The sequence below is a fragment of the Oncorhynchus keta genome, chromosome 14 (genome assembly GCF_023373465.1).
Source record: "Oncorhynchus keta strain PuntledgeMale-10-30-2019 chromosome 14, Oket_V2, whole genome shotgun sequence".
In the NCBI taxonomy this organism is placed as follows: domain Eukaryota; kingdom Metazoa; phylum Chordata; class Actinopteri; order Salmoniformes; family Salmonidae; genus Oncorhynchus; species Oncorhynchus keta.
This window is the reverse complement of record NC_068434.1, coordinates 20,870,355-21,014,533: the sequence shown is the minus strand read 5'-3', so window position 1 is coordinate 21,014,533 and position 144,179 is coordinate 20,870,355. Positions and strand designations below refer to the sequence as shown.

At 44.2% G+C, this 144,179-nt stretch overlaps 5 protein-coding genes across 9 annotated transcripts in view; 3 read left to right on the top strand and 2 right to left on the bottom strand.

Annotated features, from left to right (window-relative positions):
• LOC118394207 (forkhead box protein B2-like) overlaps positions 1–1,918 on the top strand; it is a 2,040-nt gene extending 122 nt beyond the window's left edge. The window contains exon 1 of the mRNA XM_035787435.2: positions 1–1,918. This exon is cut by the window's left edge and continues 122 nt beyond it. Coding sequence (XP_035643328.1) covers positions 439–1,374 — 936 coding nt within the window. The 5' untranslated portion in view covers positions 1–438 and the 3' untranslated portion in view covers positions 1,375–1,918.
• An 18,264-nt stretch (positions 1,919–20,182) lies between these two features.
• LOC118394034 (C2 calcium-dependent domain-containing protein 4C) lies at positions 20,183–21,463 on the top strand. Its single transcript, XM_035787304.1, has one exon. It carries the CDS (start codon positions 20,183–20,185, stop codon positions 21,461–21,463), a length of 1,281 nt encoding a protein of 426 aa, XP_035643197.1.
• A 13,329-nt stretch (positions 21,464–34,792) lies between these two features.
• On the top strand, positions 34,793–106,824 carry LOC118394033 (intermembrane lipid transfer protein VPS13A-like). 5 transcript variants are annotated; one of them, XM_052461275.1, is made up of 70 exons: positions 34,794–36,033; positions 38,654–38,697; positions 38,803–38,845; positions 39,005–39,100; positions 39,212–39,313; positions 39,554–39,663; positions 39,797–39,856; positions 40,162–40,221; positions 40,338–40,418; positions 40,534–40,591; positions 40,810–40,937; positions 41,255–41,361; positions 41,594–41,765; positions 42,283–42,345; positions 42,617–42,749; positions 45,073–45,167; positions 45,290–45,432; positions 45,899–46,100; positions 46,331–46,445; positions 46,872–47,008; positions 47,560–47,692; positions 47,846–47,963; positions 50,135–50,279; positions 51,178–51,262; positions 51,398–51,576; positions 51,709–51,865; positions 52,526–52,605; positions 52,759–52,818; positions 52,944–53,136; positions 53,364–53,480; positions 55,619–55,722; positions 56,059–56,226; positions 56,517–56,824; positions 57,084–57,231; positions 57,406–57,556; positions 57,667–57,791; positions 58,358–58,527; positions 59,007–59,251; positions 59,426–59,745; positions 59,897–60,259; positions 61,575–61,676; positions 68,441–68,593; positions 68,847–69,108; positions 69,431–69,591; positions 69,746–69,849; positions 70,980–71,274; positions 72,803–73,237; positions 73,375–73,479; positions 73,689–73,835; positions 74,121–74,252; positions 74,424–74,557; positions 75,189–75,266; positions 76,019–76,145; positions 85,336–85,565; positions 85,701–85,854; positions 86,029–86,175; positions 86,375–86,456; positions 86,627–86,696; positions 86,920–87,034; positions 94,718–94,831; positions 95,030–95,175; positions 97,955–98,036; positions 98,227–98,340; positions 98,504–98,579; positions 99,058–99,221; positions 99,874–100,158; positions 104,730–104,815; positions 104,909–105,032; positions 105,319–105,393; positions 105,525–106,824. In XM_052461275.1, exons 1-70 carry the CDS (start codon positions 35,934–35,936, stop codon positions 105,573–105,575), a joined length of 9,768 nt encoding a protein of 3,255 aa, XP_052317235.1. In that variant the 5' UTR covers positions 34,794–35,933; the 3' UTR covers positions 105,576–106,824. The 5 variants fall into 5 exon arrangements, with proteins under 5 accessions (XP_052317236.1, XP_052317235.1, XP_052317234.1 ...); XM_052461274.1 differs by having other exon boundaries at positions 34,795–36,033; positions 57,406–57,580; XM_052461276.1 differs by lacking the exon at positions 105,319–105,393 and having other exon boundaries at positions 34,793–36,033; positions 57,406–57,580.
• A 3,054-nt stretch (positions 106,825–109,878) lies between these two features.
• LOC118392960 (guanine nucleotide-binding protein subunit alpha-14-like) lies at positions 109,879–127,274 on the bottom strand. The gene is made up of 7 exons (XM_035785024.2): positions 126,604–127,274; positions 114,170–114,354; positions 113,834–113,988; positions 113,230–113,358; positions 112,985–113,111; positions 112,422–112,575; positions 109,879–112,154 (listed from the first exon to the last, which is right to left on the bottom strand). Exons 1-7 carry the CDS (start codon positions 126,725–126,727, stop codon positions 111,967–111,969), a joined length of 1,062 nt encoding a protein of 353 aa, XP_035640917.1. The 5' UTR covers positions 126,728–127,274; the 3' UTR covers positions 109,879–111,966.
• A 5,047-nt stretch (positions 127,275–132,321) lies between these two features.
• The window catches only part of LOC118392959 (guanine nucleotide-binding protein G(q) subunit alpha-like), a 17,045-nt gene continuing 5,187 nt past the window's right edge, over positions 132,322–144,179 (bottom strand). Inside the window, exons 2-7 of the mRNA XM_035785023.2 lie at positions 141,274–141,458; positions 139,820–139,974; positions 139,421–139,549; positions 138,360–138,489; positions 136,463–136,616; positions 132,322–136,257 (exon numbers count right to left, since the gene is read on the bottom strand). Of these exons, the coding sequence (XP_035640916.1) occupies positions 136,067–136,257; positions 136,463–136,616; positions 138,360–138,489; positions 139,421–139,549; positions 139,820–139,974; positions 141,274–141,458 (944 nt within the window). The 3' untranslated portion in view covers positions 132,322–136,066. The remainder of the gene's footprint in view (positions 136,258–136,462; positions 136,617–138,359; positions 138,490–139,420; positions 139,550–139,819; positions 139,975–141,273; positions 141,459–144,179) is intronic.

Here is a 144,179-nt window from a genome sequence, read left to right as displayed (position 1 = left end):
CACCAACCCCTTGCTCTGTACTGTCGCAGAGACTGCAAAAGAGACGGACTTTATTTGATGTGTTGTACTTTTACGCGCGAGATAAACGTGTAGGCTAAATTAGTGTGCGCCTGTGGAAGAAGAAAAAACACGATTCTTCAAGGAAACCTTTTGGTGCTTTTTGTGATCCGCATCTTTGGGGAATTCATCTGGAGAAAACATGACCAGAGTCTGTGTCTGTGTTTGCCTGACTGACTCACTTATGATCTTCCATGTACACCACTAAAAGAAGAACAAAATGCCAGGAGATCAATGATTTTGGAGTCTCCAAACTGTGGAAAACTCTGACTCGCGCCAAGTCACTCATACTGACCAAAGACTTGCAACAACATTCAGGCGCCCGTAACAAACAATATACAGCATATGCTATTGATACATCATAAATAAGTAACCAAAAGCATGCCTCGTCCGGGGAAGAACTCGTACAGCGAGCAGAAGCCGCCTTACTCTTATATCTCTCTGACAGCCATGGCTATCCAGAACTCCACCGAGAAGATGCTCCCACTGAGCGACATCTACAAGTTCATCATGGACCGATTCCCTTACTACCGGGAGAACACACAGCGGTGGCAGAACTCTCTGCGACACAACTTGTCCTTTAACGACTGCTTCATCAAAATCCCCCGGCGGCCCGAACAGCCGGGGAAGGGCAGCTTTTGGGCCCTGCACCCAGACTGTGGAGACATGTTCGAAAACGGCAGCTTTCTACGCAGGAGGAAGCGCTTCAAACTGCTTCGCGCTGAGCACATGGCCTGCAAGAGCTCCCCAATGATGCACTATTTCCACCACCAGGGCAAGCTGAGTGGAGGGCATCATGAGCACCAAGGCCCCGCCGATGCAGTGGGAATGCTCCCCCACTTCCAGAGCTACGGCAGCATCAACTGCGGACAGTCCGGCAGTTTCAAGCACCCGTTCGCCATTGAGAACATCATAGGTCGGGACTACAAGGGCGTGATGACAAGCGGGCTGCCCATCACTTCGGTAATGCAGCACCTGGGCTACCCTGTGCCCGCGCAGCTCAGCAGTGTGGTCAACTCAATGTGGCCGCACGTCGGCATGCTGTCAGATTCCATGAGCGCCATGCCCCTACCAGTCTCCTCAGAGTACGCTCCCTTTGGCGTGTCCATGAAGGATCTCTACCACCACGCGAGCGGACAGACGCTACCCACCATGCCCATCAAACCGACCCCGTCTATGGGTCCGATGCCCGGTCTTTCGGGCCTTCCGCCCGGCCCATCGCATCTCTGCTCCCCTTCATCCTTGCTGGAGAAGAATGGTTCCGATCCTTTGGAGGGCATGGGCAATCCGATACACCCGGTTCTCCTGCTGCCTTAACCGGATAAAACGTCAACAACTCGATTCTGTATCGACGAGGGAACAAACAACATAAGGGGCAAGAGCAGTATCTAAAATGTTAATCATTTAGCCTATAGTTGCCTAAAAGTTGAGGAGGTATGGTGACCTGTGAAGGAATTCAGACTGTAGGCCTATCATTCTAGTGATGAGTTGGCTACCACGCATTTCAGCATAATTTGTTCTTAAGCCATTAGCACATTGTGAAGGCATTTGCCACATTAAAAAGTGGCACTGAAATACAATCAGGAAGTGACCCAAAGAGAGTTTTGATTTAATAATCATAATTAATTCAATAAAAATATAGAGGAAGATCAAAACTTGCTGCCTCAGTTTTTACATGTTTGAGTGGATAATATAAATTGTTTTAACGTTTTTGTTCATTAGATTTAATTGAATAATTAAATGTGTAGTTTAATAATAACACAATGTATATGGACTGTTTTTATTAGCACGTAAGATAAATGTTATAACTGTAAAATAACATTATTTATCTTAACAGATTTATAAAGAACTTTAAACGAAATACATAATCTGTCATGAGTTATTGTGTTAAGTTTTAATTGGAATGATTTCTTTGAATTATCGATACGTTTTTTTTCTGATGTTGTTTGCTAGTTTTCATTTAGTGCGTGACACCTCGTGCGAAAGTCATGAGAGCAAGTTCAACTATTTTGCACCTTATTAGGCCTATAGGCCTACACACGATATTTCAGGTTTCAATTTATGCGGTTACATTCAAGCTTATTCAAACTCATTCACACTCTTGAAAATGTTGTAATACAAACATGAAGGCAAATGTTTGCTTTGAGGGCTATCGTGATATTCACAGAGCTCGTCACGGAGCTGAAGAGTAGTTTATGCCTTTTATGGTTATTTTTAGGTTTGAAACGTCTACACATTATCACACACATGGGCGAGGCAAATAAAGCGCCAAAAAAACGTTCTGACTCGCGCGGAACCTAACCCAAATGAAACCGTTTATTAACGAGTGATTTCACAGTTTTTGTATTCAAGCCAACGTCCTACATATTGAATTATATTGAAACATCCTGTTAGGCTATGCTGACATCAAATATAATTTCCCGAATATTGTTGTAACATGTATGTAGCATATAGGCCTATAATTGGAAGCTCTAAACGTTAATTATCAAATGAATAGGTTTTTTATTCTGTCAATCAAATTCAGTTTTTTTGCAAGAACTCAAGAGGTAGCACTGTGTGTGCATATGTGCCTATGAGTGTGTGTGCCACAAAAGATAGATGTGGGGTGGGGGGTATTATATATCTCCATAACTTCAAAAGCAGGCATTAGATGAAGTTTTCTTTTGTTTTTCTCTTTTCAACATAATCCCACCTTTGAAGTCCAGGGAGCAGGTCCCCTCCAGAACACAAAGGGCTTGGTACTGCCCACTGACAGTGACTTACTTTCAGGCTGTCTTCCTGTTTAGCATGCCAAAGGCAACCATAACCCATGCCATTGTCACACCAGCCTCTGAACAAATAATTGAGATGCACAAGTGGAGGAAAGACGTGGGAGCTAGGTTTGAAATTGGTCTGTGTCATTATTAACGAGGTCTCTGTCACACAAACACACACGCATGCACACACACTCTTTTCTTTCAAATTATATTTTTTATAATTAATCTCTCTTTCTCTCTCAAGTCATATCAAATCAAGAGACAAAAGACACAGAGGTATGAATCTGAATAGGGCTGAAAGTGAGATGACCATTTGTTTGCAAAAGGCAAAAACTTTATTATATCTTATAAAAACTGTTAGCATAAACTAAATTGTATAACATGAATATGAATCTAACGTTTGTTCTGTGAAAATCTGTTAATCATGAATAATATGACTGTTAAGATGAATAAAATATGAGGTCAGGGGGTCGTTGCTGCGCGACCCTCCCAAGAATAATGCTCCAGTCTTGAATAGGAGATGAGACATTAACCATAATTACCCAGACTCCATCGGGCCAGGGTGACAAATTCTACATGCATTTTTTTAATGACCAACAAGAACAGGCCATCATAATGAGCAGCTTAATTCATTAATGCTCTCATTCATCCACACACACATGCACGGACGCACCCACACACACCCACACACACCCACACCCACACACACACACACACACACACACACACACACACACACACACACACACACACACACACACACACACACACACACACACACACACACAAAAGCAGAGCAGAGCAGATATGATATTCTCTGAAACGGATCGTACATTTTAGTATAATGGGTAACATTGCATGAGAGAAATTGAGTCAATTGGTAAAAACATATAATTGCATTGATAGATTCATGATTTAATCCAGTAGAATTTAGGATGAACAATGAGATTTATCTGTGTCACTGCTGCAGTTATCTATTGTCAAGTTAAACCATCAGTGCGGACATAAACGAACAGGTCTACTCATCCACACAGGCTAAACTATAGAGAAAATGGGTGTGTTTGAGATTGACGACATTGCAGTTGGGGATTGCAGACTACCAAAAAAACACAATGAGCCGTCATCACTAATGGTGAGGTGATTTGTAGATCATCAGTTAGTCTCCACTCCCAGCAGTGCATTTTTTCTCCCTCTCTGCACAAACTCGTGGATATAGAAGACGGGAGACAGTAGAGAACGAGACCCCACACAAGGGCACAAGGGCTTCCCTATGTAGCAGTACTAATGAAATTATAATATTCTTAAGAGGTTTCTTTTTCAACTAGAATCTTCAGTGCCAGAAGAAGTGTTCGCTCGGAGATACATCTCTGGACCTTGAAAGAGCAACTCCACTGTGCAACTGAGAAACTTAACACACTCGATCCACAACATTAGAATATATCAAAATGCTGATATTTAACCATTGTAATTATATGTCACCTACAGTATGCTGACGTGCTACTTATTATACATGTCACTCCTGACAAACTCCTGCAAGCCTGAGGGCTAGCACACTACCACCTGTGCCATAAAGGTCCACACATCTCTTGCCAGAGGCTGTAGAAGTACAACCACACACAAGGAGGCTACTCTTTTGTTGACCAGGTAGTAGTAGTACTATGCACTCCAATAGCCTACATCTGTACACAGCTGTCTTCAAAGCCAGCCTTACAGACTGCCTGAAAGAGTTAGCTTCATCGTGCTAACGTATGTGATTCACTGCTAGCGGGCGCTGGGAGTATTGACCACAGCTGCTGCCACTCAGTAATGGCCGCCTCACCGTCTGTACCACACCAGCCTCTTGACGGTGGGGATAGTTGGCACATGTCTGCTGCCCGTGGAGCCAGCCAAGCCTGACCAATGGACAGCTCACCTAGGCAGCATTAACCATCGGCCCAGGCGACAGAGAGAAGCTGTCAGCGCTAGCGCTATAAATGGCAGGTCACCTAGAGAGGACCACAGATTACAATAACTCTCTCTATTCATTGTCTCTCACTCTTTGCCCTGCCTCTTCTCTTTCTCCAAACCTTTCATTCTCCCTCTCCGTTACATCCACCCCTCTTTCCTCTTGCTCTCAATCCCTTTCTCTCTTATGTTCTCTCTCACTCTCTATGATTGAGGGTGATTCAGTGCTCAGAGGGTCTAGCTGCCCTCCTGGCTGAAGTAAGCAATCTCCGTTGAACAAGGTCCTCTGACGCAGCTCATCCAATCTCCATTCTGCTGTCTGCTTTAATGGTTCACATTATTTTACCTGATTAGACATTATTACTCTTTATTATGGATTGCAAAAATAGGTTAGGGGGCAGTCTTGTTGGCTTCTGTCCCAAACTTTCTCCTCTTTAAATATTTTCTCCTCTTTCATCTCTCATTTTCTCACATGGAGACACAGTCCAGTCGGAGTAGAGGTCCCAGAAACTTTCCAACCTTTTGAGGAGGTTAAGGTGGGAGGGGATAAGCGCTCATATTCTTATTTATGGCCTCAACAATAGAAACGGAGGGTAAAGTACTCAAAAAATACTGAAAGGACAAAGTCAATATTTATATTTTCTCTGTATGAACGATTATAGTTTGAACAGTTACATTTAAATCTGCTGCTGCCTACTAGACTTTCACATATGGGTTGTATACATTAGACAAAACAGAAAAAAAGAAGAAAAAAACAGCCTGAAAACGTGAGGGACATTCTGTGCTCGTTTTTGTTATCCTTTACAAACATTTTGCTACGGTGTGCCCTAATGAATATGACCATGACCTGATTGGGCTCTACACTGTTCCAGCTATTTACCTTCCCATCCCCATGTCATTACCCACCTCAGCGGATATTAAGGATCTATAGTTGGATGTCTGACCGTCGGACTGAACCACAGCCCTCTTTGTCCAGTAAAGAGAGTAGAGGCAACAGGACTCTCCCTGCCTAAGGCCACAGATATGGAGTTACCTGGCCTGCGGGGAAGGAGGAAAGAGAGAAACAGAGAAGAATCAGTATGTATATTTCTATGATGTCTGTTTTAGATGTTTATATACAGGGGCGTCATGCACCCCAAAAATCTGAGGGGGCAGAAATTAGGTGAGGATCGCTTTTTCTGCATTCTGCTTAATTCTATGTAAAAAATAAGTATATTTTTACTGCATATCTATGTATCCCTCTGACTGGTGGTTTACCCCCTTAAATATGTTTACCGCATCTTGTCTCATCGCTGCAACTCCCCAACACGCTCGGGAGGCAAAGGTCGAGTAATGCATCCTCCAAAACTTTACCCTCCAAGCTTCTTAACTCCCACCAGCACCAATGTATTGGAGGAAATACCATTCAACTGACGACCAAGGTCAGCCGGCAGGTGCCCGGCCAGCCACAAGGAGTCATTAGATTGTGATGAGCCAAGTAAAGCCCCCCTGGCCAAACCCTCCCCTAACCCAGATGACGCTGTGCCAATTGTGCGCTGCCCTAATGGGACTCCCTATCACGGCCGGTTTTGATACAGCGAGGGGACCGAACCCAGGTCTGTAGTGACGCCTCTAGCACTGTGATGCTGTGCCTTGGACCACTGCACCACTCGGGAGGCCCTGGTGGGTATTTTTTTTAAAGAAACTAGATATGCTTCTCTGCATCTCTGCAAACATCTTGGTAAAAGATTGAAATGAATGTGAGTCTTATTCAGAATATTTGGTAGTTGTTGCTTTTCTAATGTATACCAACCTTGCCAGCTGGCATGCCAGCAGAGATAGTTAGACAAGCTAGCTTCTTGGAAGATATGCTCCCAATCTCATAACTATCTGCGCTAGCTAAAGCCAACTTGCCAGGTGGCTAGTAGTAGGATAACAGAGAATAATAATAATAATAATAATATACAGAACCAGTCAAAAGTTTGGACACACCTGTCACGTCTCTCGTCAAAAGGCATGGACCAAAGCACAGCGTGGTAAGGGTTCATGATAAATGTATTACTCAAAACACTCAAACAAAATAACAAAGAGTGAAAACCGAAACAGTCCTGTCAGGTGCAGACACTAAACAGAAAATAACTACCCACAAAACCCAAACAAAAAAGGACAACTGATATATATATTTTACCTTTATTTAACTAGGCAAGTCAGTTAAGAACAAATTCTTATTTTCAATGACGGCCTAGGAACTATGCGTTAACTGCCTGTTCAGGGGCAGAACGACAGATTTGTACCTTGTCAGCTCGGGGATTTGAACTTGCAATCTTTCGCTTACTAGTCCAACGCTCTAACCACTAGGCTACCCTGCCTCACCATATATGATCCCCAATCAGAGACAACGATAGACAGCTGCCTCTGATTGGGAACCACACCAACATAGAAATAAAGAAATTCGATTGCCCACCCTAGTCACACCTTGGCCTAACCAATGTTAGGAGGCTCCGAACTGGGGACCGTCTCTGGAGGCTCGGGACTGGGGACCGACGCTGGAGGCTCCGGACTGGGGACCGTCTCTGCAGGCTCCTTGCCATGGATCGTCACTACAGGCTCCGTGCCATGGATCATCACTGGAGGCTCCGGAACCATGGATCATCACTTAAGGCTTCGTGCCATGGATCTTCACTGGAGGCTTCGTGCCATGGATTATCACTGGAGGCTTGGTTCCATGGATAATCACTGGAGGCTTCGTGCCATGGATCATCACTACAGGCTCCAGGCCATGGATCATCACTGGAGGCTTCGTGGCATGGATCATCACTACAGGCTCTGGGCCATGGATCATCACTGGAGGCTTTGTGACATGGATCATCATTACAGGCTCCGGGCCATGGATCATCACTGGAGGCTTCATGCCATGGATCATCACTGGAGGCTCCGGGCCCTGAATCATCACTACAGGCTTCGGACCATGGATCATCACTGGAGGCTTCTCATGTGGAGCCGGAACAGGTCTCACTAGACTGAGGAGACGTACTGGAAGCCTGGTGCGTGGAGCTGCCACAGGGTTTACCAGGCTGGGGAGACATATTGGAGGCCTGGTATTTGGAACTGGAACAGGTCTCACCGGACTGGGGAAATGCACTGGAAGCCTGGTGCGTGGAGCAGGCACCGGATACACTGGGCCGTGGAGGCGCACTGGAGATCTCAAGCGCAGAGCTGGCACAACCCATCCTGGCTGGATGGTTACTTTCGCCCGGAGAATGCGGGGCGCTTGCACAGGACACACTGGGCTGTGCAGACGCACCGGTGACACAGTGCGCAGAGCCGGCGCAGGATATCCTGGGCCGAAGAGACGCACTGGAGGCCAGGAGCGCTGAGCCGGCACCATCCGTCCTGGCTGGATGCCCACTGTAGCACGGACAATGCGAGGAGCTAGAATATAGTGCACCGGGCTGTGACTGCGCACTGGAGACATGGCACGGGGAGTTGGCTCAGGTCTAAACCCTGACTCCGCCAATCTCCCCGTGTGCCCCCGCCCCAATTTTTTGGGTGTGCTGCCTCTCAGGCTTCCGTGCTAGCCGTGACCCTTTGTAAAATTGCTCCCTCCTTGTGGACACCCCTTCAAATTAGTGGATTCGGCAATTTCAGCCACACCTTTGCTGACAGGAGTATAAAATTGAGCACACAGCCATGCAATCTTCATAGACAAACATTGGAAGTAAAATGGCCTTACTTAAGAGCTCAGTGACTTTCCACATGCCGCAGTCATTTGTAAATGATGTCTGAGTGTTGGCGCGTGCCTCTGGCTATCCGGAAGAAGAAAAAAATCAAGTAAATGATTCCTGCTGGTTTGCTTTATATAAGGATTTTGAAATGATTTAAACGTTTACTTTTGATCCTTAAGTATATTTTAGCAATTACATTTACTTTTGATACTTAAGCATATTTAAAAACAAATACTTTTAGAGTTTACTCAAATTGTATTTTACTGGGTGACTTTTAGATTTACTGAGTATGAAAATTGGGTACTTTTTCCATCCCTGCTTATATGTGTATTAAAGTACTAAAAAGTTAAGTATTTGGTCCCACATTCATAGCACACAATGACTACAATGACTACATCAAGCTTGTGACTCAACACATTTGTTGGATGCATTTGCTGTATGTTTAGAAGTGTTGAGAAACATATTCGATACGTATACGTATTTACAATAACAGTGATTCCAAAATGCTATGAATATGGGACCAAATTCTTCATTTTTGACTACTTTAATACATATATAAGTGAATTTGTCCCAATTAATTTGTCCCTTTCCTCCCCTAAAGCAGGGGGACTATGTACAAAAAGTGTTGTAATGTCTGAACGGTTCACCTGATATGAATGAAAATACCCTCAAATTAAAGCTGACAGTCTATACTTTAACATCATAGTCATTGGTTAATTTCAAAAGAAGATAAAATACTTTACTGTCCCAAAAATTACGGATGGCACTGTATATTAACAGGACAAATCTAAAGGGGAAACGTGCTCCTGTGCCCCCTATGGGCATGATACCTCTGTTTATATAGTATGTTATGTGTGCCTGTAGAATATGAATGTGTGATGTGCATAGGAACATGTCTCTGTGTGTAGTTATGGGTATGGGAGAGAGACGCACAAAGGGAAAGAGAAAGAAGGAAGAATCTCCATGTGTTAGTACTGTAGGGCAGTAAAGGGCTGTGAGACCTGGGTTTGAACTCTTAGATAAACCACAATGGATAAGTATGGCATAACTTGAGCAGATATAATTCCGAAGCTCACATCAATCACATGAGCCCTGAGGGTGTGTGTGTGTGTGTGTGTGTGTGTGTGTGTGTGTGTGTGTGTGTGTGTGTGCGTGCGTGTGTATGTTCGTATGTAAAGTATGAGTGAATGTATGTTAGAAGATACAGGTACTCACATTACAGGTAGGTGTAGATTTCTTAATCACAAGGAGGACAATCTGTCTTCTGCAACCAACAGTTTGACATTGACATAGACATTGGGGTGCTTGCTTTCACATTACACTATGAGTACACTTCCTATAACACAGGGCCCGTAATCATAAAGTGTCTCGGAGTAGGAGTGCTGTTCTTGGATCAGTTTTGTCTTCAAGAATATAATCAATTGACAGCGGGGACCTGGTATTAGATCAACCCTCCTACTGTTAGAAGCTTTATGAATATGGACCCAGGTTCTAGCTACTACACACTGTTCTCTCTCTCTCTCTCTCTCTCTCTCTCTCTCTCTCTCTCTCTCTCTCTCTCTCTCTCTCTCTCTCTCTCTCTCTCTCTCTCTCTCTCTCTCTCTCTCTCTCTCTCTCTCTCTCTCTCTCCTTAGTGTTAATTGAGGCTGTGGCAGTGGTGAAAGGAAAGGTCCTCCACTGACTCACTGATCATTTATCTCTCCATTAGAGGAAGCACTTGGGTTTTTATTGGCACAATAAAATATATCTTAACTCCCACAAAAAGTCACCTGACCCCTGAGATCGTGGGGGCCCCGACTCCCTCTGCATATTCATCATCTCACTCGGAGCGCGAGGGGACACGGGCATGTTGTTCCTCCCAATCACTTAATTAATGTTGTCTTTAATTAGGCAAAGAAGGGGAACTAATCGCACAGACAAAGACCCTGGCGCGTAGTGTGTGTGCATGCGGGTGCGTGCGTGCGTGTGTGTGTGTGCGTGTGTGTCAAGGCATGTTCTCTCTCCGAGCTCGCGAGTGAAGCAGCGGTCTAAGGCACTGCATCTCAATGCTAGAAGCGTCACAACAGACACCCTGGTTCGATTCCAGGCTGTATCACAACTGGCTGTGATTTGGAATCCTATAGGCTGGTGCACAATTGGCCCAGTGTTGTCTGGGTTTGGCCGGTGTAGGCCGTTATTGTAAATAAGAATGTGTTCTTAACTGACTTGCCTAGTTATATATATATATATGTGTGTGTGTGTGTGTGTGTGTGTGTGTGTGTGTGTGTTTTAAACTCTGTAATTGTGTCACTTTGTTATTTATTGTCTGACTGTTAATTTTACAACATAATAAACATGACAAATTGTTGCCGTGCTATAATAGACCCATGGAAAGAATCAAAAACCATCCATTGAAAGATACTTAAGATACGAGACACTGTGGATTTCTTCTTTGATATTTATCCATTGAAAAAATAAATGTTCAAAACCCCCAAATAAAGCCCTATACAAACATGTTGGAAGAAAAATCTTAGTAAAATCACCCTGGATCTAGCCATATTGGCATTCAAGGTTAAATTCAGTCTGCTCGCACCCTCTAGTGGCCATTAGGATTCATGTTTTCATGGACAAAACCTTTCAAATCAAATGCTGCATTTTTTTAAATGAACCTTTATTTAACTAGACAAGTCAGTTAAGAACAAATTCTTACTCACAATGACAACATACCAGGGAACAGTGAGTTAACTGCCTTGTTCAAGGGCAGAACAACAGATTTTTACCTTGTCAGCACAGGGATTTGATCCAGCAACCTTACTCTCTTAATGTTCTAACCACTGGGCTCTACCTGCCATCCCAAATATAGAACAGGTGTAGGCCTTACAGTGAAATGCTTACATACAAGCCCTTAACCAACAATACATGTTTTAAGAAAAAAAGAAAAAGAAGAAAATAAATAAAAGTCACAAATAATTAAAGAGCAGGAGTAAAATAACAATAGCGAGGCTATATACAATACTGTGACCTTATGACTATGATGTACAGAGTCAATGTGCGGGGGCACCGGTTAGTCAAGGTAATTGAGGTAATATGTAGATGTAGGTAGAGTTATTAAAGTGACTATACATAGATGGTCCTTCTGTAGCTCAGTTGGTAGAGCATGGCGCTTGTAACGCCAGGGTAGTGGGTTCGATTCCCGGGACCACCCATACGTAGAATGTATGCACACATGACTGTAAGTAGCTTTGGATAAAAGCGTCTGCTAAATGGCATATATTATTATTATTAGATAATTAACAGGGTAGCAGCAGTGTAAAAGGGGGCGGGGGGCAATGCAAATAGTCTGGGTAGCCATTTGATTAGATGTTCAGGAGTCTTATGGCTTAGTTTCCCTTTGTTTATTAAGTAGACCATTTAAAAAAACAAGCACACATAAAACTTGAAAAAGCCATACATGCACATTAATAAAATCATTGAGGATAACACACAATAAAGTCTGGGACTTATTTCCATAGTGGTCCTCTTGTGACAAGATGGAACACAGTATGGCAGTGAAATAATAAAACAGAAACATAGAAGAAGAACATCTATCTCATCATGCCAGTTACATCATAGTCATAAGGTCACAGAAGACAATAAACATAGTTTACTTTATTTTTTAAAGCTGCCCAGAGAGGATATTGTTTTTATGGGCAGAGGCAACACATTCCATTCTGAGGCTCCAGTATACAAGAAAGTACCTTTCCCAGTATTACTCCTGAACCTGTATAAGCACACATCAGCAACACCTGATCTGGTGCTGTGATTGTGTGCATCCCTAACACGAGAAAAGTAATCACTTAGATATCTGGGCGCAGGACCATAAATACTCCTGTAAACCAAACCTAGTCTAATCTGGGACACCCTAGCCTCAACAGGCAGCCAATTGAGTTCCTGAAAGCAGCTCCTGCCTATGTGAGTACATGGACTCACTTTCAATACTACCCTGATCAGCTTCTTCTGGGCTATCTGGAGCTTCCCCTTCATAAGTTTAGATAAGCCCCCAAACCAGGAAGTACTAGCATAGTCAAAATGGCATTGAATGAGGGCAGTAGGTTGCACTTTCATGGAGTCCTTTTCAAACAGCTTGGACTTTCTAGCCAGAAACTTAGTCCTGGCATTAACTTCCCCTTCCACTTTATTGGCCATGCTCACACCTCCCAAGCTTCCATCAAGGATACATCCCAAGTAGCTAACAGAGGTTTTAGTAGTCAGTATCTCGCCCCCTAATTCCACACTGATTTCAGAGGACCTACTCAATTTAGGTCTGGATCCAAAAATAATTGCTTCAGTTTTCCTTAAGTGCAGAGATAGCTTATTATCTCCAACCCATTTGCTAATGTTAGTAAGCTTTGTGCTAAGTATGCTCTCCAACAAAGTTTAACTTTTGTGAGACACCAGAAGTGTAGGGTCATCCGCATAAAGAAAAAGACGGTAAGAACAAGCATCTTTCATATCGTTAATGTAAAATAAAAACAGCAGAGGCCCAAGCACGCTCCCCTGCGGAACGCCACAACTCGTTGGTTTTGCCCGAGGCAGTGAACCATTAACCTCTACTACTTTCTCACTTCCTGATATATAGGACTTTACCCAGCCTAGAGGGATACTGCTTAACCCCAGTGCCCCCAGTTTGGAGATTAGGAGACAGTGGTTAACTATATCAAAGGCCTTCTGTAGGTCAAGCAGTACCATTCCACACAGATTTACCTCATCAATCTCTTTCCTGATGAAGTCAGTCAAGTGAAGTCGACATGAATCAGTGGAGTATGTTTTTCTAAAACCCGACTGAAAATCATACATTAGACCCTGTTTGTTAACATATTCATACATTTGCTCATGTACAATTCTCTCCAGGATCTTTGATATTACACAGAGGATAAATACAGGATTATAATTCCCAGGGTCAGACTTTATCCCCTACTTATACAGAGGTATAATTTTTTTGCTTGTTTCATGTCCCTGGGAAAGGTACCTTGTTCAAGAGAGAGATTAACAATATGCGTAATACAAGGGCCAATTTGTCAGCAGAATCTATAAGAAACCTTACAGGAATATTATACAGGCCTGTGGCTTTGGAGCATTTAAGCTCTGCCAGCATACTGACTATTTTGGCTGTTGCTACCTTTGCAAAAGAAAAAGAGTAGAAGGTGTTTAGAAGCCTCTTGGACCTAGACTTGGCGCTCCGGTACCGCTTGTCGTGTGGTAGCAGAGAGAACAGTCTATGACTAGGGTGGCTGGAGTCTTTGACAATATTTAAGGCCTTCCTCTGACACCGCCTGGTATGGAGGTCCTGGATGGCAGGAAGCTTGGCCCCAGTGACGTACTACCCTCTGTAGTGCCTTGTGGTCGGACGCCGGGCAGTTACCATACCATGCAGTGATACAACCAGTGAGGATGCTCTCAATGGTGCAGCTGTATAACCTTTTGAGGATGTGAGGACCCATGCCAAATCTGTTCAGTCTCTTGAAGGGGAATAGGTTTTGTTTTGCCCTCATCACGACTGTCTTGGTGTGCTTGGACCATGTTAGTTTGTTGGTGATGTGGACACCAAGGAACTTGAAACTCTTAATCTGCTCCACTACAGCCCCGTCGATGAGAATGGGGGCGTGCTCGGGCCTCCTTTTCCTGTAGTCCACAATAATCTCCTTTGTCTTGATCACATTGAGGGAGAGGTTGTTGTCCTGGCACCACATGGCCAGGTCTCTGACCTCCTCCCTACAGGCTGTCTCATCGTTGTCAATGATCAGGCCTATCACTGTTGTGTCATCGGCAAACTTAATCATGGTGTTGGAGTCGTGCCTGGCCATGCAGTCATGAGTGAACAGGGAGTACAGGAGGGGACTGAGCATGCACCCCTGAGGGGTCTCCGTGTTGAGTTTCAGCGTGGCAGATATGTTGTTACCTACCCTTACCACCTGGGGGCGGCCCATCAGGAAGTCCAGGATCCAGTTGCAGAGGGTGGTGTTTAGTCCCAGGGTCTTAGCTTCATAATGAGCTTTGAGGGCACTATGGAGTTGAACGCTGAGCTGTAGTTCCAATCCCAAAGCAACCTCTAAAACCCTACCTACCAGAGGGCTATCACTTTTGTACTGCTGTCATTAGGCGGCACTGTAAATAAAACCTACATTTGCACCACATATTTATTCTCTGGTTTATTCTGTGTGCTCAAACACTCCTAATTAGACAGTGGGATCCCACTATATCTTAAAAGACTGGAAAGGAAGGCTATAAGCAACATGCCATATTGCCTAAAGGGATAGTTTGGGATTTTGGCAATGAAACCCTTTATCTACTTCCCCAGAGTCAGATGAACTGGATACCATTTTTATGTCTGGGTCCAGTACTCTGGGTCCAGTATGAAGGAAGTTATAGATAGGTAGCTTCACGAGCCAATGCTGACTAGAGCTAGTGCAATGACTGGAAGTCTATATTGCGCTAACGCTAGTTACCATTTGTGCTAACACTAGTTGGCCGCTTCCTTCAAACTGAACACAGACATAAAAATGGTATCCACGAGGTCATCTGACTCTGGGGAAGTAGATACATCTTGATCAATCCATTTTAATATATCCATCTAACCTCTTTAGATCCTATCCCATGACATACTCTGTTTCAGTCGTCCCATCATTTCATGTGAAGATGAAAGGAAGAAACAAGAAGACAAGCCCACTAGGACTATTCATATGCAGCCGCAGTATTTAAGGAGACAAGCCCACTAAGACTATTCATATGCAGCCACAGTGTACAAGGAGACAAGCCCACTAAGACTATTCATATGCAGCCGCAGTATTTAAGGAGACAAGCCCACTAAGACTATTCATATGCAGCCGCAGTATTTAAGGAGACAAGCCCACTAAGACTATTCATATGCAGCTGCAGTATACAAAGAGACAAGCCCACTAGGACTATTCATATGCAGCTGCAGTATACAAAGAGACAAGCCCACTAGGACTATTCATATGCAGCTGCAGTGTACAAGGAGACAAGCCCACTAAGACTATTCATATGCAGCTGCAGTATACAAAGAGACAAGCCCACTAGGACTATTCATATGCAGCCACAGTGTACAAGGAGACAAGCCCACTAAGACTATTCATATGCAGCTGCAGTATACAAAGAGACAAGCCCACTAGGACTATTCATATGCAGCCACAGTGTACAAGGAGACAAGCCCACTAGGACTATTCATATGCAGCCACAGTGTACAAGGAGACAAGCCCACTAAGACTATTCATATGCAGCTGCAGTATACAAAGAGACAAGCCCACTAGGACTATTCATATGCAGCCACAGTATACAAGGAGACAAGCCCACTAAGACTATTCATATGCAGCCACAGTGTACAAGGAGACAAGCCCACTAGGACTATTCATATGCAGCCGCAGTATTTAAGGAGACAAGCCCACTAAGACTATTCATATGCAGCCACAGTGTACAAGGAGCCAAGCCCACTAAGACTATTCATATGCAGCTGCAGTATACAAGGAGACAAGCCCACTAAGACTATTCATATGCAGCTGCAGTATTTAAGGAGACAAGCCCACTAAGACTATTCATATGCAGCTGCAGTATACAAGGAGACAAGCCCACTAAGACTATTCATATGCAGCCACAGTATACAAGGAGACAAGCCCACTAAGACTATTCATATGCAGCCACAGTGTACAAGGAGACAAGCCCACTAGGACTATTCATATGCAGCCACAGTATTTAAGGAGACAAGCCCACTAAGACTATTCATATGCAGCCACAGTGTACAAGGAGCCAAGCCCACTAAGACTATTCATATGCAGCTGCAGTATACAAGGAGACAAGCCCACTAAGACTATTAATATGCAGCTGCAGTATTTAAGGAGCCAAGCCCACTAAGACTATTCATATGCAGCTGCAGTATACAAGGAGACAAGCCCACTAAGACTATTCATATGCAGCTGCAGTATTTAAGGAGACAAGCCCACTAAGACTATTCATATGCAGCTGCAGTATACAAGGAGACAAGCCCACTAAGACTATTCATATGCAGCTGCAGTATACAAAGAGACAAGCCCACTAGGACTATTCATATGCAGCCACAGTGTACAAGGAGACAAGCCCACTAGGACTATTCATATGCAGCTGCAGTATACAAAGAGACAAGCCCACTAAGACTATTCATATGCAGCTGCAGTATACAAGGAGACAAGCCCACTAAGACTATTCATATGCAGCTGCAGTATACAAAGAGACAAGCCCACTAGGACTATTCATATGCAGCCACAGTGTACAAGGAGACAAGCCCACTAGGACTATTCATATGCAGCCACAGTGTACAAGGAGACAAGCCCACTAAGACTATTCATATGCAGCTGCAGTATACAAAGAGACAAGCCCACTAGGACTATTCATATGCAGCCACAGTGTACAAGGAGACAAGCCCACTAAGACTATTCATATGCAGCCACAGTGTACAAGGAGACAAGCCCATTAGGACTATTCATATGCAGCCGCAGTATTTAAGGAGACAAGCCCACTAAGACTATTCATATGCAGCCACAGTGTACAAGGAGCCAAGCCCACTAAGACTATTCATATGCAGCTGCAGTGTACAAGGAGACAAGCCCACTAAGACTATTCATATGCAGCCACAGTGTACAAGGAGCCAAGCCCACTAGGACTATTCATATGCAGCCACAGTGTACAAGGAGACAAGCCCACTAAGACTATTCATATGCAGCTGCAGTATACAAAGAGACAAGCCCACTAGGACTATTCATATGCAGCCACAGTATACAAGGAGACAAGCCCACTAAGACTATTCATATGCAGCCACAGTATACAAGGAGACAAGCCCACTAAGACTATTCATATGCAGCTGCAGTATACAAAGAGACAAGCCCACTAGGACTATTCTTATGCAGCCACAGTGTACAAGGAGACAAGCCCACTAGGACTATTCATATGCAGCCACAGTGTACAAGGAGACAAGCCCACTAAGACTATTCATATGCAGCTGCAGTATACAAAGAGTCAAGCCCACTAGGACTATTCATATGCAGCCACAGTGTACACGGAGACAAGCCCACTAAGACTATTCATATGCAGCCACAGTGTACAAGGAGACAAGCCCACTAAGACTATTCATATGCAGCTGCAGTATACAAAGAGACAAGCCCACTAAGACTATTCATATGCAGCCACAGTGTACAAGGAGACAAGCCCACTAGGACTATTCATATGCAGCCACAGTGTACAAGGAGACAAGCCCACTAGGACTATTCATATGCAGCCACAGTGTACAAGGAGACAAGCCCACTAAGACTATTCATATGCAGCTGCAGTATACAAAGAGACAAGCCCACTAAGACTATTCATATGCAGCCACAGTATTTAAGGAGACAAGCCCACTAGGACTATTCATATGCAGCCACAGTGTACAAGGAGACAAGCCCACTAAGACTATTCATATGCAGCTGCAGTATACAAAGAGACAAGCCCACTAGGACTATTCATATGCAGCCACAGTATTTAAGGAGACAAGCCCACTAAGACTATTCATATACAGCCACAGTGTACAAGGAGACAAGCCCACTAAGACTATTCATATGCAGCTGCAGTATACAAAGAGACAAGCCCACTAGGACTATTCATATGCAGCCACAGTATACAAGGAGCCAAGCCCACTAAGACTATTCATATGCAGCCACAGTATACAAGGAGACAAGCCCACTAGGACTATTCATATGCAGCTGCAGTATACAAGGAGCCAAGCCCACTAGGACTATTCATATGCAGCCACAGTGTACAAGGAGACAAGCCCACTAAGACTATTCATATGCAGCTGCAGTATACAAAGAGACAAGCCCACTAGGACTATTCATATGCAGCCACAGTGTACAAGGAGACAAGCCCACTAAGACTATTCATATGCAGCTGCAGTATACAAAGAGACAAGCCCACTAGGACTATTCATATGCAGCCACAGTGTACAAGGAGACAAGCCCACTAAGACTATTCATATGCAGCTGCAGTATACAAAGAGACAAGCCCACTAGGACTATTCATATGCAGCCACAGTATACAAGGAGCCAAGCCCACTAGGACTATTCATATGCAGCTGCAGTATACAAGGAGCCAAGCCCACTAGGACTATTCATATGCAGCTGCAGTATACAAGGAGCCAAGCCCACTAGGACTATTCATATGTAGCCGCAGTATACAAGGAGCCAAGCCCACTAGGACTATTCATATGCAGCCGCAGTATTTAAGGAGACAAGCCCACTAGGACTATTCATATGCAGCCGCAGTATACAAGGAGCCAAGCCCACTAGGACTATTCATATGCAGCCGCAGTATTTAAGGAGACAAGCCCACTAGGACTATTCATATGCAGCTGCAGTATACAAGGAGCCAAGCCCACTAGGACAATTCATATGCAGCCGCAGTATTTAAGGAGACAAGCCCAATAGGACTATTCATATGCAGCTGCAGTATACAAGGAGCCAAGCCCACTAGGACTATTCATATGCAGCTGCAGTATACAAGGAGACAAGCCCACTAGGACTATTCATATGCAGCCACAGTGTACAAGGAGACAAGCCCACTAAGACTATTCATATGCAGCCACAGTATCAAGCCTGCCTGACACAGAGGACATGAGAGCTACTAGCCTATATATCACTAGGTGTCACGATTTGAACGGCCTGATATTACAATGGGCCAGGGCTGCCTTTCTCCCTCTACAGGACAGTATCTACAGAGGCTACAGTGGGGGCAGAGGGTCAGCAGAGGGGCGGCAGAAGTCGGAGGGAGGTACGGGGTGTACTGAGTGTTAAGGTCAGTCTTTGAGGTGGTGTGTGTGTAGGCCAGGTTAGCTGCTGTCTTTGAAGGTCTTTGATGTAGACGTCAGTTAGAGAGAAGAGTACAGTGACAGTGATGCTACTTTTAGAGAGGTTTGAAACTATGTAATATGGCACACATTCCACATTCCATTGCCTTGGTCAAATCAATCCTGTAGCTATGGTCACATCCTGCAGTCCCCCCTTTATCATCACCACAGAAGTCTATTTGACCTTTTGGAGGTCTTTTCAGTTTTTTTCTTGATTGCTTGAATACTGTCAATACAACTGTGTGTGTGTGTCTATGTGTGTGTGCAAATCGTTTCTTGGCTGCGGGTGCAGCAGACTAGTGACGCAGAGAGTGACATTAGCCTTTAAAAACACCTCTCCTCTGCCTCTCTATCACTCATACACACACTCCCATTCATGGAACACAGCACGGAACACTCCCTCCAAGAATGCTTCTAACGGATTCCTACCCAAAACCTCATTCAATTAAAAAACAGTTAGCACTGTGTGGCCACTAACTTCCAGGAAGGGAACTGTTGGCTTCAGTTGTGGCTGTTTCTTCCAGGTGTAGATCAGTTGTTTGTTGAAAAAGTGTATACCAGTAATTTACAAATCTTTGGACTACACAGGTGAGAAAACATTCATGGTACTGTAAACTCTCTTGATGTCAGAAGTGTATTCTTGTAATGAAACGTGTGTTATTATAGATAGGCTACACTACACATACCGTGCTATACATGATTTTAGCTTGAGTCGATACACTACATCATGACTTTAGATTTGAGAATGTTCATGAGAATAGTATTCCGATACCCATTTTGTTTTAACAGGGATAACTAACCAGGACAGCTTGGTCAAGAGTGAACCCCTGCTAGCCAGCAGAATGTGGTTCCTGGGAAAGATCCGAGAGAGCATGGAGAACATTCCCCTAGAGCTTGGACGCTACGTGGGAAAGAGTGAGGAGGATCTCTCAGCCAAGGTTAGTCTCTCCAACAAGTTGCACAGTAACATTCTGACTCCGGACAAAATCCCGGAGTTCTGCTTGCCCCCTCGGCTGTGCAGGAGCCTAGCGGCAGCTGAACCCCGCACTGTGGGTCAGAGGCTCACCAGTCGAGACTGTGGTGCTGTTGATTTCTCTGTGACTCCGCAAGTTAAACAGATTGAGGAAATGAAGTTGACAAAAGTCAGTGGGGTGGCCTGGAGGGGTAAGAAGCCACTGCCATTCTCCGCAGAGGGCTACGGTTTGGCAGGGATGTATGAGAGTCCAAACACACGGAGGAAAGAGTCGTTGTTTCACTCCAAGAGCACTGGCTACACACTGGACAGGACCCTACCCAGGCCCACCACAAGGGTGGCGATAGAGCGAAACCAGTGTAAAGCACCCCCCATCCAATTGGGGCTTGAACTAGGGCTCTCCTGTAAGAGCCTGTCGGAGTCAGGCAGCACAGAAAGCGATACGCCCTCCTCAAATGACTCCTCCCCTCTGGGCTCTCCCCTGTTCAGCCGCTCTTGCTCTGGCCTCTCACTCTCTATCATCGGGTTAACCGAGGGTCACCCAGGTTTGCAGTCTGCCTCTGCCTTCAGTGACACTTTGGGACTGGAAGGAGCCCCCTCATGCTCTGTGGTTAACCCCAGAGGACGGAGGGGGGCGATCTCACCCATTCCCTCCACCTCCCTTATCGAGCCCTGCTTCAGTCCTCCCTTCGTTGTCAACTCCCTGGCGCCCCCTGTCCTGTTCCCGTTGGACGTGCTCCACTGCCAGGAGCGGATGCAGAGAGAACATGTCCTCCCACTGCCGAAGGGCCGCGGCAGAGTCCGCCTCTCGGCCGAGCACACATTGTCGCCCTCTCTTCTGTCCATGGTAGTGCGAGTGAGGGTGGTGTCCGTGGAGGGTCTGAGGGATGAAGGGGACCCCAGAGCCCTCCACTGCTGCCTCAGCCTGAGCTTAAGCCCGGGGAAGCTCCAGAGACAGGACAGCGCCACAATCAGGAACTGCAGGAGCCCAGTGTTCAATGAGGACTTTTTCTTCACTGAGCTGAGCCTGGACAGCCTGGGTGGCTTGCGGCTCCAACTGAAGGTGTTAGACAAGGCCTCCGGGCTCAGACGGGGCACGGTGCTCGGGATCATCATAACTGAACCCTTGGCCCAGCTACTGCCCCTGTGACCAGGGAGGAAATATCTTCTGCTTCTATGTGTTATTGTTATGCCCATGGCCAGGACTTTTTCCTGACCATGTCACCTGACCAGGGAAAACACCTAGTACTTGTTGTGGTTATATAGTGTACATAGCCTAATAATCTCCAACCCCTCTGCTCTAGCAGAATTAGCTTTAGCTACCAGGCCAGTAAGTCCTATCCAGGTCCCTAGCCATGCATAATTATTATTAATCGTGGGAAATGCGCTCTTCAAATGACATTTGATTATTATTATTATAATGCCTTCTGTCTTGTTGTTCCGGTATGCTTCACTTGTGTGAATAGTGAGAGCTATGTGAATCTTTAGAGACATAGTATTTGGATTTACCAAGCAAATGTTGTCTGCAAACGTGTGCAAAGCAAATCGTGACAGATCATAGAATGTTTTATGGAGCATAGTTTGTTTGACTGTTGTTCTGTGGTTCACTGCATCATTAGGCTCCGAATCGCTCAAAGGCATCACTTTCCACATTCTTACAATGTGTACATTGTGTGTGCATTTAAAAAATGTCAAACTTGTTGGAAGGGCTTGACAGTCTGACAGATAGTCATTGACCAGACAGAGGGCTGGGATGTTATCTTCTACTTTGTGAACCTAACCGTTTATAAATAAATAAACATATAATAATACTGGAACTGTGCCATTCATTGACAGCAAAATAAGGCTGTCTCCCTTTTTTCACATTTTGTTACATTTGGTCCAATGACATCAGTCTCTCCATCAATTTAGTGTTCTATTGGAGAAAAATATACAAAAGAAAAAGAACATGTCAGTGTTCTGGTCAGTGCATATCAGAATAGGAAAAGAATATGAAAATGTGAAAACAAAAGTGTTTTGTACTTTATAAGATGGCGCCGACAGAGATGGTCGCCTCGCTTCAGGTCCTTAGGAAACTATGCAATAATTTGTTTTTTAAAATGTATTATTTCTTACATTGTTAGCCCAGAAATATCAAGTGTTATTACATGCAGCCGGGAAGAACTATTGGATATAAAAGTGACGTCAACTTACCAACATTACGACCAGGAATACAACTTTCCCGAAGCGGATCCTTGGTTCGGACCTCCACCCTGGACATGGGATCTAATCCCAGAGGCCGACCCAAAACAACGCGGTCGCCGCAGGAGAGGCAGACGGAGCGGCCTACTGGTCAGACTTAGAAGTCGAGCACACCATCCACAGCTTCAGAGCATATTACTAGCCAATCTCTATCCAACGCTGGTCTGACCAGTCGGATTCCACGCTTCAAGATTGCTTCGATCACATGGACTGGGATATGTTCCGGGTAGCCTCAGATAATAACATTGACGTACGTATACGCTGACTCGATGAGCGAGTTTATTAGCAAGTGCATCGGAGATGTTGTACCCAATGTGACTATTAAAACCTTCCGTAACCAGAAACCATGGATTGATGGCAGCATTTGCGCAAAACTTAAAGCACGAACCAATGTTTTTAATCATGGCAAGGTGACTGGAAACATGACCAAATACAAACAATGTAGTTATTCCCTCCGCAAGGCAATCAAACAAGCGAAGCGTCAGTATAGAAACAAAGTAGAGTCGTAATTCAACGGCTCAAACACGAGACATATGTGGCAGTCGATCATGGATTACAAAATGAAAAACAACCCCGTCGCGGACATCAACGTCTTACTCCCAGACAAATTAAACAACTTCTTAGCTCGCTTTGAGGACAATACAGTGCCACAGACACGGCCCGCTACCAGTGCCTGTGGGCTCTCCTTCTCTGTGACCAACGTGAGTAAAACATTTAAACATGTTAACCCTCGCAAGGCTGCCGGCCCAGATGGCATCCCTAGCCGCTTCCTCAAAGCATGCGCAGACCAGCTGGCTGGTGTGTTTACGGACATATTCAATCAATCCCTATCCCAGTCTGCTGTCCCCACATGTTTCTAGATGGCCACCATTGTTCCTGTTCCCAAGAAACCTAAGGTAACTGAACTAAATGACTATCGCCCCTTAGCACTCACTTCTGTCATCATGAAGTGCTTTGTGAGACTAGTCAAGGATCATATCACGTCCACTCTACCTGATACCCTAGACCAGGGTGTCAAACATAGGCCCGCGGGCGGAACCGAAGGAGGTTCGATCAGGCCCGCAGGATAATTTGAAAGTGGAAAAAATGCATAAAAGACATGGAATTAATATTTTTAATTCGCTGCAATTCATGGATTATCCGCTAAGGGGCGCACTCTTTCCATCAGAGTAGAAGACAAGCCGCATCACTGAGACAGACTGAAAACAGCAGATTATCAATGCGCCATCTGCTGCTTGTTACGACGTTGTTAATACCTTGGTCTCTACCTCTCCGCTACACCCTCATTAGCCAAAATGTCGTTATCCAAACGGAGAAAAGTAGATAAGGAGTGTAGAATTTTCAAAGAAAAATGGACCACGTCCTATTTATTTACAGAGATGCACGGAAAACCGTTGTGCTTGGTGTGTTTGCAACAAGTTTCGGTATTGAAGGAATATAATATTCGACGCCACTACGAGACTCATCACAGCGAAAAAAATATGACGGCTTGCAAGGACAGCTGAGAAGAGATAAGATTAACAGGAAACAGCAGTCAACTTTCATCCAGAGCCGAGAAGTCAGTGAAGCAGCGGTAAAAGCCAGCTACCTAATTGCTAGCGAAATAGCATTAGCATCGAAGCCGTATTCCGACGGTGACTTTGTTAAACGATGCATGATGAAGGCGGCTGAACTTGTATGTCCCGAGAAGCGACAAGCTTTTGCCAATATTAGCCTGACGAGGAATACTATAGCAGAGAGGATTTCGGAACTATCGGCAGATTTAGACAGTCAATTGAAACAGAGAGTCAAGTCATTTATTGCATTTTCCGTGGCAATTGACGAGAGCACTGACATCACAGACGTGGCCCAACTGGCCATATTTATTCGAGGAGTTGATGAGACATTGACTGTTACTGAAGAGTTTCTTGAGTTGGTGCCAATGATGGACACCACAACAGCCGAGGACATTTTCGGCTCTGTCGTTGCTGCATTGGACAGAGTTGGAGTGGACTGGTCCCGCGCTGTCAGCCTGGCTACAGACGGCGCGCCATCCATGGTCGGAAAGAAAGCAGGTGTCGCTTCAAAGACAAAGTACAAGCCCTTAATGGAGGAGATCGTTTCTGGACATTTCACTGTATTTTGCACCAGGAGGCATTGTGTTGCAAGTCGCTGAAAATGGACCACGTCATGGAGGTGGTTGTTCGCACTGTAAATTTCATCCGGTCAGAGGTCTGAACCATCGTCAGTTTGACAAACTTCTCAGCGACAGCAACATTACCCACAGCCTGCCATACCACACTGAAGTGAGATGGTTAAGCCGAGGCGCTGTGCTGAGGCATTTCTTTGATCTACGAGAGGAAATCGGACAGTTCATGGAGAAAAAGGAAAACCGGTGTTGGAATACAATCTCAGGAATGGCTACGGGACCTTGCATTCTTGGTTGATATTACTGAACACTTGAACAATCTGAACAAAATGTTGCAAGGCCGCAAAAAGTTGTCACACAGTTTTCTGACAACATACATGCATTTAAGTTGAAGCTGACTTTGTGGGAGATGCAACTGGCAAATGGCAACCCTGCTCATTTCCCCTGTCTGAGAGATGTGTGTGTGACCAGACCTGATGCGGACATGAAACGGTACAAAGACAAAATTGCAGCACTACTGCGGGAGTTTGAGAAACGTTTTCAGGTATTTGGTGAACTTGAGACAGAATTTTCAGTTTTTGCTCACCTTTCACAGTTAAAGCTTCTGATCTGCGGTCGAAATTCAGCTAGAGATAATTGATTTGCAGTGTGATGCAGATTTGAAGGGCAAATTTGCCTCTGTAGGTCTGGACAGATTTTATCAGATTTTATCAGTATCTACTACCAGGGTACCCCAAATTAACAGCTCCATAAATTTTCAGTATGTATTGTATGTGTATGTATGTTTCATGTATGAAGTTTACAGATTTACAGGACAGGCGAACACTTTCTTCATTACACATTTAAAATCACTCTCCTTAGTTTGTAAGGTGTACGCAGGATTACATTTAGATTTTATATGCGTATGTGTAAGTGGTTTAAAAATTCCTTTCTTTAAAAGTCTCATTTAATCTTAAAGTGCATTACTATATTTTTCAGTACCAATTAAAGTTTTGTGCCTTTGTACAATCAGTGGGATCAGTTGCAATGCATATTTGTGAATGATAAAAGTAAATTGCACATTTGTCTAAGGAAATATGAGGTGTTTCATGAAATGTTTTGTAAAAGGATAGTTCATTAAATTTCAATATTTTCCTAATGTTCTTGTGCATCTTTACACCAAAACAAAGGAAAGACATGATATTTTGGTTATTTATAGCAGAGTATGGTATAATTTTAATGGTCCGGCCCACTTGACATCTCCCTAGGCCGTATGTGGCCCACGATGCGAAATGAGTTTGACACCCCTGCCCTAGACCCACTCCAATTTTCCAATTTTGCAGTGTGATGACGCAATTACACTGCACACTACTCTATCCCATCTGGACAAGAGGAATACCTATGTGAGAATGCTGTTCATTGACTACAGCTCAGCATTTAACACCATAATACCCTCCACCCCGCCCTATGTAACTGGTTCCTGGACATTCTGACAGACCGCTCCCAGGTGGTGAAGGTAGGAAACATCTCCACTGACCCTCAACACTGGGGTCCCACAAGGGTGCGTTCTCGGACCTCTCCTATACTCCCCGTTCACCCATGACTGCGTGGCCATGCATGCCTCCAACTCAATAATCAAGTATACAGACAACACTACAGTGGTAGGCTTGATTACCAACAATGACGAGACGGCCTACAGGGAGGAGATGAGGGCCCTTGGAGTTTGGTGTCAGGAAAATAACCTCTCACTCAACTTCAACAAAACAAAGAAGATGATTGTGACATGGGCACTGGGAAAGGCGGCTAGGGGTAAACTCCCCACGAACCGGCAGGGGCGTGGGAGCCTGGTGTGCTGGCTGAAGCATGAATGCCTGTCGATCCCGCTGCAGCGTGAAAGCCCGATCATCCGGCGGAGCATGATGTGGGATGGAAACCTGCTGAGCCAACCGAGGCAAGGAAACCTCTCTAGCTAGCTAGGACGTGGAATCCCGACAAGCTGGCTTAGGCACCCCCGGTTCCATTGGCAGCAGTATCCAAGCCCGACGTCACCAATAAAACTCAAGGGTCCGGCTGGGAGAACAAGACCTGACGATCCGGCTGAGGCCCAACGTGGGATGGGCACCTTCCGAGCCAAGGAAACCTCTTGAGCCAGCTAGGGCGTGGAAGCGCGACGGTCTGGCTAGGCAGCCCCGGTTCTATTGGTGGCGACCCAAGACCGACGTCACCACCAACCGGAATGCCAGTACTCCCGAATGCTTCATGTGATGGCTGCTGCACTCTGTAAGGACCGACGTCGGACAGGAGAAGCAGGTACGGGGAGTCAGACATTTATTCGGGAACAGACATAGAACAAGACAGGAACAGCGTCAGCACACGGGTAACATGGACATATGACAAACAATGCAGCAGCGGGGAACAGAGCGGAGAACTGGCAAATATAGGGGAGGTAATAAACAGGTGATTGAGTGAGTCCAGGTTAGTCCAAAATCGCGGAAGCGTGTGACTAAGGAAGGCAGGTGTGCGTAAATGATGGTGGCAGGAGTACGTAATGCAGGGCAGCCTGGCGCCCTCGAACCCCAGGGGGGGAAGAGCGGGAGCAGGCGTGACAGGCCATCAGACTGTTAAACAGCCATCACTAACATAGAGAGGCTGCTGCCAACATACACACTCAAATCTCTGGCCACTTTAAGAAATTGATTTAATAAAGGTATCACTAATCACTTTAAATAACGCCACTTTAATAATGTTTACATTTCCGACATTACTCATCTCATATCCATATACTATTCTATACCATCTACTGCATCTTGCCTATGCCGCATGGCCATTGCTCATCCATATATTTACAGTGGGACAAAAAAGTATTTAGTCAGCCACCAATTGTGCAAGTTATCCCACTTAAAAAGATGAGAGAGGCCTGTAATTTTCATCATAGGTACACTTCAACTATGACAGACAAAATGAGAAAAAAAAATCCAGAAAATTACATTGTAGGATTTTTAGCAACTGGCTGGTAGTAGTACTTTACCACACAAGCACCAAGCACCAAGGAAACTGTAAATTCCACAGACTTCCATGAACACAGGAATCTCTTCTGAATAGACAGTGTCAATGGCCAGATAGTCTCCTACATTGTACTACACGTTGTTCACTGCAATGGACTTTGTCTTGGTGACATATTTTGCTCTGATGGCTTCTCCGAATCTGGCACTTAATACTGCATGGTCAGTTTGGAAGAGCATGCAGTGAGACGTCTCTTGTGTCCTTACAGTGTGTTGTTTTGTTGCCGAGGCAGTTGTTGGTTTGCTCCCAGCATGGTCCGAGCTGATGTCTTTTAGGCTGGGTCTTCGTTATATTTTTTAAGTTTCCCTGCTGAGAGCCTCTTGAAATATTGGTGTTTCGCTTCAAATCGCATTGTGGATCAAAGGTCCATAGGCAAGTAGCAGGCTAGGGTAGTGGACGAGGTAGTGCATCTTTGGGATGGTCTTCCCTGGAAACAAGCTCCTGTAAGAGAGCTTGAAATTCAGGGATTTTTTCTGCCGTATATGGGATCCAGGATCTTCTTAAAACTTGGGCCAAGATTATGTTGGATATCTCTCGAAGCAGGAGGCAGAGATCCTAAGCACAGACGTTTTGTATTTGACTACCAATCATTGTAAATTTTTCTGATGCACTTCCGGATAATGGCCCTTCTTCCTTAGGGTTCTCTCGGATAGTGGGACAGGTTTAGAAGACACATCTTGTTTGCCATAAGACAAGTTCTCAATCTCATAGTTGATCGGGCCAAAGTAATTTGTCTCTCTTGAACCAGCTGTTGCAGCACTATTCTGAGCACTGTGGGTATGATGCCCTCATAAAGGTCATTTTATTTTACCTTCATTTAATTAGGCAAGTCAGTTAAGAACAAAAATGTATTTTCAATGACAGCCTAGGAGCAGTGGGTTAACTGCCTTGCTCAGGGGCAGAAAGACAGAGTTTTACCTTGTCAGGTCAGGGATTCGATCTGGCAACTTTTCGGTCACTAGTCCAACACTCTAACCACTAGGCTACCTGCAGTCTGGTGGCATACATAACATCTGGTGGAAACAGATAGGTAATTGGAGATGGCACATGATTCAGCTGAGAGAAGTAAACAGGCTTTTTTGATGCCATACACCGATGCATTGTTTGGATTTTCTTCCACAGCCTGCAAATGGTACAAAAATATAAACACAACATGCAACAATTTCAAAGATTTTACTGAGTTACAATTCCTATAAGGAATTTTAATTAATTAATTAGGCATCAATCTAAGGATTTCACATGACTAGGCAGGGGTGCAGCCATGGGTGGGCCACTTGGCAGTCAGGCCCTCCCACTGGTGAGCCAGGCCCAGCCAATCAGAATGAGTTTTCCCCACAAAAGGGCTTTATTACAGAAAGCAATACTCAGAACCCTCCCCCACCCCCTTCAGATGATCCTGCAGGTGAAGAAGCGTGGAGGTCCTGGGCTGGCATGGTTACACATGGTTTGTGGTTGTGAGACTGGATGGATGTACTGACAAATTCTTTCAAATGACGTTGGAGGCAGCATATGGTAATGAAATTAACATTAAATTATCTGGCAACAGCTCTGGTGGACATTCCTGCAGTCAGCATGCCAAATGCATGCTCCCTCAAAACTTGAGACATCTGTGTCCTTTTATTGTCCCCAGCACAAGGTGCACCTGTGTAATGATCATACTGTTTAATCAGCTTCTTGATATGCCACACCTGTCAGGTGGATGGATTATCTTGGAAAAGGAGAAATGGTCACTAACACAGATGAAAACAAAGAAAAATAAGCTTTTTGAGCAAATGGAAAAATCTTGTGATTTTTATTTCAGCTCATGAAACACGGGACCAACACTTTACAACAACACTCTACAACTTTACGTTTGCATCAAAAGAGACTGTCACTGGCAAACATGTTTACAGACCCAACAACATTATATTGTATTCCCTTATCATGAAGAAAAGCACATGACATTACATTACATTTAAGTCATTTAGCAGACACTCTTATCCAGAGCGACTTACATGAGATAATAATAATATACAAAGTAAGCTAAATAATTAAATAATTCAAATTTTGCCTAAAATAATGACTAATTTATTTATCCATTATTTTACCAGGTAAATTGACTGAGAACACATTCTCATTTGCAGCAACGACCTGGGGAATAGTTACAGGCGAGTGGAGGGGGATGAATGAGCAAATTGTAAACTGGGGATTATTAGGTGACCGTGATGGTTTGATGGCCAGATTGGGAATTTAGCCAGGACACCGGGGTTAACTCCCCTACTCTTACGATAAGTGCCATGGGATCATTAATGACCGCAGAGAGTCAGGACACCCGTTTAACATCCCATCCGAAAGACGGCACCCTACACAGGGCAGTGGGGCATTGGGATATCCTGGGGCATTGGGATATCTTTTAGACCAAAGGCAGAGTGCCTCCTACTGGCCCTCCAACACCACTTCCAGCAGCATCTGGTCTCCCATCCAGGGACCTTTGACCAATGTTCTCTGAATTATACTCACAAGCCCTTTATTCATGAGCGCACTGATAGTTCCAAAATGAATCCCTGTTTTGAAAAGGGTTCTTTAAAGCACCTTTTAAAGTCTATAAAAGTTATAAAAAATAAACGAGTGGCAAAGTATAGGTTCTTAAATTAACCTTAAGATCCTTTTTTAACCTTATATTATCCTAAAGGATCCTACAGGAACCTCAAGGTACATTTCTTTATCTTAAATTATGCTGACGGTTCCTCCTCAAATTGGCACATTTAAAGCCCTACATTTGTGCTCAGTCCTACTTCTATATACGTAATCAGGTGCACGTCCTTATATAACATTTACTAGGAGTGTTTCAAACAAAAGATCATTAATAAATTGACAAAACTCGTAAATGGAATGAAATAAACAAAAACGTGTTTCTCACAAGTGTAGCATAGGTTGTGAGTTCTGCAAAACACATATCCACTCTGACAAGGAGAACAGTAAATGACGGTAATAATAATGTATTCAATGCATTAACAGGAATTAATCAAACAAACATTGCAGATTAGAAATTATGGGAATTAATGGTAAATGTAGGCTGCTACTGGTGATATATTCATGGGGAATTGATAGACACAGCAAACAATACAAACAATTAAAGTTATGAAACAATGAATACCCATGAAATGGCGGGAGAGAGTGCATTCTAGAGAGGGATGTGCCTTGTGCATCTGAGCCACATGGACCATTACATACCCGGGCCTCCTCAACGGATTAGTCCACTGAGACAGGCAGAAATCTGAAAGGTGTCTCGTGTGCCATGAAAAAAATGATCTATTCGCGACTGCTCAACTAAAAGAAATTGAATGTTTTCAATACAGACCCCTTTTGTAATACAGTATTCCATATAAGGCACCCAGACCTTGTGATGGTTGCACATTATACCCTTAATCTTATAATAAATCAAATATAGTGATGCATAATTTGACATTTCTGCCATCCATTGTAGCATTGTGGGAGGATAACCAACCTTCCAATTAATAGCAACACATTTCTTAGCCACTATAAATGCTAGGTTATACAGTTTCCTCTGATAAGTCTCCAGTATCAACATTTCCAAGCAAACAAAAACAGGGAGAAGGAAGAATCTGTATCTGACAATGCTGAGACAAAAGAACATACTCTTTGGCAGAATCCAGCCAGCCTTCACAAGCAAGATCATACCATATGCAAATATGTCCCCTTTTGTGTTTTACACCTCCAGCAGAGGAATTACATTTCTGAGTGCATGATATTCAGTTTCACTGGCATATAGTATGTCCTGTGGATGGTCTTAAACTACAGTAATTTATGTCTGAGATTATATGAACATGACTGGGCATTCAAACATATCTGTATCCATTCATCAAAAATAATAGCTAAAGTTAGTGAGCTAGCTTGTTAGCTAATATTAGCCAACTTTTGGCTAGCTCTAATGGTACATCAACTTGCCAAAACTAGTCAAGTTAATTTACTTCTGTGAAATGGGACAAAAATGCTACAAAACATTCCATACACACAACAGCTGTCTGATGCTGCTACTTGACAGATAGCTAGAGGCTAGAGCTGAACTGGCTGTGGTAGCTACTAGCTAGCTAGTTCATTCTCTTCGGACAGAACACAATTCGAGAGGGGGATTAAATATTAGCTAACGTTACATGTCAGTTACACTACTAGCTTAGCACTGGGAATAAATACTTTTTTTCTGTTAAGTCAAATAGCTGTTTCCTTTCCAGCTACATCCGTCAAATAAATAGTAGCCAGTTTCTGCTCTTCTTTCTTTTACAACCTGGAGAAAAAGCGCAACACACAGCACCACGCGGGTCCTATGATAATAGCTTTGCCTTCACACAGCCTGTCCGCCTGCTCTGTGGTGTCATTGTGGTCCTAAATCCAGTCGACTGAAATTGCCAAACAGCCCACCCAACAGCACTGAGGCGTCCGCATGGTCTTAAAGCATATTGATGCTACCTTTGTATCACAGTGTGATTATAAAACTGGGCGGGACACAAATTACATTTTAGAATGTGGGGGGGGGGGGAGATCATGCCCCCCATTCCCAGTCAAAGTTGCGCCCCTGGGTTCGAGGGACATTTATTTGTACTTTTACCCTTTTTTCTCCCCAATGTCATGGTATCCAATTGGTAGTTACAGTCTTGTCTCATCTCTGAAACTCCCATATGGACTCGGGAGAGGCGAAGATCGAGAGCCATGCGTCCTCCGAAAGACGACCCAACCAAGCTACACTGCTTTCTTGACACAATACCCACTTAACCCGGAAGCCAGCCACACCAATCTGTCAGAGGAAACACCCTACACCTGGCGACCGTATCAGCGTGCATCCGCCCAGCCTGCCACAGGAGTCGCTAGAGCGCAATGGAACAAGGACATCCCTGCCGGGCCAACCCTCCCCTAACCTGGATTATGCTTTACCAATTGTGTGTCGTCCCATGGGTCTCCCTGTCACGGCCGACTCTAACCAGGATCTCTAGTGGCACAGCTAGCAAATGCGATGCAGTGCCATAGACCATTGCGCCACTCGAGAGGTCCCCGAGGCACATAAATAGGGAAAATGGTAAAATATAGAAATAACAAGCAATGCTTATTAAGGGTTAAAGGTTTAAATGTGGTTGTTTGAACCATGTTAACAGTAACAAAGAAACGTGAATATACAAACACTCACTCAAATAAACCAGAGAAGAAGAGGCTAAGCGAGAGGGATAACTGGGTCAAAAATCTGTCTTCTGCAGCAGGTGGTGTTTTTTCCACTCACCAAGTGAGGAGTTTTGCATGCTTATTTTGGCGTATTTGCTGTGTGGCTCATTTAGTATATATCGAATATAAGTTTCGTAACGCCTTTTTACAAGTTTGTTACAAGGTTGTTACAAGTGTACTGATATAAGTAGGACACTTGACATCCTCGGCAACTTTGAGAGAAAAAAAAAACTTTCAATCAGATAAAAACCTTGTGACCCATTCAAAAGTGTCACACAAGCATGAAGATGTCATGCACCAGGGCAGGGTTGCCAGGATTTGCTCAAATTTCCTAGTAAGCTAAAGTATTTAGCTAGCACTCCTGTCAGGTAGCTAGCTACAGTTGCCCATAGCTGGCTAGCTAGTTCTACAGTTTGGTCATTTATTCCAATACATTTCAGAATTGCAAAAAATATATTTATGAATCTCCTCACTACGAGACTAAGCCAATTTGCCAACTCTAAAATCAATGTATATGTGTATATATATATTTTTTTTTTGCAAGCTAGCTTCATACTTTTTTCTAACATGCCGAAAATACAGCCTTGTTTGTTGAATTTGACACTTCGCGGCCACCAGAGTTTGACATGTGACTACAGTTTACATTGAATTGTGGCTCATATTAACCCGTTGAGGGGGTAAAATAATGTGTTTGGAATGCAACCCTAGTGTATTCATATGTTTTACGAAAATGGATTGGAAATAGGTGTCTCCATAACGACCATCTAAATGTATTTATTTGTATTTATTGCAGAAAAAACAGTATACAAACGACAATCTAAATAGCCTATATACAACTTGGTAAAAAGTTCTCAGGACGTGCGCTGCTTCCTCTTCTCTCGCTCACATGACTCAGCCAATAGCTGTAGTGCTCTCTCAACACACACCCATCCGTCCCTCCCCAACACTCACTCCCTCAGCAACAACCTGCCTCTGCCAGACAGTGAGCAACAGGTCACAGTGAATATATATAAATATATATTTGTTAAGAGAAATGCCATGGCGGCCGCAGTGCAACTTACTAATAGCCCCAAAAACGTAACCAATACATTTTCACGAGCGACATCGTCTTCAAAGTAGCCCAATTCGCGAGAAAACAGCAAATGTGCAACACCGCTTGAGAGGAACCAATGGGATAATCGAGGTGGGCACATGCGGGAATGCCCAAACACAGGAACGCCCCAAATTGCGGGCTGCAGTTGCACACTATTGGCCTTTTATTTTCTATATGCCATAGACTATGGCGACTCCTATTGTTGGAGTCGAAAGTAGTCGACTCCTGTGGTTAAAGTTGAAAGAGGCGACTCTTGCTCGACTCGAAAGCACGCTGAAACTGATGCGGACAGCCACCTCATTACAGTCCTACTAGGAAGACTTACATATGCGTTCTAGAGGACTGACATGAGCATGCCCATTTAGTCATCAATTTAGCCTATAAAATGCCTATTTTGTTTGAATATAGAAGGTAATGTGTAGGAACTAGAATACTTGACGGATCACATGGGATGATGCTGGTACTGTGTTGATACACCTATTCTTTGCCATGTTCTAGCCCTATTCGGGTATTACTAGACGGGTATTACTAGATAATTAATATTTTATATCATTGACATGATGGAAGCCTGGATTTTATTATAGGCGTGAAAATATTTCATGTTTGGCTGCCAAATGTATAGACGTCCCCGTAATATTTAAATTGATAAAGTGTGATCAAAATCGTTATTTTAGTGATCCATGGTTGACATACTTCCTAACAACAATGCCCTCCATCCTGCTGATTTGAGCTGCTGAACCATATTTGCACTTGAGATGCGTTTAAGTGAATTTACCATTTCCAAAAAGTTTAGCGGGGATGTCCTGCTTTGACATAGCTCTCCAACCCTGTTCGTGGAGCGCTACCATCCTTTAGGTTCACTCCAACCTTAATCTAGGGCTTCTGATTCAATAATTAGCTGGTTGATCAAATTAATCTGGTTGGAGCGAAAACCTAGTTGTATTACTGAATACATTCAACTGAAATGTGTCTTCCGCATTTAACCCACCCCCTCTGAATCAGAGAGGTGCGGGTCTGCCATAATCGAGATCCACGTCTACGGCGCTCGGGGAACAGTGGGTTAACTGTTATGAACGACATAACCTTGTCAGCTCGGGGATTCGATCCAACAACCTTTCGGTTACTGGCCCAACGCTCTAGGCTACCTGCCGCCCACAGGACATCAACAGCCTACCAGGGTTTCGTTAAATTATCTATAAACACAATACGTTTTACTGCACATTTAGGCCTAATTAAACATGAATTTGGCGATGTTTAATTTCAATTCACTGGCACTATGACGAATAGTTTAATCATACTCACTCGTTTAATATATACTTTAAAATACTTTAGGTGCATTTACAAGGCACTGCGATACAGATTACGAGATACAGATTACCAAAATATAGTTTATGCGCCTATTCCGACAGTCTGTCTGCCTGACCCCATCCTCTCTCTCTCCCTCGCCTGCTCTTCCATTTTAATATACAGCATTGCGATAGCCAACGTTATATATTTTGATTACCGATGCACGGTTCTGACTTTCTGCCTGGTGGTCGACATGTCTATGCCTGGCTGTGCCTCTGCCGTCTCTCCCTCTCTTTCTTCGCTGTGTATTGCACCTCCATAGCTGTGAAAGATGCGAGAGTTTGTTCTCGAAGTAGGCGACGTCAAATAGTTTCCTCCGTTGCAAAAATACTGAACCTTAGGAGTCTGTCTATTCATTTGGAATCGAAGCTTGACAACTAGAAATGGGAGTCGACTGGCAAGGAATCGATTATTTTGGAATCGACTCCCCACCACTACTCCACTGACGCAACCAAATGCTTGAGAAACTGGACTAGGTGCGACAGGTAGCTAGCTAGTCAAGAGAAACTTAATGTAAACAACTTAACATGGTGACGGAGAGGTGAACGACACAGCAACATGGTCTTCGAAAGCGTGGTGGTAGATGTCCTAAACAGGTTTCTCGGGGACTACGTTGTGAACCTTGACACCTCACAACTCAAGCTCGGGATTTGGGGAGGTAACGTTACTTTGACGATTAAGTGTTATGGTTTGCAAGACAACGGGCACACTATTTTCACGGCACTTAAATACGAAGTGATTTTGGATAGCCCTGGTCCATTTCCTAACCTGCTACGAAAAAGTCACTTCGGTAACGTTACGAGTATCGAAGTTCCGTGAAAATAGTTTTTCCCAGAGTAATACATGGCTGGTTTGTTGAGGGAAAGTACTGCTACGATGCTGGCTTGTTAAGGTTTTGTTGGCAACTGGCTAGCTATTATGGGGTTTTATTTGCTAACTAGGTAGCTACGTTTGCTAGCCTACATCAGTCAACTAGCCCAGGTAGCCACCTTCACAGGTTTGCTCGCAAGCCCTACCCCCAAAAAGCCAACGTTTTTTTGTTTGGCTGGAGTCCAAGTGTGGTCACGCCCGTTTCTTATTATTTGTCTTCTTCTATGGTATAATGGCGTTCGCAACAATTAGAAGTGCATTTCGCCACTTACTGTGCGGGTGGATAATAAGGATCCCAAAAAGGAAAACGTTCGAGTAAAAATAAATAGACAAACTATAAACATTTTTTTTTATCTACCTGCTTTTCTGTAAAAACCTCATTCTAATCAGGTCCCAATACAGGCTTAGAAGCCTCCTGTAAGGGCTGGACATTTCATAGGACCATAGTCCTTGTACTGCTTCTGTCTTGGAGCCCCCAAAACTTCTCGGCTACAGATATGATATCCAGCTTCTTGGACTTCTTAGACACTTGTGCTGTACAATTAATGACTGTGGCTATAAATGACACAAAATCCACTTTCACAGTGAGTGTATCCAGATCACTTGATTGACTTCAAACACAAGCAACTGGTTTCAATGCATCCACCACCATAATGCATCCACCACCATATCTTCAACACTGTTGCCTCTTTCCCCTTCAACTCTCTTCACAGGCCTCCACATAGGAGAATCGTTACGCAGCCCTGATCTTTGACACCTCGACCTCATTCACTCTAACAGGGCACTCAAGGCTGTTCGGAGTGTGATCCCCACCACAGTTGCAACATTTTCCATTCACAGATTATTCAATATCATACTTCTCCCGTCTGCAAACATTTGACACGTGGCCAATTTTGCATATTTTTTATATTGATTTTTATGAGCTCTTCAACCAAAACCTAATATTATCTGAGTGAACAAGTAACACAACAATTACATACTTATTTAATTTATTTCATAAACAAAGTTATGCAACACCCAATGATGCTCTGTAAAAAATGTATTGCCCACTTAAACTCAATAACCGGTGCCACCTTTAGCTGCAATGACTCCAACCAAACACTTCCTGTAGTTGTTGGTCAGTCTCTATTGTCGCAGTGGAGGAATTTTGGCCCACTCTTCCATGCAGGACTGCTTTAACTCAGTGACATTTGTGGGTTTTCATGCATGAACTGCGCATTTCAAGTCCTGCCACAACATATCAACTGGGATTAGATCTGGACTTTGACTAGGCCATTCCAAAATGTCAAATTTGTTGCTTTTAAGCCATTTTTATGTAGACTTGATTGTGTGTTTTGGATCATTGTCTTGCTGCATGACCCAGCTGCACTTCAGCTGTGCTTCAACGGATGGCCTGACATTCTCATGTAGAATTCTCTGAACAGAGCAGAATTCATGGTTCCTTCTTTTAAGGCAAGTGGTCCAGGTCCTAAGGCAGCAAAGCATCCCCAAACCATCACACTACCACCGTGATGGTATAAGGTTCTTACTGTGGAAGGCAGCTTTTGGTTTTCGCCAGGCATGTCATCCAAAAAGTTATACTTTTGAATCATCTGTCCATAGAACATTCTTCCAAGAGTCTTGATAATCATCCAGGTGTTTCCAGATGTTTTTGGCAAACTTGAGTCAACTTTTTGTACATCACATCATGGGTCCCATTATGCCTGGCGAAAACCAAACAAAGCATTCCACAGTAAGAGCCTCATACCAACGGTCAAGCATATCAGAGAATTCTACAGGAGAATGTCAGATCATCCGTCTGTGAGCTGAAGCTGAAGCGCAGCTGGGTCATGCAGCAAGACAATGATCCAAAACACACAATCAAGTCTACATGAAAATGGCTAAAAAGCAAAACATTTGACATTTTGGAATGGCCTAGTCAATTTTGGAATGGCCTAGTCAATTTTGGAATGGGCTAGTCAATTTTGGAATGGCCTAGTCAATTTTGGAATGGCCTAATCCTAATTGAGATGATGTGGCAGGACTTGAAATGAGCAGTTCATGCTTGAAAACCCACAAATGTTGCATTTCTGCATGAAGAGTGGGCCAAAATTTCTCCACTGCGATGTGAGAGACTGATCAACAACTACAGGAAGCATTTGGTTGCAGTCATTGCACCTAAAAGTTGCACAACCAGAAAGATATGATACTTGGAGTTGTAAGTCCAAAGCCTGACACCTTGCCAACAGACAGAGCATATGATAACACAAGGTGCCGCTTGCCAATATTTGTATTGTGAAGTTATTTGTCAGCTTAGGCTCAGTCCTATATGTTTCCAACCTCATGGTACTATGTATCTATTAGTGCTGTATATTCATGTAACAGTGCTTCTTGAGTCTTTTTAAACCAATATGCTTTTTTCCCCCTAGGTGATGCTGTGCTCAGAAATCTTGAAATAAAGGAAAATGCCTTGGTAGGTTTTACATGAATGGCTAGGCCTACTGCTAAACGTATCAGTTGTTAATTATGTCGGTACATTGACATTATATTGTGCTGAATATTTTTGTTCTTGTTTCAGAGTCAACTTGACATTCCTTTTAAAGTAAGAGCCGGACATATAGGTAAGATTTGTACGATGACTCTCAACCCAACACCTACCGTAACCCTATGACATTTACAATAGTACCTCCCTCCTACTCCCTCTTTCTCACTCTTCAATCTCTTTCTATTTGTTCTCTCCCTCTGCTGTATGTGTGTGTTTGTGTGTGTGGTTCTGTCAGGACGTTTGGAGCTGAAGATTCCATGGAAGAATCTGTACACCCAGTCAGTGGAAGCTACACTGGATGGAGTTTACCTGCTCATCGTGCCCACAGCCAGTGAGAACCTGACCGTATCACCGATATGCATTAACCCTAGCTGTAGTGTGTGTGTGTGTGCATGTGTCTTTGCTTTTGTTAATGGGTATCCTATGTCTTTGCATGTTTCAGGTATAAAGTATGATGCAGAGAAGGAGGAGAAACAGCTTCAGGAGGCTCGTCAGAGGGAGCTGCAGAGGATCGAAGAGACCAAACAGAAAGCAGCGGAACAAGGTCAGAGTTCATGTGTCTGTCTGTTTTTGGCAGTTAGTTACAATATTATAAATTTTGAGTCTTTGTAAGTTATGTATAGCTTCAAAATGTTTAAAACCGTCATGTGCATCTCAGACTGTCAGTCAGTGTTTACATTTCCCCAGATGCACCCCTTGGCAGGGCTGCCTTTGGGTTAAAACACAGACTCAGGACTGTGACTTTAATGCATGTGTTCTTATATCATGTTCATTGGTGTCACAGAAAACCCCGCACTTGAGAAACAAGACACCTTTGTGGAGAAACTGGTGACACAGGTGATCAAGAACCTTCAGGTGAAGATCTCCAACATCCACATCCGCTATGAGGATGACGTGAGTATTCTGCCTAGTGTACTACAATAGTACTACACTAGTTCTACAGTACTAGAACAATGTATATTACTACTGTGTTGCATTACTGTAAGTTTCTTTCTCCTCTCATCTCTTTCTCTCTTCTCTTTCTCAGGTCACCAATCCCAAATGCCCATTATCATTTGGAATGTCTCTACAGAACCTCAGCCTTCAGGTAATGTGTGTGTCGCCTTCTCATGAAATCTGTCCTTCATTGTGGATGATGTACAATCTAAATTGCAGCGGTTCGATTTAGTTAACAGTCTGAATGTGAGATATGTGATGTTGCCGTGGTTAAAGGGATAGTTCACCCAAATGACATTGGTTTCCTTACCCTGTAAGCAGTCTATGGACAAGGTATGACAGCAATCCATGCTTTGGTTTTGTTATGGTTGTGGTCAAGAGTTATGGTCTATTTGTGGTCTGATGCCGAAACAGTATCACGTAACTTCTCAACCCCAAAACTGTGTTACCCCACAGACTGCAGATGAGAACTGGAAACCTTGTCTTCTGAATGAGAAAGCCAAGCTGTTTTTCAAGGTAGAGTATTCTTTACAGCAATGGTTATTCTGTAGATGAGTTTTACATACATTGTGACACTATTATACAGTCAACAGCATTCTAAGCTGTTTTCTGTTGTGCTTTTTCCTCCTCAGCTTGTCCAGTTGGACAATCTCTTTGCCTACTGGAACGTGAACTCAATGCTGTACTCCAATCACATGCCAGACGAGGCCCTGGTGAGTGACCGTGTCATCATTCAGCACCGTTGCTGAGCGGTGAGTCTCTTAAGTGAGAGTGATGTCTATCTATGATGTCTAATTAAGTGTCTCTTCCTGTCTGTCGTTTCCACAGCGATGCCTCCAGAACAGCATGGATATCTACAGTTCCACCCCCATGAAACACGATTTCAGTGAGTGTTGCCTAGTCGATACAGGGGTGTGACATCATTCATCATCTGGATCAGTCTTGGTATTCATGTTGCCATCCACCTGATACAGGGAATCAAATCAGTCATTTGAGTGTATTGTAATTGAATACTTTTTCTCATTATTTAAACCCACTGTTGAATTGTTGTTTAATTCGGTATCATATCCTTATTAACCTAATTTTCCTGTTCAATGCTGGCAGTTTTTCGTCCGATAACGGCCAATGCGAAGCTGAGCATGAACCCTCGGTCAGACGTAAACTTCTCTTCACCCAAGGTAGACTTGGTAGTCAACCTGAGAGAGGTGGCCGTGGAGCTGAACAGGCCACAGGTGAGACGGGAGAGAGGCCATGAAAGAGAGGGCGAGAAAGGGCTACAATTTTATTTGAGCAAAAGAGCAAATTTGCCCCCAAAAATACTGTAAAACTCTGCATAGAATCTGCATTGTGACTTCAACTATGTGCATAATAAGGAGGGTGGCTATTATTTAACCACAGTGAAGGACACTGATACATGCAATTTCCACAATTTTGCTATCCTGTCTATTTGAAATGTTATAGTATTTTTACCAATATAAAATCGGGTTTATTATTTCCCTCTCTGTCTTCTTCATCAACCCCTGAACTCTGACTCTTTCCCTCTCTGCAGTATATCAGCATTCTGGAGCTCCTGGGCTCGGTGGATATGATGTCACGCAACCTGCCGTACAGGAAATACCGGCCGCAATTCCACGTGCACACCAACGCCTACATATGGTCAACACTCACTCTTTTGTTTCTTATACAAAAAAATACTTAAACCCTTTTCTCTTGATGTATTGATGACAATTGTGGTTATTGTTAATGTTTAGGCAGTGAATGATAATTGTGTCATGTTGCATGCCACCCAGTATAAGATTATTAGACACATTTTTCCAATCAATTGAGTTACAGTGATGTCATAGACTAGGCCCATTGTGACTGTCACTCTGCTTGTGTTTTCATCTAGGTGGCAGTATGTGATTATGGGCATCATGGAGGTGGACGTGAAGCCACGGCTGCACATGTGGTCGTGGCAGCACATCCACCGCCACCGGCAGACAGTCAAGTGTTACAGAGCGCTCTACAAGTCCAAGATCACCAACAAGAAGCCCACTGAGAAGCTGCTCAGGGAAGTGGAGGTTTGTGGAGATCAGGGTCATGTTCATTAGGCACCAAATGGAGGAGAACTGACAAATAGGAAGGGACGACCTGGACTTGTCCAAAAAGAAGCACACATTAAAATGTTCTATTGCAAAAGGTTTTGAAACATTTTCCGTTGCGTTCCCTAAAGAGAGGAACCCAGACCTGCATTCAAATAGTATTTGTTTTGTTTCCAAAACTTGAGCTTGCCTGGCTGTAATTTGACCAATGGAATACTCCCCAAAGTTCAAGCCTTGCCCATCTGGCACTTCGGGCTGACTCAATCAGGCACTCAAAGTATTTAAAAGAAAACAAAATGCTCTTTGAACCCAGGTGTGGTGGAGATTGAGAAAGGCCTACACCTCCCTCTCTTTCAGAGTTGCAACCCCAGTCCTTTTCTCTACTCTGCTGCATTGATTGATGGACGTTAAGTAATTGATGAAGTAATAATTGATCGATTCCCATAAAGGTCCGGGAACTGTTTTAATGGATCCATCTTTCCCTCCATGTGCCCAGGAGACTGAGCGGACTCTGGATATTTTTAACATCACGCTGGCCAGGCAGCAAGCTGAGATGGAGGTACGGATTGAGCTATCTGTTGAATTATTCCTAGATAACTACCTCTCTTCTCTGCATCTACTGTAATGTGTTTAGCCTGTCTGTCCGTCAACTAACTCATTTGTTCAAAATGGCAGTAAAGCATGACTGAAATAACCCTACTTAGTCACACTGCCATAGCTTAACCACCAGTGCAACACGTGGTCACAGTCTAACTAACAGTGGTTCCAGCTAGTGGTTGTGGCTGAGGCGTTATGTGTAGACTGTGACCAGCAATGGTTGGTTGTTCCAGGCGAGCAAGGCGGGTCTGCGTATCTTTCGTCCGGGGGTGAAGGTGGAGGAGGAATCTCAGGGCTGGGTGGGCTGGATGTGGTCCGGCTGGTCAGGAGATGACGGCGCCAAGTCCAAGGAGGTCAAGACCGGAGGTGAGACTGCCAACATACCCAATCACCATGCTCCATTTTGTACATACAAAGCTTCAATGAAATACAACTCTCCTTCAGTGGCCTCCAACTGCTCTTAAATACAAGTAAAACTAAATGCATGCTCTTCAACCGATCGCTGCCTGCACCTGCCCGCCTTTCCAACATCACTACTCTGGATGGTTCTGACTTAGAATATGTGGACAACTACAAATACCTAGGTGTCTGGTTAGTCTGTAAACTCTCCTTCCAGACTCACATCAAACATGTCTAATCGAAAGTTAAATCTAGAATTGGCTTCCTATTTCGCAAACAAAGCATCCTTCACTCATGCTGCCAAACATACCCTCGTAAAACTGACTATCCTACCGATCTTTGACCTCGGCGATGTCATTTACAAAATAGCCTCCAATACCCTACTCAATAAATTGGATGCAGTCTATCACAATGCCATCCGTTTTGTCACCAAAGCCACCACTGCGACCCCTACACTCTCGTTGGCTGGCCAAACCCACTGGCTCCAGGTCATCTACAAGACCCTGCTAGGTAAAGTCCCCCCTTATCTCAGCTCGCTGGTCACCATAGCAGCACCCACCTGTAGCACGCGCTCCAGCAGGTATATCTCTCTGGTCACCCCCAAAACCAATTCTTTGGCCGCCTCTCCTTCCAGTTATCTGCTACCAATGACTGGAACGAACTACAAAAATATCTGAAACTGGAAACACTTATCTCCCTCACTAGCTTTAAGCTCCAGCTGTCAGAGCAGCTCACAGATTACTGCACCTGCACATAGCCCATCTATAATATAACCCAAACAACTAACTCTCCCCCTACTGTATTTATTTATTCATTTAGCTCCTTTGCACCCCATTATTTCTATTTCTACTTTGCACATTCTTCCACTGCAAATCTACCATTCCAGTGTTTTACTTGCTATATTGTATTTACTTTGCCACCATGGTCTTTTTCTTTTTTTTTGCCTTTACCTTCCTTATCTCACCTAATTTGCTCGCATTGTATATAGAATTATTTTTCTACTGTATTATTGCTGTGTTTGTTTTACTCCATGTGTAACTCTGTGTTGTTGTATGTGTCGAACTGCTTTCATTTATCTTGGCCAGGTCGCAATTGTAAATGAGAACGTGTTCTCAACTTGCCTACCTGGTTAAATAAAGGTGAAATAAAAACCGTCCATTGTCCAGGAGGCTGTCGCTCCTTTCCACAGAATCCTCTTGACACAGGTGAAGCACGGTTGGAGTTTAGAAGACCGCATCGGCACATGCGTTCTGAACCAACCAAACATTTATTTTATTGGGAGAAATTGGCAGCAAATCAAAGTTGTTACTTTGCAAAGTGATGCATGGGCACCGTGAGAGGAGAGTGTCCTTGGATTTAGACAGACATATCAGCAATAAATGAGATCAGACGAGTAGGCTACCAGGGCACCAATGCTTACTCTTCTACAGGTCGCCTTGCCTCTTTTCTCATAAGGCCAACGTGCCAATCATTCAGCTGGTTTACTGTGTGTCATTCAGCTGGTTTACTGTGTGTCATTCAGCTGGTTTACTGTGTGTCATTCAGCTGGTTTACTGTGTGTCATTCAGCTGGTTTACTGTGTGTCATTCAGCTGGTTTACTGTGTGTCATTCAGCTGGTTTACTGTGTGTCATTCAGCTGGTTTACTGTGTGTCATTCAGCTGGTTTACTGTGTGTCATTCAGCTGGTTTACTGTGTGTCATTCAGCTGGTTTACTGTGTGTCATTCAGCTGGTTTACGGTGTGTCATTCAGCTGGTTTCAAAATGACATCATCAGGACACATTGGGTGATTTTTAACCAATTATGAGAAGGCATTGCCTATTAATTGTCTACTAAGTGGTTGATGATGTCATTGTAAACACTTATCTTTTTTACTTCAAAACATAGAAATGTGTCATTTTCACATGTTGATGTCGGGATGATGAAGATGATGACATTTTCCTTTAACCCTGTCCTGTCCCACCCTATGAATTATCAAATGTTTGACATTTCCCTTCAACCCTGTCCTGTCCCACCCTATGAATTATCAAGTATTGAATCATGTTGATAACAAGGTGCTCATGATGATGATGATGATGATAATAATGGTTTTGGACCAGTTATGTCTTTGACTTGGATTTAATTGCGCACTTGGAATTGCATTTAGCATTTTCTTCCCTCTTGTAAAGTTGATTTGAAATTATCTTGATGATAAGGCGCTCCTGATGAGGATGATGTTTTAATGTTTGTTTTTGTGAAACTAGACACATTTTATGGACAATATAAAAATAAAAATCTTTATTCTCCTCAGCTTTTGGTGAGCTTATGACTCCTGCCGAGAAGGCCAAACTCTACACTGCCATTGGCTACAGTGAGGTAGCTGTCAATCACAACCTGCCAAAGAACGTGAGTGGCTACTGTATATTTCCTACACATCATAGTGCAGTACAGCAATCCCTGGATATAGAAAGATAACCCAGGACACTATTCACAATCTCTCTTGTCCCTCTCTCATTTTGCTTTTGCAGTTTGAGGACATTAAGATACATTTTCACATGAAGAGGATGTCTTTCTCAATGAAAGACAACAAGGATCAGAATGAAATCCTCAAGGTCACAGTTGAAGACCTGAAATCCATGCTGACCCAGAGGCCCGGAGCACAAGCCATTAAGTATGCACAGTACACACTCTGGGGTGTGTTCGGTGAGGGGAAACGTTCAGAACGTTGCACACAGAAATGAAGAGCTGACATGATGTCAAAATTTACATGACAGAATATCATATCTGTTCTACAAAATCAATTTATAATCGGTAACTCTATACACTTGTGAACAGACCCTGTGTTTAAATACTTCCCCCTCCTTCCCTGTTGTAGTGCTTTATCAATGGGATATTGTTGCCAGGTTTTTGTTGTCGCGCCATAGTCCAAGAGCAAACTTGAGAACAGCTGACGACACTATTTTGCAATGCTCCGTTTGTCGGTATCTCTCTCTTTCTCCCCCTTTGCTTTTCCCTCATCTATCTCCCCTTTTTCTCTCTCCCCCTTTCTCGCTCTCCAGACTTCTCTCTCTTCCACTGCTCCCTCCACTCTCTGCCCTTGGTTCTGATGCTGCTGGTGTTGTTGTTGTTGCCCTCAGGTTGTCGGCCCAGCTTAGTCTGTTTGAGGTGAAAGGACTGGCAAATAATCGGCCGGCGCCCACCCTGCTGTCGTCGAGGAAGGCTGCCACGGTAACAGGGACCCCCCTGCTTGACATCCTGTTTGAGACCAACCCTCTGGATGAGAGTGCTGACCAGCGGCTCCACGTCGAGTCCCAGCCTCTGGAGATCATCTATGACGCTGTTAGTGTGTGTGTGTGTGTGTGTGTGTGTGTGTGTGTGTGTGTGTGTGTGTGTGTGTGTGTGTGTGTGTGTGTGTGTGTGTGTGTGTGTGTGTGTGTGTGTGTGTGTGTGTGTGTGTTTACATGACTATATCAGTTGTTCCTCGGTTCAATCTGGGTGTGGAGTTGTTAGAACAAAATGAGTGTGTTTGCATGTGTAACAACATGGGTACCTGTGTCTCCCTCCGGCAGGTGACGGTGAACAGCATGTCTGCGTTCTTCTTGCCGCCTGATGACCTCCAGCTAGACGAGCTGACCAACGCCACTCTCATGAAGCTGGAACAATTCCGAGACCGCACCTCCACAGGTCAGAGCCCCGCCTCTAGCTCTGACTGACAGGCCACACTCACTTTCCTGGGCTGAAACACAGCACTGATGTTAGCTAGATTACTTGTTGGTTATTACTGCATTGTCGGAACTAGAAGCACAAGCATTTCGCTACACTCGCACTAACATCTGCTAACCATGTGTATGTGACAAATAAAATTTGATTTGATTTGTTTACATATGCTGCAGGCCCAAATATGGAGATCTATTCATTTATTTTCTATGGACATGGAGGTTGGTGAGGTAAACTTATGATTAATCAGCCAGGATATCCGCCTCATTGACCTCAATCTCCAATCCATACTTCTTATTTCCTATTGACAGACACCCCTCCCTCCCCTTTCATATCCTATATTATGTAAGAACGTGTTGAAGTATGCCGTCCATTATATATTGTTGTCTGCAGGGCTGATGTACGTGATTGAGACCCAGAAGGTTCTGGATCTGAACGTCAACCTCATGGCCTCCTACGTGATCGTGCCCCAAACCGGCTTCTACGACTCCACTCAGAACCTCATGCTATTGGACCTGGGTCACTTCAAGGTAGGTCACTTCAATTGACACAGCACACACGTTTGTGTAGAGACAGCGGTTCGATCTGACTTAAGTGAGCGAGAGACGATGTACGGAAAATTTGCGAACTGTGATTGATCCTGTCATGTTGCTAAATTTCACTTGCCCAATAAGGCAACCACTGAGCAGACTCAACTTGCCTGACTGTTTAGTTTACTAGCCCCGGGCAGCCGAACCCTGCATAATAAACAGGACCTCATCCAGGGGTCCATACATTTGAGCTTTTTTTGAAAAACTATTTTGGGTATTTTTGTACGTGAAAAATCATTAGTTTATGAATATCGCCAGCTGCAACAGAATACCGTCATGGAAACCATTTGAATGTCTCTATGTCCAGTATGAAGGAAGTTAGAGGGAGTTTCACGAGCCAATGCTAACTAGCGTTAGCACAATAACTGGAAGTCTACAGGAACATTTGGCATACTAGCTGTTCATCCGACTCTGAGGTAGCAGACGAAAAGGGCTTTATTGCCTGGGAAGAAAAGTTTGAAAATCCCTGTTCTATGCCATTGTGTTATCAGGTGTCTAGTCTGAGCAGAAAGGGGCTACCCCAGCTCTCTGTAGGGAAAAGGACTATACAGGACATCATGTCCCAAGCCTACGACAGCTTCAACATCAAGCTCAGCAGCCTACAGTTCCTCTACAGCAAACCAGGTACACACACGCATACAATTATCTGCCCAAAATGTGTCATGTGACAACTATGCAGGGAAGTCGTTTTCTGTAGCTTATTGCGTTCTTGCGTTGCATACTTAGGTAGAATATAGTTAAATTAGGCTTAACAGTGGTTGTTGTGTTGTGTATTAGACGGGGACTGGAGGAAAGCCCGTAAGCTGAAGCAATCGGCCCTCCACATCCTGGAGCCTGTTGATGTCAAGGTGGTGTTCAGCAGAGCCATGGTGGTCACAGACTCACGCATGCCCAAGTAAGAGGGAGGGGAGAGGGATGGGTTCTGGGGTAGAGAGAGGGGTGGAGGAGGAGGGGGTTGGTGGGTGGGTGGGTTCTGGTGTAGAGAGCGGTGGGGGTTGGTGGGTGGGTGGGTTCTGGGATGGAGAGAGAGGGGTGGGTTGGTTCTGGGGTGGAGAGCGAGAGAGGGTGGGTTGGTTCTGGGGTGGAGAGCGAGAGAGGGTGGGTTGGTTCTGGGGTGGAGAAAGAGGGGTGGGTTGGTTCTGGGGTGGAGAAAGAGGGGTGGGTTGGTTCTGTGGGAGAGAGAGGAGGTTCTGGGGTGGAGCGAGAGAGGGTGGGTTGGTTCTGGGGTGGAGAGAGAGGGGTGGGTTGGTTCTGGGGTGGAGAAAAAGGGGTGGGTTGGTTCTGGGGTGGAGAGATGGAGGGGTGGGTGGTTTCTGGGGTGGAGAGAGGGGGTGGGAGGGTTGGTTCTGGGGTGGAGAGAGGGGGGTGGGTGGGTTCTGGGGTGGAGAGAGGGGTGGGTTGGGTGGGTGGGTTCTGGGGTGGAGAGAGAGGGGTGGGTGGGTTCTGGGGTGGAGAGAGGGGTGGGGGGTGGGTTCTGGGGTGGAGAGTGAGAGGTGGGTTGGTTCTGGGGTGGAGAGAGAGGGGGTGGGTTGGTTCTGGGGTAGAGAGAGAGGGGGTGGGTGGGTTCTGGGTTAGAGAGAGAGGGGTGGGTTGGTTCTGGGGTGGAGAGAGAGGGGTGGTTTGGTTCTGGGGTGGAGAGAGGGGTGGGTGGGTTCTGGGGTGCAGAGAGAGGGGTGGATTGGTTCTGGGGTAGAGAGAGAGGGGTGGGTGGGTTCTGGGGTGCAGAGAGGGGGTGGTTTGGTTCTGGGGTGGAGAGAGAGGGGTGGGTGGGTTCTGGGGTGCAGAGAGAGGGGTGGGTTGGTTCTGGGGTGCAGAGAGGGGGTGGGTTGGTTCTGGGGTGAGAGAGAGGGGTGGGTTGGTTCTGGGGTGGAGAGAGAGGGGGTGGGTGGGTGGGTTCTGGGGTGCAGAGAGAGGGGTGGGTTGGTTCTGGGGTAGAGAGAGAGGGGTGGGTGGGTTCTGGGGTGCAGAGAGGGGGTGGTTTGGTTCTGGGGTGGAGAGAGAGGGGTGGGTTGGTTCTGGGGTGCAGAGAGAGGGGTGGTTTGGTTCTGGGGGGGAGAGAGAGGGGTGGGTGGGTTCTGGGGTAGAGAGAGAGGGGTGGGTTGGTTCTGGGGTGGAGAGAGAGGGGTGGGTGGGTTCTGGGGTGGAGAGAGAGGGGTGGGTTGGTTCTGGGGTGCAGAGAGAGGGGTGGTTTGGTTCTGGGGTGGAGAGAGAGGGGTGGGTTGGTTCTGGGGTAGAGAGAGAGGGGTGGTTTGGTTCTGGGGTGGAGAGAGAGGGGTGGGTGGGTTCTGGGGTGCAGAGAGAGGGGTGGGTTGGTTCTGGGGTGCAGAGAGAGGGGTGGTTTGGTTCTGGGGTGGAGAGAGGGGGTGGGTTGGTTCTGGGGTAGAGAGAAAGGGGTGGGTGGGTTCTGGGGTAGAGAGAGGGGTGGGTGGGTTCTGGGGTGCAGAGAGAGGGGTGGGTTGGTTCTGGGGTAGAGAGAGAGGGGTGGGTGGGTTCTGGGGTAGAGAGAGAGGGGTGGGTTGGTTCTGGGGTAGAGAGAGAGGGGTGGGTTGGTTCTGGGGTAGAGAGAGAGGGGTGGGTTGGTTCTGGGGTGGAGAGAGAGGGGTGGGTGGGTTCTGGGGTAGAGAGAGAGGGGTGGGTGGGTTCTGGGGTAGAGAGAGAGGGGTGGGTTGGTTCTGGGGTAGAGAGAGAGGGGTGGGTGGGTTCTGGGGTAGAGAGAGAGGGGTGGGTTGGTTCTGGGGTAGAGAGAGAGGGGTGGGTTGGTTCTGGGGTAGAGAGAGAGGGGTGGGTGGGTTCTGGGGTAGAGAGAGAGGGGTGGGTGGGTTCTGGGGTAGAGAGAGAGGGGTGGGTTGGTTCTGGGGTAGAGAGAGAGGGGTGGATGGGTTCTGGGGTAGAGAGAGAGGGGTGGGTGGGTTCTGGGGTAGAGAGAGAGGGGTGGGTTGGTTCTGGGGTAGAGAGAGAGGGGTGGGTGCGATGCCGTTTTTGGACTACCACTATCTATAATCGTGTTTGTCAAAAAGCTGGTCAGATGAATGATATGAATAAAGTGTGTGTGTGCATGTGTGTCAGGTTTAAGATCTTCGGGGAGATGCCTCTCTTGTCTCTGAGGATCTCTGATGATAAGGTGCGGGCCGTGCTGGAGCTGATTAACAGCATCCCGCTGCCGGAGAGCAGGCCGGCCCCGCGCAGCACCAACACACACTCTACACCTAAGGTACTAACTCCTGGGAGTCTCTCTGCCTGTCTGTGGGTTGACTCTCTCTGTCTGTCTGTGGGTTGACTGTCGGTCTGTGGGTTGCCTCTCTCTCTCTGTCGGTCTGTGGGTTGACTCTCTCTGTCGGTCTGTGGGTTGACTCTCTCTCTCTGTTGGTCTGTGGGTTGACTCTCTATCTATCTATCTATCTATCTATCTATCTCTGCCTGTCTGTGGGTTGACTCTCTCTTTCTCTCTGCCTGTCTGTGGGCTGACTCTCTCTTTCTCTCTGCCTGTCTGTGGGTTGACTCTCTCTCTCTCTCTCTCTCTCTCTATCTCTCTCTCTCTCTCTGTCTGTCTCTGTCTGTCTGTCTGTCTGTCTGTCTGTCTGTCTGTCTGTCTGTCTGTCTGTCTGTCTGTCTGTCTGTCTGTCTGTCTGTCTGTCTGTCTGTCTGTCTGTCTGTCTGTCTGTCTGTCTGTCTGTCTGTCTGTCTGTCTGTCTCTGTCTGTCTGTCTGTCTCTGTCTGTCTGTCTGTCTGTCTGTCTGTCTGTCTGTCTGTCTGTCTGTCTGTCTCTGTCTGTCTCTGTCTGTCTGTCTGTCTGTCTGTCTGTCTGTCTGTCTGTCTGTCTGTCTGTCTGTCTGTCTGTCTGTCTGTCTGTCTGTCTGTCTGTCTGTCTGTCTGTCTGTCTGTCTGTCTGTCTGTCTGTCTGTCTGTCTGTCTGTCTGTCTGTCTGTCTGTCTGTCTGTCTGTCTGTCTGTCTGTCTGTCTGTCTGTCTGTCTGTCTGTCTGTCTGTCTGTCTGTCTGTCTGTCTGTCTGTGGGTTGACTGTAATGTTGGTTGTAGTTTTGTGTGTCAATAGATTTCTATTGGGTTGTGTGTGTGTTCGTGTCTAATTTCTGCTTGTTTTTCTTCCGCAGGCTCCAAAGCAGTCGTACACCCCTCAGTTAACCCCCAGGCAACCAACCATGGCTGAACTGCGCAACTCCCTCATATGGGAATCAGGTGAGAGACATGCACGCACACATACAGCCCATACAGCCCATTACAAATGGATCTTTGTACTTTACGCATACACACAACTGTGATCATGACAGACGTTAGTGTGGCATTATCATTTAAGTGTGTGTGTGTGTGCAGGCTCAGAGGAGGACCTGTTCTACGATGCTCCCAGCTCTCCTATAGGCGACAGTCCGTTCTTCCCCGACAACATGCCCAGCCCCCTGCAACGCTCCGACTCGGTCAAGAGGAGAGGTCTGGTCAAGAAAGACCCCAAGAAGAACATGACAGAGTTCCTCATGACGTTTGAGATCAACAAGGTATGCTTAACATAATATACATCTGTGTGTGAGAGAGTCCTTAAACACTTCATTTAGATGTTTTCACTCTAATTGCTAATACATCTGTGTGTGTATATGTGTGTACTTGAACTCCCTCATTCTGCTGTCTAGCTGTCTGTTCAGCTGTGTCGTCTGTCTAGAGGCCAGGAGGTCACAGTGTTACACCTGGACGTCGAGCGTCTCGGCACCGAGCTAAAGATTCGCACCTTCGACATGACATCTAACACCTTTCTACGCGAGATCTGCCTAGAGTGCTCAGAGTATATGGGTAGGTGAGGGGGTGGGTGGGAATCGTTGTCTCTTAAAGGTAGGCCTGTCAACTAACTGATCCAGAAATTCACTATCGAAAATGTATCTTAAACATTTCAATATTCAAATAATAGTTAATATAATTAGCATAGATTTACATAAATATGTAAATGTATAAATCTGGGTCTTATGCGCCTTCGCTACAGCCTTCTCCACACCAGCTCTGACATTAGGGGAGACGCCAGAAAAGGTAGCCACACTTGAATGTGCCTGTTTATGCCATTGAAACCAGCATTTCTCTCCTGTCCTATTTGTTTTTCAAATGAACTTTATTCCGTTGTCCACCACATTCAAAGGTAGTAATCTAGTCATGTTTGATAGCAACCTATTGGAGTTGTTGCATCTTTACATCACCCCTCTTTCCACGCTTTTAACATATGTCACATGAAATCGCTTGCATCTGGTGTGTTTTTTGAATGGTGTTTTTCCCTCGATTGCATTTTTGGAACATTAGCAAGACAGCACCTTGCTGCGTTTGGAATGCGAAGAAACTATTGTCTAGATCATTATGAAATAACGTGATATGCTGCTTCCTCGTTGGCGGTTGTGTGGCATGTCTGCAGACTTCTCTGTGTGGTTTTGGTGTGATATGATTTTCTGGTTTGATATACTTGTCCAGATTCAGAGGAGAAGAAAGTGCACCTGATCACCACTCTAGACAACACAGAGGAGGACCTCCTCACATTGGAGTACACTAAGGTGTACACACACACACACACACACACACACACACACACACACACACACACACACACACACACACACACACACACACACACACACACACACACATTCTTCATCCAATGTAGATTAACAGTAGAGCAGGTCTAAAATCTTCAATGCCTCTTTCAGGCTGATAAGAACGGGCCAGAATTCAAGTCTCAGTACAATAACACTGAACAATCAGTAAAGGTAAGATCTTACAATACAACTGTGTTAACCCACATTTGGAACTTCAACATGATGTTGATTTGAGCTCAGTACTCTGCTCAGTTGTGTTCATTGTGACGGTGGTGTGTGTGTGAAATCTGTCTCAGGTGAACTTCTCATCTCTGGATGTACACCTGCACACGGAGGCTTTGCTCAATGCCATGAACTTCCTGAACAGCCTCCTCCCCCCGACCAAGGAGGCGGTGCCTAGCAAGGAGGAGCTTCCCACAATCGCAGAGGAGGACGAGGGAGAGGGGGAGGAGGGAGAGAAGGAGGAATCGGCCGTGGCAAAAAGAACATGTAATTATCAGTTTCATGGAATCCATTCCGGTTACTGGAACTAAGACTTTTCCACTGTTGAAATGTATTAGAATTTATTGTAAATGTAAATTCTCTGCCATTGTATGGACCACTTGACGTTTGATGTATTGTGATGCAAACAAAATAATTTTCTCATCAAAGCGTCTTTTACGTTTGGACAAAGGAACTACTCTTTCATCAATGTCTCTCTACCCCACTCTCCTCAGCTTCTAAGAAGTCAAAGTTTGAGGACGTGGTGAATTTGCACATAAGAGCTGATCTCAACTGTCTGAAGGTTTTCATCCGAGGCCATAGCCACATGATAGCAGAGATCGGCATTGAGGGTAACACAAGTCACCGTCCGCAACACAAGTCACCGTCCGCAACACAAGTCACCGTCCGCAACACAAGTCACCGTCCGCAACACAAGTCACCGTCCGCAACACAAGTCACCGTCCGCAACACAAGTCACCGTCCGCAACACAAGTCACCGTCCGCAACACAAGTCACCGTCCGCAACACAAGTCACCGTCCGCAACACAAGTCACCGTCCGCAACACAAGTCACCGTCTGCAACACAAGTCACCGTCCGCAACACAAGTCACCGTCCGCAACACAAGTCACCGTCCGCAACACACGTCCGCAACACAAGTCACCGTCCGCAACACAAGTCACCGTCCGCAACACAAGTCACCGTCCGCAACACAAGTCACCGTCCGCAACACAAGTCACCGTCCGCAACACAAGTCACCGTCCGCAACACATGTCCGCAACACACGTCCGCAACACAAGTCATCGTCCGCAACACACGTCACCGTCCGCAACACAAGTCACCATGTCCGCAACACAAGTCACCGTCCGCAACACAAGTCACCGTCCGCAACACAAGTCATCGTCCGCAACACACGTCTGCAACACAAGTCTGCAACACAAGTCACCGTCCGCAACACATGTCCGCAACACACGTCCGCAACACAAGTCATCATCTGCAACACATGTCTGCAACACAAGTCACCGTCCGCAACACAAGTCCGCAACACACGTCCGCAACACACGTCCGCAACACACGTCCGCAACACAAGTCACCGTCCGCAACACAAGTCATCGTCCGCAACACAAGTCACCGTCCGCAACACAAGTCACAAGTCACCGCCGCAACACAAGTCACCGTCCGCAACACAAGTCCGCAACCCACGTCCGCAACACACGTCCGCAACACACGTCCGCAACACAAGTCCGCAACACAAGTCCGCAACACAAGTCCGCAACACAAGTCCGCAACACACGTCCGCAACACAAGTCACGTCCGCAACACAAGTCACCGCAACACAAGTCAACACACAAGTCACCGCCCGTCCACAACCGAACACAAGTCACCGTCCGCTACACAAGTCACCGTCCGCTACACAAGTCACCGTCCGCAACACAAGTCACCGTCCGCAACACAAGTCACCGTCCGCTACACAAGTCACCGTCCGCAACACAAGTCACCGTCCGCTACACAAGTCACCGTCCGCAACACAAGTCACCGTCCGCAACACAAGTCACCGTCCGCAACACAAGTCACCGTCCTGCAACACAAGTCACCGCCCGGAACACAAGTCACCGTCCGCTGCAACACAAGTCACCGTCCGCTACACAAGTCACCGTCCGCAACACAAGTCACCGTCCGCAACACAAGTCACCGTCCGCAAAGTCACCATCAACACAAGTCATTCCGCAACACAAGTCACCGTCCGCTACACAAGTCACCGTCCGCTACACAAGTCACCGTCCGCAACACAAGTCACCGTCCGCTACACAAGTCACCGTCCGCTACACAAGTCACCGTCCGCTACACAAGTCACCGTCCGCAACACAAGTCACCGTCCGCAACACAAGTCACCGTCCGCAACACAAGTCACCGTCCGCAACACACGTCGCCGTCCCCGACGCAAGTCTCCTTCCGCGACACACATCCACAACAGCTGCGTGCCTGAATTATGATATTGCATACAATTATGTGTTTGTGTGATTAGTTGTATGGACAGGACACGCACGCACACACACACATTATAATGATGCTAGTGCTACCTTGTGGTAAACATGAAGAAATACTCCGGCCACGGATGATCTTTTCCTATTGGCTCTGGAACTGATATGAACACACCTTTGTGGTGCCCCACCATGAAATCGGGGGGGGGGACTATGGATCTGTCGCCGTCCGCTAGTACGTATGTTAGTTAATCACGTGATATCTCAGGCACCGCTGGCCCGATTTTGACAAAACTTTGGTGAATGAAGTGCAGAGATATGGCATTTACAAAATTACACTGATTGGCCAAAGGGGGCGCTATAGTAATCAACTGAAGTTCCAAACTTTGAACAAGCTTGCATCATTCGTTATTTGTGGGGGACGACATGTTTACTGTTGCCTTGTTTTAGACTTGTTCTAGACCTAGACCTGCTCCTCAGTGTTCTGCCTCTTTATTCTATGTTCCAGGCCTGGTGTCGGAGGTGCTGATGAGGAGAAAGGCGGTGGAGGTTCTGGCCAACCTGAAGAACATAGTCATCCTGGACTGTGATAAGGAGGCACTGTACAAGCAGGTAACTTTGGCTCAATGTTTTCCTTTGCGTTCCCTAATGAACACGACCCAGCAGTCATTGACTACCATACTCACAAGGCTCACTCATGGCCTCCAGTATCCAAAAAGGATCAAATGAAAAGTTGACATATCAAAATTTGAAATAACGCCAAATCTGATCTTTGCCATTTGAACAAACATCACCTAATCTTTGCCATTTGAACAAACATCACCTAATCTTTGCCATTTGTTTTACTTTAGCGATGTTATTTTCCCAGTCAAGGGGCCACATTCACAAGAAATGATGATTGTTGTTTTTGCTTTCTGCTGCTATATTTGTACGGCCTCTGCATCCTAGTGTGTGTCCATAGCTGATAAGGAGGTGTTTGCTTTCCGCATGGTGAACCACACGGACGCCACTGAGGGCGATGCCTATCTAGACATGGGTAAAGTGGACACCAGCATCACCCTGACGGTGGGCTGCATCCAGGTCATCTTCCTCAACAAGTTTATCTCCTCCATCCTGGTAAGAGACACCATCTCTCTTAACTCCACTTAACTATCACCTATCCTTTTATGTGTTTCAAAAATTCAGCTGCCAACAAAACTTTTCCAGGGTGTCGAAAACCATGGCCTTACTTATAGTACCGGTACCAAAATGCACAAGAACTTACCAAGCCTACCGTAATCACATTCGGTGCACTTTTTCAGTTCTGGATTGTCCTACGTCATATGACCATCGATGAGAACTCTGTAACGCGACTGCTCTTTGTCCCACCCCTTCTCTTCCTCCTCATTCACCTCCCTCTCCCCCAGGCTTTCATCAACAATTTCCAGGCGGCCAAGGAGGCCCTGGCTGAGGTGACGGTGCAGGCAGCGGAGAAGGCAGCCACAGGGGTGATGGAGCTGGCTGAGCGCAGCGTGCGCATCTCTCTGGATGTAGACTTCAAAGCTCCTCTTGTCTTCCTGCCGCAGTCGTCCTCCTCCACCAACGTCACTGTGGCTGACCTCGGTATGGTCACGGTCAAGAACTGCTTCGCCTTGGTCCACTCCCAGGCGCATGTCAAGATCCCTCCCATCATCGACACCATGACCGTGGTCCTCAGTGACCTGAAGATGTACAGGTGAGACAGAACAGGGTTGCTAGTAAAGCACACCAGTAGTCAGCCAATTCTGTATACGGAACCAGAATTAAACCTCATGGATTCGCAGTTGTTTATAGTGAACGGATGACTTCATTTGTTCACAGGGATGTGAGGTGTTTCTTGACAATAGACAGATTTCTGTGTGTTTCAGTTACTTTTGTATATCTGGTCGATGGACCTGGATGTGCAGAAAATCAGAACCTGTAAAGCCGTTTGTTTGTTGTGTTTGATTGTGCAGAACCACCTTCGAGAAGGGGAGATTTCAGGGGGAGATCCAGGTTCTGAAGCCGGTCAACCTGGACCTGTCCATCCAGAGGAACCTGTCAGCCTCCTGGTACCACAGCATCCCTGACATAAAGATCACTGCCCACCTCAAACCTATGAATGTGAGTGTGTGTCTGTATGTGTGTATGTGTCAGTGTGTGTGTCTGTATGTGTCAGTGTGTGTGTCTGTGTTAAAGCCAACTCTCAATGAACAAGAAATGTTAATATGAAATGATGGTTGTTGATACATTTGTGTAACGGGGTGGATGTGTGTGTGTGTGTTTTTGTCTTACTAGCTGATCCTGAGTCAGGATGACATGACGGTGGTGTTGAGGACTCTGGGTGAGAACATGTCAGAGACGTCAGACGCTGCTTCCCCTCGTCCTCCTCCGTCTACAGTGGATCACTCCGACACTGACACTACCAAGGGCTCGCAGGGCACAGGAGGTACTGGTACTATCTCCACCAGCGGTGAGAACAGTTGGGTTGAATGTGTGTGTGAGTCTTAATATTTGGATGATTGTGATATTGATAATCATGTTGAACCCTGTCTGTAGGCAACATAGTGGTAACTGCTGCAGTGGTCGAGACCCAGAAGAGCACTAAGCTGAAGAACATACTCAAAGTAGACTTCAAGTTTGACTCCATGACTCTGGTCCTGTACAGCCCCAATGGGACTGAGGTGACTACTGCATCACTGCACACCTTCACAAACACTAATTGACCGCAGAAAACTCCATCCACTGGGATATTCTTACCTGAAAGTGTGTGTATGTGCCTGTCTCTGTGGGCGTGCATCTCTGCCTATGTGTCTGTGCCTGTCTCTGTGGGTGTGCGTCTCTGCCTATGTGTCTGTGCCTGTCTCTGTGGGCGTGCGTCTCTGCCTATGTGTCTGTCTCTGTGGGCGTGCGTCTCTGCCTATGTGTCTGTGCCTGTCTCTGTGGGTGTGCGTCTCTGCCTATGTGTCTGTCTCTGTGGGCGTGCGTCTCTGCCTATGTGTCTGTCTCTGTGGGCGTGCGTCTCTGCCTATGTGTCTCTCTCTGTGGGCGTGCGTCTCTGCCTATGTGTCTCTCTCTGTGGGCGTGCGTCTCTGCCTATGTGTCTGTCTCTGTGGGCGTGCGTCTCTGCCTATGTGTCTGTCTCTGTGGGCGTGCGTCTCTGCCTATGTGTCTGTCTCTGTGGGCGTGCGTCTCTGCCTATGTGTCTCTCTCTGTGGGCGTGCGTCTCTGCCTATGTGTCTGTATTCAGGTGCAGGTGTTGAACTCCAGGGATGATCAGCTGATGCTGGCTGAGTTCACCTTGGGAACAATCTCTACATCTGTCCACATGTTCTCAGACGGATCCATGAAGGCCTCCGTCAAACTCACAGACTGCCTGCTAGACGACAAGAGACGCAGAGTCAAGAATATCACTGCCAGGTAAAACACACACACAGTTACCTTGGTACTTAGCCTACGTACACATTCACATGAACATATGAGCGCGTGGCTCAGTGCTGGCGTTGATGTACGAGGCTCAGTGTGTGTTCTCCAGCGTGGCATAATGTTCATCACTGCTTCACCATCTGTCTGTCACACAGGACTGTCACACAGCTAAGATGAATGGCTTTGGTTAGCAACCCCATGATAGTCAAAGCAGCTTTAATTTAATCTCGCACTCCCAGTTCATCAAAACCCATGAGTATTTTCATCTGGTATGTCAATTGTTTTGAGAGAATGGAATCTTTGAATCTGTAGAGTAGAATAAAAAGTTACTCACTCTTCTATGTAACATCATATGACAAACAGATTACAAGGTATTTAGTGCACTTATGATAGGGTTGCTGTAGGGATTGTTATTATTGCTCTTTCTGAAGGAATCATCATGTACACCTGTCCTTCTGGCCTCTGTCTGTCAGGATGATGGCGATTCGTCCGAGCGCTGAGAGGAACGTAATGGTGGAGGTGAACTACAATCAGGGGCGTGAAGGCACCTCTCTGGAGACGGTGGTGCAGGATGTCTACCTCTGTGCCAGCATGGAGTTCCTGCTCACCGTGGCCGACATCTTCCTCAAGGCCAGCCAACAAGGTTTCTCTTCAGCCGTCCCCAAGAACAGCAACACTAAACCCACAGTTACAGCCACCGCCGCTTCCAAGGAACCTGGTATGACATGTTCACATTTCACACTACACAATATTCACCACAAATGTCATGTTTGTAACGACGTCCAATTAGGGCAAAGTGAAATGTCTGATGGTTTCACTCCGTTTCTGACAGTTTTCTTACATTTGATGCCTAATGAACACACCCCTGCTTTCCTCTCTGTCTGTACTCCAGCTCCAGTGGCAGTCAAGTCGGAGATTAATGTTCTGGTGAAGAACCCAGAGATTGTCTTTGTGGCTGACCTGACGCGTGCCGACGCCCCAGCCCTGGTCATGACCATGGAGTGCGAGCTGGTGATGAAGAGCAACCCGGATGGTCAGCTGATGACGGCAGTGGTCAAGGACCTGAAGGTAGTGGCCTGCCCCTTCCTGAGGGAGAAGAGGAGGAACAAGGAGACCACTGTGCTGCAGCCCTGCCAGGTGTTCTACAAGAGCACACAGTCCTCCACCTCCCCGCAGGCCATGGAGGTCTCCATCAAGGCACTGACACTCAAGGTAGGCCACGGCCAAAAAACAGAACGGGAAGAAGCATCTCACTAATAAAATACCTTGTCACTTTTTCTTATGTGTTTATTTTTTGGCACAGCTGCCAAAACCAGAGTAATGTGTCTTACATTCCATTCTCCTCTGTGCCCCCTTCCCACAGGTGTCGCCCATCATCATCAACACAGTGATCACCATCCAGTCGGTGCTGAGCCCGGCCGGTGCAGACATGCCCCAGTCGGAGCTGGAGAGCCCCGTGCCCCCAGACCTGTGGGAGCGCCGGTCCTGGCGGGATCTCAAGCTGTGGTTCCTGGAGGAGGAGGGTAAAGACGAGGATGCCCAGTCCCTAGTCCGGCTGATTCCCCAGGGTGAGTCCCTGCAGGTGGCCATTTCCTCCATCTGCCTGACCCTGGAGGCAGGGGTGGGCCACCGTACCGTCCCCATGCTGCTGGCCAAGTCCTCCTTCCACGGGGACGTCAAGAACTGGAGCACCCTCATCAACCTGCACAGCCAGCTCAACCTGGAGGTCAGGCACCGCACATCTCTGCATGCGACCTCTACACTACCTCTAAACAACATCTACAAAACATTTACACAACCTTTACACATCTACACAACATTTTCACAACTTCTACACAACCTCAATTCAACTAAAATATACAGTTGAAGTTGGAAGTTTACATACACCTTAGCCAAATACATTTAAACTCAGTTTTTCATAATTCCTGACATTTAATCCTTGTAAACATTCCCATTTGCGACCTGACTGATGTCTTGAGATGTTGCTTCAATATATCCACATAATTTTCCTTCCTCATGAAGCCATCTATTTTGTGACGTGAACCAGTCCCTCCTGCAGCAAAGCACCCCCACAACATGATGCTGCCACCCCCGTGCTTCACAGTTGGGATGGTGTTCTTCGGCTTGCAAGCCTCCCCCTTTTTCCTCCAAACATAACTATGGTCTTTATGGCCAAACAGATCTATTTTTGTTTCATGAGACCATAGGACATTTCTCCAAAAAGTACAATCTTTGTCCCCATGTGCAGTTGCAAACCGTAGTTCTTCCTTGCTGAGCGGCCTTTCAGGTTATGTCAATACAGGACTCGTTTTTACTGTGGATATAGATACTTTTGTGCCTGTTTCCTCCAGCATCTTCACAAGGTCCTTTGCTGTTGTTCTGGGATTGATTTGCACTTTTCGCACCAAAGTACTTTCATCTCTAGGAGACAGAATGCGTCTCCTTCCTGAGCTGTATGATGGCTGCGTAGTCCCATGGTGTTTATACTTGCGTACTACTGTTTGTACAGATGAATGTGGTACCTTCAGGCTTTTCGAAATTGCTCCCAAGGATGAACCAGACTTGTGGAGGTCTATAATTTTTTTTCTGAGGTCTTGGCTGATTTCTTTTGATTTTCCCATGATGTCAAGAAAAGAGGCACTGAGTTTGAAGGTAGGCCTTGAAATACCTCCAATTGACTCAAATTATGTCAATTAGCCTATCAGATGCTTCTAAAGCCATGACATCATTTTCTGGAATTTTCCAAGCTGTTTAAAGGCACAGTCAACTTAGTGTATGTAAACTTCTGACCCACTGGAATTGTGATACAGTGAATAAGTGAAATAATCTGTCTGTAAACAATTGTAGGAAAAAGGACTTAGTAGAAAAAGTAGATGTCCTAACCGACTTGCCAAAACTATAGTTTGTTTACAAGAAATTTGTGGAGTTGTTGAAAAACAAGTTTTAATGACTCCAACCTAAGTGTATGTAAAATTCCAACTTCAACTGTGGGTTTAGTCAGACTGCATTTGGTGTACTGTAACATAGTGTTGTGTGTTTAGGTTCACTACTTCAACGAGGTGATGGGGGTGTGGGAGCCTCTGCTGGAGCCCCTAGAGGACGATATCAGAGACGGCTTCAGATCCTGGACTCTGGGATTAAAGGTGATCCTTAAAGGTCGACTTTGGGCATGAAAAACGGTCCAACTCCGCTTCTTACTCAATTTTCTAACAGAAATGGGGTGTGCCTTTGGTGGTTCATCGATGTGTCATTCTGGTCATGCACGCCGCAACAAACGTTGCTAGTTCATTAGCTAAGCTAGCCACTGTAGCAAATCAAATTTTATTGCTCACATACACATGGTTAGCAGATGTTATTGTGAGTGCAACGGAATGCTTGTGTTCTAGTTCCGACAGTGCAGCAATATCTAACAAGTAATCTAACAATTCCACGACAACTACATAATACACACAAATCTAAGTAAGGAATGGAATAAGAATATAAATATATGGATGATCAATGTCAGAGAGGCATAGGAAAGATGCAATAGATGGTATAAAATACAGTATATACATATGAGATGAGTAATGCAAGACATGTAAACATTATTAAAGTGGCATTATTAAAGTGGCTAGTGATCCATTTATTAAAGTAGCCAATGATTTTAAGGTTGTATGTAGGCAGCAGCCTCTCTGTGTCAGTGATGGCTGTTTAACAGTCTGATGGCTTTGAGATAGAAGCTGTTTTTCAGTCTCTCCGTCCCAGCTTTGATGCATCAGTACTGACCTCGTCTTCTGGATGGTAGCGGGGTGAACAAGCAGTGGCTCGGGTGGTTGTTGTCCTTGATGATCTTTTTGGCCTTCCTGTGACATCGGGTGCTGTAGGTGTCCTGGAGGGCAGTTAGTTTGCCCCCGGTGATGCGTTGTGCAGACCGCACCATCCTCTGGAGAGCCTTGCGGTTGTGGGCGGTGCAGTTGCCGTACCAGGTGGTGATACAGCCCGACAGGATGCTCTCAATTGTGCATCTGTAGAAGTTTTTGAGGATTTTAGGTGACAAAAATCTAGCCAGTAACTCTTCCAGTATGTGTTGACGTCATTTCACAGGTGTAACGGCGTTCTTCGTTTGTCGAAAGAGAGTCGGACCGAAATGCAGCGTGGTTGTTACTCATGTTCTTTAATGAAGAGAATGACGATACATGAAATAACTGAATAAATACAAAAAACAACAAACGGAACGTGAAACCTAATTACAGCCTATTTTTTAATTTTTTAAAATAAAAAATAATTTATTATCTTCAATACCATTCATTCTTTACAACTCATAATTTACATACATACTCAAATAATGGTATTTTAATTAAACTAATTAAACTAAACATAAACCCCAAACAAAACCTCAGGGGAGCATCTTCCCTCCCCGTTACCCTACAAAATACCTTTCCCTATCTCCCCGTCCCTAATCTATCCTCTTACAAATCTAAATGACACCCAGCCCTAAACCCCCCTTCCACCTCTCCCGAGGAGCATGCTGCCCCCACTTCCTCTCCTCCCTCTTCATCCTCCCCCTCAAATCTCCTTCCACCCTCCTCACTATCCCTTCCACCCCCCAATCTCTCCCTGTCTTCACCATGTTCTGCCTTGCTTCCCACAGCCCCCGTTTAAAGAGACTCATGAGAAGCCAGAGCAGAAACCTGTCCCTATCCGTCCCTCTCGCTCTCCCTACACCCCTCTCTAACCTGGCCCACGTCAATACAAAATCCCCCTTTACCAAACCTAACAACACCCGTGCCCTAGCCCATACTACTCCGGCAAAGGCACAGTCCCAAAAGACATGGTGCACAGTCTCCTCCCTGCCACAAGAGGATCTTGGACAGGTGGGGGATTGCACCAAACTATACCGGTACAAGATGGAACGTGCCGGCAAACACTATGAAGGCTCAACCAATTCAGGTCCTTGAGCCTGTTGTCCAGACCCCGCGCCTGCACTCCCTCCCAGACCACTTCCGAGATGCCCACTACAGGCGCCGGACTCCTGCCTTTCTGACCTCCTCGTACAGGTGCCTATGATCTAAACCTACTCGGGCAACTTCAACCTCAGGGTGCGCACGCAGCCACTTGGCCGCATGACCAAAGTGCCACGGCAGCTGTTCCGCCCGAGGACCCGTGTTAGACCACACCATTATGCTTCTCGCCTGATACGAGAAAAACACCCGCAGGAGGTAACCGGACGGGTGTATCACTGGCTGAGCAAGCTCCGTTAACAAGAAAGAAACAAAAATTGTGTCCAGCTTGAGGGGGAAATGTGGTACCTGGCGACCCACTCGCACCTGCCACTCCACATAAACTGAAACACAAGCCTCACTAGAGGCCTTCTCAGACAAGCCGGCAATGGGTAGATGTATGCCAAATACAAAAGAGACGGCAACACATCCACCTTTAGGACCAGGACTTTGCCCATAAAATACAAATACCTAGCTTTCCACATTGCTAGCTTCCTCTGTACCACTGCGATACGCATGTTCCAGTTTAGCGTCACTGAGCCGGAGGTCTCAAAATGGACCCAGAGAATCCTCAGGGCCCCCTCACAGAGAGATAACCCCCCAGGCACATCCGTTCTACCGCGCCATCTTCCGAAAAACTTGACGGAAGACTTTGCATGGTTCAGAACTGCTCCCGACGCTCGGGTGAAATCCCCAAAGATGGCAAGGGACCTTGTCAAGCACGAGTCCTTGCACAACAGCAAGGAAGTGTCGTCGGCGTACTGTGTCATCTTAACACGCAGCCCACCACTTCCAGGGATCAGCAAACCTTCCACCCCTGTGTCTGCCCTAATGGCAGCCCCCAGAGGCTCCATGTACAGAACGAAGAGGAGAGCCGAGAGTGGGCACCCCTGCCTGACCCCAGACGAGAGGTCAAAAACGTCACCCAAGTGACTATTTACACTAACTCGGCACCCCGCTCCGACATATAATGTACGAATCCATCCTATAAACTTCTCCCTAAATCCTAATCGACCTAACACTCTGAATAAAAATGATCTATTCACGCGATCGAAGGCTTTCGCCTGATCTAGCGCTGCTACCATTAAAGGCAGTCCTCTATCTTCAACCCAAGCGATGGAGTCCCTGATTAACTGTAGGTTCCATCTAATAGAGCGGCCCTCTACCCCGCACGTCTGATCCTCATGAACGACGTAGGGAAGGGCTGTGTGCAACCGGTCTGCTAAAACCTTTGCAAGTAGCTTGTAATCTACACACAGCATGGTCAACGGCCGCCAGTTGCCAAGGTCTGTTACTTCCCCTTCTTATATAAAAGTGACAGCACACCAACAGCCATTGATCCCCCCGGGACCCCCGTCTCAAGGATGGCCTTCAAGACTTCGAGGACCACTGGTCCAAGTATACCCCAAAACTTGAGATAAAACTCAGCCGGCAGCCCATCCATCCCAGGCACCTTCCCTATTCCCATCCTCCTAAGAGCGCTCTCAACCTCTTCTAGTGAGATCTGGGCCTCCATCACTTCTCTAATGTCCTCCGGCAACCGCCTGGACAAGTGTTCTAAAGACACATTTCCCTGCTCTACATCTATTTCCCTTTCCTTAAATAAATCTTGGAAATGATCAGTTGTCACCCTGACCATATCCTCTGGTTCTCTAACTATACTACCATTTTCTTCCCTAACACCATGCATTACCTTCCTACTCTGTCTTGCCCTAACCAACTTAAAGAACATAGCAGAACAAGTCTCATTATGTTTGAGAAAGCCACTATGCGCACGCTCCAGGAAAGCTTGAGCCTTCCGCTCCTGCAACTCCCTGAGCTGCGCCTTTAGGGTTGCGGATCTCTCCCAGTCAAACGACCCGCCGAGGTTGCCTGCCTCGTATTAGAGTTCAATTAACCTTTGGATACGATCCACCTCCCTCCTCTCCTCCCTTTTTTTCCTCTTGCAATACCCTATTATAAAAGCCCTAATCCTCACCTTAACTAATTCCCACCACTCTAACACCCCCTCGCACATGGACCGGAGGCCCTCAAGCCTCCAAAAGAAACCATAAAACCCGTCAACAAAAGCCTGCTCCTCCAGCACATCCCGATCTAGCTTCCAGTACCCCCTACCAAAGAGGCAGACTGGCGACCCCACCTGCAGGAGCACCTCGTCGTGATCCGAAAAGAAAACAGGCAACAGCCGCCCAGACAACTTACCCAAAGACCTGGGTACAAAAATATAGTCGAGCCTCCGCTCAACCCCCCTGGAGTTGCGCCATGTAGGACCGTCCATTTTCGGAGTAGTGTGCAGACCACCATCTACCAGACCATGGCAAGCCATTAGCCTGGCAATGGCGCCCGCACTGCTATCCCCCTCTTCCTAAATCTGTATTAAAATCCCCCTATCACTAATTTCCTATTTGTGACACACAGGGCGTCAGACAGTCCACCATCTCCCTCCTGTCTGCCACCACCTGTGGCCCATACACCACCACTAATCTAAATTTACAATCCCTTATCGTGACATCCACCCCTATAACCCTCCCCTGCATTACCACAAAAGAATCCTCCACTTTTACCTCCCTGTGCCCACACAAAATCCCTACCCCGATGAGTGCACCCCCCAACACCCCAAACCGACTCCCCCTTGTCCCACTCCCTCTTAAACCTACTAACATCCCTCCATCCCTCAGGTGAACCTCCTGTAAAAAACAAAAATCAAACCCCACACCCTCCAAATAACTAAAAACCGCCCTCCTCTTAACAAAATCCCTTAAACCCCTTACATTTAAACTAACAAAAGTAAAATTAGACTCCATGAAAAAATAAAAACATGTAATACACTCAAATTCTAAACCCAGACAGAAAAAAAACAAAAACAGGAGACTCACCCGATGCTCCCCTGCTCCATATCTACCGGTGAGAACACCATCCGTAATCCCGACACCCCCCCCTCTTCCTCCATCACACCATCCCAGGATGCAGGAATAGTGTTTGGCTCCGGGGTGCCCTGCACCCTGGGTCTACCCCCACAATCCTCCCCCTCCCCAGTGTTGCAGCTGGTTTGGAAAAAAATTGGGGAGGCTGAGTCCCCAAACAAAAAACTCCCCACCTCCTCCTGTACCCAGTCCTGAGTCTTGTTAGGTGTGTCCCCACCCAACAGAAGTTGAGGGCCTGGGGAAACCAGCAGCAACCCAGAGGTTTCTCCCACCCCCATCACTCTCTTGGCCATCCCCTCCCTCTCACTGTCGGCCAATCGAGAGATACCACCCCCCCCGCCAGCTCCTCCACCATACCCCTCATCTCTTCCACCAGGGCACTTTCCCCCCAGTCCACTTGCTCTTCCACCGTCTCCTTCTCCACCACTCCTCCCTCGCTTTCTTCTCTCTCATGCTCCTCCACTCGGTTGCCTTCTTCCGACGCTTTTCCTGGTTCTCCTACTCCTGTGCCTTCCGTTTCCTTCTCTCTTCCATCCGCCGCTTCTTGCTCCTCCTCCTTCCTTGTGGCCTTCCCCTCTGGACCTGTACTCTGGTCATGAGGCATGCTTCCTTCCCCTCCTCTTCTTCCCCCATCCCCCGCTCCTGCTCCCCACCCAGCCGCAGACGCATATGACCTCTGACGGGCCGGGCACCCCCGCCACAGGTGTGCTGACGAGCCACACCCATGGCACGTCTTAGGCTTGTCACAATCCCTCGCCTCGTGATCCTCAGATGCACAAAATCTGTATTTTCTTGTACTGCACGAGGCGAATATGTGACCGTAGGCCATACAGCGCCTGCAAAATGGGGGCTGACGTGCATAAAACAACGTCCCCCTGTCAGCCCCTAGGGAGAACATAGCAGGAGGATGGAGGTAGCCACCATGTCCCTTTGGTTCCTCTCTGAGGAGGGCCTGGAAGCCTCTCCTCCCATTCCAAAACCCAAGGGAGTCTTTGAGGTGCCTTGCTGAGGAGACGTTATCCATGTATCTCCCCAGAAAAGCCCTCACCTCTTCGTCCTTAACGTAAGGGTTGTAAATGTTGACAGTTACAACCCTAAAGTTATTCTTCGCCAGGCTTGTTATTTCGTAGTGGCACATCGGCCTCTCACCTCCCACTGCTCTTGCCCTTCTCAGGATATCATCGTGTTTTTCCTCTGTATATAGTGCCACGTCGTATGCTCCCTCCAACGAGTTGCCTTGGAAACAAAACACGTCCTTCACCGTCAGCTTTAGAATCCCCATCAATATTATCCTTCCAAAAGATTCCCGTCCTAAAGGCTCCAACTCCTTTTCCTTCCAAGCAAACCGAATCGTGTTGGCCAGCCCAATCCCAGGGACCGACCGTGTTGATGTATTTAGCACCATCTCCGCAAGGAGAATGGCGCTCGTTCTCTTCTCTTCCAAAACAAGTACAAAAGAAAAACCAAAGTGACCGAGCCTATCTGGTGAAACTACACGGAGGCAGGAACAATCACCCACGAAATACAAAGTGAAACCCAGGCTACCTAAATACGGTTCCCAATCAGAGACAACGAGAATCACCTGACTCTGATTGAGAACCGCCTCAGGCAGCCAACCTATGCTACACCCCTACTCAGCCGCAATCCCAATACCTACAAAACCCCCAATACGAAACACAACATTAAACCCATGTCACACCCTGGCCTGACCAAATATATAACGAAAACACAAAACACTATGACCAAGGCGTGACAACAGGATTTATTTTTGGACGGAAGCTGTAGAGATATGGTATGATAGTGCATTGATCAGTTATACAGCAGAAAACCTAAAAATAAAAATAAAAATTCTGCCCAATGTCAACCTTTAAATAATTTCTCATTCACACCACACACACACAAACTCACAAACACTGTCCCATGTTCCACACACATCGCTCATCCAGATAGTGTAAACACACTGTCCACCACACACTTAACGGCCATGATTTCCCCCAACTGCAGATGAAGAAGAAGCCAGTAAAGTACTCAGGTATATCAGATGAAGTAGACTACAACATCCCAGACTACAAGACTATCATCAGCATCAGCAGCAAGGACCAGCTCAACATCACCCTCTCCAAGTGTGGACTGGGCATGCTCAGTAACCTGGGCACGGTAAGTCAATGACGTCACACACATGCACTCTTGTATGTGCTATTCAATTGACTAGCTGAAAATAGTACTTTTTTGTGAACAATTTAAAAAATAAATTATGGAATCACATAATCTATACTGTCAATAATAATCACAATAAAACATTTTAAAGAATAACTTTTTATGTCTAAGTGGGTTGTTTTTAATGTGTTGGGATAGCTTGGTGTAGTCCTTATGTCTTGTACATCCCAATGTGCTTGTGAATGCATGGCAGGCCTTTGCGGAGGCGGCCAAGCAGACATCAGAGAGTTTCCAGGAGGACGAGGCGCCGTTCGTGGTGAAGAACCGTCTGGGTCTGACTGTGTCAGTGGTGTACAGTGAGATGTTCTGCCCCCTGGGCTGTGAGGCCACAGAGAACCGTGTAGAGCTGCAGAACGGAGAGAGTGTCAACATGGACTACCGTCGCACCACCACCCACTCAGACCAGTTCTCTGCCATGACCTCGCTGGTGGCCAAGGACTACTACATACAGCCCAGTAAGCAACACAGTTACAACAGTTACACCAGTGCAGACCAGCACCCATATTCAGAGTAGGACTTCTAATCTAGGGATCAGTCTTGCTTTTTATATCATAATGAATAAGATTATATGGACACGGGACCTGATCCTAGATCAGCGCTCCTACTCTGAGTTGCTTTATGAATACGATCCTTGATATTTAGACCCTGGGTCAAAGACAGTGTTAGCGTTCTGACCTTATGCTCTGGCATTTGTTTGCGGAGCTAACACAAGTACTTTGCTGGGTCTAGGGTCAATTTAGTCGTTGATCTCATGGCTTTTGATGTTCTTGTCCTCAGCTCCGGCGGGCCACACTTCAGCAAGCATGATTCCGTTGATCAAAATGGGGCGTGGTATGTACAGTGTCATGCACAAAGTCTCTGGGGTCACCCGCTTCCTGGTCTGTCAGATCTACTCTGTGCAGGGAAGCAAGCACATCAAGATCCGCTCTCCCTTCCAGGCAAGTTACAGTCACCGGGGGGGGGATTTGCTTCCCTACCCCTCTTCCTTCTCTCTCCACTGTACTTAACTCGAACCCCAGAATGTACTAAACGTGACCCCAGAGAATATAATTTCTATCTGAACAATGTCTCTTTCTCATTTCTCCCTTACAGATCATAAACCACTTTTCCATCCCGTTCAGAGTGATGGAGGGCTCCATGTGTCTGGGGATGTCATTACCTACAGAGGAGTTCTGCGTGCCTCTCGACTCCTACAGGTAGCACACATACATTTAAATACTTTGAGTCCACCAATCAAATTTACAGTAAAAAAGGATCCAAACATTTCATAGGTCCCTGTATGCATGAGGCTGTCCAAGTGTGCCACGAGGGGCTGGTATTTCAGCAGCTTATCGGCAAAGGCCTGCCCCATGTAGCCGTCAAATGAGTACCCCCCCACAACAACAACAACAACAACAACATCTGGCGTATTTGGTACACAGGAAAACACATTCATAATTTAGATCAAACCAGCTTCCTGGATGTGTGCTGTTGGTGAGACTACCGGTCTCACCTCGCTGGCTATCAGGTCGACAAAGAGGTCATGACTAGCAATAGTACAAATCCTTGTATGAACAGCAACCATTCACAACATGGACTCCATTACATTTGACACATGTATAATACAAAATGGGTTATGGCTTGCAGGGTACCAGAGTACTAGTTTACATTTTGTTGGTAGAACTTGCAGCCTCGCCTCACCTCATGCAAAGGTGAGATTGTCCTTGCCAATGGCAGCATTCTGGTACATGGAATTGTATTTTATTTGACCTTTATTTAACTAGGCAAGTCAGTTAAGAACAAATTCTTATTTTCAATGATGGTCTAGGAACAGTGGGTTAACTGCCTTGTTCAGGGCAGAATGACAGCTTGTCAGCTTGTGGATTTGATCTTGCAACCTTTTGGTTACTAGTCTAAAGCTCTAACCACTAGGCTACCTGCCTCCAATGGGCAACAGTGGTCAGCACAGTCCAGGGCAGTGAGGTTCCCCTGCTGCCTCAGGCCAGTCCAGTGTTGCAGTAGCTGCATCCGTCTGATACCAAGGAGTGTTGTCCTGGATGTAGGATGAGATGTTCCATCATGGGTGACAGAAGCCTCCACAAAAACACTTCAATCTGCCACAACTGCATCAGAGGCAGTCACTGGCTCAGTTTGCATATCAGTCCATGTTCATCAGAGCTCCACTCTATTCCGGTTGCACATGTCATTGAGGTCTGACCAGACACCAAACCCTGCAGCACGAGTGTCCAATTTTCCATTGGCCTTCCTCCTGAAGCCCAGGAAGTTGTCCTCAACACACACACACACACCACACACACACTGACTGCTGTGTGTCCACCCCCTTTAGGTCAAAGTTGAGCCTGCAGCCGGTAACCGAAGGAGACAATCAATATGATTCTTCCGAGGGCTTCAGCTACGAGTCAGTGAGTCAGCAGCCTGGCACACGTGTACAGCAGACCTGTCATCGACATGGCAACAGCGCCAGCGTGCTAATGGTCAACATCGTACCTCTGAAAGACACAGTGACATCACAACACACGGGAGTGGCCGGGGAGCACTTTGATGAGCCCTACATCCTGCACCTGTGGCCCTGCGTCCTGCTCCGGAACCTTCTACCCTACCCCATCACCTATCGCCTACAGGTACACACACACACACACACACACACACACACACACACACACACACACACACACACACACACACACACACACACACACACACACACACACACACACACACACACACACACACACACACACACACACACACACACACACACACACACACACACACGTTTCGGGTAGCCTTCCACAAGCTTCCCACAATAAGTTGGGTGAATTTTGTCCCATTCCTCCTGACAGAGCTGGTGTAACTGAGTCAGGTTTGTAGGCCTCCTTGCTCGCACAAGCTTTTTCAGTTCTGCCCACAAATTTCCTATAGGATTGAGGTCAGGGCTTTGTGATGGCCACTCCAATACCTTGACTTTGTTGTCCTTAAACTATTTTGCCACAATTTGGAAGTATGCTTGGGGCCATTGTCCATTTGGAAGACCCATTTGCAACCAAGCTTTAACTTCCTGACTGATGTCTTGAGATGTTGCTTCAATATATCCACATAATTGTCCAACCTCATGATGCCATCTATTTTGTGAAGTGCATCAGTCCCTCCTGCAGCAAAGCACCCCCACAACATGATGCTGCCACCACCGTGCTTCACGGTTGGGATGGTGTTCTTCGGCTTGCAAGCATCCCCATTTTTCCTCCAAATATAACGATGGTCATTATGGCCAAACAGTTATATTTTAGTTTTTACGTCTTAGTGTTGGAGTGTGTCCCTGGCTATCCGGAAATGTAAAAAAAAAAAAAGAAAATGGTGCCATCTGGTTTGCTTAATATAAGGAATTTGAAAGGATTTATACTTTTACTTTTGATACTTAAGTATATTTTAGCAATAACATTTACTTTTGATACTTAATTTAAAATGAAATACTTTTCTACTTATACTCAAGTAGTATTTTACTGGGTGACTTTTACTTGAGTCATTTTCTATTAACGTATCTTTATTTTTACTCAAGTATGACAATTGGGTATTTTTCCACCACTGCAATTGAATGCAGGAAATGCAGAAATTATAAAAGTGCTGTAATTTGTTTTGGTTGAAGTTGAATTGAACAGTATATAACAATCAGAATGGAGAAAGACTCATTGATATCATTTAGAATGTATGTGTCACCACCCTAGGATCACTCACTACTCATAAAGCAAATGTTCAACTTTTATTATTCAAAAACTAAAAATACCATCATACTGTCCATTTTTTTTTTAAAATACCGTGATATAATATTTTGGCCATATTGCCCAGCCCTACCGTCTGCTTTGCTTTATTTAAGGAATTTGAAATCATTTCTACTTTTACTTATATTTTAGCAATTACGTTTACTTTTGATACTTAAGTATATTTGAAACCAAATACTTTTACTCAAGTAGTATTTTACTGGGTGACTTTTACTTTAGTAATTTTCTTTTAAGGTATCTTTACTAAGTATGACTACTGGGTACTTTTTCTACCACTGGATATATATATGTATGTCATATATCCTCAGACCTTCACCCTCACATGACTATTATTGGTCACTGATTGGTATTGTGTGTGTTGATTGGCTGACAGGATAGTGAAGAGCCCGCCCCCATCACATTGATGGACGGCCACTCAGCAGAGCTTCACACCGCCGTCATGGACCTGTCAAGCCTGGAACTCCGCCTCCTCAACTACCTGGGGCAGGATTGGAAGGCCCACTATGGTCTCTGTGGCGACCAGGACGAGATCACCTTCATTGTGTTCCACTCCCTGCGCGATGAAGATGAGGAGGTTAGGTTAGGGGAGGGTGGAGAAAGGAAGCGGGCAGAGCTGGACATTGCAGTGCATGTGAAGTACGATGTGGGCCTGACTGAGGTGGCCATCCATTCTCCCTACTGGATGGTGAACAAGACGGGTCGCCTGCTACAATACAAGGCCGACGACATCCACCGCAAACACGCCATGGACTATGACATGCCCCTGCTCTTCTCCTTCAAGCCACGCAACTTTCTGCACAACAACAAGGTAGTGGGTGGGGATTGACTTTGGTCAAAGCGCACACCAAATGGCGGGCCTGCTATTTTTAAAAATGATAATGCCTAATCTTAAAGACCTAATCCTTACTGCTTGTCTCGCCGAACCTTTATCTCTCCCCGTGGCAGGTGCGGCTGATGATCTCGGACAGCGAGCTGTCTGATGATTTCTCCCTGGATACCGTGGGTAGCTATGGTGAAGTGAAGTGCAAAGGGAGGCTCAAAGATTACCTGGTGAGTGGTGGTGAATCAAGACTACCAGCAGAGAACCTGCTGGGAGTTTATTTGAAGTGACACCAGCAGAATTATAGTGTTGGTTGATGTTCACCCTTTGAACAACTTTCAGAATGGTCATGGAGTGTGATTTGCTGAACATTGAACAATCCACAGATGATGAGTGGATTGATTCAGGTTGATTGTGGCTTTCTATGGTTTGATTGAAGATCGGGGTGAAGATTGACCCCAGCAGTTTCAGCCTGACCCGTATCGTGAGCTTTGTGCCATACTACCTGTTGGTGAACAGGACCAAGCATGTGATCTGGGTGGGAGAGGAGGGCCAGGAACACTGGACCAAGGCCAAACCACACCAGGTACGACAACTAGAGCTACCTACAACCCCCAATGCAATGCAATTCAATCCATTCAGGAAGTGCAATGAAAAGTGCTAATAGTAAAAATATGTTCAAATCAGGGCTTGAATATCAGTTATTTTGAGAATTTTTAAATGGAATAATGAAGCCCTACCCTGTATAGCATATCCATGTTGTGAAACTGACCTCTCTGTTTTTGTCTCTCTCTCACTCTCTTCTCTCACTCTCTTCTCTCACTCTCTTCTCTCTCTCACTTGCTTCTCTCGTTCTCTCTGTGCTACTCAGGCAGCCATCCCATTCTGGCCCGAGAAGGACTCCAAGAAGCTCAAAATCAAGGTAGAAGGCTGTCAGGCAACCCCTCAAACCATGGACTTCACCAAACCAGAAAACTGCCTGTTGCTGCACCTCGACAACACTGTGAGTAATGCCTGAAATTGCACTACACACAAACTTAAGGACTGTACTGGAGTGTTTGTGGGTAACTACTGTATAAGCTGATGATGTGGCGATAAATACATTTTCCAAGTTGGGTTCCTTAATGTACTAGTACTACCACTTTTAATTTGGCTTTCCTCCTGTATTTTCCAGCTGGGCGGAGTCATTGTGGACGTGAACCTATCAGACCACTCGATCATTATCCGTTTTTCGGACTACCACGATGGAGCCGCCCCCTTCCTCATCATCAACCACACCCTGGAGCAGACGCTGGAGTTCTACCAGAGGTAAAGGAAAGACTGGAGGGAGGGGGTGGATGGGGGAGGAGGGGAAGGATGGGGAGGGAGGAAGGTAGGTAAACAGGGCAATAAGCAGAAATATGTTAAATGGGTGACATGTTATTCTTAAAACAGGTGCAATGCACTGAAACAACCTATATTCCTCATAAATCTTAGTCTATCTTGAAGTGGGATGTCTCAACTTTCCTTTTAGCAGTGTCCTTGAGATAGTGGCGATTATTTATGGGGACATAAGTTAACAGTACAAAATAAGTGTTGAGGCTGTCCTCATTGGTTTCTGAATGAAACCTGCATGTTTACAGCCTCAGGTTCAGCAAACTTCCCAGGCTGTGCTGCGTGCAGGATACACCCCTATCTTTTGTTTGCACTTGTTGTTCCTCGCTTTTCTTTGTTGTTTGCACTTACCTTTTATTTGTTTTAATACAGGGTTTTTGTTTTCTTCAATTTTGTGTTTTGTCTGTATTTGCCCTGTTTGCATGGATGAATTTCCTTTGGTTAGTGACTTGTGATTGACACTTATTTTGCTTTAAGTCAGAATTCTTTGCTAGTGACACATTGTTTGTCTGAAATGTGTTTGTTTGTGTTTATGGATTTGTTTGGTTTTTGTTTGGACGGGCAGATTGCGGAGAGACTCGTCAAAATGCTTGGCAGACGAGCTGCTCGAACTCTCCTTCTCACTAGAGGAGACCCAGCGCAGGTAGCAGGACCCAGGGTACCACGGGTACTCTGGCTCTCACCCACTCAGACCTTGGGGGGAGGGAGGGAGGGAGAGGGATATGGGGTAGGAACAGACTGAATGAGTGACTTGCTTCAGATGGGGTGGACATATTGGGGAACTTTAAATTCTCTCCCTAGCATACAATAATTACTAATGCAGAAGGCATGGGCCATAGAGCGAACGTACACATATACAGTGGTGTTTGCAGTCTGTGTGTTCCCATGGTTCAGGAGTGGTCAGAGTGTGGTCAGAGCTGGACCCCCAGGTAACCGCAGGTGAAGGGAAAGAGCCTTTGTTCGGTTTTGGTGCGTACATGCCACTCCACAAGAAAATAGATTATGTGCATTATAGAAATGCTTAAAAATATTGTATTACATATTAATATCACTGTATGGTTCAACAACCACGAGTCAACTGATTTTTAGTGACCAAACTACAGAGTGTGGAGTGATCAAGGAGGAACTCCGGCTTCACAATGTTATGACTGTTTGCCCTTTGACCTCCCCCTATATTCCAGGTTAATTTGCTTCATAGTGGGACTCTGCTGCTGCTTGGATGGGACTATGGAAATGGGGTCTGACCTCTGCTTACTAGTCCTTCCATTTCCATAACCCATGTTTTTTTCTGACTGTCAGCCATCTTCCTAGTGGTGGGGTTTGAGTGGTCTTGTGTGTGTGCTTTCTAACTCTTTCCCGTTACGTGTGTGTGTGCGTGCGTGTGTGCACAAGTAGCAGTCAGAAGGAGAAGGACAAGCTGAGCCCGGGGAAGGCGGTGTACTATACCTGGGCTGAGCCCACCGGGTCACGCTCCCTGGCCTGGCAGTGTGGTAGCTACAGTGGCGAGCTGAAGAGTGAAGAGGTACCGTAACACAGCTTTCTATTCACTTCTACTAGGGTTGGGTATATTACCATAGCACCGTCTATCGGGGAAATGTCAGGAATTGTGAAAAACTGAGTATAAATGTATTTGACTATGGTGTATGTAAACTTCCGACTCCAACTGTATATATATACTAAAGTTCAAAAGTTTGGGGTCACTTAGAAATGTCCTCGTTTTTTAAACGTCCATTAAAATAACATCAAATTGATCAGAAATACAGTGTAGACATTGTTAATGTTGTAAATGACTATTGTAGCTGGAAACGGCAGATCTTTTATGGAATATCTACATAGGCGTACAGAGGTCCATTATCAGCAACCATCAGTCCTGTGTTCCAATGGGACGTTGTGTTAGCTAATCCAAGTTTATTATTTTAAAAGGCTAATTGATCATTAGAAAACCTTTTTGCAATAATGTTAGGACAGCTGAAAACTGTTGTCCTGATTAAAGAAGCAATAAAACTCTAATCAAATCAAAGTTTTTGTCACGTACGCCGAATACAACAGGTGTAGGTAGACCTTACAATGAAATGCTTACTTACAGGCTCTAACTAATGGTGCGGAAAAAAATAAAACAACAGTAAAAAGACATTTGAAAAAAAGAGTAGCAAGGCTATATACAGACACCTGTTAGTCAGGCTTATTGAGGTAGTATATACATGTAGGTATCGTTAAAGTGACAATGCATATATGATGAACAGAGAGTAGCAGAAGCGTAAAAAGAGGCGACTCCTGGATTCTGGAGTTATGCATACCTAATTTCAAAATAGGCCACCATCACTGTCAATTGTGAATGACATTATTCAGTTTTACCGGTGAAATGTCCAAACTGCATGCCAATAATTTTTTCTCAATTAGTTGACATCTTCTTGAATTACTGTTTTGTGAGCGAATTAGAGCAGATTGTGTTAACTAATAGCCTTTCTTGTATTTTGTTTCAATACAAGCATACAGTGCATTGGGAAAGTATTCAGACCCCTTGACCTTTTCCACATTTTGTTACGTTACAGCCTTATTCTAAAATGGATGAAATTGTTATTTTTTCAATCTACACACAATATCCCATAATGATAAAGAAAAGCTAAATAAATAAATGATATCACATTTACCGAAGTATTCAGACCCTTTACTCAATATTTTGAAGCACCTTTGGCAGTATGATCACAATCATACCTGTTTTTGGGGAGTTTCTCCCATTCTTCTTTGCAGATCCTCTCGAGCTCTGTCATGTCGGATCGGGAGCATCGCTGCACAGCTATTTTCAGGTTTCTCCAGAGATGTTAGATTGGATTCAAGTCCGGGCTCGCGTGGGCCACTCAAGGACATTCAGAGAATTAATTGTCCCGAAGCCACTCCTGCATTGTCTTGGCTGTGTGCTTAGGGTTTTCATCCAGTTGGAAGGTGATCCTTCGCCCCAGTCTGAGGTCCTGAGCGAACTGGAGCAGGTTATCATCAAAGATCTCTGTACTTTGCGCCATTCATCTTTCCCTCGATTCTGAGTAGTCTCCCAGTCCCTGTCACTGAAAAACATCCCCACAGCATGATGCTGCCACCACCACGCTTCACTGTAGTGATGGTGCCAGGTTTCCTCCAGACGTGACGCTTGGCGTTCAGGCCAAAGAGTTCAATATTGTTTCTCATGGTCTGAGAGCCTTTAGGTGCCTTTTGGCAAACTCCAAGCGGGCTGTCATGTGCCTTTTACCGAGGAGTGGCTTCCGTCTGGCCACTCTACCATAAAGGCCTGATTGGTGGAGTTCTGCAGAGATGGTTGTCCTTCTGGAAGGTTCTCCCATCTCCACAGAGGAACTCTGGAGCTCTGTCAGAGTGACCATCAGGTTCTCAGGTCACCTCCCTGACCAAGGTCCTTCTCCCTCGTATGCTCAGTTTGGCAAGGCCAGCACTAGGAAGAGTCTTGATTGTTCCAAATTTCTTCTATTTTAGAATGATGGAGACCACTTTGTTATTGGGTACCTTCAATGCTGTAGAAATGTTTTGGTACCCATCCCCAGATCTGGGCCTCGGCACAATCCTATCTCAGAGCTCTACGGACAATTCCTTTGATTTCATGTCCTTGTTTTTGCTCTGACATGCACTGTCAATTGTGGAACCTTATACAGACAGGTGTGTGCCTTTCCAAATCATGTCCAATCAATTGAATTCACCACAGGTGGACTCCAATCAAGTTGTAGATGATCAATGGAAACAGGATGCACCTGAGCTCAATGTCAAGTATCATAGCAAAGTGTCTGAATACTTATGTAAAGGTATTTCTATTTTATTTTTTATTTTTAGAAATGTGCAAACCTGTTTTTACTTTGTCATTATTGGGTATTGTGTGTAGATTGATACAAAAATATATACAGTACCAGTCAAAAGTTTGGGCATACCTTCTCATTCCAGGGTTTTTCTTTATTTGGACTATTTCCTAAATTGTAGAATAATAGTGAAGACATCAAAACTATAAAATAACACATATGGAATCATGTAGGGACCAAAAAAGTATTAAACAAATCAAAGTATATTTTATATTTGACATTCTTCAAAGTAGCCACCCTTTGCCTTGATAACAGCTTTGCACACTCTTGGAATTCTCCCAACCTCCTTCATAAGGAATGCTTTTCCAACAGTCTTGAAGGACTTCCCACATATGCTGAACACTTGTTGGCTGTGTTTCCTTCACTCTGCGGTCTAACTCATCCCAAACCATCTCAATTGGGTTGAGGTCGGGTGATTGTGGAGGCCAGGCCATCTGATGCAGCACTTCATCACTCTCCTTCTTGGTCAAATAGCCCTTACACAGCCTGGAGGAGTGTTTTGGGTCATTGTCCTGTTGAAAAACAAATGATAGTCCCACTAAGTGCAAACCAGATGGGATGGCGTACCGCTGCAGAATGCTGTGGTAGCCATGCTGGTTAAGTGTGCCTTGAATACTAAATCAATCATAGACCGTGTCATCAGCAAAGCAGCCACACACCATCACACCTCCTCCTTCATTCTTCACGGTGGGAACCACAAACGCAGAGATCATTCGTTCACCTACTCTGCGTCTTACCGAGACATGGTGGTTGGAACCAAAAATCTCAAATTTGGACTCAGACCAATGGACAGATTTCCACCGGCAAGTCTCTTCTTATTGTTGTCCTTTCATCGTGGTTTCTTTGTAGCAAATCGACCATGAAGGCCTGATTTGACGCTTGCTTGCTAACCCGGCCTGCTAACTGCTAGCTTGCCCTGGTCTACTAGCTGCTAGCTTGTTTAGCTCCGGCCTACTAACTGTTAGCTTGTTAGCCTGCTAACTGTCTGAATCGCCGTGTCCCCAGCCAGCCCAACCACTCACTGGACCCATATGATCACTTGGCTACGCATGCCTCTCTCTAATATCAATATGCCTTGTCCATTACTGTCCTGGTTAGTGATCACTGTCTTATTTCACTGTAGAGCCTCTAGCCCTGCTCAATATGCCTCAACCAACCATGTTGTTCCACCTCCTACATATGCGATGACATCACCTGGTTTAAACATCTCTAGAGACTATATCTCTCTCTTCATTACTCAATGCCTAGGTTTACCTCCAATGTACTCACATCCTACCTTACCTTTGTCTGTACACTATGCCTTAAATATATGTTATCGTGCCCAGAAACCTGCTCCTTTTACTCTCTGTTCTGAACGTGCTAGACGGCCAGTTCGTATAGTCTTTAGCCGTACCCTTGTCCTACTTCTCCTCTGTTCCTCTGGTGATGTGGAGGTTAATCCAGGTCCTGCAGTGCCTAGCTCCACTCCCACCCCCCAGGTGCTCTCATTTGTTGACTTCTGTAAACGTAAAAGCCTTGGTTTCATGCATGTTAACATTAGAAGCCTACTCCCTAAGTTTGTTTTACTCACTGCTTTAGCACACTCTGCCAACCCAGGTGTCTTAGCCGTGTCTGAATCCTGGCTTAGGAAAACCACCAAAAACCCTGAAATCTCCATTGCTAACTATAACATTTTATAATAATAATAATAATAATAATAATAATAATATATGCCATTTAGCAGACGCTTTTATCCAAAGCGACTTACAGTCATGTGTGCATACATTCTACATATGGGTGGTCCCGGGAATCGAACCCACTACCCTGGCGTTACAAGCGCCATGCTCTACCAACTGAGCTACAGAAGGACCACATTTTCCGCCATTATAGAACTGCCAAAGGGGGCGGTGTTGCAATCTACTGTAAAGATAGAAAGTAATACAGAACTCTGCAGGCTAAGTCTGTACCCAAACAATTTGAGCTTCTACTTCTAAAAATTCACCTTTCCAGAAACAAGGCTCTCACTGTTGCCGCTTGCTATAGACCTCCCTCTGCCCCCAGCTGTGTCCTCGATACTATATGGGAACTGATTGCCCCCATCTATCTTCTGAGCTCGTGCTACTAGGTGACCTAAACTGGGACATGCTTAAACCTCTTGCTACGAGCCATCCTATATCTGGGATCGTAATTATAGCCTCAAGCTCATTAGCATAACGCAACGTTAACTATTCATGAAAATCGCAAATGAAATGAAATAAATATATTGGCTCTCAAGCTTAGCCTTTTGTTAACAACACTGTCATCTCAGATTTTCAAAATATGCTTTTCAACCATAGCATTTCCAAATTAACTCCATAATATCGACAGAAATATGGCAAACGTTGTGTAGAATCAATCCTCAAGGATTACATATCTATTCGATGATATATCATTCGTGGAAGTTTGGTTTCTCCTCTGAACCACATGGAAAAATGCATGCAGCTGGAGATTATGCAATAATTTCGACGGGGGACACCAAGCGGACACCTGGTAAATGTAGTCTCTTATGGTCAATCTTCCAATGATATGCCTACAAATACGTCACAATGCCGCAGACACCTTGGGGAAACGACAGAAAGTGTAGGCTCATTCCTTGCGCATTCACAGCCGTATAAGGAGACATGGGAACTAAGCGCATTCAAAATCTGGGGCATTTCCTGTTTGAAATTTCATCTTGGTTTCGCCTGTAGCATCAGTTCTGTGGCACTCACAGATAATATCTTTGCAGATTTGGAAACGTGTTTTCTTTCCAAAGCTGTCAATTACATGCATAGTGGAGCATCTTTTCGTGACAAAATATCTTGTTTAAAACGGAAATGTTTTTCATCCCAAAATTTTAATAGCGCCCCCTAATGCATAACTGGTTAACACCCCGGCCATCCTACAAACTAAGCTTGATGCCCTCAATCTCACACAAATTATCAATGTACCTACCAGGTACATCCCCCAAATCAGTAAACACGGGCACCCTCATAGATGTCATCTTAACTAATTCGCCCTCCAAATACACCTCTGCTGTTTGCGACCAAACGACCACCCCTCATCACTGTCAAACGCTCCCTGAAACACTTCTGCGAGCAGGCCTTTCTAATCGACCTGGCCGGGGTATCCTGGAATGACATTGACCTCATCCCGTCAGTAGATGATGCCTGGCTATTCTTTAAAAGTGCCTTCCTCACCATCTTAAAAAAGCATGCCCCTCTCAAAAAATGTAGAACTAGGAATAGATATAGTCCTTGGTTCACGCCAGACCTGTCTGCCCTTGACCAGCACAAAAATATCCTGTGGCGTTCTGCATTAGCATCGAATAGCCCCCGTGATATGGAACTTTTCAGGGAAGTTAGGAACAAATATACACAGGCAGTTAGAAAAGCTACGGCAAGCTTTTTCAAACAGAAATTTGCATCCTGTAGTACTAACTCAAAAAAGTTCTGGGACACTGTAAAGTCCATGGAGAATAAGAGCACCTCCTCCCAGCTGCCCACTGCTCTGAGGCTAGGAAACATTGTCACCACCGATAAATCCACTATAATTGAGAATTTTAATAAGCATTTCTTTACGGCTGGCCATGCTTTCCACATGGCTACCCCTACCCCGGTCAACTGCCCGGCACCCTCCACAGCAACGCGCCAAAGCCCCCACCATTTCTCCTTTACCCAAATCCAGATAGCCGATGTTCTGAAAGAGCTGCAAAATCTGGACCCCTACAAATCAGCCGGCCTAGACAATCTGGACCCTCTCTTTCTAAAATGATCTGCCAAAATTGTTGCAACCCCTATTACTAGCCTGTTCAACCTCTCTTTCGTATCGTCTGAGATTCCCAAAGATTGGAAAGCTGCCGCGGTCATCCCCCTCTTCAAAGGGGATGACACTCTAGACCCAAACTGCTACAGACCTATATCTATCCTACTCTGTCTTTCTAAGGTCTTTGAAAGCCAAGTTAACAAACATACTGACCAATTCGAATCCCACCATACCTTCTCCGCTATGCAATCTGATTTCAGAGCTGGTCATGCGGTGCACCTCAGCCACGCTCAAGGTTCTAAACGACATCATAACCGCCATCGATAAGAGACATTACTGTGCAGCCGTATTCATCGACCTGGCCAAGGCTTTCGACTCTGTCAATCACAACATTCTTATTGGCAGACTCGACAGCCTTTGTTTCTCAAATGATTGCCTCGCCTGGTTTACCAACTACTTCTCTGATAGAGTTCAGTGTGTCCAATCGGAGGGCCTGTTGTCTGGACCTCTGACAGTCTCTATGGGTGTGCCACAGGGTTCAATTCTCAGGCCGACTCTTTTCTGTATACATCAATGCTGTTGCTCTTGTTGCTGGTGATTCTCTGATCCACCTCTACTCAGACGACACCATTCTGTATACATCTGGCCCCTCCTTGGACACTGTGTTAACTAACCTCCAGACAAGCTTCAATGCCATACAACTCTCCTTCCGTGGCCTCCAACTGCTCTTAAAAGCAAGTAAAACTAAATGCATGCTTTTCAATCGATCTCTGCCCGCACCTGCTCGCCCGTCCAGCATCACTACTCTGGACGGCTCTGACTTAGAATACGTGGACAACTACAAATACCTGGGTGTCTGGTTAGACTGTAAACTCTCCTTCCAGACTCACATTAAGAATCTCCAATCCAAAATTAAATCTAGAATCGGCTTCCTATATCGCAACAAAGCATCCTTCACTCATGCTGCCAAACATACCCTCGTAAAACTGACCATCCTGCCGATCCTCGACTTTGGCGATGTCATCTATAAAATAGCCTCCAACACTCTACTCAACAAACTATCACAGTGCCATCTGTTTTATCACCAAAGCACCATACACTACCCACCATTGCGACCTGTACGCTCTCGTTGGATAGCCCTCGCTTCATACTCGTCGCCAAACCCACTGGCTACAGGTTATCTACAAGTCTCTGCTAGGTAAAGCCCCACCTTATCTCAGCTCACTGGTCACCATAGCAGCACCCACTCGTAGCACGCGCTCCAGCAGATATATCTCACTGGTCACCCCCAAAGCCAATTCCTCCTTTGGTCGTCTTTCCTTCCAGTTCTCTGCTGCCCATGACTGGAACGAATTGCAAAAATCTCTGAAGCTGGAGACTCACATCTCTCTCACTAGCTTTAAGCACTAGCTGTCAGAGCAGTTTACAGATCACTGCACCTGTACTTAGCCTATCTGTAAACAGCCCATCTATCTACCTACCTCATCCCCATACTGGTATTTATTGATTTATTTTGCTCCTTTGCACCCCGGTATCTCTACCTGCACATTCATCTTCTGCCGATCTACCATTCCAGTGTTTAATTGCTATATTGTAATTACTTCGCCACCATGGCCTATTTATTTCCTTAACTTACCTCATTTGCACTCACTGTATTATTGACTTTGCTTTGTTTATTCCATGTGTAACTCTGTGTCGTTGTATGTGTCGAATTGCTACGCTTTATCTTGGTCAGGTTGCAGTTGTAAATGAGAACTTGTTCTCAACTAGCCTACCTGGTTAAATAAAATAAATAAAACATTGCACGCAGTCTCCTCTGAACAGTTGATGGACTTGGTCTTTTACCAAATAGGGCCATCTTCTGTATACCACCCCTACCTTGTCACAACACAACTGATTGGCTCAAACACATTAAGAAGGAAAGAAATTCCACAAATATACTTTTAACAAGGCACACCTGTTAATTGAAATGCATTCCATTTTAGAACAAGGCTGTAACATAACAAAATGTGGAAAAAGTCAAGGCGTCTGAATACACTCCAAATAGTCTGTATATCCGGCCTAGTGGCTTGCTGTGATGAGGATTTTTTTAACTATTCAGCTTCAGATAAATGACTAAGTAGGTGTTTTTGGTGTATTATAAAATACTAATGAATCAGTGTGATCTTGTGAGATATTGAGTCAGCTTTGATCTAACTATACTAAACAAGCACCATTGTGATAAGTGATAATCTTCTATTTGTAATAATAATAATAATGTGATAAGTAGGATTATTAGGTGTTCTTATTCCATCGGATTTGGCCCATTCAGCACCCCTAAATATGTTGTCATGAATACCGATTCCTCTCGTCCTTCTCGTAACATGCGAGCTTCCACTAGCGGTCTATTCAGATTTTTTCTGTTTGTTTCTTAATTACACAATTTTTTCAAATACAAAAATGTCTGGCCTCTAGAGGGACGATAACATTGTCTATCGGGCGATTTTATATGTACAGAATAACGATTGAACAAAAGTTGATTGCCCAACCCTAACCACCATTCACCATTTGCGCTAGCGGTGTTGATATGTTACATTCTCACACGGTTTGATTGATAATATGGTTCATTCTTATTTATACCAGTGTTTCATATTCGTGTGATACACATTTTGTATTGAGTACATCAGACCAATATGACACACAGGCGTGAGGCTCAACCATAGTATCTCCTCAGACTAATATGTAGGCTATACGTGTACATATTACATATCACACTAAAAATGAACTGATATGAAACAGACTAGGATCTCCTGCTTCGTGTTTAACAGAGCTGCTTAATAAGGTGTAGTAATCACACAACTTTAATCGGATCATTATTCAGGCTCCGATCCTAAAAAGGCTTAGTAAAGGATTTAGGTAAGTCCACCAGAAACTTTGAAAGTGTTACTGCATTTTTATCCCCTTTATTCTGTTCTGATGACTTGAGGGAAGCAACATGATGATAACCAGTGTAAAATTCTACAAGACAGACAAAATACGTACAGTAGTATAAGCATAGTGTAAAAAGTTGTTGAGGCTTTCTTTGCATCTGATGTGCACTTGATCCGTGTGTAGGACCTGCGGTTGGACGTGAATGAGGAGGGTAAGCTGTACCTCATCTCATTCTACGAGGGCCTCCAGCGGGTGGCGCTGTTCACCGAGGACAGGCGGATCTACAAGCTGCTGTGTGAGAGTGAGAAGGCCGAGCTGGCTGAACAGGAGATCATCCTCTCCCTGCAAAACGTGGGTGTCTCCCTGGTCAACAACAGCAACCACCAGGAGGTGTCCTTCATTGGCATTACCAGGTATTCACACACTCACATAGTATATACACTCACTCACTATGGTATGATAGTACTACAGTTGATTGTACTGTGAGTGGAAAGGTGGTTCCAGTTTCAGAACAGCAGCATGTTCATTGTGCTTTCCTGTGTGTGTAGTTCAGACGTGGTGTGGGAGTTCAAGCCAAAGAAGAAGTCTCGCTGGAAACCCCTGAGTTTTAAATATGCAGCGCTGCTGGAGACCCACTTCAGAGAGTACACCGAGAGTGGATCAGTGGACAATGCCATCTTAGACCTGGAGAGCAACTTCCAGGTCAGACAGCAACTGGATATGCCACTGTACAGTATCCATGTGTCTGATACCATGTACCATCCACTTGATATCCTGCCCCTTGAAAATGATACAATTTGTAAAGGTAGATGTGGTTCTCAATTTGTGCACAGCTCCAGTATAACCTGTGTGTGTGTGGGCTAACTCCGTTATCAGGTGTCTCTGACGCCAAATAGGCAAGACATGAGGATGATGAAGCCATGTGATGCTCCAATCAGGAGGAACTTCCTTCCGGGGGTGAAGGTGGAGTACAGCGTATCGGCCCGCCAGAGTGCCTACCGTGTCCAGATCAACCGCATACAGGTGGGTTCCAGAGAGTAGGAAAGTGCGCACTCTATCCAACTGTATGGTGGATCCCCACCCGACCTGACTATCATACCATAGATTTTTACATTGACCATTTAGTAATTTGGCCAACAATTCAGTTAATTTAAATGCCATTCCTTTCATGCTGACCTTTTTTTTTTTGGTTCCATTGTTTGAGGCCTTTATTTCTCCACAGATCCAGAATCAACTGCCTGGAGCAATCTTTCCCTATGTCTTCTACCCAATAAAACTACCAAAGTCTGTCACCATGGACTCAGGTCAGTACCAAACTCTGTCCAAGTCCTTTGGTGTTGTGCAGTCACACTTACCTGGGCCTAAGTGGGTCTCTAAAGGGGGCCATTTCGAACGCAACCATACACATTTGTAGAGTGGAGTACTCTGGATAAACACATATCTATGGGTGTTTCTGCTCCACACTGTCCTTTAGAGCCCAAACCTCTGACCGACATCAGCATTGTTACCAGGGCAGCCGGACACTCAGATATCTCCCGCATCAAGTGAGTCCATCACTATAGTTCATTTTCTCCCACCTATCTTCCATCTCTCTCTCTCCTTCTGTTCCATCTCTTTTCTGTTCCATCTCTCTCTCTGTGTCTTCTCTATCTTCTGTTCTCTCTCTTCTGTTCTCTCTGTGTCTTCTCTCTCTCTGTTCCCTTACCTTCCTTTCTGACAACTTTCTCATTGCCTGTCTCTATATCTTCCACCCCCTGACTTCATCAGGTATTTCATGGTGCTGATCCAGGAGATGGACTTGAAGTTGGACCTGGGTTTCCTCTACGCCATCTTGGATCTGTTCACCCCGGAGAATGCCAGTGTGATGACATCAGAGCAGATGGTAAGACCCTGACCTTCCCCTCAGTTGACCTCCACACATTATCCCCACTACATACTCGAGGACTGGAGTTTGGAACCAATGATCTAGCATGTGCAAAGAGCCTACAGATCAGGGGTCGGCAACCGAAGGCATTTTGCCTTGGCACGCTAAGGCTTGGCAAGCCAACCACCCAAAAAAATACTAATTTAAAAAATGCATATATATTTTTTATTTTTTTTTATTTTTTATTCTTGGTGTGCTAAGCCTTGCCTTGACATTTATTATCTCACTTATTTTGGTCAGTAATTTTTTATATAAACTGGAGAAAATGATTGAAATTGCATGCACTGGTTTCGAAATTGCATTGATATTCACTGCAATGTTATAGTTCCCAAGGTATGTCAATCCTGATTAGCCAGTGGGCTTTCATGATTTTGCAGGATTTTCATATTATTAGTTCAGTGCTGTGACTCAGAGCCGGTACGTGTGGAGCTGCTTTGTCTATAGGATACTGTGACTCAGAGCCGGTACGTGTGGAGCTGCTTTGTCTATAGGATACTGTGCCTCAGAGCCGGTACGTGTGGAGCTGTTTGTCTATAGGATACTGTGACTCAGAATATGTACGTGAGGAGCTGCTTTGTCTATAGGATACTGACTCAGAGCCGGTACGTGTGGAGCTGCTTTGTCTATAGGATACTGTGCCTCAGAGCCGGTACGTGTGGAGCTGCTTTGTCTATAGGATACTGTGACTCAGAGCCGGTTGTGGAGCTGCTTTGTCTATAGGATACTGTGACTCAGAATATGTACGTGAGGAGCTGCTTTGTCTATAGGATACTGACTCAGAGCCGGTACGTGTGGAGCTGCTTTGTCTATAGGATACTGTGCCTCAGAGCCGGTAGGTGTGGAGCTGCTTTGTCTATAGGATACTGTGACTCAGAATAGGTACGTGTGGAGCTGCTTTGTCTATAGGATACTGTGACTCAGAGCCGGTACGTGTGGAGCTGCTTTGTCTATAGGATACTGTGCCTCAGAGCCGGTACGTGTGGAGCTGTTTGTCTATAGGATACTGTGACTCAGAATATGTACGTGAGGAGCTGCTTTGTCTATAGGATACTGACTCAGAGCCGGTACGTGTGGAGCTGCTTTGTCTATAGGATACTGTGACTCAGAGCCGGTACGTGTGGAGCTGCTTTGTCTATAGGATACTGTGACTCAGAGCCGGTACGTGTGGAGCTGCTTTGTCTATAGGATACTGTGACTCAGAGCCGGTACGTGTGGAGCTGTTTGTCTATAGGATACTGTGACTCAGAATATGTACGTGAGGAGCTGCTTTGTCTATAGGATACTGACTCAGAGCCGGTACGTGTGGAGCTGCTTTGTCTATAGGATACTGTGCCTCAGAGCCGGTAGGTGTGGAGCTGCTTTGTCTATAGGATACTGTGACTCAGAATAGGTACGTGTGGAGCTGCTTTGTCTATAGGATACTGTGACTCAGAGCCGGTACGTGTGGAGCTGCTTTGTCTATAGGATACTGTGCCTCAGAGCCGGTACGTGTGGAGCTGTTTGTCTATAGGATACTGTGACTCAGAATATGTACGTGAGGAGCTGCTTTGTCTATAGGATACTGACTCAGAGCCGGTTGTGGAGCTGCTTTGTCTATAGGATACTGTGCCTCAGAGCCAGTAGGTGTGGAGCTGCTTTGTCTATAGGATACTGTGACTCAGAATAGGTATGTGTGGAGCTGCTTTGTCTATAGGATACTGTGACTCAGAGCCGGTACGTGTGGAGCTGCTTTGTCTATAGGATACTGTGCCTCAGAGCCGGTACGTGTGGAGCTGTTTGTCTATAGGATACTGTGACTCAGAATATGTACGTGAGGAGCTGCTTTGTCTATAGGATACTGACTCAGAGCCGGTACGTGTGGAGCTGCTTTGTCTATAGGATACTGTGCCTCAGAGCCGGTAGGTGTGGAGCTGCTTTGTCTATAGGATACTGTGACTCAGAGCCGGTACGTGTGGAGCTGCTTTGTCTATAGGATACTGTGACTCAGAGCCGGTACGTGTGGAGCTGCTTTGTCTATAGGATACTGTGCCTCAGAGCCGGTACGTGTGGAGCTGTTTGTCTATAGGATACTGTGACTCAGAATATGTACGTGAGGAGCTGCTTTGTCTATAGGATACTGACTCAGAGCCGGTACGTGTGGAGCTGCTTTGTCTATAGGATACTGTGACTCAGAGCCGGTACGTGTGGAGCTGCTTTGTCTACAGGATACTGTGACTCAGAATAGGTACGTGTGGAGCTGCTTTGTCTATAGGATACTGTGACTCAGAGCCGGTACGTGTGGAGCTGCTTTGTCTATAGGATACTGTGACTCAGAGCCGGTACGTGTGGAGCTGCTTTGTCTATAGGATACTGTGACTCAGAATAGGTACGTGTGGAGCTGCTTTGTCTATAGGATACTGTGACTCAGAATATGCACGTGAGGAGCTGCTTTGTCTATAGGATACTGTGACTCAGAGCCGGTACGTGTGGAGCTGCTTTGTCTATAGGATACTGTGACTCAGAGCCGGTACGTGTGGAGCTGCTTTGTCTATAGGATACTGTGACTCAGAATAGGTACGTGTGGAGCTGTTTGTCTATAGGATACTGTGACTCAGAATATGTACGTGAGGAGCTGCTTTGTCTATAGGATACTGACTCAGAATAGGTACGTGTGGAGCTGCTTTGTCTATAGGATACTGTGACTCAGAGCCGGTACGTGTGGAACTGCTTTGTCTATAGGATACTGTGACTCAGAGCCGGTACGTGTGGAGCTGCTTTGTCTATAGGATACTGTGACTCAGAGCAGGTACGTGTGGAGCTGCTTTGTCTATAGGATACTGTGCCTCAGAGCCGGTACGTGTTGAGCTGTTTGTCTATAGGATACTGTGACTCAGAATATGTACGTGAGGAGCTGCTTTGTCTATAGGATACTGACTCAGAGCCGGTACGTGTGGAGCTGCTTTGTCTATAGGATACTGTGACTCAGAGCCGGTACGTGTGGAGCTGCTTTGTCTATAGGATACTGTGACTCAGAATAGGTATGTGTGGAGCTGCTTTGTCTATAGGATACTGTGACTCAGAGCCGGTACGTGTGGAGCTGCTTTGTCTATAGGATACTGTGACTCAGAGCCGGTACGTGTGGAGCTGCTTTGTCTACAGGATACTGTGACTCAGAATAGGTACGTGTGGAGCTGCTTTGTCTATAGGATACTGTGACTCAGAGCCGGTACGTGTGGAGCTGCTTTGTCTATAGGATACTGTGACTCAGAGCCGGTACGTGTGGAACTGCTTTGTCTATAGGATACTGTGACTCAGAATAGGTACGTGTGGAGCTGCTTTGTCTATAGGATACTGACTCAGAGCCGTCGTGTGGAACTGCTTTGTCTATAGGATACTGTGACTCAGAGCCGGTACGTGTGGAGCTGCTTTGTCTATAGGATACTGTGACTCAGAGCCGCTGCTTTGTCTATAGGATACTGTGACTCAGAGCCGGTACGTGTGGAGCTGCTTTGTCTATAGGATACTGTGACTCAGAGCCGGTACGTGTGGAGCTGCTTTGTCTATAGGATACTGTGACTCAGAGCCGGTACGTGTGGAGCTGCTTTGTCTATAGGATACTGTGACTCAGAGCCGGTACGTGTGGAGCTGCTTTGTCTATAGGATACTGTGACTCAGAGCCGGTACGTGTGGAACTGCTTTGTCTATAGGATACTGTGACTCAGAATAGGTACGTGTGGAGCTGCTTTGTCTATAGGATACTGTGACTCAGAATATGCACGTGAGGAGCTGCTTTGTCTATAGGATACTGACTCAGAGCCGGTACGTGTGGATCTGCTTTGTCTATAGGATACTGTGACTCAGAATAGGTACGTGAGGAGCTGCTTTTTCTTTTGGATACTGTGACTCAGAATAGGTACATGTGGAGCTGCTTTGTCTATAGGATACTGTGACTCAGAATAGGTACATGTGGAGCTGCTTTGTCTATAGGATACTGTGACTCAGAATAGGTACGTGTGGAACTGTTTTGTCTATAGGATACTGTGACTCAGAATAGGTACGTGTGGAGCTGTTTTGTCTATAGGATACTGTGACTCAGAATAGGTACATGTGGAGCTGCTTTGTCTATAGGATACTGTGACTCAGAATAGGTACGTGTGGAGCTGCTTTGTCTATAGGATACTGTGACTCAGAATAGGTACGTGTGGAGCTGCTTTGTCTATAGGATACTGTGACTCAGAATAGGTATGTGTGGAGCTGCTTTGTCTATAGGATACTGTGACTCAGAGCCGGTACGTGTGGAACTGTTTTGTCTATAGGATACTGTGACTCAGAATAGGTACGTGTGGAGCTGCTTTGTCTATAGGATACTGTGACTCAGAATAGGTACGTGTGGAGCTGCTTTGTCTATAGGATACTGTGACTCAGAATAGGTACGTGTGGAGCTGCTTTGTCTATAGGATACTGTGACTCAGAATAGGTACGTGTGGAACTGTTTTGTCTATAGGATACTGTGACTCAGAATAGGTACGTGTGGAACTGTTTTGTCTATAGGATACTGTGACTCAGAATAGGTACGTGTGGAGCTGCTTTGTCTATAACCCATGCATGCTACTACTAAATGGGAAGATGAAGCAAAAGCCTTCACAGATAATTTTGAGGAGAGAGGTGTCTATTAAAAACATTTTCGCTATTACAACTGACGGTGCCTCCGCTATGGTGGGAAACATAAAGGATCCACAAAGCTGATTGAAGATAAGATTGGCCACCATGTGGTTAAATGTCACTGTATCATTCACCAAGAGAATCTGTGTTCAAAGATTAAACCCGTAGTGCTTAATCTTGGACAGTGCCTCTGTTTAGCGAGCTATGGAATTCTTCAGTTTGTGAGCAATTAGATATTCAACAGACACAGTTAGTTGTAATGCACATATGAAAATCATAACTGGCACGATCGTTAAAAATATTTTTTCGTTGAAAATCTTCTTTTTTTTAAATTGCAAATTGGCACTCCACACAAAGGTTGCCGACGCCTGCTATAGACCTTTTCAACTGTCCAAACAATAACACTTTCTGCACTGAACAAAAATATAAACGCAACATATAAAGTGTTGCTCCCATGTTTCTTGAGCTGAAATAAAAGATCCCAGACATTTTCCATATGCACAAGAAGTATTTCTCTCAAATGTTTTGCACAAATTTGTTTGCATCACTTTTAGTGAGCATTTCTGCTTTGCCAAGATAATCCATCCACCTGACAGGTGTGGCATATCAAGAAGCTGATTAAACAGTATGATTATTACACATTGTCATTACTCAGGTGCACCTTGTGCTGGGGACAATAAAAGGCAACTCTAAAATGTGCAGTTTTGTCACACAACACAGTGCTACAGATGTCTCAAGTTTTGAGGAGTGTGCATTTGGCATGCTAACTGTAGGGATGTCCACCAGAGCTGTTGCCAGAGAACTTAATGTTAATTTCTCTACCCTAAGTTGCCTCCAACGTTCTTTTTAGAGAATTTGGCAGTATGGCCAACCAGCCTCACAAATGCAGACCAACGTGTAACTACGCCAGCCCAGGACCTCCACATCTGGGTTCTTCACCTGCGGGATCGTCTGAGACCAGCCACCCGGACAGCTGGTGAAACTGTGGGTTTGCACAACCAAAGAATTTTTGCACAAACCGTCTAGCGGAAGCTCATCTGCGTGCTCGTTGTCCTCACCAGGGTCTTTACCTGACTGCAGTTCAGCGTTGTAACTGACTTCAATGGGCAAATGCTCACCTTCAATGGGCACTGGCACACTGGAGAAGTGTGCTCTTCACAGATGAATCCCTGTTTCAACTGTACCGGGCAGATGGCAGACAGCATGTATGGCGGCGTGTGGGCGAACGATTTGCTGATGCCAACGTTATGAACAGAGTGCCCCATGGTGGCGGTGGGGTTATGGTATGGGCAGGCATCAAACACAAGTACATTTTATCAATGGCAATTTGAATTCACAGAGATACTGTGATGAGATCCTGAGGCACATTGTCGTGCCATTCATCCGCCGACATCACCTAATGTTTAATCGTGATAATGAAGGGCCCCATGTCGCAAGAATCTGTACACAATTCATGGAAGCTGAAAATGTCCCAGTTCTTCCATGGCCTGCATACTCACCAGACATGTCACCCATTGAGCATGTTTGGGAGGCTCTGGATTGATGTGTACGGCAGCTTGTTCCAGTTCCCGCCAGTATCCAGCAACTTTGCACAGCCATTGAAGAGGAGTGTGACAACATTCCACAGGCCAAAATCAACAGCCTGATCAACTAACTCTATGCGAAGTAGATGTCGTGCTGCATCAGGCAAATGGGGTTCACCAGATACTGACTGGTTTTCTGATCCACACCACTACCTCCACGTCATCATCTATCATCTGGTGCTGTCACCCACCCTGAGACCTAAAGTACTGTTATCCAAGCCTAACCAAGATCATGGGTTTGGTAGGATAAAGGATGCTGCTTTGTGGGTATGAAGTGCTGTTGTAGAGAGGGGTTGCATCTTAGGTCAGCCATATACAGGGATTGTTACACCTACACCAATGATCAAGGACATCAGCTACAAATCTTTGTAATATCATCAAACAAAATGAGAGTGAGTGACAACCAAATAAAAGAGAAAAACAGGGAACGTTCACTGTATGCTATACTTAAATTCAGGAATCAACACTGTATTTCCTATCATTCAAAGACATTTAACATTACATTTAAGTCATTTAGCAGACGCTCTTATCCAGAGCGACTTACAAATTGGTGCATTCACCTTATGACATCCAATGGAACAGCCACTTTACAATAGTGCATCTAAATCTTTTAAGGGGAGGGGGGGGGGTGAGAAGGATTACTTTATCCTATCCTAGAACGCCTATGTAAACAGTTAATGGGTTTAGACATTCATCTTACTCCAAAACAAGAGATGATTGAATAGTTAAATGAATAGTGTGGCTGGGCTGGAACAGAAACCTGCACACCCAGTAGCTAGATCTCTAGGAGCAAGAGAAACTACAATGTATATAACCCGTTGGAGATATACCCTTCAGTCTCTCCAGGACTTGAGACTCTCTTTGTGACCTTCATCTGCAGAGTTCGCAGGTCTCTGTATCGGAGGTTAGAAAACATAGAAATTAGACTAGGACTTGCGTCATTATTCTCAAGTAATATAACATTTGTTTCATTTTTCTATAATTTGTCATAGTTCATGGTAGCTAACATTGTTTTTAGCAGATCAAGCTAACGTTTGTTTCATTAAAATAACAAATATTGGATGTCTGTCTATCCTATTTATATGTACTTAGCTGACATTACCTAGAATATATAGTTAACTTGATAAACAATTGACCCTTGTATCCACATCCTGCTGCTAACATTACTATCCATGCAGGCAATGCAGCCCGCTGCGATGCTTCTTTGGGAAATCTATCAACTTTAATATTCTAAAATAGATTTGTCCCTGGACGTAAGACCCATCCTACCTGCGAATACTATGACAACAACTAGACTAAGTTTAGAACTGTGACGAAACAGCTGTTGTTTACAAAAGCAATTGAAGTTCTTTTTGAGTTCCTGGGTTCACTTCCGCTCCTCGTCAATATCTCTCTCCTCTCCCTCGGTGGTGTTCAGGTGGAGTTGTTTGAGAAGGACATTAAGTATCTGAAGACTGAGCTGAACAACATCTCAGCCGCTGACACGTCCCCTATCAGTCTCTATGAGTACTTCCACATCTCTCCCATCAAGGTGAGCTTCAGTGTCATTACAGTGCATTTACTACCTGTATGCTATATTACATTAGGGCCAGGAGATTTTCCAGACAGCATGGCTTGACCAGTAGGCCATCTAGTCATGAATTGTTATTGGCCAGTTATGCACCATAGCAAGGGATTCTATCATGGGATGATGTAGCTATAGCAAGGTGTGTTTGTATTTGTTTGATAGTTGCACCTGAGTTTGTCTTTGAGTTCTGGAGGTGAGGATGGTAATAAGGAGAAGAGGGAGACTGAGGTCATCCCTGTCCAATCCCTCAATCTGCTGCTGAAGAGCATCGGAGCAACCCTCACTGATGTGCAGGACGTCGTCTTCAAGTATGGACACATACAATGGCACACGCGCACACACACACACACACACACACACACACACACACACACACACACACACACACACACACATATATACAGTACCAGTCAATAGTTTGGACACACCTCCTCATTCCAGGGTTTTTCTATATTTGTACTATTTTCTACATTGTAGAATAATAGTGAAGACATCAAAACTATGAAATAACACATGGAATCATGTAGTAATGAAAAAAGTGTTAAACAAATTCTTCAAAGTAGCCACCCTTTGCCTTGATGACAGCTTTGCACACTTGGCATTCTCTCAACCAGCTTCATGAGGTAATCACCTGGAATGCATTTCAATTAACAGGTGTGCCTTGTTATAAGTTAATTTGTGGAATTTCTTTCCTTCTTAATGCATTTGAGCCAATCAGTTGTGTTGTGACATGGTAGGGGTGGTATACAGAAGATAGTCATATTTGGTAAAATACCAAGTCCATATAACAGCTCAAATAAGCAAAACAAAACACAGTCCATCATTACATTAAGACATTTCAATAATTGTGAAAGTTTCTTCAAGTGCAGTTGCAAAAACCATCCAGCACTATGATGAAACTGGCTCTCATGAGGACCGCCACAGGAATGGAAGACCCAGAGTTACCTCTGCTGCAGAGGATAAGTACATTTGAGTTACTGTACAAGCCTCAGACATTACAGCCTAAATAAATGCTTCACAGAGTTCAAGTAGAAGACACATCTCAACATCAACTGTTCAGAGGCGACGGTGTGAATCAGTCGTTCATGGTCGAATTGTTGCAAAGAAACCACGACTAAAGGACACCAATAAGAAGAAGAGACTTGCTTGGGCCAAGAAACACGAGCAATGGGCATTAAACCAGTGGAAATCTGTCCTTTGGTCTGGTGAGTCAAAATGTGAGATTTTTGGTTCCAACAGCTGTGTCTTTGTGAGACACAGAGTAGGTGAACGGATGATCTCTGCATGTGTGGTTCCCACTGTGAAGCACGGAGGAGGTGTGATGGTGTGGGGGTGCTTTGCTGTTGACACTGTCTGTGATTTATTTAGAATTCAAGGCAGACTTAACCAGCATAGCTACCAATGCATTCTGCTGTGTGGGAACTCCTTCAAGCCTGTTGGACAAGCATTCCAGGTGAAGCTGGTTGATGAAATGCCAAGAGTGTGCAAAGCTGTCATCAAGGCAAGGGGGGCAACTTTGAAAAATCTCAACTATATTTTGATCTGTTTAACACTTTTTTTGGTTACTACATGATTCCATATGTGTTATTCATAGTTTTGATGTCTTCATCTATTATTCTACAATGTAGAAAGTAATAGAAATAAAGAAAAACCCTTGAATGAGTAGGTGTGTCCAAGCTTTTAACTGGTACTAATATATATATCAGTTGAAGTCGGAAGTTTACAAGAAATTTGTTGAGTGGTTGAAAAACACGTTTTAATGACTCCAACTTAAGTGGTACACTTAACTAGCCTTAGGTTGGAGTAATTAAAACTTGTTTTTCAACCACTCAACAAATGTCTTGTTAACAAACTATAGTTTTGGCAAGTCGGTTAGGACATCTACTTTGTGCATGACACAAGTAATTTTTCCAACAATTGCTTACAGACAGATTATTTCACTTATAATTCACTATATCACAATTCCAGTGGGTCAGAAATTTGCATAAACTAAATTCACTGAAAATGATGTCATGCCTTTAGAAGCTTCTGATTGGCAAATTGACATCATTTGATTCAATTGGAGGTGTACCTGTGGATGTATTTCAAGGTCTACCTTGAAAAAAGAAAGAAATCAGCCACGACCTCAGAAATAAAATTGTAGACCTCCACAAGTCTGGTTCATCCTTGGGAGCAATTTCCAAACACCGGAAGGTACCACGTTCATCTTTACAAACAATAGTACGCAAGTATAAACACCATAGGAGCATGCAGCCGTCATACCGCTCAGGAAGGAGACGCATTTTGTCTCCTAGATATGAACGTACTTTGGTGCGAAAAGTGCAAATCAATCCCAGAACAACAGCAAAAGACCCAGAGAAGATACTGGAGGAAACCGGTACAAAAGTATCTATATCCACAGTAAAATGAGTCCTATATTGACATAACCTGAAAGGCCGCTCGGCAAGGAAGAAGCCACTGCTCCGCCATAAAAAAGCCAGACTACAGTTTGCAACTGCACATGGGGACAAAGATCATACTTTTTGGAGAAATGTCCTCTGGTCTGATGAAACAAAAAAAGAACCATTTGGCCATAATGACCATCATTATGTTTGGAGCAAAAAGGTGGAGGCTTGCAAGCCGAAGAACACCATCCCAACCGTGAAGCACAGGGGTGGCAGCATCATGTTGCGGGGGTGCTTTACTGCAGGAGGGACTGATGCACTTCACAAAATAGATGGCATCTGGATTTTTTTTCTCATTTTTCTGTCATAGTTGAAGTGTACCTATGATAAAAATTACAGGCCTCTCATTCTCATTTTTTTAAGTGGGAGAACTTGCACAATTGGTGGCTGACTAAATTCTTTTTTCCCCCACTGTACACACACACACACACACACACACACACACACACACACACACACACACACACACACACACACACACACACACACACACACACACACACACACACACACACACAGAGACTCTACAAAAGCACTTCATGCCATTTATTTGCTTTTGGCAAAGCTTTATTTTACCATGTCCCCTTTTTGTAAACATTTACACTAGCGTCTGACCCACTGTCATTTTCTGTAACTTCCCTAGATTGGCCTATTTCGAGTTGACATTCCAGTTTCGCACTCGCCAGCAACTACAATGGGAGGTCATCAGACACTACTCGAAGCAGGTAACATCTCACACACACTCTACTCCAATTGGGAACTAATGGCCAAATCCGAGCAAGTCACTCATTCACTTCAACTAATGGTTTATGTGAAAACTTTTAGTTCCTCTAATTAGGATCCCCCCCCCCCAACAAGTAATGTAGTTACTATGATACACAAGACAACTGAGCCATGTACCCATCCATGTCTTAGGCGATAAAGCAGATGTATGTGCTGGTATTGGGCTTGGACGTGCTGGGAAACCCCTTTGGACTGATCCGAGGTCTGTCTGAGGGAGTGGAGGCTTTCTTCTATGAGCCCTATCAGGTAAGACCCCAGTGCAACCAGTATGAACCACGCCAGGTCAAACTACGCATGAACTAAATCACTTATAGTGCCAAACACTATAAATGTGTAATACTTGACACAGTGCGGTAGTTATCTGTATAGATGGTATGTATCAGAGTAACTCTGTTTTGGGGTTCTCAAGGGAGCTATCCAGGGACCAGAGGAGTTTGTGGAGGGTATGGCACTGGGGGTGAAGGCACTGGTTGGAGGGGCAGTGGGTAAGTGCTGTTCTTGTTCATCTCTTTTCTGCTCACCTTGATTCTCCTTAATTCCCTCATTGCCATCCTTTCACTTCAGACTTACTTAACTATATTTACCCCCTGACATTTCCGTCATGCTCTCTCTCTCTAACGTTCTCTCTTCTTTGTCCTTCTCTTATGGGTCTCTCTTTCTCTCTCCCTTGTCTTCTCTCCCCCGATTTCTCTCTCCCCTGTCTTCTCTCCCCCTTTCTTCTCTCCCCCCTTTCTTCTCTCCCCCCTTTCTTCTCTCCCCCCTTTCTTCTCTCTCCCCTGTCTTCTCTCTCCCCTGTCTTCTCTCTCCCCTGTCTTCTCTCTCCCCTGTCTTCTCTCCCCCTGACTTCTCTCTCCCTTGTCTTCTCTCCTCTCTGTCTTCTCTACCCCTGTCCTCTCTCTCCCCAGTCTTTTCTCTCCCTTGTCTTCTAACTCCCCTCTTCTCTCTTCTCTTCCCTTCTCCCAGGGGGCATTGCAGGCGCTGCCTCCAGGATAACAGGCGCCATGGCGAAGGGTGTGGCTGCCATGACGATGGATGAGGAATACCAGCAGAAGAGACGAGAGGCTATGAACAAGCAGCCCAGCGGCCTGAGAGAGGGCCTGACTCGTGGAGGCAAAGGACTGGTCTCTGTGAGTCTGACCCACTATAGAACACTAACACCAGTACGGCCTAACTGGTGTCCGATAATCAAACCCAGAAACATCAGCACAACAGAACCGGGATGTGTGCAGTAGTACAACGTAACCTACTACGTTGTAGGGGAAGTTGAAGATAAGGTTGCGTTTACACAGGTAGCCTAATTCTGATCTTTTTCCACTAAATGTTATTTTGACCAATCAGATCAGCTCTTTTGCCAATAATTGGGCAAAATATTAGAATTGTGCTGCCTTTGTAAACACAGCCTAAGAGACATATTATTGTATAAATATTTTTAAAGAAGATTTCTGAATAGTTTTTATTTTTAACTATAAGAGTAGGACTAAAATGGCTCCATTCTCAGAACTTACAAACAATTTTCTAACTTGATATGCTTTGCGGATATGTCCCCAAAACTGTTGCCAATAATTGGGCAAAATATCAGAATTGGTATGCCTGTGTAAACACAGCCTAGGTGTTTCCTAATGACAAGTTCAGATAGTCTCCATTTCAACAGTCTTCACCCATCGGGTGCCTACAGAACACAATCCAGCTGTCTGTGAGTCTTACCAGTATAGCTGAGCAGTAGAAACAGTCTCTCAAACCTGTTCTCCCTGTCTGTAACACTCCCATTCTCCATCTCAGGGCTTCGTCAGTGGGATCACAGGGATCGTCACCATGCCCATTAGAGGTGCTCAGAAGGAGGGTGCGGCAGGCTTCTTTAAGGGTGTCGGGAAGGGGCTGGTGGGGGCTGTTGCCAGACCCACAGGAGGTATCATCGACATGGCCAGCAGCACTTTCCAGGGCATCAAGAGGGCGGCTGAGACGTCCCAGGATGTGGAGAGTCTGCGTCCGCCTCGCTTCATTCACGAGGACGGGGTCATCCGACCATATAAGGAGAGAGAAGGCGTTGGCAGCCAGATGCTACAGGTAACAGGAATTATCTTTAAAACATAAACTAACCCTTATATCCTCTGTAAACAGAGGACTTCTCTGATATTAGCCACCAAATAGAAGAACACTAACTAGAATTGGGGGATTATGTGAACTCCAATAAGAGACGCTAATCTTCCTTCATGTTCCAAATTGTTTTGCCATTCGTGTCCTAATGAACACGATGCCACAAGGTCAGGTGTCAGGGTTCATGTTAATGTGTGGCCTCGCATAAAAACATCCCCTTTCTCTCCCTCTCTCACTCCACTTCTCAGCCCCTTATTGCATCTCAAAGTCCAGATAGATTTTCATCTTCATTGTCTCTTTCATCCTAAATCTCATATTTATGTGCGTTAACCCACCTGGTCTATAGTTCTCCTATAGAGCATGGCTGTTGTAGTTCTCTGTGTGTGGAGTTCGACATAGGCTGTGTTTACACCCGAAGAACCCAATTCATTTTTTAACATTTTTATCCAATCTTTTTTTCCATCTGTCAACATGCAAGTTGTGACCCATATCTGATTTGCGCATTCACACTGATGGAGCCTCTGAAGCAGCACACAGATGCAATGCTCTTTTCATTTCACTGTTCCTTTCAATTTTGGTAGGTCATGTGCAAAAAAAAACATCTCAGAGCAAAACAATATCTGATTTGAGAGTCACATATGGAGCATCAGAATTAAATCAGCATTGAGATCCACATAAAGAAGTGATATAAATCGGAAGTCAGAAGATCATATTCCATTTGTTTTTGTTGCTGTTTACATATTAGGGAAAATATCAGATATGGAAATAATTGGCAAAAACTCTGAATGGGCTACCTGTGTAAAACCAGCCTTAATGATGTTAGGCCTTGTTCTAACTGGCAGTTTGAAGTGACTCAAATCTTATTTTTTGGCATATCCTATTCTAATCTGATCTTTTCCTGCAGTCTGAACAGACAAAAAGCACATGGAATCAGATGTTTTCCAATCACATTCAAACCACATTCATAGGTGGTTTGAAATCAGATACAAATCTGATTCCTGGCCATGTGACTTGTCTGAATGTTCTGTTCAGATTTTGCCCTCAAGTGTTTTTTTTTACTGTTATTTGGCATATCTTGTTGCTTGCTAGATACTCTGTTGACAGTTTGACAAAAACATGGTGTAGCTAACTAGCTTGTTAATTGTTTACAAACAAATTAGTGAGTGCGCTAACAAGCTAAATAGCTAGCTATCTTGTTGACGGTTGAATTTTAGAAAATTCAAAGCAATTGGGAAACTTCCAAGACAGGCGATGTTGGCACCTTAACTTGCTACACAAAAACGTGTGTGAGTGGGAGGAAGCACGAGCACGAGCACCACCACCAGTCAGCCTGCACCACCACCACCAGTCAGCCTGCACCACCACCACTGCCGCCAGTCAGCCTGCACCACCACCACCGCCAGTCAGCCTGCACCACTCCCACTAGTCAGCCTGCACCACTCCCACTAGTCAGCCTACACCACTCCCGCTAGTAAAAACATAATTTTATTTATTTTACCCTTCATCTGTCATCCAACCCTCTGCCCTATCATATAAGGGGGCGGAGTCAGAAATCTTAATAATTTAATTTATTTTAAAAAATATGAATGTTATGCTGTCGTGGAGCCAGGATTTTGGGGGGGAAAGTAGATATTATTCATTTTAAGTTAATATGAAATACAGTGGATTCCAAAATTACTGGCACCCCTGACTGGCAATGCACAAACAATACTTAAAACCATATAATTATAGAGAAACTCAAAAATACCAACGTGAGACATACTGTACTTTATTAATGTTTCAATGGAACAAACCAAAATCATACAATTATATAATACAAAATAAATGTAACCCAAATCAAGGTTCCATAATTATTGGCACTCCTCATTTAGTACTTAGTTCAACTACCTCTGGTAAGGATAACAGCATGGAGTCTTTTTCTGTAATGTTTGACAAGGTTAAGGAACACATTTGGAGGGATTTTGGACCATTCCTCTATGCAGATCCTTTCAAGATCCTTCACATTCTTGGGTTTGCGTTTATCAACTGCCCTCAAAATTGCCTGATACTTGGTGGAATTCATTATGCCATCAGTCTTAACCAGTGCCCCTGGACCTCTGGGATTAAAACAGCCCCAAAACATCACTGACCCACCACCATATTTCACAGTGGGTATGAGGTGCCCCTGGACCTCTGGGATTAAAACAGCCCCAAAACATCACTGACCCACCACCATATTTCACAGTGGGTATGAGGTGCCCCTGGACCTCTGGGATTAAAACAGCCCCAAAACATCACTGACCCACCACCATATTTCACAGTGGGTATGAGGTGCCCCTGGACCTCTGGGATTAAAACAGCCCCAAAACATCACTGACCCACCACCATATTTCACAGTGGGTATGAGGTGCCCCTGGACCTCTGGGATTAAAACAGCCCCAAAACACCACTGACCCACCACCATATTTCACAGTGGGTATGAGGTGCCCCTGGACCTCTGGGATTAAAACAGCCCCAAAACATCACTGACCCACCACCATATTTCACAGTGGGTATGAGGTGCCCCTGGACCTCTGGGATTAAAACAGCCCCAAAACACCACTGACCCACCACCATATTTCACAGTGGGTATGAGGTGCCCCTGGACCTCTGGGATTAAAACAGCCCCAAAACACCACTGACCCACCACCATATTTCACAGTGGGTATGAGGTGCCCCTGGACCTCTGGGATTAAAACAGCCCCAAAACATCACTGACCCACCACCATATTTCACAGTGGGTATGAGGTGCCCCTGGACCTCTGGGATTAAAACAGCCCCAAAACATCACTGACCCACCACCATATTTCACAGTGGGTATGAGGTGCCTCTCCTTGTATGCATATCTGTTTTGACGCCAAACATGCCGATACTGTATCTGACCAAAACGTTCCATTTTGATCTCATCTGACCAGAGCACCTTCTTCCAGTCATAATTTAAATGGCGTTTGGCAAACTCCAAGCACTTGCGTCTGTGTCTTGGGTCAGAAAGGGCTTTCTTCTGGCAACCCTTCCAAAGAGCCTGTGGAGGTGGCGTGTGATGGTGCTTTTTGAAACCTGGTGACCCCAAGACACTACCAAGGCCTGCAATTATTTCACAGTGATTCTTGGGGATTTTGTTGCTTCTCTCACCGTCCTCCTCCCAATCCTGGGGGGCAAAATGCATTTGCGTCCTCTACCTGTGAGGTTTCAACTGTTCCATATCTTTTGAATTTTATTATAATTGCCCTGACAGTGCTCAGTAGTAGTATATTCAATCGTTTGTGGATCTTCTTGTAGCCATTACCAGATTAATGAAGGTTTACCACCATCGGTCTCTTTTAAACTGCCAGTTCTTTTGTTTTCTTCATGGTGTTGGATGTCAAAGGGATATTGCATGCGTGTTACCTCATTTTTATACCCTAGTGAAACAGGAAGTGATGTAATGGCTCAGTATAGTTTCTTAAGACTTAGATAAACTTAAATAAGTGGAATGTAATTCCTGGTTTAATTTTGGTAGATATTATTTCCAATCATCTTTAAGGATGCCATTAATTGTGAAACCTGGATTTGGAGGACATTGGTTTTTAATTAAATCAATAAATTATTTGGGTGTCCAATGAAACATGATTAAAGTACAGTATTTCTTATATGTTGGTATTTTGAGTTTCTCTATAATTCTATTGTTTATGCATTGCCAGTCAGGGGTGGCAGTAATTTGAGCCCACTGTATATTTTATTGGGCTGGAGTGATGTAATGGTCAGTCAGCAGTCCTCCGTCATGGCATTTTGGCCCTCCCTCTTTCAGAGTCATTGCTATGCACTCAGTCTTTCACTCATATCCATCACTGCTGCTCTTCCTACTGAATAAAGTGCATTTTAAAACATCTATTTCATCGTCTTCTCATCCAAACCTTTTCTTATCACTTGATCAACATTCATTACCATGCAATTATGAAAGGTTTAAACGGTTTATAACAGGTATGCGTTAGACTCAATAAAGAAGTATCAGTGTACCACAGGGGAGTATTTAGATGGTCCACAAGTCAAGTGGAAAGATCATGGCCCTGTTTGAATACTTCAAAAATACACCAGTCTTCCTTCCTTCTTCCCTTGTTAGTTATCACTGATCTAACACACATTTATATGTGTAAGCAACTGTTGTAGCACAACTTTCTCCAATCCAGCCATGACAGATCAGCGATTTCTTCAAGGAATGGAGAAAGGAAGGATGCATCCATCAAGTATTCAAACAGAGCCTAGGATGTGTCATGCATGCAAGCCATTGTCAGATCCGTAGGGGAAGTATGTAGATCAGTAACAGTACTCATCAGATCTCTTGCCAGAGCCCGTGTGAATGGTGAACATCCCAAAGCCATTTTAATCGAAGTGTGAAAAGGGTACCAAATTTCTCTTATCATATCAGCAGTAGACTTAGCATTTAGTTTAGCATATCGTATGTTTAAATGTCCAATTTGATAAAGACGTGCCTATTTTCTAGAATTGTGTTGAAATAACCTGATAAGCAAATTCCTCTCTTTTAGAAAATTGAGAATGGACAGTTCGCCAAGTACAGATACTTTGCTCACGCCAAAGTAAACGAGTCAGATTTCTTGATGATCACCAAAAGGTAAGAGGCTGGCTGGAGTTTGTAGTATTAAATGTAGACTGTAATGGCTGTCTGTGAATGTTCTGAGGCTCTATCTATCTCTTGTCTTGCTAGTGGAATCTTTTTCGTGACCAAAGGCACATTTGGGCAGCTTACCTGTGAGTGGCAGTATCTGTTTGACGAGTTCACCAAGAAGCCCATGATCGTGGAGGGGAGGCGGCTTCGGATAGAGGCAAAGGTATCCTCATCTGCCCATTGTAGTGATACACACACACAAAGTAATACCCGATACTACGTGAATGAAACTCATCTTAACCAAACTGCTTATTATAACCATCTGAATAAACCGCTCCCCATTTGCAAAGGAGTATCTCCCTCTAGCTGGAAACGCCTGCGTATGGAATACCCCTTCACTCATTTGCATCCAAACAGTTTGTTCCTCTACATTATATCATAGTACGGCCCCCTATTTCTCAGAAATCATGTGTTATCTAAAAAAAAAAACTTTCCTGTATGTGTTTCAGGAGAGAGTAAAGTCTGTGTTTCATGCCAAAGAGTTTGGGAAGATTGTAAACTTTAAAAGTCCAGAAATAGCAGAGGTGGGTTAGCATAACATAAACTGCTGCCATTTTTTGCTGTCGTTGCACACACCAAACAATATGTCAGCAAATGAAACCAAACTGTAATTCTATGGTTTAGTATTGAAATGTGTGGTTTTGTTTATCTACAGTGGGTTCTTACCAAGCTGGAGGACGCCAGGGAGAGTCTACACAAGTACTGACTGGTCACTCCAATAGGGCCACCAACCAGCACTGAGACATGGCAAAAGTACAACGTTGACTGATAGTGTGTGTGTGTGTGTGTGTGTGTGTGTGTGTGTGTGTGTGTGTGTGTGTGTGTGTGTGTGTGTGTGTGTGCGCGCAAGGGTAGGGTGTGCCTCTGTCAGTATACTACCTACTCACCCCCAGGTTAGACTTGCTCTTTCATTCACACAGACACTCATACACAGACACAGACACAGACACACACACACACACACACACACGGACTGTCTGGACATCTTGCAGACACACAGGCTGCACTAGCTAACACTATCACTGCTCCGGTTGTACACAGCCATGTGGCAGAAATATCTCCTTGCACTTCCTTAAGCCAGTTTGGTCTGCCAGCGGTTGTAGAAGAGGCCGCGGGAGTATTCCAAGGCAGTAAACTACTCGCTGATGTTCTCTGTGTCAGTGGCACAGGTGAAGTGGGAGTAAGTCTGTCTGTCTAGGTTCTGCTCCTGGTACATCTTCAGGATGAACTCCCTGGTTGCTTTAGGGTCATTCTGTGTGCATTTCTCTATCAGAAGTCAAGTCATGTCAGGTTGCAGTCCGTGTGTCTGTAAAACAATGTGTTTGTATGTGTGTCAATGTCACTGCTATGATTGTACACAATTATGTGCCAGAAATGTCTCCATCTCCTAAATATACATGTTTGTTTTTTATATTTTCTTTGAAGAAGTAGGACTTTCCTAACGGAGCTCTGTCATCACATTACAATTTGTTTGACAGTTACTGAATGACGTGCTTGTAAAGAGCACTGTTTTTCAGAGTACTGTTTTTAACTGCCTTGATGTGTCTATGTTAAACAATTATTTTACTGTTGATATAGGAGGGTGAAAAGCATTTAAACTTTTTGTCAAATCAGCTTGTTAGCGGAGTCCAGTCCAAGATGCTAATGATTCTGTTCCAAGACTCACCCTAATTCCATTCCACCTCTTCCTAAATCACTAACTGTTGTTTTTCTACACAATTCTGCATGCATTTTTTTATATGTCAATCTGCTCTACATTAATTTCAGTGGGGTGTGTGGGTGTGTATACTGAGTGTACAAAACATTAAGAACACCTGCTCTTTCCATGACATAGACTGACCAGGTGAATCCAGGTGAAATTTATGATCTCTTATTGATGTAACTTGTTAAATCCACTTCAAATCAGTGTAGATGAAGGGGAGGAGACAGATTAAAGAAGGATTTTTAAGCCTTGAGACATGGATTGTGTATGTGTGCCATTCAGAGGGTGAAATGGCGTGACAAAAGATTTAAGTGCCTTTGAACAGGGTATGGTAGTCTGTGCCAGGCGCACCGGTTTACGACAAGAACTGCAATGCTGAGTGTTTTACACTCAACAGTTTTCTGTGTGTATCAAGAGTGATCCACCACCCAAAGGACATCCAGCCAACTTGAGACAACTTTGGGAAACATTGGTTTCAACATGAGCCAGCATCCCTGCAGAACGCTTTTAACACCGTGTAGAGTCTATGCACTAACGAATTCAGGCAATTGAGGGGAGGGTGTGGAGGGTAATGGAGTGGCAGCAGTGTTGGATTTTCTGGAAACCTGATTTGATGTGACTACAGATAGAGATTTACATGTTAGTCATTTAGCAGGCACTCTTATCCAGAGCGACTTACAGTTAGTGCATTCAAGATAGCTAGCTGGGACAACCACATCGCAGGCATAGAAAGTACATTTGTCCTCTAATGTACCTATCAGTAGAGTCAGCTGGGGGGGTCAATTGCATGTGCTGGTAAATTTTTCTGCGCATGTCGGAATTTTTTACGTAGCTGCTGTCCACTCTGCATGTTCCAACTACTGCATTCCATCCCTCAGTAGGCTATTAAGCATAATTTCATGTTATTTTATCAGGAGGGGGGTTAGGCTACATGTAGCTATTTACATGTTATAGCCTACACAAAAGACATGATCAACATGGTCATACAAAATTGTTTTCTATTTTTTCTTTTCTCCCCAATCGGTAGTTACAGTCTTGTCCCATCACTGCAACTCCCCTACGGACTCGGGAGAGGCGAAGGTCGAGAGCCATGTGTCCTCCGAAACACGACCCTGCCAAGCCACACTGCTCGCTTAACCCGGAAGCCAGCCGCACCAATGTGTTGGAATAAACACGGCCAAGTGGCAACCATGTCAGCGTGCATGCACCCGGCCCGCCACAGGAGTTGCTAGAGCGCGATGGGACAAGGACATCCCAGCCGGCCAGACCCTTCCCTAACCCGGACAATTGTGTGCCGCCTCATGGTTCTCCCAGTCGGCTGCAACACAGCCCGGGATCAAACCCGAATCTGTAGTGACGCCTCTAGCACTGCGATGCAGGGCCTTACACGGAGCCCAAACCGGCTGCGCGTGCGCCCTATCGTGCATAATTTTATTTTGTCCCCCTACACCAAACGCGGTCATGACACAGGTTCAAATATCAAAACAAACTCTGAACCAATGACATTAATTTGGGGACAGGTCGAAAAGCATTAAACATTTATGGCAATTTAGCTAGTTAGCTTGCACTTGCTAGCTAATGTACTATTTAGCTAGCTTGGTGTTGCTAGCTAATTTGTCCTGGGATATAAACATTGAGTTGTTATTTTACCTGAAATGCACAAGGTCCTCTACTCGGACAATTAATCCACTCGTAAAACGGCCAACGGAATCGTTTCTAGTCATCTCTCCTCCTTCCATGCTTTTTCAGCTACTGGGTTTGCTGTGCAGGGTTTTCCAAACTCGGTGCACGTTTTGGTTTTTGCCCTAACACTATACAGCTGATTCAAATAATCAACAAATCATCAAGCTTGATCATTTCAATCAGCTGTGTAGTCCTGAGGACCGAGTTTGGAAGGTGCTGGCGCTAGTGGCAACGATATGGCAGCAACCACATCACCAAAACGCAGATCGTTTTTGCCCCAATTCAATGTGTAGGGACTGCGTCCTGCTTGTGTGGCTGCATTATCCATTACAACAGATGGAGAAGGTTGTAGCCTTCATAATGGCCTTGAATGTTTGTTCAAATCACTGAAGGGTTTTAGTTGCAGCTGTTCAGGAATATCCGGCTACATCATGGTTCAGAAGACGGTGTGTAAAGTGAGGGAGGTGGAGTGTGAGCAGCAGCTACGTAGAAAACATGTGTGCGTAAAATAACACATGCACAGAATGTGATCTGTAGCTTTTGAGAAAAAGGTTTCCAGAGGGGTGGGGGCAGAAACTCTGGATTCGCAGCCAGGTCCTTTAAAATCTATGGGTGGGCTTGTGTCTCCTCATTGGCAATTTTCATGTTTTTATGCAGCAGGTATGCAGTGCCATTAACGACAGAGAGATTTTAAAATATATATACAGTACCAGTCAAAAGTTTGGACACCAAACTTTTAAAAACTATTTTCTACATTGTAGAATAATAGTGAAGACATCAACTATGAAATAATACATACGGAATCATGTAGTAAACACTAAATTGTTAAACAAATCAAAATATATTTTATATTTCATATTCTTCAAAGTAGCCAATCCTTGCCTTGATGACAGCTTTGCTTGTTGTAGAAACATCCCAAGGATGATCAATGGAAACAGGATGCACCGGAGCTCAATTTTGAGTCTCATAGCAAAGGGTCTGAATAGTTATGTAAATATGGTATCTGTTTTTTCTTTTTAATACATTTACAAACATTTGTAAAAACATGTTTTTTTTTTTTTTTTTGGGGGTTTCATTATGGCGTATTGTGTGTAGATCAATTACTTTTTTTACAATTAAATCTATATATCTGTCACACTTCAACTCAACAAAATGTGAAAAAAATGTTCAAGGTGGTATAGATCTATAGGCACTGTATATGTCTATCCCCCAGTTCTGCTTGACATTTTTTTTACTGACACGCACCAAAAAAGATTTTACATCAAATAAAATGTTATTTGGCACAGTTTAAGGCAGGTATGAAATGTTTATGTGCTAGCTCCCTCAACAATGCAGTATATTAATCAATAAAAGTCTACATTTAACTACTGTAACAATTTATTGAAACGTAACAAATGTATCTTGAATTTATTTTTTAAAGAAACAATGTAGAAAATAACAGATGCACATAATGAATAAGAAAATAGTCACAACAATTTATGAACAGAATTCTTTCATGACCAAAAATCTGTTATTGTTAGAATACATATACACTTAGGGGTGAATCCTCACTGCTGAAAATTTTGTCCCTATGTTATTCCTCTCACAAGGCACTTTGGACAGATTACTTGGCTAAAACATGCACGCTTGCTTCACTGTTTAGATATATGGTGATGTATTGAAATAATATATAAATACAGTATCTGTATGAAAACCAAAACAAATTGCATTTTTTTCAGCCAAGTGTTGCTTTTCTCACATTTAAACAAGTAAAAGACTTGGCCAAATAATGAATTCACAATTCCACTTGCACTCTCATCACACTAGTGCTCACTGAGGAGTGTTAGACAGGGTTAGGTAGGTTGCTTTCTAAATGTTATCCATTACAGTTATTAGTTACCTGTCCAAAATTGTAATCATTTTTTTAAATTATTGACTACCCAAACTCAGTAACATAATCTGATTACTTTCAGATACTTTTGAATTATTGTCCCCTTAAAAGTCATTAGAAGAAGACAAAAAGTATCCATCAAATGCATTTGGTGTGTCATAGTGGTCTCTGACTTGAGGTCAGGCTCGCTCAGGTGGAACAAACTTAATCTTGCACCTCTAAAATTTAGGTAATCCAAGAAGTAGTCTTTTAGTTTTTCAAAAGTATCTAATCTGATTACATTATTTTAGCTGTTAACGTAACTGATTAGTTAGTTTTTGTAGTACCTGTCCAAAATTGTAATCAGTTACTCCCCAAACCTATAGATAGATCATAGTTTTACTGTTATTTTTTTTGTAAATTAAAAGGTGCTATACTTAACTCCTTCCTCTATACAAGATTAATCAATTCAAGTCATCCATTTCAAAGAACGACAAAGACGATACAAGAAAAATATATTTTACGTTAAAAAAATACTTTGGCATCCTCGTCAGAGTGAGTAGACTTTTCTTTCTTTCAAAAATATATGTACAGGAGATTCTCTTTAGTGATCTGATGGTTTTTATTCAGATACTATTTCCAAATGGTATAGATGCTCAACCTAACAAAAGCACTCTGGACAGAAAAACAGCATTACAAATCATGTTGGAACCAAAATGATTTTCCAATCGTTTCGTTCTGAACAGAACAACACTTTTTTTTGTTCCATTCTACTGTTCCGAACAGCAAAATAAAGTTCTGAACCAGTTCGAATCCCAAAAAAGTACTGGTTTATATCATTCCTTTCTGTTCCTTTTCTAAATCTGTGAAATCATCAGTTTTGTATGTACAAGTCTAATTAAATTACTTCAACAAACAGTGCAGATAGAGCAGGAAAGCTAGTTGTTTACATGCGTGATTGACAGATAAGTGTAGCCTATGGACCAAGATGCAACTGAGGGTCTCTGGGAAGAGAGAGTGTTGAGGAGGAGGTTTGAAGCACTGGGCATCTTGTTATGACATGCATTATCTGAATTAGTCCCACAGAATTATACCTATGGAGGAGCGGCTTCTATGGAGGAACTTTGAATGTCTTTTGAGCTAGCTAACAAGCTTGAGTGTGCAGAATGAAACACTTTTTATAGGTAATAAATCCTACGTGAAACGTCACAACAATGCACATAGCATCCTTAACTAGCATATAAAAAGTTAATCCATTCTTCTCTAGCTAATTAAAAATGTCTCTCCCCATCTTCTGAATCATGTTTGTAACATCAGTACAGAATCCTATGCTTCTGATGGGGGAGGGGCAGGTAGCCTAAGCACGCACCCACACTGGCAAAGATTCTCAGCTTGCAGGCAAACACTGGAAAACGTTTCTGAGTGACAGAGTGAGGGCTTTGCATAGGTGCATTGTTGTGTTTTGTGAGACTAGAACAAAAATGCCTGGAACGTAAAATAACGTTATTAACTGATTCCCATGCTTTTCAAATAACGGTTCTGTTCCGGAACAGTATGGATCACTTTCATTACCAGTTCTGTTTCTGTTCCTTGAAAAATGTTATTGTCCGGTTTTCGGTTCTGTTCCCTGAACCGGTTCCAACCCATGCTACAAATCTTGAAGTCAAAGCATTTTCTTCTACCGCATCAATCTAACGTTCCAACCTTATACATATACTCTCAAGTCTCTTAGCCTGATCCTAGATCTGTATGTGCTTTAACCAACTCATGTCAATGACAGTTAGAGGAGTTGTCTAGAGCACATGCTACAGATCTGGGACCAGGCTAGATGTCTCTTAACCTCACAGGAGCCTTGGCTCTCCTCTAAATAATGGCGAAGTCCTTGAGGTGATTTTTGATGATGGTCTCTCTGATAGCAGCAAAGACAAAGCGGATGTTCTCTGTATCAGTGGCACAGGTGAAGTGGGAGTAAACAGTCTGTCTGTCTAGGTTCTGCTCCTGGTACATCTTCAGGATGAACTCCCTGGCTGCTTTAGGGTCATTCTGCGGCCCTGGAAACAACAGCTTTAGTTATGGCGTGTGCATGCGTAGCGGAGGTTTTTCGGTGAACTGCCCTCTTGTGATGAGTACCCTTGCTTAAGACCTGAACCTGTGTTAGCTCCCACAACGAATGCCTAGGCTTTAGCTCAGTGGGCTAACATGGCATTGAGTCATGTGGCCATCTGGGTTTGATACCTGCTTGGTCGTGTGTGTTAACTAATGGGTTCTCTTACTATACTGATAAGAATAGCGGTCACACAAACACTACTAGAGCTTACCAGTGTATTCTGGGAAGTAGTTGACAAGGTGGGAGCGTGTGATCTTCTCCTCTAGGATGTCGGTCTTGTTAAGGAATAGGATGACAGAACATTGCTGGAACCAGGGGTATGTGATGATGGTCTTAAAGAGTGCTTTGCTCTCCTCCATACAGTTCTAGGGGACAGACAATGCATGTATAGTAAGCGGATATGAAAGCTCATACTTAAGCCATAATGCCAGAGGAGGCGTGGTATATGGCCAATATACCCTCAGCCATGGTGTATATCACAAACCCCCGAGGAGCCTTATTGCTATTTTAAACTGTTTACCAATGTAATTAGAGCAGTATAACTACATGTTTTGTCATTCCTGTGGTATTCGGTCTGATATACCATGGCTTTCAGCCAATCAGAACTCAAGACTCAAACCACCCAATTTATAATCTCACAATGTGTGAGATACAATTGACTTTTACTTACCAATTTTACACAACAGCATGTTTGCTCATGGATGCGGCCCACAGGTGTATCAGTAAAATATGTCCAGTGCCTGAACACTGTGCTCTGACTGACGGGGAGCTCACCTGGTCACATTCAGCCAGCACCTGGTCGTATTCACTGAGCGCGGCCAAGAAGATGATGGATGTGATGTTCTCAAAGCAGTGGATCCACTTCCTCCTCTCTGATCTCTGACCCCCCACATCCACCATCCTGTCACATCAAGCCAATGTTAGGAGCGTTGCTTGTTGGTAATAGTGTTTCCTCAAAACATGTGCTCAGTTGAGATTGGAGAAGGAGCATCATTAACAGAACCAAAGTTTCCCCTCACCTGAAGATTACTTCTTCCATGTCAAAGTGGTACTCGATGATTCCCGTGGTCGGCACTCGGACCCTCAGGATGTCCTGCTCAGTGGGAAGGTAGGAGGCCTTTGCAATCCGGTCCAGGTCACTCAGATAACTGAACAACACAGCATAAAGAGAATATGTTTATGGGAATTGTGTGATCACCCAAAGAAAAAAAATGCACAACAATACTACAAACAATGAATTAAAAACTTCAGACTGGTACAGTATATGCCCCCAAAAGAGTGTCCTTTTGAAAGACTCAGCTAGAGTCTTAACATTGTCCATGTAATAACAGCATGCTGGCAGCAAATGTACATTCCAGTGTGAAGATTGATTTAGTTCTCTATCAGGACATGCAGGGGGAAACAATTGCAGCAGCACAGATTTAATCTTTAATTAAGGTTCTTTGAATGGCTTTGCAGTCTTACGTTATAGTGTAATTACTTTTGTCAATAGAGATGTGGTCTTTGTTACCTGACCAGGAAAACTCCAGGCCCTAGTTAGAGCCCATAACCAGGGCCTGTGTTTTTTTCCTGATCATTATCAGGTTAAGAGCAACTCCTGCACTATGACTTATGTCTACTCACTATTTGGCGGCGTCAGATAGCTGGTACTCCCTGCGGCGGGCATAACACTCCTGCACTCCACCGTCCATCCACAGGCTCCTGATGGCGTCCACATGGCCTCTCTCCAGATCATTCACCATGTCCACCTCCACCTCACTCAACATGCTGGCATAACCCTGGGAGGGAGGGAGCAAACAACAAGATGGTTGGGGTGTTCATTAGGGTACGCAAGGCAAAATGCTTTAAAACGCTTCACAAATTAAAACTAAAATTGAGTTTATTTTTGGAAAAATCCTTGGCTCCGTGATCAGCTGGTGCGGAAGCAGACCTGAGGTGTGATGTGGCTGGGATTCTTGCCTTATTCTGGGCCTCCAAGAAGGGGATGTTGAGGGTCTCCATGGCGTGAATCATGGACTGCATGGCAGTAAAGATGTTGTGGTACACCAGCTTGGTGAAGCCTCGCTTGTCCTCCTCTGAGTAGCCGGCGCCATGGATGATTCTCATCTGTTTAATGAAGGTGCTCTTCCCACTCTCTCCAGCACCTGGTAAAAGGGGAGGGGGGTGAGTTGAGGATGGGGAAGGAAGGAATACATGGGTAATTGAAGAAGTGCGAGGCACTATATCCAGACAAGGATAGCATCTGACCCAGAGTCAAGACAAACAATCCATAATCACCTATTACAGCCCTATTCACATTTAGACACACACACATTCTCAATCTCCTTTCCCAGCTGCTCCTGCCAGCTCCTTAGATTTCTTGGCCTGGTCAGTGACCAAGAACAACATCTCTATGGATACAATAACTATTGTCATGTGAGCTCTAGATAATGATCCTGGAGAGATCCTTGACAAGGTTCCTCAACAGAACCTAAATGTACCTCTACCACCATAACAGAACCTGTCTGTTATGGGCACAATTTTTTTTTTTTTTTACTGAAACAGTGAGTGACTACCAGAATATATCTATATTTTTTTTAACTAGACAAGTCAGTTAAGAACAAATTCTTATTTACGATGACGGCCTACACCGGCCAAACCCGGACGACACTGGGCCAATTGTGCTCCGTCCTATGGGACTCCCAATCACTGCTGGTTGTGATACAGCCTGGATTCAAACCAGGGGGTCTGTAGTGACACCCCTAGCACTGAGATGCAGTGCCTTAGACTGCTGCGCCACTCGGGAGCCAAATATAAGCAAATATAGGACCCAACATCTGATTTGGACCAAACGTCTTCGTACCATTGAGTAAGACATGAGGAATCCAATAAATTAGTTAAAAGCCATCCCACCCAACAACCAGTATCAGTTCTCTATGTCTGACAAGTAGTATGGAGGTGCGGTTTGGAGTTTTACTTCTTCATCCTTTGTAATGTATTATCTGTGAATTTGGTCATGTTTTTTTCCCCTGTTTAGAAAAATTTGCAATTGAAGCGGTTACCATTATTTAGCATAAATTAGTGTGGAAATAAAACAGGTTTTGTCCACTAGATGCCACTGTTCCTGCTACTGCCACACCCTTTCATACATTTTTCTGGTCGCTTGCATTTATTAAATTGATCACGACATTTTCTTTGCAGCTTTGGGTACAAAACCAATAGCTTTTGCTCATGATGAAAATAAATTGTGTTGTCAAGCCAGTCCTCCATGAAAGCAATTACATTTGTCCTTCTCTTAGAAGCCTAATACGTCAACCCAACTCTTTGAATAGTCCAACAACTGGCAGCTCTATGGTGCAATTCTCATTTTCCTACAAGCCAAAAAATTGGGAGAAATAGGCTATGCCTAAAATGGTGTGACAACCATAATAAAGTATTTGATGATCATGTTTTTCAATAACATGATTAGAGATATTTACCATTAAAACCCAATCCAATACTATTACAAAACACTATACAGTGTGTGTTTGGGATTTTTTATATATTTTTAATTTGTCATTTAGCAGACGTTCTTATCCAGAGCGATTTACAGCTAAGTGGGACAACCACATATCACAGTGTACATTTTCACTCAAAATAGTAGCAATCAGCAAACGTGAAAAGAAAATGTGAGTTCGATCACAAAAAGGTTTTATGGGGGGGGTTTCGTGGTATCCAATCCAGCTACTATCTTGTCTCATCGCAACTCCCGTACGGGCTCGGGAGAGACGAAGGTTGAAAGTCATGCGTTCTCCGATACACAACCCAAGCAAGCCGCACTGCTTCTTAACACAGCGCGCATCCAACCCGGAAGCCAGCCGCACCAATGTGTCGGAGGAAACACCATGCACCTGGCAACCTTGGTTAGCGCGCCCGCCACAGAAGTCGCTGGTGCGCGATGAGACAAGGATATCCCTACCGGTAAGGCCCTCCCTAACCCGGACTAACCCCATGGACTTCCCGGTCACGGCCGGTTATGACAAAGCCTGGGTGCAAACCCAGAGTCACTGGCAGCACAGCTGGCGCTGCGGTACAGCACCCTTAACCACTGCGCCACCCGGGAGGCCCTGGGTTACAGATATTTTAGGAAGATGGGCAGGGAATCTGCTTACCTAGCTTCAGGGGGAAGCTGGTTCTACCATTGGGGTCCCAGAACAGAGAAGAACTTGGACTGGGCTGAGCGGGAGCTTTTTCCTGGACACATATTAAGCCTAAGTGGACAAACTGAATTGCTTTCATGAAGGACTGGCTTGAATTGTGTGACCACACTATTTATTTTATCATGAGCAAAAGCTATTGGTTTTCTACCCAAAGTTGCAAAGGAAACATTGTGATTCCTTTAATAAAACACAAGAGACCATCAAAATGGATAAAAGGGTGTGGCAGTAGCAGGAACAGCAGCATGTAATGGGGGGGGGGGTACATGGGTGGCTTTTGATCATTTTATTAGATTCCTCGTCTTGCTCATTGTTAGGAAGAATTATGGTCTAAATCGGATGTTGGGTACTATATTTATTGAAGATTATATGAATCCTATTAATTAAAATGGCCAATTTGGGTGCAATTAATTTGCCAAATTTCTCAGAGATCAAATTACATTTCAACAAAATAATGTTTCAGGAATGATAATCTCATTTGTTTATAACTACAGAAACAATTTCAGCACAATTTGAGATGGTGGGTGTCAATCCTGTTTCTTGTGCTTTTTGAGGTGGAACGACCCACCTGCAGGGCACAGCGGTCTAAGGCACTGCATCTCAGTGCTAGAGCTGTCAGTCCCGGGCTGTATCACAACCGGCCATGATCGGGAGTCCCATACTGCCCTACCAAGCAAAAAGGCAGTAACTGCTAATTTGGTTGAAAATGAGTTAATGGCGGTTTTTTTATACATTAAATACATGCTTAATTATGTGGACAAGTATCCTGCCTCTTATTGTGTTTTGGAGAAAATGGGGGTCATGTTAGCAGTAACTGCATAAAGTTACTGTGAAACCAAGGTAAATAAAAGCCATTTTTCTCAGTTCCACGCTATGAGCAGTCACTGCCTTTTTGCTTGGTAGGGCAGCATAGGGCGGCGCCCTATTGGCCCAGAGTCGTTAGGGGAGGGTTTGGCCGGGGTAGGCCGTAATTGTAAATAAGAATTTATTAACTGACTTGCCTAGTTAAATAAAGGTTACATAAATTTTAAAAATCAAATGACCCACCAGATTGTTAGTTCAGAGGAAATCACCGGGATAGGCGAGGTGAAAAATAGATAAATAGTGAGTCTGTTCCTAAGAACAGCTCAGCCTGGTCTCATATACTACACGTAATATAGTAACATGTCCAACTAAATGGACTGTCTCGGATTTACGTACATGATACGAAATGCTCTGAGACCAGGTTGGTCAGCAATCTTTTTTGCGTTGTTTCTGAGAGGAAGACAGACAGGCTCATTCCTGGCCACCATTTATTCACAATTCCTGGAGCCACTCAGGATTTAAACATGTCAGCATGGATAATTGTTGCCAACAAACACCAGACCCCAACAGGTACAGAACACAGTTTCTCTGTTGCTGGGTCTCCTCTGTCTTTAGTCTGCTATGAAGACTTAAACCCCAATCACTGAAACACACACCCTCCTTCCAGCCATTCATTTTCAGCTACCCTTGGAAGACAATGGAAGTGGACTTCGAAAATGATTCTTCAAGTGGACAGTGTGTCTGTATGTGTTGAGCTCTAGGTGGTTTCCAAGAGACTAAAACAAAATAAATGAGTTGTTGCTAAGGAAACTGTATTTGCAGACATATGTACATAGGCTTTAAAGCATATTGAATGAATTTTACTGTCAAAAACTAGCCAGTCAATATTCTAATGAGAACAACATGAAAGTGTGTACTCAAATAGCCACCACCCCACACAGATCCATCCAGAAGACATAATGGGCAGGGACTTGCCTGACAATGACCAATGTGAATATTAAGTTGACCAATCAAAGAGAGAGTTAGCATGTATAACTGACCAAAGCAGTCAGAGAGGGACCTGGAATTTGCACTTACCCTCATGACCTAATAAGCCATAGAGATACAATATAAATGTTCTATTTATTTATGTTTTAAACGCTTTACTTACATTTACATTTACATTTAAGTCATTTAGCAGACGCTCTTATCTAGAGCGACTTACAAATTACTGAATGTGCATGTAGTTTTCCAAATAAATACAATGAGTTCTATAAATTTTTTGTAATATACAAACTTAAATCCATTCATTAGGACCTTCACACCTGAAAGATAATATGAATTACCTATTTATATACACACACACACACACACACTGAACAAAAAGTATAAACACAACATGCAACAATTTCAAATATTTTACTGAGTTGCAGTTCATATAAGGAAATCAGTCAATTTAAATGAATTAATTAGGCCCTAATCTGTAGATTTCACGACTGGGAATACAGATATGAATATGATGGTCACAAATGCCTTAAAAATGGGCTTCACGAGAGGAATAACTGTGTAAAAATGCTGTTCATTGACTATAGCTCAGCATTCAACACCATAGTACCCTCCAAGCTCATCATCAAGCTCGAGGCCCTGGGTCTGAACCCTGCCCTGTGCAACTGGGTCATGGACTTCCTGACGGGCCGCCCCCAGGTGGTGTAGGTAGGAAACAGCACATCCACTTCGCTGATCCTCAACACTGGGGCCCCACAAGGATGCATGCTCAACCCCCTCCTGTACTCCCTGTTCACCCATGACTGCGTAGTCACGCACAGCTCCAACTCCATTATCAAGGCCTGATCTTGGGCACAGGCATTAAAACATGTTGGTATTACAGACTTGGACAGGGAGAGGTTGAAAATGTCAGTAATCCGTCTGGCGATGCGGCCTTGTGAATGGACCTGTTTAAAGGCCTTACTCACATCGGCTGCGGAGGGCGTGATCACACAGTCTTCAGGAACAGCTGATGCTCTCATGCAGGTTTCATGGGCCTTTTGCCTCAAAACGAGCATAGAAGTAGTTTAGCTCGTCTGGTAGGCTCATGTCAATGGGCAACTCTCGGTTGTGCTTCCCTTTGTAGTCTGTAATGGTTTGCAAGTCCTGCCACATCCGACGAGCACCAGAGCAGTATGATTCAATCTTAGTCTTGTATTGACACTTTGCTGTGGGGGCCACGTCATCGATGCACTTATTGATGAAGCCAATGACTGATGTGGTGTACTCCTCAATGCCATCGGAAGAATCCCAGAACATACTCCATCCAGTCTGTGATAGAGAAGCAGTCCTTAGTATCGGCTTCATCTGAGCACTTTTTTATTGATCACTTTACTGGTGTTTCCTGCTTTAATTTATGCTTGTAAGCAGGAATCAGGAGGATCGAATTATTGTCCGATTTGCCAAATGGAGGGTGAGGGAGAACTTTGTATGCGTCTCTGTGTGTGGAGTAAAGGTGGTCCAGAGTATTTTTTCCTCTGGTTGCACATTTAACATGCTGATAGAAATTTGGTAAAACTGATTTAAGTTTCTCTGAACACTCCCCGGCTACTTGGATAGCCGCCTCTGGGTGAGCATTTTCTTGTTTGCTTATGGCGGAATACAGCTATACTATCAATGCTGTCTTAGTGCCAGCCTCTGACTGTGGTGGTATGTAAACAGCTACGAAAAAGAAATACAGATGAAAACTCTATAGGTAGATAGTGTGGTCTACAGCTTATCATGAGATACTCTACCTAAGGCGAACAATAGCTCGAGACTTCCTTAGATGTCATGCACCAGCTGTTATTTACAAAAATACATAGCCCGCCCGCCCTTTGTCTTACCAGACGCTGCTGTTCTATCCTGCCAGGACAGCGTATAACCAGCCAGCTGTTCAGCCACGATTCGGTGAAGCATAAGATATTACAGTTTTGAATGTCCTGTTGGTAGTTTAATCTTGCTCGTAGGTCATCTATTTTATTCTCTGAAGATTACACATTTGCTCACAAAATGGAAGGAAGTGGGGGTTTATTAGATCACCTACAAATTCTCAGCCCGCCCTTTGGCCCCTTTTTATCCACCTCCTCTTCACGCAAATCACGGGGATCTGGGCCTGTTCCCGGGAAAGCAGTATATTGTTCGCGTCGGGCTCGTCAGACTCGTTAAATGAAAAAAAAAAAGATTCTGCCGATCCGTGGTGAGTAATCCCAGTCCTGATGTCCAGAAGTTATTTTCGGTCAGAAGAGAGGGTAGCGGCAACATTATGTACAAAATAAGTAAACATAATGTAAAAAAAAATAAAACACAAATAAACAAACAAAAAAAACACAATTTGTTGGGGACACATAAAACATCTGCCTTCTTCTCCGGCGCCATTATGTGACATAGAAATGTTGCCTGTAATCCATGGCTTCTGGTTGGGGTATGTGAAATTGTTAGATATTACTGCACTGTAGGAGCTAGAAACACAAGCATTTCACTACACCCGCAATAACATCTGCTAAACATGTGTATGTGACCAATACAATTTGATTTGATTTACCATACCATTACCCATGTGGTTACCACCACCAGTCAGTTTCTCTGTCTGTCTCTCTGACTGTCTGCCCAGCTGGCCTCTCTCCCACTCAGAGGAGTATTTTGCTGTAGGCATTAGACATTACCATAACCACAGAGCCTGCCACATTGACCACAGGAACATACACACACACCTACACTTCCTCTTTCTTAGGAGGTGTGAGGACAGTAGCCTACACAAAGCCCTGCCACAGAGTCTGTATAGTCTCTCACTGAAGTATGAGGAGGCTGTAGCTGATGTTGGTGTAAAACAAGGTAAGTGAACCACCACTGGGGAATTTCCATCGAGCACCAACAAGTTCATAGGAAAATATTACATTTGGTGTCAAATGACAGCTAAGACTCTATATTTTTGGGAAGTGAAGGCATAGACACATTTTCCAACCATTTTCCCAAAAAGTAAAGGTTTTGATTTCTAGATAAAACAGATAGAAAAGGGCTCTTAGAAAACATCATACCAGAAATAGTCTTAAATGGATCAGAAATACACAATAATGTTGACGTAAAGACCTCTGCCAACTAATATCAACGCATATATTTTGTTTTGGAGAAAATCTTTACCTTCTATAAGTTTAAGAAATATTACCTTGTGCCTTGTATTTCCATTACCAGAAACCCACACATCTTTAAGATATACTATAAATACAAAAGTATGTGGACACCTAGGGTTGCAAAGGGTCGGAAACGTTACGGTAAATTTCCGGACATTTTCCATGGTTTTAGGAATTGTGCTTAAATTCATAAAAAAAATGTAGCTTATAACAGTGAACCTTTTTTTGTGGGATACACATAAGGCAATGCTAGGTCTTGGGGATAGTTTAACCAAAATATGTCACAATTCAATGGAATTGCAACCCAGTGTGTTCTTCCATCACATGTACAGCTGATTTTCAAGATCTTACACACTAATGAGATGCTATTGAGTCCACACTACTACACTGTCTGAGCCAAGGACTACATGCTTTCTGATACATTTTGATTACAATACTGGGTGGGGTGAATATATTTTATATGACATACATAATTTTTTTGTTAACTAGTAAATAGTAGCCTACAGCAAAGTGTGTTAAAATCATTTCTAACTTGTTAACAATTTCTGCTAGTTAGTCTTTGCTACCATTTGGGTTTTAGCTTGCTTGAGTCTGCTAAATTAGGAGTGGACTGGCCACCCCACATAGCCTGGTTCCTCTCTAGGTTTCTTCCTAGGTGTTGGCCTTTCTAGGGAGTTTTTCCTAGCCACCGTGCTTCTACACCTGCATTGCTTGCTATTTGGGGTTTTAGGCTGGGTTTCTGAGATATCAGCTGATGTATGAAGGGCTATATAAATAAATTTGATTTGATTTTGATTTGATTTGAGTGTTAATTCACCTGTTTCCATACATTGCATTTAAAAAAAGTATCTTACAAAGGAGTTAATCTAGCTGCTTAACTATTTATCTGTATATGCAATTGTATGTTGTTGTTTTTTTTACAAAAAAAATCTAACCTTTACAGGATAATGCAACAGGCACTATCTGATGTGTGGAAACATTTCACTGCAGCTAATGTAGAAGGAAAAGTTGTGTACATTTGCAAGTACTGTGCCAAATCATATGTGAAGAATGCAACAAAGATGCAAAATCATCTGGCCAAGTGCATAAAGTTCCCTCAGCACAACAAGCAACGTCTGACAAAAGTCCCTCTAGTTCTATTCGAGGTGAAAATGATGAATCAGATAGCAAGAGCTCATTGTCCTCCTGGAATCCGAAGTTTGTTTGACTCAACGGAGGAACGTAGTCAGAGAAATGCTGACGAATGTCTTGCTCGAGCTGTGTATGCAACTGGTTCACCTCTGATGCTCACAGGCAATATGTATTGGAAGAGATTTCTTCTTCACCCCTCCAACCAGACATGCTTTACCTACTCATTTGCTAGATGCAGAGTTTAGGTGAAGGTCAAGCAAATCATAGAGAAAGCAGACTGTATTGCAATCATCTCTGATGGGTGGTCGAATGTTACTGGGCAAGGAATAATTAACTACATCTCCACCCCTCAAACAGTATTCTACAAGAGCACAGACACAAGGGACAACAGACACACCGGTCTCTACATTGCAGATGAGCTGAAGGCAGTCATCAATGACCTCGGACCACAGAAGGTATTTGCACTGGTGACAGACAATGCTGCGAACATGAAGGCTGCTTGGTCTAAAGTGGAGGAGTCCTACCTTCACATCACACCCATTGGCTGTGCTGCTCATGCATTGAATCTGCTCCTCAAGGACACACTCCACATGAGAGCCAAGGAAATAGTTAAGTATGTGAAGGGTCATCAAGTTATAGCAGCAATCTACCTCACCAAGCAAAGTGAGAAGAATAAGAGCACCACTTTGAAGCTGGCCAACACCTGTTGGGGTGGTGTTGTCATCATGTTTGACAGTCTCCTGGAGGGGAAGGAGTCTCCAAGAAATGGCCATATCACAGTCTGCCGATATGTACAGCCCCATCAAGAGGATACTCCTGGATGATGTATTTTGGGAGAGAGTGGTAAGCAGCCTGAAACTCCTGAAACCTATAGCAGTAGCCATTGCACGGATTGAGGGAGACAATGCCATCCTGTCTGATGTTCAGACTCTACTTGCAGATGTAAGAGGAGAAATACGTACTGCCCTGCCCACTTCACTGTTGCTCCAAGCAGAGGAAACTGCAGTTCTGAAATACATCAAAAAGCGTGAAGACTTCTGCCTGAAGCCCATACACACCGCAGCGTACATGTTGGATCCCAAGTATGCTGGCAAGAGCATCCTGTCTGGTGTAGAGATCAACAAGGCGTATGGTGTCATCACTACCATGTCTCGCCACTTTGGCCTGGATGAGGGCAAGGTTCTTGACAGTCTGGCGAAGTACACTTCCAAGCAAGGGCTTTGGGATGGAGATGCAATATGGCAGTCGTGCCAACATATCTCATCAGCCACCTGGTAGAGGGGACTTTGTGGATCTGAGGCTCTTTCCTCTGTTGCCTCCATCATCCTCCAAATCCCACCAACATCAGACCGGTGTGTCTGTTGTCGCCTCAGAGCACAACTGCTTCTTGTTTGGGAACACACACAAAAGCACGCAACAGGCTGACCAATACAAGGGTTGAAAAATTGTGACAGACTGGACAGAGAGACTGGACAGGACTAAATCTGAACCAATCAAGTTTAGATAGTACAGTGAGTAGGGCACAGTAAAGTACAAGTACACCACAGTATTGTACCGTAAGTAGAGCACAGAAGAGTACAGTCCAATATGATACAGTAGTACAGTGAATAGAATGTAGTGTATTGTGCTGAACTATACTCTACTCCACTGTACAAGGTGACATGTCATAGCTGACACCCCATTCTTTCTGCAGACATCTTTGACCCTTAATTCGGAGCAGGTATTGGAAAAGGTGGTCGTATAAAAACCTGAGGGAGATTTTACCGTGATTTCGTTACGAAAGTTTGCATCTGCGCAGTTCTTCCAATAAATTCGTTTTTGTACATTTTTCAGTGGAAATTGTAAAACATTGTCCTTGTGCATAGAGTTGTATGGTTTGTTACACTTTGAAATCAATGGTTTTTGTTTGGCATACATTTCAAAGTGAAAGAACTGAGTCAAAGCTTAATTCTGTTACTGTAGAATAACCCCTTGACTGTGCAATATGAAAGCGTTACAATACACATGGGGATCATATGTAGATCTGGACCAGAAACCCTTTTCATCATGTGCTGAATGTCTCCCACGAGTTTTACTGTGGCCAGTCACGGGTCTAATGATACCTTTAGGGACATGTACAGTTGAAATCGGAAGTTTACATACACTTAGGTTGGAGTCATTAAAACTCGTTTTTCAACCACTCCACACATTTTTTGTTAACAAACTATGGTTTTGGCAAGTCAGTTAGGACATCTACTTTGTTCATGACACAAGTAATTTTTCCAACAATTGTTTACAGACAGATTATTTCACTTATAATGCATTGTATCACAATTCCAATGGGTCAGACGTTTACATACACTAAGTTGACTGTGCCTTTTAAACAGCTTGGAAAATTCCAGAAAATGATGTCATGGCTTTAGAAGCTTCTGATAGGCTAATTGACATCATCAGTCAATTAGATTTGTACCTGTGGATGTATTTCAAGGCCTACCTTCAAATTCAGTGCCTCTTGACATCATGGGAAAATCAAAAGAAATCTACCAAGACCTCAGAAAAAAATTGTAGACCACAAGTCTGGTTTATCCTTGGGAGCAATTTACAAATGCCTGAAGGTACCATGTTTATCTGTACAAACAATAGTACGCATGTATAAACACCATGGGACCACGCAGCCGTCATACCGCTCAGGAAGGAGACGCGTTCTGTCTCCTAGAGATGAACGTACTTTGGTGCGGAAAGTGCAACTCTCAATCCCAGAACAACAGCAAAGGACCTTGTGAAGATGCTGGAGGAAACGGGTACAAAAATATCTATATCCACAGAGTCCTTTATAGACATAACCTGAAAGGCCGCTCAGCAAGGAAGAAACTACTGCTCCAGAACCGCCATAAAAAAAGCCAGACTATGGTTTGCAACTGCACATGGGGACAAAGATCATACTGTTTGGAGAAATGTCCTCTGGTCTGATGAAACAAAAATAGAACTGTTTGGCCATAATGACCATTGTTATGTTTGGAGAAAAAAGGGGGAGGCTTGGAAGCTGAAGAACACGATCCCAACCGTGAAGCACGGGGGTGGCAGCATCACGTTGTAGCGGTGCTTTGCTGCAGGAGGGACTGGTGCACTTCACAAAATAGAGGGCATCATGAGGAAAGAAAATTATGTGGATATATTGAAGCTACATCAAGACATCTGTCAGGAAGTTAAAGCTTGGTCGCAAATGGGTCTTCCAAATGAACATTGACCCCAAGCAGGTTTCCAAAGTTGTGGCCAAATGGCTTAAGGACAACAAAGTCAAGGTATGAGTGACCACCACTATTATTCTGACATTTCACATTCTTAAAATAAAGTGGTGATCCTAACTGACTTATGACAGGGATTTTTTACTAGGACTAAATGTCAGGAATTGTTAACTGACTAAATATATTTTGCTAAGGTGTATGCAAATTTTCGTCTTCAACTGTAGTGGCTCACACACTAAGCTTCCTCTCACGCACACAGGACAGCACCTTATGGGAGTAGAAACATAAAATATCCAGTGTTTGACATTTTAATACGAGTTATCATGGGCATGTGCATTGCAAGCTTTCTTTTTTCATGCTAGCCTTTTATGTTTGAGTTTAGAGCACACTTTCGAGGAGAGTTGATCAGGCAAAATTGATGAGACTCGCGGCTGTATTTGCATGGCTTTGCATGAGAGCATAATTCCGATACACCAGTTACCTGCGACTACAAACACTTCGTTGTGGCCAAGGCCCAACGCAAGCCACCAGAATCTCGTAATTAAAAGCTTCCTAGATAGTTAGTATTAGTTAGTTTGTCGACGTTGAAAGTGAGGCCATCCATTTCTTTCAATTCAACATTGAAAAAAGGCGCAAATTTGTTGCACCTGAGCTAATCTGAGCATAAATCAGAGACCGCTATGACGACAGACCAAATGAGAGTAAAATAATATTAAAACTAATGCGCTCACATGTCTGCACAGTATTGACATTTTACTACATATTACTATTATTCTAACTTGAAATTGGTACGTCTACAACACTGATAGCCTACTGCTCCCTTCACCTGATTTTACACGTGTGGTCCAGGCTTTACCTAAGTAGCCTAGGACCCTAGGCTATGCACTAAGCAGTGTGCACTTCTTGACAGATGTGACAGCTCTCACCCAATAGCAGCAGTTTGAGTTCACTGCCCGAGTCTTTCTTGTCCTGTCTCAGCTGCCTGTCAATCTCCTGATTGATTCTGTGATTATCCTTCTCCTCGGCCGACATGCAACATCCAGCCATCATTAACCAAACTTTGCAGGCGTAAAATTAACGAGCAATGATTATCATTGAAGCAGTCACTATTACATGGGGCTCTGGTACATCTGAACTCCACGGTCGTAGGAGGACGCATCTCCACGGGGGCGTGGCGGGGACGGGCGCACCTTACACACAGTAGATACCCGGCGGAATGGTTACATACAGGTAACACACTCAAGTATCAGCCTGCTCTCATAGACTCGACCTAATAAGGTAAATCCAGGACACTCAAATTAGTATGTTATGTTATTTTTGGTATGGTTACATAAGACAGAAGGTTACTTATGGCAAAAGTGAAAGTGGGGTGGATGGTTGGGCGTGTACTGCCAACATCCGGCAACCCGAAGGTTGCATGTTCAAATCCTGTCATGGACCATTTTAGCTACTTAGCAACTTTGTAACTACTTAGCATGTTAGCTAACCCTTCCCCTAACCTTAACCCCTTACCCTAACTCCTAGCGAACATCTAGTAACCCAAAGGTTGTGTTTTCGAATCTCATCAAGGAAAACTTTAGCATCTGAGCTAATTAGCAACTTTGTAGCTACTTAGTAACCTAACCCTAACCTTACCCCTAACTCCAAGCCATGCTAATGTTAGCCACCTAGCTAATGTTAGCCACAACAAATTGGAATTTGTAAAATATAATGTGTTCTGAAAATTCATAACATATTGCATGAATTGGAATTCTGAACATAACATACGAATTGTGATTCCTAACATCATACGATATGGATTATGGACATCCACAAATGAATACATATAATATGAAACATAACATATCATGCTAATTGGAGTGTCCAGGATTTACATTTTCTACAGTATTGTAATGAAACAGCAGGGAGTAGGTCTCAAACCCTTGACCTTCGAGGGTCCGGCGCGCTATCGACTGTGTCGCAAAAGCATGCTCAATTGGCAAAGTCGATTTCCGCTTATAAACCCAGGGTCGTTACACTACTCCCACCTTTCAAAGAGCGCGTCCTCGCGCTAGCTTGCGACTCTACGTCTTACAGGAACGCGCTCACCAGCCAAGCACACGCACTGTTGTGGATGCAAGGTCCGATCCAACTTCTGACACCAATGTAATGAAACAGCAGGGAGCAGGTCTCGAACCTTCGACCCCGAGTTCCGGCGCGCTATCGACTGTGCCGCAAAAGCATGCTCAAGCGGCAGAGTCGATTTCCGCGCTAATAAACCCAGGGTCGTTACAGTATGTTATGTCTATCCCCGAGACTAGGTTGAGCAAATTGCGAGCAGGTGCTTTCACACAGGTGTGGTTCCTGAGTTATTTAAGCAATTAAAACATCCCATCATTCTTAGGATCATGTATAAAAATGCCCAGTTGCCCATTATTTTGGCTACCATGGCTAGAAGAGATCTCAGAGGAGCATAGGGGGTTTAAAGGGTGTGGGTGTGTGTCACCAGATGTTAACCCAATTTAACAGATTCTGGAGCTGTGCCTCAAACACTGTTTTCCACCACCATTAAAAAAATAAAAAATGGAATTTGTCATGGAGGAATGGTGTCACATCCTTCCAGTAGAGTTCCAGACACTTGTAGAATCTATGCCAAGGCGCATTGAAGCTGTTTCGGTGGCTCATGGTGGCCCAACACCCTATTAAGACACTTTATGTTGGTGTTTCCAATATTTTGGCAGTTACCTGTAGTTACAAGGAGACTAAGGCACTGTTATGTTTCTATAATACCTAGGCTCATATGACAAAAGTAACACTAAATAAGACTTCCAATTTAGAGTCTTCCTGCTTTAGAAATAGATTAGTTTAATTATCTATTTTGGCTAATAAAAAATATAAACGCAACATGCAACAATTTAATTGATTTTACTGAGTTACAGGAGGAAATCAGCCAACTGAAATAAATTGATTAGGCCCTAATCAATGGATTTCACGACTGGGTAGGGCATGGCCATGGGTGTGCCTGGGAGGGAATAGGCCCACCCACTTGGGAGACAGGCCCACCCACTTGGTAGCCAGGCCCTGCCAATCAGAATCAGTTTTTCCCCACATAAAGGTTTTATTAAAGACAGAATTACTCTTCAATTGCATCAGCTGTCCAGGTGGCCGTTCTCAGATGATCTCACAGATGAAGAAGCCAGATGAAGAAGCCAGATGTGGAGATCCTGGGATGGCGTGAGTACACGTGGTCTGCGGTTGTGAGTAGGGCTGTGATGGTCATGAAATTTTGTCAGCAGGTGATTGTAAAGCAAATAACTGCCAGTCTCATAGTAATTGACTGTGAATTAACATAAACACATTTAGCTTCTGCTGCCTTCCCGGCATAGCCTGCAAAGCCACTGAGGCAGACCGTTGGAACATCTACATTTAATAAATGTACCATCACAATAATTCCAATATTATTTTAGACAGGTTTAAAGAAACATGATATTAAGAAAATGTAGTCTATTTCATAAGAATAGAACAGAATAGCATACTTTGAGTTGTCATTATGTGAGGCTGTGATCTGGCTGTGCCATATGGATGTGGGTTACATTAGTTCATTTAGCAGACAAGATTTGCTTAGAATTCTGTGGCATTAATTTATAGTATAAAGAATTCAATTGAACAAAGCTGAATAAAATAGAAACAATATTTTCTCAAAACAATTTGAGGTAGTACGCACATGCGGCTATTCTGTGTTGAGCAGTAAACTAAGAAACATACTCCGATATGCTTCATTTAGAGTTATTAATGTAACTTAAGTTATGATACGAACGTTGGGCTATATGGTTTGATTTTTAATACATTCTAAGTCTGCATGATGTGACTCTAATGATGATTTGAAAAAAAGTCGCTTGAAAGGCAAGAGCTCTGCTTATTTTTTTGCGCAGGCTATATGCACTTTATCAGTCTCTCATTCACAATTCGACAAGCACTTGATAATGCCTCGAGTTTCCCGGTGGCATCCCCTTTGTGTGGCCTGAATGCCTCCTAAAACAATCCATGCATTTTACGGCCAGTGGTCCGTTGTGCGCTTGGACTGAATATAATAATTATAATTCCCTTCTGCAGTCTGCATGCTCCGAATGCCCTCTCACTCACATGGCTCTCGGTCATGTGACCAGTGAAGACTGATACATTCGGGACGCCACTGCGTGTGTTCTTATCCAAATCCGAGGGGCATATTGAATATATTGGAAGAACTGTCCACATTTACTTTTCGTCAACCAATAAGATGAGTTGACCTAACAAACAGCAAAAGCTCTAGCCTATGTCAATCTACTATCCACTATGGTGCAAAAGTTTACCTATTCTGTGCGAGAAAGAAATATTCCAAACCTAGTCTGGGACAGATGCGATAGATCCCAAATTAATACAACCACTAGCATACAAAAAAATCATTTAAGCAATGAGGCTGACGCAACAGATCAGAACGTTAAAATGTTGATAAACTATTAGGCTATTTCTTCACATTATAAGCGCAGCCATGCTCACATGGCAGTAGGCTATAAGCTCAAATGTTGCATTAATGGGAAAGTCACCACAAATGCGATTATGCATGTAATGTTTTTTTTTAAATAAAGGTGCATTTTTATGTTGAAATGATCTTCCCCAGATCTGAAACTCACACTGCGTATGTATGCCAGTTAGGCTCTAAGCCAGTTGTAAAGCAGATTCATGTGATTCATTTTAAGAAGTTATTTGGCCACTTTAGTTGTGATTCTAACCTTTTCAAAACATATAGGCCTATGAGCTAGGCTATGATTTGAAAAAGTTGCAAAAAAAGCCATGCACTGTTTCTTGCCTTACTTACTGCACACAAGCTGGTCATCATTCCCAAGTGATCATGTATAATTCACAAGTGATAGGCTAATATTGTCACCTATCAGACTATTCTTGATTTAATTTTGTCTTTACATATACTAAATAATGTGTTACATTTGTTTTGATTTAGAATGTACCATTATCATGCACCTGTCTCGAAACAGAAGCAAGGGGGGAAAACATTTCATCTATGCACTTAAATAGCAAATGGAGGACACTTTTCCCGTGGTTCATTTTCATGGCAGCCAGGTAGGCTATAGAACTGTTGTAAAGAGAAGCAATGTGCTTAATATTAGGAAAATTTGAGAAATAACATAGTAGGCCTAGCCTATAGAAAACTGTTGGAATCCTCCTCTTTTTAATAGAGGCCATCACTCTGTTTTGTCACGCAATTCCATAGCCTAGTTGCACAAGTTGTTCCTTGTCATGGTCTCTATTGCACCAAAGTCAGTGACCTCACAAGGTAAATATCTGTCAAGCACCTCTAGGAAAGGAATTCATTATTTTAATTGAACTCTTATCCAGAGTGCCTTTGAGAAGTAATTATGCTTAAGTTCCTTGCTCAAGGGCAAGTGGAAATGTTTTTCACCTAGTTGGCTCAGGGATTTGAACCAGCAACCTTTTGGTCACTCTTAACCGCTAGGCTATCTGCCACCCTTTATGGCATCTATCTACACTCACTTTGTGTGTTTGTGTGTGCGTGTGTGTGTGTGTGTGTATACGCTTCAAATATACATTTAATAATAATAATACATTTAGCTGTCTTTCCTGTTACTTTCTGGCTGGCTTCGTGACATAGCCTTCTGGTCTCGATGTGAATACTGAAACATGTTCATACAGGTGTCATACATATTCATTTAGAGAGCAGAAACATGATGAAGTGTTCCTTAATTAAGAGCAGGAGGCACATGCACATGTGAACTTTTTTCTATCACTTTTATGTAGTTCATAAATACATTTGAAAGAATGTACATTCTGATGATTGGCCATCAAAAGAAATGCAAAAGCTTATATTAATGTACATTCCTCAACTGGATTTGAAATCTATTTAAACAAATGTGTGTGCCTAGCATATTGTGAGCATGGTGCACGTGCCATTATGGAGAGTGCCACATTTGATCCCCTACCTGCATTCTAACCCATGACCCACTCTGGTAATCAAGTGCTGGTAAAAATACACCCCCACGTCCCATTCCCTAGCCCCTGCCCCCTACTCCTTCAATGTTACAGATCTGAAGGAACTGGGTCGTGCTCATTAGGCACCAAATAGAATAAAACTGACAAACCTGGCCTTGTCCAATAACAAACTCTTTATTTTTCGAAAACATTTGCCGTTGCATGCCTAATGAACACAATCCAGGATAGGTTCAAGCATGTTGGAACTCGGAATGGTTCTAATCTAGGGTCGTTTTCGTGGACCCTCGACAGCAAAAAGACACTGGAAGGTATTTTTGAGAGGCTAACAGCTTACTCTTACTGGGCATTGGAACCGTTGCTTGGTCACAGCTTAGTCTTAAACATGAACATAAGAAACTTCAGGGGGTGCAGCATTACGATAAATGGCCCCTGAAGAATAAGCCCCAACGGAACACAGTAGTCCGTGTGGGGAGGACTAGGGGAAACCAAAGCCCTGTTTGAATACTTTCATACATCCTTGCTGCCTCCCTTCCTTGGAGAAATCACTAATCTGGCAGTGGGATCCCAGTGGACAAAAACGGATTAAATCAATGTTGTTTTAGTCATTTCAACTCAAACTTGGAAAATCTACTTGGAAAACTGATTGGTTTCAGGGGGAAAAATCATTGTAAGAGAATGTTTATTTCACATAACTTTTAACCTAAATCCAATGACATGGTGTTTTTTGTTGATTTCACATTGAATTCACATAAGTTGACAACTCAAACAAATGAAAAATCTAAACTAGGCGTTGAACTCACATCTGTGACTAGTGGGATTCTTGCTATAACATATCCAATCATGCTAGATCAGTGACTACTCCAATGAGGAAAGGAAGAAATTACGTGTTTTCAAAACACTCATCTAGTAATACTTAGGACAAGTGCTCATTTCCTGAAGCCAGTATTTCGGTCTAAACCAATGGAATTAGCCCTGTAATTGGAGTCTGCAGTCTTTTATACAAAAGTGAATGAACAAAAGCTATTGCAGCTTCTGGCAAACCATTCCGTTAGATCATATTGATTGCTCATTATGCAGATCTAAAACTGCACTTGGTTTCTTGTTGAAAAATTAACTGGCAAAAATATATATACATTCTCCTCTTAAAAACATGTTTTTTCACAAATGAATTAGCCATATATTAGACATATTTTCAATATTGCACATTCAATCTGGCAAAAAAGTAATGATTACAAAGCCAACATGGATGCTGCCATAGTTTAAGTAGGAAGTTTACATACACCTTAGCCAAATACATTTAATCATAGGAAGTTTACATACACCTTAGCCAAATACATTTAATCATAGTAAAAATTCCCTGTCTTAGGTCGGTTAGGATCACCACTTTATTTTAAGAATGTGAAATGTCAGAATAATAGAGAATGATTTATTTCATCACCTTCCCAGTGGGTCAGAAGTTTACATACACTCAATTAGTATTTGGTAGCATTGCTTTTAAATTGTTTAACTTGGGTCAAACATTTCAGGTAGCCTTCCACAAGCTTCAAACAATAAAATGAGTGAATTTTGGCCCATTCCTCCTGACAGAGCTGGTGTAACTGAGTCAGGTTTGTAGGCCTCCTTGCTCACACACACATTTTCTGTTCTGCCCAGAAATGTTCTATGGGGTTGAGGTCAGGAATTTCTGATTTCTTTCTTGTCCTTAAGCCATTTTGCCTCTTTGGAAGTATGCTTGAGGTAATTGTCCATTTGGAAGACCCATTTGCAACCAAGCTTTAACTTCCTGACTGATGTCTTGAAATGTTGCTTCAATATATCCACATAATTTTCTTCCCTCACGTAATCTGTTTTGTGAAGTGCACCAGTACTTCCTGCAGCAAAGCACCCCCACAACATGATGCTGCCACCCCTGTTCTTCACGGTTGGGATGGTGTTCTTCGCCTTGCAAGCACCCCCGTTTTCCTCCAAAGATAACAATGGTCATTATGGCCAAACAGTTCTATTTTTGTTTCATCAGACCAGAGGACATTTCTCCAAAAAGTACAATCTCGGTCCCCATGTGCAGTTGCAAACAGTAGTCTGGCTTTTTTAAGGCAGTTCAGGAGCAGTGGCTTCTTCCTTGCAGAGTGACCTTTCAGGTTATGTCGATAAAGGACTCATTTTACTGTGGATATAGATACTTTTGTACCCGTTTCCTCCAGCATCTTCACAAGGTCCTTTGTTGTTGTTCTGGGATTGATTTGCACTTTTCCCACCAAAGTATGTTAATCTCTAGGAGACAGAACGTGTGTCCTTTCTGAGAGTTATGATAGATGCGTGGTCCCATGGTGTTTATACTTGTGTACTATTGTTTGTACAGATGAACGTGGTACCTTCAGGTGTTTAGAAATTGCTCCCACAGATGAACCAGACTTGTGGAGGTCTACAATTGTTTTGAGGTCTTGGCTGATTTCCTTTGATTATCCCATGATGTCAAGAAAAAAGGCACGGAGTTTGAAGGTAGGCCTTGAAATACATCCACAGCTCCAATTGACAGAAGCTTCTAAAGCCATGACTATTTTCTGGAATTTTCCAAGTTGTTTAAAGGCAGTCAACTTAGTTTATGTAAACTTCTGACCCACTGGAATTGTGATAAAGTGAAATAATCTGTCTGTAAGCAATTGTTGGAGAAATGTGTCATGCACAAAGTAGATGTCCTAACCGACTTGCCAAAACCATAGTTCGTTAACAAGAGGTTTGTGGAGTGGTTGAAAAATGAGTTTTATTGACTCCAATCTAAGTGTATGTAAACTTCCAACTTCAACTGTATATATAAATAAGAGAGCTGTACAATGACTATAGCATTCATAATTGCACTATGCCTCAATGTCAATTACAGGCTTAGGGCATTGTTACAAAGATATACTCAGAAATAACTGGGGGTCAGAGCCACTGAGAAGTGAGGGATTACAAATTGTGCTCAATGCTCCGCCCCCTTTAACGTGGGAAACAACTAATCATCTCCACTGCTAAAAAACTAAAACAGTCGGACAGCCATGCTGTGATCGTACAACAAAAGGAAACAGCTGCATTGTGGTTGCTCAGTCTACGTGAGACCTCGGAGCTATGACTGGCTGCCATAGCTGCATTTGCGGTGGCCCAGCTCAGTCCAGGTAGTGAGAGAAGACTAGCAGCCCCTCTACAAGAGAATAACCTCTTTCAAAGGCAGATTCTCACATCTGACTGTCACCCATCAGCAGAGCAAGGTCCTCCATCCGCCAGTCCCTGCCTCTGTCTGGGCAAAATAAAATAGCCATTTCATACTTTAAGGATTTCCAAACTCAAGCCTTTAATAATAAAAAGGGGCTTATGGTTACAACCGTCCACATACTCACAACCGGTCATTAGCGGAGTTCAGCTTCTACTGTCAATAGTATTATCATATCCTCACAATGGCCACTACGATTGGCATTAACAACAACGACCCTATGGACTCCAGTGAATGAGTTGTCAGGCTTGGCTTACTGACTCAAACAAGTGGTTTTTGGCATTCAACAATTAATACAAGATGGGGGAGAAAAGTCTAACCAAAAACAGGGTGAAACACTTTAAAAAGGTCACGTGCGCACGGTAAACTCTTGGATCCTTCAAAAGGCTGTGTCCTGTCTTTCCTCCAACCCTCTTTCTAGTTAACAGCGTGAAAGGGAGCCTCGAGTTAACGCTACATCCTTTTGGCATCGGCAATAAATAGGACCTTCAAAAGCCTGGTACAGCACAACTTGATTCCAAAATAACTGACTCCTGACCCTAGGGACTGCGATGGGTGATGAGCATCTTGATGCCCCCTCACTATACAGCCCAGTTAAATGACTGACCTCCCGCCCTACTGTGTGGCTGATTGTACACGTCAAACGGTACTAAAGTGGATGCAATAATCAAAACAATAATTTTAAGAAATCAGTGTCAACACTTTTCACCCTGTCAGGGGAAGAAAAATGTGTTCATTCATGAATTCGAACTCCAGAGGTCTTAGTTGACAAGCAGGAGAGTGGGGCCACAGACTGGCGCTGGAATGGACCGACTAGATCGAATCAAACTAAATGGCGGGAGCACCTTGGAATCAAGTTCAGAGGCATTGGACAGAACCCAGCAGTCACATTGAGTGTCTTAAAAAATAAAGCTAAAAACAATTAGAATAATTGGAGGAACTGTGCTTTACACATCCAACAGTGACCTTCAAACCCCCTAAATCCTTCAATCATGTTCTTTTAAATAGAAAAAAAGGGTCAACAATGGCAATAAATTAATATTATGCAACCATTATTTTTTTCTTCACAGATTTGACATAGAATAAGTTGGAGAAAGGTCTCTGGGCCCCAGCCTTGCTGTGCTCATGCTGAAGTCCCTTCTAATATTCAAACTATGGTTTCACACCAGGTTGTACTCCTTCAGGTTGAGCTGCAGGATGGTGTCTTTGACAGCGGCGAACACAAAGCGGATGTTCTCTGTGTCTGTGGCGCAGGTAAAGTGGGAGTAGATGATCTTGTCGCTGTCTGGGTTCAGGTCCACAAACATCTTCAGGATGAACTCACGGCCAGCCTGGGCATCTCTTTGGGGACCTATGTTAGAGACAAACATATAAGCCTTGTTATTACACATTATAAAAAGGCTCATGAATGCTTTTAACAATTTATAAAGCATTATACCCATGGGCTTTAAGTAAAAAGGAACTCTAATATATATGCCATTTAGCTGACGCTTTTATCCAAAGCGACTTACAGTCATGTGTGCATACAACTCTATTTTTCCCCAGAGGCCACTCACCGTCAAACTCTGGGAAGTAGTCGACCAGGTGGGAATACATGATCTTCTCCTCCAAGAGGTCCTTCTTGTTGAGGAAGAGGATGACGGAAGAGTTCTGGAACCAGGGATATGTGATGATGGTCCTGAACAAGGCTTTACTCTCCTCCATTCGGTTCTGAGAGAGAAACGAGAGTAGAAGAACACAGTTTAAATCCAGCTGCTTTCATTAAAAAGGGATAGTTCAGCTACACTATCCAGTTAAGTACAGGCTTTAAATCAGAGAGAGATGGCCTCCAGATGCCTTTTCATTTCACCACTGGGCTGATATGTACTTTCTTTTAACCTTTACATTCACTGCTAGATACACACTGCACCTAAAGTGAGCCACAAAGTCCATTTTATGATGCCATATCCATTTAGACAAGAATATTGTCACAAATCTCTGCTCATTTGTGTGCGGTGCTCCACAAGCAACCTTTCAGGTCTCACAATTCTCAGATTTGCATTGAGGTTTGAAGTACAGGTGACAAAACAATCAAATTTCACAGCTTCACATCCAACCAACTGGTCTTATGCTGTTTCTATTGTATCGTCACCATGATGTTAATGGTCTCAGTTATTTCCCCTAAGGACACAGACAGTGAAAACCAAGAGCATGCTGGAAACTGCTGGGAACAAACAGATGGTGTGCCTTTGAGGAAGTTCTGTTGCCCCGAGGCTGTATTCAAAACAGCTGCAGGAGTCATTTACAACTGCTTTCCAAGTGGAAGGGAAGTCTAGCTGGAAAAAGAACTAATCTTAATTATTTTAAATAAGGAAAAGCCTTTCACCTTCAAAAGCGCAGAGGTGTGCCTGTAATACGTGTCTATTGTACACCATAGTTGAGAGAGAAGACCAGAGCCATAGATATTCACATTATGTTGTCCATTGTAATAATGTAATTTGAGTGACAAAATTGTACAACGTTTCAGAGACCTGTATTTAACTTGCTTTTTTGGATATTATTGGGAGTCCTATTGTCAAATGATGTAACTTTATGCAAAGTGCTGCTGTTAACTTTGTGTGTCAGGGCCAGAACAAATCATTTGGACAGGCATTTGATTTCCATAGGTGGGTAAGGTTTTTTATTTTATTTTTTTCTTCACGGAACCGCCTGTTTTTTAATGGGTTTAATAGTAAAAGACATGTCAATTAACTGTAAATATGTATTACCTTTTTAATGTGGCATTAACAACCAGTCAATTTTTCCATCTGATTGTCAAACAAATCCCTTCAAAAAGTAGGTTACTTTCACACGTTCGTCCAAAATCATTCCAGCATCTGAACAGCATCCTGAGCACCCGCCAACATTCCTTTAATTCGCAAGTAGCTGAAACTCACTGGAGAAAGCATCTGAGCGAGCAATACAGCGCCTTTCTGTCTTACTATATATATATCCAGGGCTGCAGGTAGCCTAGTGGTTAGAGCGTTGGGCCAGTAACCGAACGGTTGCTAGATCGAATCCCCGAGCTGACAAGGTAAAAATCTGCCATTCTGCCCCTGAACAAGGCAGTTAACCCACTGTTCCCCGGTAGGCCATCACTGTAAATAAGAATTTGTTCTTAACTGACTTGCCTGTTTAAATAAAATATCCCATGTACCTGATGCTTTATGGCCAAAAAGAGTATGACATGCCATAACCCTTTTTAGCCAGACAGCATCAGATACATGGGCTACACATACTGAGACAGAGGGGCGCTGCTTTATCTGAGATTGAGTCTTTGTCATCGCTCGTCTCAGTAAAAATTTTTATTGTCCAAATATTTTATTTGGACAAGCAAGGAAGTACGGTAGGGCAGACCCCCTAAGGCCCACCCATAACGCCAGCCCTGTTGTGTGTGTGTTAAATAGACAGAGTACAGTTATAAATAACGCTCACCTCGTTATCAGATTCTACGAGCACCTGGTCATACTCGCTTAGTGCCACCAGAAACATGATGGATGTGACATTCTCAAAGCAGTGTATCCACTTCCTCCTCTCTGACCTCTGACCCCCCACGTCCACCATCCTGTCATAGGAACAGAGGAGCAACGTTAGGTGCAGATGACTTGAGTACCACTCGAGTTGGCATGGAAATATACTGTAGGTCCTATTCGTGTTCACTACATGATCATTGTTTTAGTGAACTTCCAAGCTGGTACTACACACTATTTATTAGGTACAACACCCCATTGCCAAAATGGTTCACTCCTACAGACAGTGCTCATGTGGTCTTGGGATGCTATATAAAAGCAGACCGAATGGCATCGATGCATTCACTTACTGTTCAATTGAACATTAGAATGGGCAAAACGAGTGACCTGAGCGTGGTATATTTGTCAGTGCTAGGCACACTGGTTCCAGTATCTCATAAACGCTCTGCCTTCTGGGCTTTTCATGCACAACAGTGTCTAGAGTTTACAGAGAATGCTGTGAAAAAAACAACAAACTTCCAGTCAGCGGCAGTCCTGTCGTCGAAAATATCTCGTTAATGAGAGGTTGAAGGAGAATGGCGAGAATTGTGAAAATAACAGGACACTACGACAGTGGTGTCAAGAACTGTATCTCGGAATGTCCAACTGGCCAGTCCTTGTCACGGATGGGCTATTGCAGCAGATGACCACACCAACTTCCACTCCTATTAGCTATTAGGTCCCTTGATACCAATTGAGCAACGTTCCCCTGAAGAACTCTGGCTGTTCTTGAGGAAAAGGTAGGGTCCAACCCGGTACTAGATGGGTGTACCTAATTAACTGGCCACTGAGGGTAGATATCCCAAAAATATAACATCAATTGATAGAACTCTACCCACTGGTCTGTTCTCCCCACTACATCATTATGGAAGTGTAATAGTACATATAATCAGTGGCTAGTGTGAGAACTGAGACAATCCATCTCAGGGTGTCATTCTATTCCATTGTTAGAATAGAACAGCCCAGTGAGCTTGATGGTTGGCATACCTGAAGATGACACTCTGGAGGTCAAAGGGGTACTCAATGATGCCCGTAGTGGGGACCCTAACTCTCAGCACATCCTGCTGAGTGGGAAGGTAAGAGGCCTCTGCGATCCGGTCCAGCGCATTCATGTAACTACGGAGACAAAAAAAGTATTGTGCCCACTGACAGGTGATGATAATATATGAAAATATAGAAAAAAATGACCAAAGACATGGTCGGACATTTTAAGTTGGCAGCCTAGGGAACAGTCAACCATGAAATCTTGTATTTACTAACTATTTGACCATAGATAAAGTACAGTATTTATAGCATCGTGACCATTGAAGTTGTCTGTCTGGGATTGAAGTTCGCAACTCACAGGAATGGCCTTCATAAGTAGAGTTAGAGATCTCATTTACTCACTATTTGGTAGAGTCCGACAGCTGGTACTCCCGTCTCCTATCGTAAGCTTCCTGGATGCCTGGATCGTTCCATAAACACTTGATGGCGTCTATGTAGTGGTTTGCCAACGTGCTGACTTTCTCCACATCCACCTCTCGGACCACGTTAGCGTTGCCCTGAGAGAGAAAAAAAACTGATTAAGGTTTAACCTCCAGGTTAGACTTTCAGTCGACAGAAACAAACATATCAATTAAATGGCATCAATTCAAGGTTCTATGTGTCTGAAATGGGACTAAAGCATAACCCAGGCAGAGGCAGGCAATCTTGACGGTTGAGGAGTATGGCCGCGTTCCAGGTGGTCTATTTTGCAATTGTAGTGCACAGATGATGAGATCCCATGACTCCAGGTGAGGTGTTTAATTAACGTCTCAGGAAGTCCAATAATATCATATAGGAATCTTCTGAGATGCACAGCCTGCAAAAAAATAACCTAAAACGCAGCCTTTTTCTTTCACTATGCCGTTCCACAGATGACTCTTAGGGCCTAATATGAAGCTACCACATAGCCCAACTCCAGAAGTATCACGTTCTAATGTTACTTAAGGAAATTCATTTTCCTTTTTCTATGTCACATGACTGTCTTCACTTCCTTATCTGGCCTCACCTCATGACTTATTTCTACTGTACCTTGTTACCAAAACCCAAAAAGGAAGTGATTGTTTTTTCCTAGTGACAACCTGGGAATGACATGCTACTGCCCCCTGTTGAAAGTATCCAATCGTTAAGCCAGCACAACAGGGAAATACCACAGGCTTCATATACAATACAGACCACTTGTGATTTAATAATGTAGAATGTATGCACACATGACTGTAAGTCGCTTTGGATAAAAGCGTCTGCTAAATGGCATATATTATTATTATTATTATTATTAATCAATAAGACTATATGAACACTAACGAACAACAGATAAACCACTGAACATGCATAAGGGAACCATCCGATCTTCAAATAACAACTACATGGTCAGATGTCACACCAGGCCTAGGGATTCAAATGAGACCTGGCCAGTCGATAACAGATAGGTCTCAGTTCCTCTATTGGCCAGTTTCATGTGGAATTACCTGCAGTTCTAGATGTGACATGAGAACTTTCTTTTCTGCAGACCCAACTTTTTGTAACCGGAAGGGGATAGCACCTCTATTTGGTCAAACGAATAGGCAGAATTAGGTTTAGTCCACCAGATGACTTTCCTCTCGCTCACACACAAACCCTTGGCTAGATGACATGGAAGGGGGTTGGATGAGCGTGACAGGAAGACACAGGAAGACACAGGAAGTGCCAAAACAGACAGGATGTGATTGTGGACGACTGTTCCATGAAAGATAGCATAAAGGAGGAGATTACTCTCAGTAACACATCTCTCTCATTCTCACTGTCACACACACACTTCCATTCCCTCTTTCCCTCCTTACCTTGTTGTGCTCATATTTGTAAGGGATCCTTAGGGTCTCTGTGGCACGGATCATGGACTGCATGGCAGTAAAGATGTTCTGGTACACCAGCTTGGTGAAGCCTCGCTTGTCCTCCTCTGAGTAGCCGGCGCCATGGATGATTCTCATCTGTTTAATGAAGGTGCTCTTCCCACTCTCTCCAGTACCTGGTAAAAGGGGAGGGGGGTGAGTTGAGGATGGGAAGGAAGGAATACATGTTTGTTTTTTTATTCACCTTTATTTAACCAGGTAAGCTAGTTGAGAACAAGTTCTCATTTACAACTGCGACCTGGCCAAGATAAAGCAAAGCAGTGAGACACAAACAACAAGACAGAGTTACACATGATATAAACAAACATACAGTCAATAATACAAAATAAATAAATATATATATAAATAAAAGATAAACACACGGGACACAAGACGAAGACAAAGATGTCTGACTGCTACGCCATCTTGGAAATGGAATGGGTAATTGAAGAAGTGCGAGGCACTATATCCAGACAAGGATAGCATCTGACCCAGAGTCAAGACAAACAATCCATAATCACCTATTACAGCCCTATTCACATTTAGACACACACACATTCTCAATCTCCTTTCCCAGCTGCTCCTGCCAGCTCCTTAGATTTCTTGGCCTGGTCAGTGACCAAGAACAACATCTCTATGGATACAATAACTATTGTGATGTGAGCTCTAGATCTGGATCCTGGAGAGATCCTTTACAAGGGTCCTCAACAGAACCTAAATGTACCTCTACCACCCTAGTCATAGACTGTTCTCACTGCTACCGCACAGCAAGCGGTACCGGAGCGCCACGTCTAGGTCCAAGAGACTTCTAAACAGCTTCTACCCCCAAGCCATAAGACTCCTGAACATCTAATCAAATGGCTACCCAGACCATTTGCATTGCCCCCCCCCTCTTTCACACCACTGCTACTCTCTGTTATTATCAATGCATAGTCACTTTAATAACTCTACTTACATGTACATATTACCTCGACCAACCGGTGCCCCCGCACATTGACTCTGTACCGGTAGCCCCGGTATATAGTCTCGCTATTGTTATTTTACTGCTGTACTTTAATTACTTGTTCCTTTTATTTCTTGTTCATATTTTTTAAACTGCATTGTTGGTTAGGGATTTGTAAGTAAGCATTTCACTGTAAGGTCTACACATGTTGTATTTGGCACATGTGACTAAGAATTTGATTTGATACACAGGGCCAACATAATGAGGTATCTTATCTCCATCAAACCACAACTGGTTTAATATCCTATACAAGTTCTACACAGGGACAACATGATGATGAATTACTCAGGATGTGTCCCAAATGTCTCCCTATTCCCGTTATAGTGCACTTATTTTGACCAATGTCAAAAAAATAAAAGTGCACTGTAAAGTGAATAGAGTGCCATTAGGGACACAGGTGTCCCCCCCAAACACACAGTTCTGAGAGGAGATAGAAGAACCTCTTAATTTACATGAAACTATAAATAAGGAGAGGAGGGGAGGGCAAGCAGGTGTGTCCTGGGGGAGAAAGGGAGCAACACATCACTGCCTGTAACTCTGGGTCAGAGATAGAACAAGTCTCTGGTGAATGACTCTGATAACTAGAGATAGTAGACATGAAACCATCAACTGGTCTTTGGCTGGGACTGAAACCGGTGGACTACAGACAGCTGGTCCTGTTGTAAAGTACATGTAGATCTTTTGCAGACTAAGGGTGTTGCCAGGCATACGGTTAGGGTCCTACAGAAAGTGTTAAAGTGGTACCCTCTAACCCAGAGTCAAACACAGCAACACAGGAAGTAGAGAAAGCTTCCCAAACTTTTTTGCTGAGGTGTCTTTTGAGTCGCAACCAACCATAAGGGTTGAGCAGTGAAAAAACATACAGACCAAATAATAAGTAAAAAATATTAATCTAGCATCAGAGGGAACATGTATTTTTAAAGCTAATTTCCTGCAATTCTAAACATGTTGGCATGGAGCTGAGAGAATTTGGCAGTTTTTAAGCAAATTCTATGCATTTTGACATAGCTAATGCTGTGTTCATATGCTCGAACATTATAACAAAATCAACGGGGCCTGATTGTGTAGCTTTTATTTTGTTGATTGTAAGTTCTCAAAAATATACAAGTCTTTTCTACATACTTTTTTTGATTTTAGTCATTTAAGTTCACACTTAAATGTATATTTAAAAAAAAATATATATATATATTTGTTTTTGAAATGCACAAAAACAAAATGGCATCCCGCGACACACCCGGACCCACAAGTGAGTACCGACCCACAGTTTGGGAACCACTGGTCTATATACAGTGGTGGAAAAAGTACCCAGTAGTCATACTTGAGTAAAAGTAAAGATACAGTGCCTTGCGAAAGTATTCGGCCCCCTTGAACTTTGCAACCTTTTGCCACATTTCAGGCTTCAAACAAAGATATAAAACTGTATTTTTTGTGAAGAATCAACAACAAGTGGGACACAATCATGAAGTGGAACGACATTTATTGCATATTTCAAACTTTTTTAACAAATCAAAAACTGAAAAATTGGGCGTGCAAAATTATTCAGCCCCCTTAAGTTAATACTTTGTAGCTCCACCTTTTGCTGCGATTACAGCTGTAAGTCGCTTGGGGTATGTCTCTATCAGTTTTGCACATCGAGAGACATTTTTTCCCATTCCTCCTTGCAAAACAGCTCGAGCTCAGTGAGGTTGGATGGAGAGCATTTGTGAACAGCAGTTTTCAGTTCTTTCCACAGATTCTCGATTGGATTCAGGTCTGGACTTTGACTTGGCCATTCTAACACCTGGATATGTTTATTTTTGAACCATTCCATTGTAGATTTTGCTTTATGTTTTGGATCATTGTCTTGTTGGAAGAC

Excerpts from the sequence above, each read along its gene's own strand:
- LOC118394034 (XM_035787304.1), top strand. The coding sequence starts at position 20,183 with ATGTGGTTCCTGGGAAAGATCCGAGAGAGCATGGAGAACATTCCCCTA.
- LOC118394033 (XM_052461274.1), top strand. The coding sequence starts at position 35,934 with ATGGTCTTCGAAAGCGTGGTGGTAGATGTCCTAAACAGGTTTCTCGGG. Across the intron at positions 53,137-53,363 it reads GGCCGTGGCAAAAAGAACAT|CTTCTAAGAAGTCAAAGTTT; the intron begins GTAATTATCAGT and ends CACTCTCCTCAG. Across the intron at positions 74,558-75,188 it reads ACGCTGGAGTTCTACCAGAG|ATTGCGGAGAGACTCGTCAA; the intron begins GTAAAGGAAAGA and ends TTGGACGGGCAG.
- LOC118392960 (XM_035785024.2), bottom strand. The coding sequence starts at position 126,727 with ATGATGGCTGGATGTTGCATGTCGGCCGAGGAGAAGGATAATCACAGA. Across the intron at positions 113,112-113,229 it reads ATGGAAGAAGTAATCTTCAG|GATGGTGGATGTGGGGGGTC; the intron begins GTGAGGGGAAAC and ends TTGATGTGACAG. Across the intron at positions 112,576-112,984 it reads TGCTGGCTGAATGTGACCAG|AACTGTATGGAGGAGAGCAA; the intron begins GTGAGCTCCCCG and ends TCTGTCCCCTAG.